Source organism: Balaenoptera acutorostrata, chromosome 8 (genome assembly GCF_949987535.1).
Source record: "Balaenoptera acutorostrata chromosome 8, mBalAcu1.1, whole genome shotgun sequence".
Taxonomy (NCBI): Eukaryota; Metazoa; Chordata; class Mammalia; order Artiodactyla; family Balaenopteridae; genus Balaenoptera; species Balaenoptera acutorostrata.
This window is the reverse complement of record NC_080071.1, coordinates 30234085-30355980: the sequence shown is the minus strand read 5'-3', so window position 1 is coordinate 30355980 and position 121896 is coordinate 30234085. Positions and strand designations below refer to the sequence as shown.

At 39.6% G+C, this 121896-nt stretch overlaps 3 protein-coding genes across 13 annotated transcripts in view; 1 reads left to right on the top strand and 2 right to left on the bottom strand.

Moving 5' to 3' along the window:
* The first annotated feature begins 8052 nt into the window (after positions 1-8052).
* Positions 8053-24704, top strand: SPC25 (SPC25 component of NDC80 kinetochore complex). 5 transcript variants are annotated; one of them, XM_057550654.1, is made up of 7 exons: positions 8053-8154; positions 9253-9405; positions 9498-9563; positions 13839-13985; positions 15038-15142; positions 18690-18788; positions 20909-24704. In XM_057550654.1, the coding sequence occupies exons 2-7, from the start codon at positions 9267-9269 to the stop codon at positions 21031-21033; spliced, it is 681 nt and encodes a 226-aa protein (XP_057406637.1). In that variant the 5' UTR covers positions 8053-8154; positions 9253-9266; the 3' UTR covers positions 21034-24704. The 5 variants fall into 5 exon arrangements, with proteins under 5 accessions (XP_057406637.1, XP_057406635.1, XP_007183289.1 ...); XM_057550652.1 differs by having other exon boundaries at positions 8061-8206; XM_007183227.2 differs by having other exon boundaries at positions 8061-8203; positions 20909-24701.
* A 3832-nt stretch (positions 24705-28536) lies between these two features.
* Positions 28537-86396, bottom strand: NOSTRIN (nitric oxide synthase trafficking). 5 transcript variants are annotated; one of them, XM_007183223.2, is made up of 16 exons: positions 86134-86394; positions 77065-77150; positions 65453-65536; positions 62684-62746; positions 62402-62483; positions 60099-60161; positions 57413-57511; positions 51304-51429; positions 46003-46101; positions 45780-45905; positions 38088-38196; positions 36920-37008; positions 33963-34088; positions 32915-33029; positions 31649-31738; positions 28537-28746 (listed from the first exon to the last, which is right to left on the bottom strand). In XM_007183223.2, the coding sequence occupies exons 1-16, from the start codon at positions 86158-86160 to the stop codon at positions 28610-28612; spliced, it is 1521 nt and encodes a 506-aa protein (XP_007183285.2). In that variant the 5' UTR covers positions 86161-86394; the 3' UTR covers positions 28537-28609. The 5 variants fall into 5 exon arrangements, with proteins under 5 accessions (XP_007183285.2, XP_057407457.1, XP_057407460.1 ...); XM_057551474.1 differs by having other exon boundaries at positions 32915-33026; XM_057551477.1 differs by lacking the exon at positions 86134-86394 and adding an exon at positions 78733-78781.
* Positions 86397-102991: 16595 nt separating this feature from the next.
* Positions 102992-121896, bottom strand: part of CERS6 (ceramide synthase 6) — a 319455-nt gene continuing 300550 nt past the window's right edge. Inside the window, exons 9-11 of one of the 3 annotated variants that reach the window (XM_057551143.1) lie at positions 112049-112205; positions 111467-111490; positions 102992-108581 (exon numbers count right to left, since the gene is read on the bottom strand). In XM_057551143.1, the coding sequence (XP_057407126.1) occupies positions 108429-108581; positions 111467-111490; positions 112049-112205 (334 nt within the window). In that variant the 3' untranslated portion in view covers positions 102992-108428. The remainder of the gene's footprint in view (positions 108582-111466; positions 111491-112048; positions 112206-121896) is intronic. The other 2 variants (XM_057551144.1, XM_057551145.1) reach the window with 2 other exon arrangements.

Here is a 121896-nt window from a genome sequence, read left to right as displayed (position 1 = left end):
TAGTCTGCCAGGGCTAATATATGCAGTACCAGACTGGGTATTTTGTTTTTGTTTTTGTTTTTGTTTTTAATTAATTTATTTATTTTTGGCTGCGTTGGGTCTTTGTTGCTGCACGCAGGCTTTCTCTAGTTGCGGTGAGCAGGGGCTACTCTTCGTTGTGGTGCACGGGCTTCTCATTGCGGTGGCTTCTCTTGTTGCAGAGCATGGGCTCTAGGCACGCGGGCTTCAGTAGCTGTGGCACGCGGGCTCAGTAGTTGTGGCTCGCGGGCTTAGTTGCTCTGCGGCATGTGGGATCTTCCCGGACAAGGGGTCGAACCCGTGTCCCCTGTATTGGCAGGCAGATTCTTAACCACTGCACCACCAGGGAAGTCCAGAATGGGTGGTTTAGATAACAGAAATTAGAGCCTACAAGTCTGAGATAAAGGTGTTGGCAGGGTTGATTTCTTCAGAGGCCTCCGTCCTTGGCTTGCAGGTGGCATCTTCTCCCTGTGTTCTCACATGGTCTTCCTTCTGTACAAATGTGTCCTAATCTCTTTTTATAAGGACAACAGTCATACTGCATTAAGGCCCACCCTAATGACTTCATTTTAACTTAATTACTTCTTTAAATACCCTAACTCCAAATAGTCACATTCGGTAGTACTGTGGGTTAAGACTTCGACATATGAATTTGGGGGGATGCAATCCAGTGCATAACAGGAATTTAATTACAATTTGTGATTGTATATTTGTCTTGAGGTTATGTGTTTAATCTCTCGCTCCTGCACCACAGTACAAGCTCCACAAAATAAGGGATCATGTTTGCTGTGTATACGAACCACCAGTACAGTCCCTAGCACAAGCCCATGCAGGGGCTGATTTCCCATGATGCTGGAGAATCTTGCATGGGCACCTGCCAGGGCAGGTTATTGCTGAGAGCTGCTGCAAGTTGTAATACTAATTTTATAGTCTTTTTCTTAAAGAGAGGACCCAATATTAGAGAAGCTTTAGATCCCACAAGATCTGGAACTAACCCTAGGCCTGTTATAGTTATTTAGTAAATGTTTCTTGAATGAATGGATTATTGAACAAAACTTGATGTGACTGCTAACTTATAAAGGGGCAGTTAATCTAAACTCAAATGCATTTTTCCACAGAGACGATGTTATAAGGTGTCCAGATCAAGAAAGCTTCTTTAAGATAGAGAAAATTATGTAAAATGTTTATCTAAGAAAAGAGTAATATTTGTATGCATCTGCTTATGTTTAAAGATAATAGAAGAAAAAATAGTTTAAAATGTTTTAAGGTTATCTATAAAGGAAAGAAGGGAATAGAGTGTAGGGAATGGGAAAAACTAAATTTCTTCAAATACACTTATTTTTTAGATTTGAATTTGAAGCCATGTAAATAGTTTACATAATTATAAAATTAAATTAAATTTTAAAAGTAATTCCTACAAAAATTTTAAAATGGAACACATGATGAAAAGGAAAACAGTGCTTACTTGACCCATTGTACCTGTAAACTATTCACTTCCAGCTCTACGGCACTTATACGTGTTTATGATTTTGTTCCTGTGGGAACCCTCTTTTAAAGCATTTCCTTAGTCCTCCTCAGTTTGCCATCTGCCACCAGTTGCTTGGGGTGGAGATGCTCCCCAGAACTTATCCTATGTGGGTCACAGCAGGAGGGAGACTCAGGAGGTTGGTTCTTTTTGGTACTAATAATCTTCGAATGGATCTTTTCCCACCAATAACAGAGGCTGCCTGATAAGCTAGGTCATTTCAAAGTCAAGGTTGGTAGAGTTCAAGGTTTCTCCCAAATCGATTCACCAAGTGATGGAGCAAAGCCATTTCTAAGCTCTGTAGATCGAGATCCAAAAATGGATAGTTTCCTCTTCCTCCTTTTGAGGTTGTCTTTCTCAAAGTGTGGTCTATGGACCACCTGCATGCAGATTACCAGGCCCAGTCCAGATCACCTAATCAGACTCTTTGGGAACATGGTCCAGATATGTGCATTTTGGTAAGCTTCCTACGTGGTTCTTATGCACATTAAATTTTAGAAGCTCCATCTTAATTCATCTCTCCCTTGATACAAGGCATCATACTCTTCCGGCGCATCCTATGTGTAGTTTACCCTTCTTTATAGAACTTTCTCACTTCTACCCTAAGGCATTTTCTCTCAATTACCTTATTTGGGGCCTATGCTATCCCACTCTTTCCCATGGATGTAGGCTTAGTGTGTTCTGGCATTCACCCTTTTAGAATCTCCTTTCCTTTCTTTTTTTATCTAAGGCTGTGGTAAACACCCCAAAAATCTTACCTATAATTAACATTAGTTTTTCTTATTTTACCAAATAATGTGTATAAATGGAGCTGACTTCCAATTGTGAGATTCTTGATCAGAGTAGAGTAGAAGTAGGGCAAAATGATAAAATTTCAGTCTTCCACTCAATTCTTCTGTTGCTTCTCCTTTGCACTGTGACATCTCTGCCTCTTCCTCCCTCTCTCCCTTTTCTCTTTCCTTCTTCCTCTCTCTCTCTCCTTGCCTCTGTCCCACCCTCACACTAAATACTTACTGAGCTCACTCTTTGAATCGGTCACAAACGTCAACCTTCTCCTATAGCCTGAGAGCAAAGACAACTCGAAGGGAGCAGACCCAAACCCGTACTGTTCACCGTTGTATCTCGGAATCAAGCCAGGCGTCCTCCACGTAATGAGGGGCTTCAGAAAATTGTACCGCCAACCACCATCCCCTTTAGGATCAATAGCTTTTCTTCCTGCTGTGGTAAACTCTGCATTTAACATGTTCTTTTCATGTTTTGTACGATGACTAGAACTCTGCTGTGCCAGTAACAGCATGTCTGAACAAAAGAAATCTTTAGGAGTGTGTGCTTTGGGGTCTAATATTAGCCAAATCTGGTCACTAGGCTAGGAGTCCCTTACCTGAATTTGATTTATTTAGAGGTCGTTGAACTTCTTGAAATCGTATGCAAAATATTAGTGCATGTGCACATTTCTTTGAAGAAGGCCATAGCTTTCACAAGATTCTCAATGGCATCCCTGACTCAGACAAGTTAAGTAGAGCATAAGGTTCACTGGGATCCCATCCACTCACTGTCCAAGGTGCTTATGCCCAGGGTCCCCTCATTTCCTCCGTCTCTTCAGAATTCTCTTCAGTCCTCCAGTCTCCTCAGCACAATTTGTTTGTCTTGATGCCTTTTTTCCTCTTAATGACTAGATTAAAAAAAATCTTTCGTTTGGGGGGCAGAGATAAATTAGGAGCTTGGGATTAACATATACACACTACTATATATAAAATAGGTAAACAACAAGGACCTACTGTATAGCACAGGGAACTATACTCAATAGCTTGTAATAACCTATAATGGAAAAGAATCTGAAAAAGAATATATCACTGTGCTGTACACTTGAAACTAACACAACATTTTAAATCAACTATAGTTCAATTAAAAAAAAATCTTTTAACCCGATAGCCAGTCTCAAAACCCTGTACTGTTGCCTTATTTTTAGTTAATTCCAGTAGTTGAATGATTCCAGTTCTTCCCAGAACATTCTTATTCTGATTCATTTAGATTTTCCTGAGGTTTTGATTTGCAGTAAATCTTGCCTGTTTTACTTAGATTGCAACCTGTAGGACAGAGGCTAGAATTTCTTCAATATGCTTTGCCATGCCAAATATTATATAACCACAAGATATATTCTTATAACATGAACCATTCATCTATGAGTAATAGCACTCACTGCAATTCAACAGCATTCAGAGATATTTGATTTTAGCTTGTGTCACTGGTGCAGTGGCAATAAACAAAAATTTCTTTTGGAGGCATTGACCTTTAATGTCTCTGTGCATGGTCATTCTCCTTTTACCACAAGCTTATCTGCCTTCTGCAAAATAAATTGTATTTAAGAGCTCTCCAGTGTCACCTTGCAATGTAAAATGGATTTATTTCAGACCGAGTTTATACCCTAGTGACTTTCAGAAAATAATTACCTCCACTCTGGCTAGCATCCCAGGAATACTGGCATTCCATAATGACACTATTATAAGTGACCCAGCTACAGCTGTTCCAGGTCCCCCCTCCATGAGTCTCATTATGCATTCTTCCCTAGAAATAATCATGAACTATACATCTATAAACTTTTTCCTGGATCACCAAAGGACCCAGTGGAGTTGCCCTTGGACAATACTATTCATTTTCTTCACAGTAGAGTTAAGATACTTTATAGCTGGGTTCATATTTTGTAGATGGTCTAAAGAATTCCTGCTATGTGTATTCTCAAACTTTAGTGTGCATTAGAATTACCTGGATGACTTGCTAAAGCACTAATTACTGGGACCCACATCCAGAGTTTTCGATTCAGTGGGAATGGAGATCAGTCTGAGAATTTGCATTTCCAACCAATTCCTAGATGAGGGTGATATTGTTGGGTGGGTGCAGAACATCACTTTTGAGCAGCACTAGTGGTGCAAGACATAATTCTTACCTGTACTGGTCAGGACAGGGATAACTCATACCTCAAGGAACTTGTGGTCTCGTAGGGAAGATATTTATGTAAATAACATACTGCTGTGTCCTTAGGGGCTAACAGATAGAGTAAGTGGACAAGAGGAAAAGCAGATTTAACTTTCAGCTTATGAGATCAGGGAAGCCTTTGTGGAGGAGGTGGCAAGTGACTGAGCCTTGACTGATGGTAGAATTTAGAAATGCAAGACTGCAGGATGAAATGGAGAAATACATTCATTTGAAATATATTGCATTAAAAACTGTAAAAAAAAATCCCCATTTTTTTTAAGTCCCTGAAATTTATTTTTGTATATAGTGTGCAGTAAGGATCTAATTTTTTTGCTGTATGCTAATCAGTTAACTGTGTCATTAATGAATAGTCCATTTCCCCTGATTTTTTTTAACATCTTTATTGCAGTATAATTGCTTTACAATGGTGTGTTAGTTTCTGCTTTATAACAAAGTGAATCAGTTATACATATACATATGTTCCCATATCTCTTCCCTCTTGCGTCTCCCTCCCTCCCACCCTCCCTATCCCACACCTCTAGGTGATCACAAACCACCGAGCTGATCTCCCTGTGCTATGCGACTGCTTCCCACTAGCTATCTATTTTACGTTTGGTAGTGTATATATGTCCATGCCACTCTCTCACTTTGTCACAGCTTACCCTTCCCCCTCCCCATATCGTCAAGTCCATTCTCTAGTAGGTCTGTGTCTTTATTCCCGTCTTGCCCCTAGGTTCTTCATGACTTTTTTTTTTCTTAGATTCCATATATATGTGTTAGCATACGGTATTTGTTTTTCTTTTTTTTGACTTATTTCACTCTGTATGACAGACTCTAGGTCCATCCACCTCACTACAAATAACTCAATTTCGTTTGTGAGGATCTTTTGGATGTTTCTGCCCACTCATACTAGAAGTCAATCTAACAAAAATAGTCCACTAAAGAGGGCAAAAAAATGTCAGGTACAAGATGTTCACCTTAGTCTAAGAGATGTAGTTGCAGCCTGTGTCAGTCTTGATTATCTCAAAGCCTTGCTAATGAGCACTTTTTCCATTTTGCTCACGGATCAGTCATGCGCATCCAGATTCCATCAAAAATACATTAGAGAGATGTGCAAGCATTATTCTAATCTGAAGAAATAATTTATTACCTTGAACTAGTAATGGCCTAAAGAAATTGCTGAAAATGTTTTCTGATTATTGTTAAAAATGTTTTCTGATTTAGTTTCACGCTGAAACTAAAATTGTATTTGTGAGACATTGGCAAATTATTAAATGGATAATGCTAAATAACCACACCTAACTGATTAATTAATTCAACTTGGATTGGGGTGGAAGGGTTGCATTCTGTATTTATCCAGACATAGCAGAATGCATGTTTCCTTAAAAGAAGAATTGTACAAGTAGTGTGACTGTCTTGTTTTGGGAGCTATATGCATCACCTTAGCTAAAGTTAGTAATGAATTGCACCAATTTCTCTATTTCTTTGCTAACTTCGATTTTGTTCTATTTAAAGTCTTATTTATATGTGTTTTAATATGACAACCTATTGCATAGGAAGTAGGTAGGGTATAAATCATAAAACAAGAAACCATTTTGAGTACTTACCTTATAAGGACCTAGTCCAAGGTATTTGCATTTACTTTCTCTTTTAGTCTTCACATTGGGTATAGGAAGAAGATACTACTCTTACTGTTATTATTATTATTACCCTCACTTTACAGATAAGGAAACTGAGGTTCAAGAGACCAAGTAACTTGCCCACCGTCACACTTATCAAATGATGGAGCCTGGATGTCAAACCCAGGCAGTCTTACTACAGAGTTGAAGCTGTTACCCACTGTGTGATTAATTGAAGAAGTAAATTGACTACAGGACATTAGCACTTGGTTAATATGTACAACAATATCCTCTGAAACTGAACAGATTAAAATTATAACTCATGATGTTTCTGCCTCTCCACAGCACCCCTCCCCCAACACACCAAACCTACTGTGAAGACAATTTCAATTCTGCCAGCAGTATCACCATTGTCTCAAACCTTAAATTACCTCTGACTTACTTCTCTCCTTGCACTTTTATATACAATACAGCCAATCAGAGACAGCAGGTAGCAAGAATGTTAGTTATTAAAAGTTGTTTTTAATCTATTATTTTTTGTTTATTTATTTTTTATAGTATTGAACAATACTATATTAGTTTCAGGTATCCAACGTAATGATTCAATATTTTTATAGAGTATATTCCATTTAAAGGTATTTATAGGGCTTCCCTGGTGGCTCAGTGGTTAAGAATCCACCTGCCAATACAGGCGACACGGGTTCGAGCTCTGGTCCGGGAAGATCCCACATGCCACGGAGCAACTAGACCCGTGAGCCACAACTACCGAAGCCCACGCGCCTAGAGCCCGTGCTCTGCAACAAGAGAAGCCACCGCAATGAGAAGTCCGCGCACCGCAACGAAGAGTAGCCCCCGCTCACTGCAACTGGAGAAAGCCCGCGTGCAGCAACGAACACCCAACGCAGCCAAAAATAAATAAATAAAACAAATTTATTTAAAAAAGGTATAAAATAGGGCTTCCCTGGTGGCGCAGTGGTTGAGAATCTGCCTGCCAATGCAGGGAACACGGGTTCGAGCCCTGGTTTGGGAAGATCCCACATGCCACGGAGCAACTAGACCCGTGAGCCACAAAGATTGAGCCTGCGCGTCTGGAGCCTGTGCTCCGCAACAAGAGAGGCCGCGATAGTGAGAGGCCCGCGCACCGCGATGAAGAGTGGCCCCCGCTCGCCGCAACTAGAGAAAGCCCTCGCACAGAAATGAAGACCCAACACAGCCAAAAATAAATAAATAAATAAATAAATAAATAAATTAAAATTTGAAAAAAAGGTATAAAATATTGGCTATATTCCCTGTGCTGTACAACACATCCTTGTTGCTTATTTATTTTATACATAGTAGTGTGTACCTCTTAGTCCCCTACCCCTATCTTGCCCCTCTCTTGGCTATTAAGTTTTGTGTCATTGAATTTCTACTGGGGCACGGACTACCAGTACTAGGTACTGCCTTTTAATGTCTCTTCTTTAATTTACAGGATCAAAAACAGAGAATGAAGAAATTTTGGAATTTGTTATTATTAGAAGCCAGTAAACAGTAATATTTCAGTCACTCCCCAATGAAGAGTTATTAAATCATGAGACAGATTATGCAATGCTAATTTTAGTAGTTTTATTAGTTTTATTTAATCTACGGGTAGTATCAAAGAAGAGGCTATATACTTGGCAACAGAATACAATTAAAGTCCAATATTTATATTTGTTGCATAAACTTTTATTTGAAATGGATGAATGGTCCGTCAGGCCAGTCCTCCAGGAACTATTGATACTTTGCCCAAGCAGAGCGGAGAGTCCAGCCGCTCTCAGAAAGAACTACCAATCCCAGAATGCCCTTTTCTCTATCTTTCCCGCGAGAATCCCGGAGGGCTAGCTCAACCAATCCCTTCATGAAAAGCCTATACTATCAGCCAATCAGAAGGCGAAAGGGTGCCCAAAGGCGGGAGGCGGAAGGCGCCCTAGGTTTGAAATAGGAAAGTTGGCGCGGCTGCGGGATCCGATTCTGGAGACCAGCTGTTGGCTGGTATCGGTTCGTGTCTTTGTGGGGCAAGTGGTCGAGCTCAGGCCTGCCGGAGAAGGTGGTAATTGAGCTGGGCTCCGAAACCCACCTGTCGCGATAGGGGAAAGTGGGTTTGGAGGCGGAATGCGTATTTTCGGGGGCGGAGTCTGAAATGCACGTCTTGTTGCTGTTTGGGCGTCTGGGCCTTGCAGGGTGGACAGCGACGAGGCAGAGGGGTTTGTGGTTTCACCAAGACATGTCTGTGACCTTCCTGGAAAGATTTGATGTCATTGGGAAGGTTTTAGCGTTACAGAGAACTGGTGGGTCCTGGAGTCTTACAGGACATCCTTTTACAGAGGAGGACACTGAGGCCCAGAGAGTCGAGGTCAATTTTACTACTCTTGGACTAAGCGCACTAAACTCCCCTCCAGTCTCCGTTTTACTGGTACCTTTCCCGGTCTGGGGGAGGGGGAGGGAGAGGGAGTGTAGATGTGTGGGATCTTATTCTATGACAGGGGCCCTGTCATTTGGGACCTGACAATCCAGGCTGGAATCAGAAAGGTCAGAGTTGGAAGGGGCCTTAGAAGTCACCAATTTTACTTGTGTAAAAAGGAGGCAGAGTCATTTTCCCTAGGTCAGAGAGCGTGTTAAGTGTTATGTGCGGTCACACTACTGATGAATTCCTGGGAGGTAGAGTGTCCTGATTTCCTGCTGCACCTTGACCGTAGTTAAGTCTAGGAGGCTTGATCTGCCCTGGAATATCTAGAGTTAAAAGTAAGTTGTTATGAGAGTAGGGGATTAACAGATGCACATTATCCTATATAAAATAAACAACAAAGGTTTACTGTATAGCACAGGGAATTATATTCAATATGTTGTAGTAAACTATAATGGAATAGAATTGAAAGAAATATAGATATATACATATATATAACTGAATCTCTTTGCTGTACGCCCGAAACTAATACAATACTGTAAATCAACTGTACTTCAATAGGAAAAAAAAAAAAAGTAAGTTGCTAACCATTTTCTAGCAAAGATCAAACTGCCAAAATATACTTGATTGGAATTTGTGGCTGATATGGTTTCAATAACTTAAATATAATGTGTGTCCTATTTGTTTTCTAGCATTGTCTTACAAAATGGTAGAGGACGAACTGGCACTATTCGATAAAAGCATAAATGAATTTTGGAATAAATTCAAAAGCACTGTCAGTGACACCTCCTGTCAGATGGTGGGCCTAAGAGATACCTACAAGGATTCCATTAAAGCATTTGCAGGTACCTAAGTTTAACTTGTAACATGCTGTTTTTGTTTGTTTTTAGTGTAATTTCAGCTGAATTGAAACTTCAACTCCCAATTTCTCTTTCAGAAAAGCTGTCTGTGAAATTAAAGGAAGAAGAACGAATGGTTGAGATGTTTCTGGAATATCAAAATCGTATGTGACAATCTGTAGAAATGGATCACAGAGGGTTTTTTTCTAAATTAAACATCTTCATGAAATCCCTCATACAAGTAAAACAATGTATTTATAGATATACAGTGTATACACATATAAAAATAATGAACATATGTGTACCCATAATGCAGCTTAATAAATGGAACATCCCATGTTATACCTTCTCTTCTCTCACCTTCTAGAACTAATCTGTCAATATTTTAATTTAGTATTGAGTTTTTGAATGTTATATAAATGGCATCATTTTGTATGTATTCTGTCCCTTTGTTCACTCAGCATTATGCTTGTGAGATTCATCTATACTGATGTGTAAATGCCTGAATTTTTTTAAAATGAGTTTCACAGACTAGGGTTTGAAAAGCTGGAGTTCCCTCAGCTCTTTGGGTGTAGGGTTAATACTCTGATAGTTTTTCTTTCCATATTTTTACTGTTGTTCTTGCCTTCTCTTTACTACGCCTCTGCAGATTGTCCAGAGTGGATCGGCAGCTTTTACTGAGTTCTCACACACAGACCACAGACATGTAGCTACAGGCCGAAATCCACTGCAGATACTAAATTTAGCTGCACCATGTTTTGAACACTATTAAATCAGAGTGCTTTTATGTGGGACACATGTGGTTAATATGCCACAGTCCCTGATTGTTTCTTCTGCTTTGCTTTGAGCACTTACTTTACTCATTATCTGGCCCCTGAAGGCATTTGATCTTGGAAACCCTGGTAGGCTGTTATGGTAGACTTCTACCCATGTTTATTTTCTAAGCTGCCCTGAAGCTTCCATGCCCTTTTACTGCTTCTCATTCCCTCTGTAACCAGTAGCAGGAAGGAAAACCGTGTGTGTGTGTATGTGTTTGTAAGAGTGATATTGAGTTTAGGTCCTTTAAACACTCTTGGTTTGTAGAATCCCTAGGGATTAGAAAATTAAGTTTGAAACTATAAATTTCACTACAGTTCATCTCAAAGTGTGCTCTGAATGATTATCTGTAGTGTGAAGATGTGTTCTAAATAGTTTAAAATCTAAAAGTATTATCAATTATTTTTCTTTAAAAAAAATCAGTTTATACTTGAACAGAAATATAATTTACGTAAGTTTGATGAATTCGTTGAACATTTAACTGCTATTTGCCAAGCACCAAGGAGGCCACAATACGTAAATGTAATCTATACACTGCTCACAATTTAGTGGAAGACATAGGTAGGAAAACTACAATTAAAATACATTGTAATAGTTGCTATAATGATGGGATGGGAATTTAGTGACATAGAATCTGGAGAGCTTGAATTTTCCAGTGACGATTACAAAATATTTAACAGCTAACCCTTACCTTATACACCACATGCCAGGGCCTATACTGAGCTCCTTACATATAGTGATTGACTGAATCCTCACAGCAACCCTCGGAGGTATATTTATTGTTTTTAATCCTACTTTATGGATGAGGAAATAGGCACAGAGAGGTTAAGTAAGTTGCTCAAGGTCAGACAGCTGGTAATCAATAGGAACGTGATTTGAATGTTCACAGTCTGTCACACTGCCCTGGAGAAGGTCACATAGAAGAGGGATGGGGAAGTTCATCAGAGTCAGCGCCCCTGTTCTAGAGGAGGGAAGAGCATATGGAATGTGGTGGAAACATGAAAGCTTGTTGAGTTGTGGGATGGCTAGAGTACAGTGTGAATGGGGAGTGGCAGAGAAGTGGCTGGTCAGATGATGAAGTACATTATGTGTTGGGCAGAGGAGATTTATTTTGCAGATGAAGAAATTAAAAGCTCACTGAGGTTAGGAAACTTGCCTAAGATCATATATCTTGTAGATAGAGGGTCTAGGATTGCAGCTGAAATGTCTGTGCTCTTTCCAGTGTACCATCTCACCTTTCCACATAGAAGGGAAAGTGTAAGGGCGGGTTCCCATGGTGAGTAGTGAAAGTTTGAAATATTGGCCCTGGCGAATAAAAGAGCTGACTATAAACATATAAAATAGTAGTCATGCAATACTGAGGGCCCTTACATTTGTATTGGCACAAATCCACACGATTGTTCAAATATTAGAATAAAAACACTCACATATATGGTATTTATGTACCACTTAATAGTTTAAAACTTCTCACATTATCATTGGATACCCTAACCCTGTAGGGTAAGTAAATGGGCAGCCATTATTATTCTCGTTTTACAAATGAGGAAAAGAGGCCCCGAAGCTGTGATTTGATCAAGGTCCTTGGGTAACAACTGAGAAGCCAGATGGGAACTGAGAACTTTTGACTTTAAAACTGCATCTCTTTTGCAGTACAGTTCTACTTAATTATCCTTAAAAAGTAGCATTTGTCTTTCTGGTAATTCTGATAAGATGTTTATTTTTAAATTACACCTGATATAATGTGATCATGTCCAAATTCTTGGAAAATACAGAAAAATTAAAAAATATCTGTAATGTTGAGAACCACACTTAACAGAAGACTTTGTAGTTTTTATTTTTCATATGCTATCTAGGTTTTTTTTATGATAATTGTGTTCATGGTATCTATATAACTTTGTATCATTTTTTTTTCTTTTATCTACTATGGCAGGATTTTCCCACGTTACTGAATTCTTTGAAAATATATTACACCTTATTGATATACTGTGTTTAATAATTTACTTATTAGTCATATACAATGTTTTCAGTTTTTCAACATTATAAATAACACTGAAAATAATTTTTTGTATATGAATACTTGCACACATCTTGTTTTCTTAGAGGAGCTTTGTAAAAATGAAATTACTGGATCAAAGGACATGAATATCCTTAAGACTTTTATTTTGCAATGTCAAAAATATTTTCAAAAAAAAAAAAAATTTTTCCACATGGACTCTAATATTTTTCATTCTTCTCAACACTAGCTATTATTTTTATAAACATTGTTATAATAAATGAAAATTAGTGTGTTATTGCTTTATTTGCATTTCTATGATTACTGAGGTTAAATCATCTTTTGTATTTGATAACCATCTGCATTCTGTGTTTCCTCTGTTCATTCCTTCGCTGGTCTTTTTCTTAGGAATTTATATTTGTGTCTTCTTTAGATTAAGAATAATTACCTTTGTTGGGAGAGGATAGTTTAATGGTCAAAAGCATGACCTTTGAAGTTAAGACCTGAGTTTGAATCCAGGTCTTACTGTTCATTGCATTCTAGCAAGTAAAGCTGTGATCAAGTTATTGAACTGCTGAGTCTTTTCCTTCTTCTTTTTTTTTTTTAATCGAAGTTATAGTTGGTTTACAATGTGTTAGTTTCGGGTGTACAGCAAAGCGATTCAGTTATATATATGTATGTATCTATTCTTTTTCGGATTCTTTTCCCTCATAGGTTATTACAAAATATTGAGTAGAGTTCCCTGTGCTATACAGTAGATCCTTGTTGGTTATCTATTTTATATATATTTTCTTTTTCTTTTAAAAAAGAGAGTAAGATGTACGTGATAATTGTATTACTGTGAAAATTAAGTAAATTTATATAAAAGAACACAGTATCTAGCATACAGTAGAGTTTTTATGCTTATTTGAATCAAATATGAGTTTATTTGTCTGCTTGCCTGCCTTTCTCTTTGATTTCTTTTTGCCTTTGAGTAAAACAATCTTTCCCCATATAGTTAATTTTATATTCACAGATACTGCCTTTTAGGTTTCATAAGATTTCATTTTACATTTAAATATTTAATAAATGTGTTTGGGGAACAGTCTACTTCTTGACTTATGATATTTATCATATTAATTTGCTAAGTATACCAACATTTGTTTTCGAATTTTTTTTTGTTTAACTGAGCTGTAGGTCTGTTCTTCCTCCCTACCTCCCGCTCTTCCTCTCTTGTTTCTTCTTTTTGGTATATTCCAGAATCATTTATATAACATTAAAATCTATTTCTTCAAAGCATCTGCAAAGCCATCTTCTAGAGTTTGGTTGCCTTTGGTGGTAGGTTTTATTCATGTATTTATTTGGAGGGGAGAGCTGCAAAGGTCATGATCTTCTGATTTTGTATTTCGTGGTTTAATTTAGTATTCTCATTTTAATAAGCATTTTTGTCTTTTCATTTTTGTTTTCAAAGACAAACAGGAAAGACTAGATAAGGATTTTTGTTGTTCTTTTACAATTTTTTCAATCATCGGGAAACGCTTATCAATTAAAACATTCTTTATTAATTTTATGAAAGTCAGTATTTTGCTCTTAGATACATGTTGACAAGCGAAGCATATAGATTCTAGCTAATACTTTGTGCTTCTTACAGAGATCTGCAGGCAGAATAAGCTCATTCAAGAAAAGAAAGAGAATTTGTTGAAGTTGATTGCTGAAGTAAAAGACAAAAAGCAGGAATTGGACGCACTGACTGCAAATATCCAGGATCTTAAGGAAGAATACGCTAGGAAGAGGGAAAGTAAGTTTCCAGTTGTACATGTATTTGAAACAACCTAAATTTCAAAGTGGCGATGGGTCACAGTGTGGACACCTTGCCTTCTCCCCAGCTCACCGCCCCAAGCGGCTAACATACGTCAGGGTCACAACCACCACTCACCTCTCTGCGAGGGGTCTGTGAAGTTGGCTAAGTGCGTTTCATTTTCCTTCTTTTGCTTAAAGATCCTTTTGATTTCTAATAGAACCAGAGAATAATGAAATTGATATGGGAGTTTAATTAAGCAAAGTGGGAGACAGTTTCACTAAATAACATTTGCCTGGGAGAAACCATAGTGTAATTTATGCAACAAATTTATTGATCATACATGCTCTGTCAGGAACTATTAAGCATGCTTTTCACACTGCAAAGCCTCTTTTTGTCTAAGACTTTCACATTTTTCAAAAAGGGTGCTTCTCTTGGATAGGAGCCTTGTTTGCCCACAAATGAAATAATCAACTCTAAAATCTCTTGAAAATAGCAAAGTTTGTTTTGTGACTGCTTTTCCTTTTAGAGTTTGTGTACCAGTCGACATTATTTTTCTCATCTGCTAAGTATTACTTAGGGGATATTGCACTAAATTAAAAAAAAAATTCTAAACTAGCGTGAAATAAGGCTGACTTCTTGTGAGAAGTAGTTATGTTTAAAGAATAGAATATTTTTCCAGTGAAGCAATTGATATATTTTTGGCTAACCAGGAAAAGCAAAATAGTGTACAAGAAGTCTTTCTATTTCTGTGCTAGTCATGCAAGCCCTTGGCCTATTTATTCATGCTACTTCATAATAAAATAGAACAAAACTTATTCCCCATACTACCTGTATGTATTTTCTCATGCATTTTTTCCTTCCAGCTTGAATGAACAGAAGCCCCTTTTTGCTAATTGGTAGAGATAGAAACTGTAACAAATGTAAATGTAAGCTGATTCATTTGCCTGGCATCATTTTTATAGTTGTTTTTAAGTTTGTTTTAATTAATTAACATTAATTGAATGTTATTTAAAATATTCGATACTCAGTGTCTGTGTTTTTAATCATAGCTATTTCCACTGCTAACAAAGCTAATGAAGAGAGGTTGAAAAGGCTACAGAAATCTGCAGACCTGTATACAGATCGACTTGGACTAGAAATTCGAAAAATTTATGGTAAGTATATTAATGTAAGTAAAACATAGGATATTAGAAAAGTCTGTCTTAAGTAGAAAAGAATTTAAAAAATATTTTCAAGTAAAATAATGGCCACATTATTAACTTTTTAGATAGTAGGAAAAAATTACAGAATTTTTATCACCCTAATGTAATTACTGATCCTTGGTTGTTTATCATCCAGTATTTTAATAAATGTATTTTAGGCATGGTTGCCAACATGCAGATAATTTTTGTTCCTTGTTCTTACTAGCATTGTATGATTAGTATTTCTCTAATTGCTATAGCCTTCATAATGGTAATTTTAAAATGGTGGTGTAATAATTCATTCCATAAGTGTAGCATAACTTATTCAATCTTTTATCTATTGTTTAACCCATGTTACTCTAAGTTAACATTTGGATTTTACATTTTTCAGTTTTAGAAGTACTACAGTGAACATAGGTAGACTTCTCCATTTTTTTGACACAATTTCCATGGAATTCCCAGAGATGAATTACTGGGTTAAAGCATATGAATATTTTTGTGGCCATTATGTAAATATGTGCCAATTTACAGAAATATTTATTGTGTTGGGAGTTCCCAAGATTACATTCAGTTTTGGCGATTCACTGGAAAGTTTACAGGACTCAGCAGGGCTCAGATTTATTGCGGTGAAAGGATACAAAACAAAATCAGCCCAAAGAAAAAAGGCACATGGGGCAAAATCTAGAGAAAACGAGCTTTTCAGACACAAATTTTCAAGAGTCCTAACCCAGTGGAGTCACACAGGACGTACTTAATCCCTTCAGCATCGAATTGTGACAGTACATGTGAAGTGCTGTCTACCGGGGAAGCTCATTAGAGACTCTGGAAGCTTGTGCCTGGTTTTCTGTGGACTTCACCCCAGGTATCTTTTCCTGTTGCTGATTTTGCTGTATCATTTCACTGTAATCATAGCACTGAGTATAACCATATGATGAGCCCTATGAGTCCTCCTAGTGAATTTTCAAACCTGTGGTGGTCTTGGGGATCTCTGACACACCAGGCAAGGACCAGCCTTGCAAGCAGGTCTTTTCTGGGTATAGCAGTCTCAGGCCTGCTATTTTAACTCTTCTATGCAATCTGTCTACAATGTAAAGAGTACCCATTGCATTGTATTTGTGCCAGAATTGTAGTTTTTTTAAAGTTTTTTGGTTTGTTTGTTTTTTAGCAGTTGACTAGATATAATAGAAACTATTTTTTAAATGCATTTCTTTAATTATTAATGAAAATGTGACCATTTTTTCCCATTGTTTATTAATTACAGTTCTTTCTGAGATTGATTGGGCCCTTTGTTCATATATCTATTTGCCTTGGCTTTTGTTTTTCTTATCTGTCGGAATGAGTTTTTTTATTTTTTTATTTTTTTAAAGATTTATTGATTGATTGATTGATTACTATGTTGGGTCTTCGTTTCTGTGCTAGGGCTTCCTGTAGTTGCGGCAAGCGGGGACTACTCTTCATCGCGGTGCGCGGGCCTCTCACTATCACGGCCTCTCTTGTTGCGGAGCACAGGCTCCAGACGCGCAGGCTCAGTAATTGTGGCTCACGGGCCTAGTTGCTCCGTGGCATGTGGGATCTTCCCAGACCAGGGCGCGAACCCGTGTCCCCTGCATTAGCAGGCAGATTCTCAACCACTGCGCCACCAGGGAAGCCCCGGAATGAGTTTTTAATACAAAATATTAACCTTTGCTTAGAGGAGAACATAAGGTCCAGCTCTGAACTTTTGATCCATTGGTCTCTAAGTTTATATTCACTGTTATCCTGAGGTGCTTTTTTGTGTTTTGTTTCAAAACCAGTTTTAAAGCTCTAAAATTATTTTTATATTTAAAGTAGAAGTTTCTCATAGTCCTCAAAATCAGGAAATAATGTTTTAAAGAAGAGACAACACAAATTAAACTCTTCATTTTGCCTAACTGAATATCTTATGAAATCTTTTCTTTGGCATGCATACTTCCCATTACTGTTAACAGTTTAAAAAATCTGGTATACTGACATAATTACTTCACTTTGAATTTAAATGCAAGACAAATTTTTTCAGTGTTTCTGAAGATTTCTTTTTATAATTAAAAGCATTTTTTATGCTGTAGAGTAAAACTGAAATGCATGTGAATTTCTACTTTGTGGCTGCCATTTTGAATTTCTACTGAGTATTTACTCCTTAGTAAGCATTTGGAGGTCTTTTGAAAAATAGGCTTTAAGTCCAGATAACTGTGTAGAAAAAGTCAAATTAAATTTATTGTCAAAATATTAAATGACAATAAAAATTTTTTATTGAGGTTAAATATATATAACAGAATTTGCCATTTAAACTCTATTTTATTGTAAAATTCAGTGGCATTAATTACATTCACAGTGTTGTGCAATCATTACCACCATCTATTTCCAGAATTTTTCATCATCACAAACAGAAACTCTGTACCCATTAAATAATTCCCATTCCTCTCTCCCCTCAGCCCCTAATAACGTCTAATTTACTTTCTGTCTCTACAAATTTGCCTGTTCTAGATATTTCATATAAGTGGAATCATATAATATTTGTCCTTCTGTGTCTGGCTTATTTCACTAAGCATAATGTTTTCAAGGTTCATCTATGTTGTAGCAAGTATCAAAACATCATTCCTTTTTATGGGTGAATAATATTCCATCATGTATATATACACCATATTTTGCTTATGTGTTCATCTGTTGGTGGACACTGGATTACTCTCATCTTTTGGCTGCTGTGAGTAATGCTGCTGTGAACATTGCATGCAGTTATCTGTTTGAGTCTCTATTTTCAGTTCTTTTGAGTATATACTGCAGAATGGAATTGCTGGGTCATGTAATTCTTTGTTTAAATTTTTTGAGGAACTGCCAAAGTATTTTCTACAGCACCTGCACCATTTTACATTCCCACCAGCAATGTACAAGGGCTCCAATTTCTCCACATCTTTGCCCACATTGTTATTTATTTTATTATAGTCATCCTAGTAGGTGTGAAATGGTATCTCGTAGTTTTGGTTTATATTTTCTCAGTGATTAGTGATAAAGGAGTATCTTTTCATGTGCTTATTGGCCATTTGTATATATTCTATGGAGAAATACCTATTCAAGTCCCTTTGTCCATTTTTGAATTGGGTTTTTCTTTTTGTTATTCAGTTGTAGGTGTTTTTTTCATATATCTTGTATATTAAACCCATATCAGATCTATGATTTGCAGATATTTTCTCCCATTCCGTGGGTTGTATTTTCACTCTCTTGATAATGTCCTTTTAGGGGCAAAGTTTTTAATTTTTTAATTTTGATGAAGTCCAATTTATCTATTTTTGTTGTTGTTGTTGTTTGTGCTTTTGGTCATATTTAAACTACAGTGCATTTCAAAGCTAATTTGTAACTAGTACATTTGGAGACATTGGTTAAGTGAATATATGTACTTAGCAATGTAGATATTGATCAGAGATGGAGGTAAGAAAGCTCATCTCCATTGAGAGCTTTGGCACAATAAAATAATTCTCATACTAAATAATTTAATCCCTTTTTTCAGGTGATAAGTTGCAGTTTATATTCACTAACATTGACCCTAAGCATCCTGAGAGCCCATTTATGTTTTCCCTGAGCCTAAATGAAGCAAGGGACTATGAAGGTATGTACTCCTATCTCTTAACTGGTACTTAAGATTGGCATCCCAGAATGTTATTTGACTTAGAATATAAAGTAATGTGAAGGCAAGTAATATTCCCACAAGCTGTTCCTTTTTTTCCAGTCTTGCTTCTTGGGATAGTGTCTTCTAAAGGCAATGAGTATAGTTTTGTTATAGATATTATCCAGGAGCCTTAATAAGTGACTTTTCTTCAGGATGGCACAGTGCCACAGTGGCTAAAAGACCTAAAAGACCAAAGATCACTGCATTTCATATGCAAGTATGAATTATCCTCTTAGAGAATTTAAAACAAAGCTAAAGCTATAAAGGTTATGACTGCCTAAATGTGGATATTGTAAGTTATCCAAGTAAGTGGTTTTAAAATTGAATGTAAAGTCAGAATGTGATCATTTAACACCCCTGCTCCCCCCAAATTATCCTATCCTGAAAATCCTGAACGTTAATAATTTAGCTTAGTTACTGATTCTGCAGCAGGCCAGAAGGGCTTTGATGCATGGGAAATATATATGTTTGGCAATAGTGTGAACAAGAAGAGAATGGAAATATATTTATCTCTTTTTATTATTCTAAGACCCACTTTAAAGTAGTCCTTAACTTACTGGACTTCAGAAAAATGGTTCTTAGCTCTTTATACCTATGTTCTCATCTTAAAGCGTTTATAGCAGACAGACACTCAGGTAAACTGCTGCGTTGGCTCCCTAACGTGCTCTACTGACTCAATTCCTATTCTAATGAAATTTATATTTTAGGAATCTAGTTCAGGTACAAGTGTTTGGTTTTTTACTCTATAGATAAATATCCTCTAATCTGATAATGGGTGCTAAATTTTAAAAAGCAAACCCCCAAACCTCCTACCTAGCTTCTCAGTTTTCACCAACTTGGATAGCCTCTATTGCTAGGTAGTGTCACAGTATTTGATAATGTATTAAAATAGAATCTCCAGTATAAATTTTTTTTTTTTTTTAAAGTACATCGTTTTTTTTTGTTTGTTTGTTTTGTTTTTTAAATTAATTAATTAATTTATTTATTTTTGGCTGTGTTGGGTCTTCGTTTCTGTGCGAGGACTTTCTCCAGTTGCGGCGAGCGGGGGCCACTCTTCATCGCGGTGCGCGGGCCTCTCACTGTCGCGGCCTCTCTTGTTGCGGAGCACAGGCTCCAGACGCGCAGGCTCAGTAGTTGTGGCTCACGGGCCTAGTTGCTCCGCGGCATGTGGGACCCTCCCAGACCAGGGCTCGAACCCGTGTCCCCTGCATTGGCAGGCAGACTCCCAACCACTGCGCCACCAGGGAAGCCCTCCAGTATAAATTTTGAACCAAGCACTCTTTGCTATTCTTTCTCTGCTTTGGTCATGGGCATTGTTTCCTAAGCAGTCTCTACCAAAGAGCTGGAAATCACATATGGTTGAATTTCTTCTCCTTGGACAAAGGACAAGATTGATGGTAGAGAAAGTTGGATCATTCCTTTCCTTTGACCACCTTTACTGGAGACTTGCTCCCAGTGTGTACCAGCTGGTGCAACTGCATTCGAGGGTCATATTGTTCTTTGTCTTTTGAGTCTCATTTGATTACTAGGCCATGTAAATACCACTTTGGGAATAGCAATCACATTTTCTAATGACCCCCCATTTCACTTGTAAAACTTCAGATATTTCTTTCCACAGCTGTTAAGTTATTAAGGTTTGGCATTGAAAGTTGTTATTTTTTTGATCCAGTGGCCAGAAATTAGAATTGAGGCCAAATTTTGCAGAGAAAACTGATGACAGTTCCAAAAAAAATTGTTAAAATATTTTAAATAGTTAAAACAAAATGTATGGGAAATGGCATGCTGTTCTGTATCTCTAAGCTCTTCAATCCCTTGATTACCATCTGTTTAAATTTAAAGCAAGATTGTAGTACTTAACATTTGAATATTTAGAGATTAAACAAAGGAAAGGTCTAAAAGATAGGATACGAAAATCAAGTGTATCTATCATTCTATGCTGAAAGCATTTCAATAAAATGGAATTGAAATGACTTGAATCAGATGAGAGCATCTAAGTTAGAAATATTTCTCTTCTATTAAAAAACTCATTCAAATTTCTTTTTTTTTCTTCCCCCTTCTAGTGTCAGATAGTGCTCCTCATCTTGAGTGCCTAGCAGAATTTCAGGAAAATGTAAGGAAGACCAACAATTTTTCGGCTTTTCTTGCCAATGTTCGGAAAGCTTTTACTGCTATTGTTTATAATTAATGTATAAATAGTATATAAAAACCGTTATCCCTATTGCGTTTCTCTTTTTAAAAAAGGTCTCATTATTCGTTGTTTGTCTATAATCCGTTTGTATTTTTGTAACATTTCTGTGTGCTGATTTCTGTAAATTATTTAAATTAAAATCTTAGGAAAGAAGATTTATAAAGTCAAGCTTTTGGAGGTCATGGACCAGTAATAATAAAAATTGAGGGGGGGGGGTGGGCCCACCCTAAGGTTTGCAATTTTTAAAATGTACTTCACAAAATAAATATTATTATCCTAATATCATAAAGGAAAGAATATTTTTATCTTAAACCAAGTGGGATCTACAGTTAAAATAAAGGACAAATCTTTACATCAGAAGAAGATTGGCAGTATTCTAAAATGTCTTTTAGAAAAGGGTCTAATTTTGAAAATCCAAATATAGAAAATTTATAACCAATTTTCATTTTATAATATTTATACTGGTTAGTTGTGGTCTGGATATAAATTTGCCATCACTGGAGTCTATTCAGTACAAACTAGAACTCGATCAACTTCTTCTAAGATTTCATTTTTGTCACCATTCTTTCTTTATAAATCTGGTTGTATTTAGGTCTGCTGGCTTAAGTGGAAGCCACATACTACACCTCTCGGGATACCTTGGGCACACCTAAAAGCCATGGAGCAGCGGCCCTCGTGCTTCCAGCTACTGCTGTCTTCTCCCTGCAGTCTGGGGGAGAAGTTTAGGCCAGTTGTCTAGTTAGGGTTGGAGGGAGTTTCAGAGCACTCTCCCCCAGTGGCCTCTCATGCCTAGGAAACCTAGGTCTGGAGGTAGATTAGCCTCGAAAACGGAGCTAAGAGTAGGGATGTTGTAGTTCTCTAAATGGAAATAGACACTACATGTTTAACAGAAAAAAATAGCAGATGACTACTATAGTGAGTACATATTTACTGCTTGAAATATATTCTCAAGGAACAAACAAAACTTAAGAAAAGATTTTCATTCATTGAAACTAGAGGAAAACCATGTCTCATACCACAAATTCTTGATATAATGTTTTGAACCGTACAGCAAGAAGGCACTAGGCATTGATTCTGAAACATCCTCTTCACCTGCAAGTTAGAGAAATGAAGACGGGGGATGAGAGACTAAATGGGTAGGTCCACACTTAGGTCCATTTCTCCTCAAGGACCACCATTCTTCACTTCTTCTAACTGGGGGGTGGAGGTGGGACAAGACCTCTGAATGAGACCATGTAGCAGGAAAGTCACAAAAGGATAGCATAGGAACCAGCTTTGCAGCTGGGATCCAAGGTCAGACGTATGAATAAAGTGCACTCTCATACCAAACAAAGGGCCTTAAGCCACAGAAATTTATATCAGTTTGTTTTCTCACCTAGAAAGTTGATTCATTCCAAAATTGGAATCGGGAATTGGTTAGGGCTGGCCACCTTAGAATAATAGTTAGTACTTTCTTAACCCTTCTTATGTGCCCAGCACTGTTCTAAGCCCTTTACAGATGTCAACTCACTTATATTCCCTCAACAACCTGTGAGGTAGGTACTATCCATAACCTCGTTCTACAGATAAGGAATCCAAGGCACAGAGAGTGTAAGTAACTTCAAGTCAGATAGCTGGGAAGTGTTAGAGTTGGGATTTAAACCCAGGTGGCAGTCTGGCACCTAACCCATGAACTTTACCTAGACTCTACCTTATGCCTTTCTATGCTATATTGCAGAGAAAGTATGTGAAGACAGAGTTCTTAACAAAGATTCTATACAAATTTGCATTTTTTTTTGTTTTTTGTTTTCTTTTACAAATTTGCATTTTTATAATATAATTTTGCTTTTGTGTTTCTATAGAAGTATAATGATTAAGAAAAAAAAAAGCAGGGGAATACGTTTTGTCTGGATCCTTAGTACCTGGCCTTCAGAACCCAAGTGACTCACTGAGAACCATCTCTAGGTATTCAGACTGCACTTATCAACCCAGGTCTTTATGGAAATGGTGGATGGAGGGCTGTTGACTTATGCGTAAGTCTTTATCTGTTCAATCAAATATAAATGCCCTAATTTTTGAGGTTTGCTCTGTGCCAACCTAGGAATATTCTGGAGCCAACATTATTAGTATATTAGCTTAAATTTTAAAGTTTGATACATTATGAAAATTGCACTTTGAATACATGTGAAAGGTAAACCAAGCTATTCCATTAAATTTGCTCTATCCATTTTATGTAGGATGCTATGTTGTAAATAAGAAATAATACTTTTAAGCATTTACAGTCTTCCTGATACAGAAATAAAGCACAAGATACATAGATAAGAGATTTTCTTAAATGGGAAACAAATGCACACAAGTAGTAAAACTGAACTGGAATCCAAATCGGGTGGACTAACCTATTCCACATTTTGTAATAAAATGGAACAACAAGCCCTCTAAAATTAAATTCAATCACTAATTAAGTTAAAAAAACAGAATCAGCACAAAATCTGCTAAAATGTACTGCTAGTGGATTTAAAGTTTCGATTTCCCAGCTAATAAGGATTAGAATGTGTTGCTTCTCCTCCACTTCAGAGGATTCTTTCTTGTACAGAGACAATTAGTTATATTTTAATTTGTGTACCATGACAGTGAAGTGCCTGGTATCACCCTAGCATAGTATCTAACACATAGTAGAAGCTTAGTAAGTATTTGTTACTGTCGAACACATTTCTAGACTCAATATAAGATTATTTAATGGGAAATTAAAATTACATCTTTGAAAAGGAGCTGACTTGTTCAGTAATACCTACAGGCATGTTGCTGAGATGTCCAGCAATTTTTAGAAGGTAAAGATATTTCTACAGGCAATTCTTGACTAAATAACAAAGCTAATTGAGAATAAGACTCTTTCTGAATAAAGACAAGGGTTTCATCTAAGTAGAAAAAGAGTCCGTCAGTTAAGTAAGTTAACTGGAGACTATATGAGCTGTTTAAATCATCTCCTTTCTTGGTATTGTTAAACATATTGTAGTGTGAAGTATGAACAATGTATGGTGAAATATGTGACAAATGTTTGGAGTTTAGACACATGTTATCGTTTTCCCTTAGCAACCAAGCAAGCTGGAGGTAGCTGCTGAAACTAAGGTCCAACAAAGGGAAAAACTTCAAGGATGAAGTTATTTTACTCAGTTGGATAGATTTTTACAAAAATTCAGAAAGTGGCAATATTTGAGATCAAATAAATGTGATCTGTATAATGGTAAATCTTGAATACTCATTTTTTGTGAAAAATTCTGCTTTCCGGCCCCAACATGGTAATGTAGGAAGATTTGAGGATTAAGATGTGGTCCAGTCTTTGCTCTACTATTAAAATTGATACATGATGTTAGGCAAGTCATTTAATCTTTCTGAGCATCAATTTTCTATCAGGCCAGACTGCACTATGTGTAGTTTCCCAAACTTGCTGTTTTCTTTTTTGTTGACCAGGCCAAGAAAGTTTTCTTCTATTTTCAGTTAACTAAAAGTAATTATCATGAATGTTTGTTGAATTTTATCATGTTTTTCTGTATCTATATAGATTTTCGTCTTGTATCTGCTAATGAGGTGATTTATATTAAATAGGCTTAAAACAGAAGTTGAATTAAACTTGCCTTCCTAGAATAAATCCAACTTAGTCATGGTGTGCAATCTTTTTTGTTTTGTTTTGTTTTTAATAATGTTGGATTCAGTTTGTGAAACTTTTGTTTTAAATTTTTACATCCATAGCCATGAATTAGATTGGCTTTTAATTTTCCTTTGTATAAACTTCATGGGATGTTGGAGTCACAGTTATCCTAGGTCCTAGACCCTTGAAAATAGTTGAGATGTGTTCCTTTTTTTCTATTTCCTGAAAAAGTTTGAATAAGACTTTCTGTTTTTGAACTCACATATAAAGCTATGTGGGCCTGTGTTTTCTTTGTAGGAAGATGTTTTTAGAAAAATGCTCGTTAAATTTTTTTAATAGTTACTGAATTATTCAGTTATTCTATTTCTTCCTGAGTTTTGATAAGGCATACGTTTTTGAGAAATTTATCTCTTTTGCTGACATTTTTTGCCAATTAATTGGTATAAAGTTGTCGATAATATATAATTTTAGTTTTTGATATCTACTGCATCTGTGGTATGTCTACTTTTTTCTTAGAAATAATATTTATGCCTTTCTTAACTTTGCTAGAGGTCTGCTCAGTTGATTAATCCTTTCAAAGAACCAATGGATAGCTTTGTTCAACCCCTTATTTTGTCTTGTATTTCATTAATTTCTGATATTTTATTTGCTTTAGGTTGTTTCTGATGTTTTCATAAATTCATAATTAGGATGCTTAATTCATTAATTTTAGCCTTTCTCCTTTTTCTTATAGTACTTTTTTTAAGCTGCTTTCCTGAAACTACAGGTTTTAATACATAGTAACTTTCTTATTTCTAACATTTAAAATTTTCCATTAAGATTTATTCTTTGTCCATGTGTTATTTAGAATGTGTGTGTGCACATGTGCGTTTGTGTGCAGGGACACATACATATGTGTTCTCCAAACACACAGGGTTTTTTCACTTAACCTTTTCTTAATGATTTCTAGCTTACATTGTGGTCACACAATTTCTAGAGTCTTACTTTGCGGCCTCGTATGTAATCAGTTTTTTACATGTGTATTTTCCAGGGGTTACATGCAGCACTTTCTTATCTGCCCATAGCGTTCACCTCACCCTTCTCACTTGCCTGACTCCTGCTCAGTTTGGACTTTCCCCGACTTCCTTGATCCTAATTAATGCCCCTCCTAAATGTTCTCATAACCTTCTTGATATACTCCTATTATAGCACTTATCACAGTATATTGTGTTTACCCATCTGTTTCCCTTTCAGAAGAGAGACTAAGGACTCTTTGAGGAAAAGGGCTCATTGTCTTTTTAGTATTGAAGTGACAGAGTGATACTGCCCCAACCACTCTGTATGGTAACTTCTATTCACCCTTCAAAATCCCACCTTCTCGTGATCCCCTGCCCCCAGGCCCATCTTCCCTGGGTTAGACATTTTTCCTATTAACATTGCCACAGACAATGGAATGTGTTGTTATTTTGATTCTCCAAATTAGGCTGATTACCCCCAAGGCCATCAAGACTTTGGGGGAGGAGAGACTTTTTCTTGGAAGCTGGAACAAAGTTACATTATGCTCGAATTACTAATCAGTTAAAGCCTTATGATACTGTACAATAAAATTTACTTTAACCTAAACTGAATATCATATTACTTTTTGATGGATCCAAATGGATCATAATATTCATTGTGAATATTAATTATTATGAGTAATTGAAAATGCAAAAAAAAAAGAAACTGATCTTTCTGGTTGACAGGATAATGGATAGTAAGCTTTTATTCTACCTGAAAGAAGACAAGAGTAATGCTTTTGATATTTTTAGTGAAAATCTGGCTCAGACCTCTACTGCCTGTATTTCAGGTTGTTAATGTTGCTAAAAACTTCCTGACATATGAAAACTGCCTAGTGGAATATAATTATGAAAGCCCAACTAGAAGTTTAAAAGTATTCATATTAAAAATTATTTTATTCTCTGTGGAAGACTTGGGCACATCATTAGTCTTCCCAATATGCACTTAATTTTTACCTAAATCTAAGGAGTAGCATCCATGCCTGTCCTGCCAGAAAGTTCTTGCCCTTCTAAGAAGATATCCAAGTCTGTTATCCCCAACAATATTTGTATTTTTATTTGGTTTAAGACTATAGTATTTCTTTGAAGTTTAAAAATTACATATCACAGATGCAAAAAGGATTTGCAGCAACATTTTAAACCAGGAAAACCATTTATGTCTTTACAAAGTAAAACTGCTTTATGAAGAAAGAGAGGCCCCTTTCTTTGAAAATTACTTCCAAAGAGTTTCAGGGCCCAACTACCATTATCATCACTTTCTCTATACAAATGATCGAGTGTAGGCTACAGTCAATTTCTATACAATTTTTTATCCATCAAGGCTTAATGGAAAGAAGTCAAATGAAGAGAAAATATAAATTCAAAATCTCTGTTCATGGTCTAATGGCCTATTATTCAGCCTACTTTCTACGTGTGGAAAGTCTTCATTAATACACCATTAAGGATGACGTTAAAACTTCTGATCTGTTCTTCTAGGCTGTAAGTTATGTCTCACATAACAAATTTTACTTGAGCTCCTTCGGGTCTGATATCTGTATCTATAAATATCTCTATGTGTTTGTTAGTTATATCCTGCTATAGGAGTGTAATGGTGCAGAGTATAAAAAATTATATGTACCTTGGTTTGAAAATTTCCTTTGTGAAAATATAAAATTTGACAAGTTAAAAAAAAATAAACAGAGGTAGGGGGCAGGAGAGTAATAGAATGGGTTTTAATTACTCCTTTAATGCCAGACTGTCTATTTGGCACAAAAGTAAATCTGCCCACATGTATCATCAATACCTTGACCTTCCATTCAATGGAGAGTGTGGTCTCCAGACTGACTTGGGTCATTTTCTGGAAGATGCTGCTGTACCACTTCTCTTCATTCTAAAATGTTCCCCTTGGGAAGCGTTTGGGGTCTGCTCTCTCATTCACAACCTTTTCCCGTTATAGGACATTTGGGGAAGCAGCATAAATCTCTCTAAATTTTCCACTTGGACAGTAAAAGCTAGTTTCTAGAACTTTCCACCCAAACTAGAAACTCATTAGCACTTAAAGTGTCTTTCACTAGGAAGTTGCTTAGGGTATTCCTTTCATCATGACCTGGAAGGGAAGTGCAGAATTCCTGGTTTCTGAATTGGTGTATGAAGTTTCCAACTGGGCAAGGAGGCATAAAGTTTCTGGCACTGTCTCCTTCCTAACGTTTTCCTCTCTGCCTTGCTCTTATCCTCTGATCCCCAGCCATCTCTGGCTCACACTTGACCTCACTCTAAGAGCAGTTCTGGTTGTGGGTAGAGGGTACCTCAGAAGGTCATTGGCTCAGGATGGTACTCCATTCTACCCGGAAATCCTCTGCCTGGTATATGGTCCTCGTCTACCACCCTCTCTTCCGACCACGCCGCCTCTTTGCCTTGGCTCCTGATCCTTTATTCTAACGTCCTTAACCTGGGTCTATCATCTCACTGGTTCCTTGCCTGCCTGTCTCTGCTAAGCTCTTCTTCTTGGACTTGATCTGTATTCTTCCCCATCTCCCTGACACTGCTTTACCTCTGGTGGGCCTGCTGTGGCTATTTCCACCCAAGACCCCAGGAAAAAAGACATCTGTGTCCTAATCTCTGTTGTGCTACCAGAAGACTATCTGACTTCAGGCTGAACTGCCCTGGACTCAGTCTTCTCTCTCTCTGTGAGCAGAGGCTGTATTAGGTTATCTCTAGGGTCTCTTAGAAAACTCTAGGAGCCATCAGGCCTCTTTCCCACCTCCTTTTACTCTCAATCTTCTGACTCTGTTTCAAAGAACTAAGTGCAAAGCGCTGTGACATGCAGGTAGGACCCCATCACCCAGTTAGAAAGACAGAAGATCACAGCTTTCGCCTTTATTTGCACCACATTGTATAATTTACAGAGTGTAAGGCGATGCCTTCAGAATCTTGCTTATGCTTGTGAAGTTGTGGCCCCGGCAGTTGAAGGGAGTTCCTCCACATAAGCAGCAGGAAAATGGCCTTTTTTTCCCTTTAAAGAACCAAACCACCATCCTTCATCTTTCTTCTTGTGTATAGTCACAATGTCACCTGTGAAAATGCACATACAGTTAGACAAGTGGGTTTCTGCACTTAAGCACGTGCCCGAGCCTGATCAGTAAGATAGTTTTTAAGGAGATCCTGCTTTCAAGGAGTTACTTGGTAGCAGCATTTTTCTGCATGTGATTCAGATGAAGCAAAATTTTTGACCACCTCTGCACGAAGCAGGCAGAATGCAGAGAATATTAAAAAGACTAAGGTAATGGACAACAAGTTATGCCATAAAATAGTTTGATTGAAAACAAAATCGCTTTGGAGCCTGTGTCCTCGTGCTGCCTGGCTCACTTTGGATAGAGGTGATGGGTCATCCCCAAACTCTTTCTTGGTGTCTGTGCTTTAAGGGTTCCTCATGTTGGCCAAAATAGTTTGGTATGTTGACTACTGAGAGTATGTCTCAGCTACCAGACTTTTCTTTAGATCAAGGCAGCTTCTCTCCATTATATGAGCCAGCTTCAGAGTCCAAAGTTCCAGCTCACAGCTTTGCATGACAATATAACTCCCCATTCAACAATGTAGATAATTTGAATAGAATATCAACTTGAGGACAATACTCCTTTAAAGCAGTGATTCAAATAAACAGAATTCCTAGGAAACCCATGGCTCTTCTCTAATTCTCTATTAAAAAGAAAAAAAACACATTATTCCCTGTCTTGTAAGAGAGAGTCCTTTCTCTCTGGCTGCTTCCTGTACATTAAAGTGGAAATATCCACTTCCTTCAGGATCCAAGAGCTACTTGATCTTTAGCATCATCATGAGGTCATTTTCAGTCTTTCTTTCTTTCATTCTTCTCCCCAGTAATTTTCTTTCTAAGGCAAAGGAGACCGTTAATCCCCCTTCTACCTCTCCTTAGTCAGTCACATCACTATTTATTCTTGCAGGAGATCATTCTCAGTCTAAGGTCTCCGTCTAATGAGTTCTCTCAGGTCAGTAGACTTACACAGCCTACTATCGGAATTCAAACGAATAACTTAAAATTTTATCGCCAGCTTCCCTAAGCCTCCAACGAACGTCTCGTTCCATTTAAAGAACCCACTTAGGATATAATGTATAAGTAGGCTTTGCAACCAACAGAGAACTGAAGACAAGATGATCAACTTGTGTTAACTATGTAACTCAGACTCAGGACCCTGGGTTCTAGGTGGCATCTGGGAAATGTATTTTAATTCATATGGAAGGTGGGAATACTGCATTTCATTTACTCACTGGTGTAGGTAGCCTTAGGATGTCATGATGAGTAACGAACTGACTTCTATAACACTTAAAACTTTTAAATTAAAGGCAACATTGATTTAAGATGCATGCAGGAGAGAGTCTACTTTCCTTTTTTCTTGTCTTTACTTATGTCTGAGCTACAAGGAAAAGTAACTGCCTGGAGAACTCTGGCAAACTGAAAAGGAAGCACCTATGAACCAATAGCAAATACGTGGTATCCCTGTTGTTTGGCTGCAAAATCCATCTCAACTTTCTGTTGGTTCTGGGCACCATGTCCTGGTCATGGATTATAAATTTTCTCCTATGACACAATTCTTTCTCACTAACCATTTCATTTCCAGATCCCTGCCTTAGCTTAACATCCAAATGTGGTTGCTAATTGGACACACAGAGAAAGTTGAGGCTGGTGACTTTTTCTTGTTTAATAATCGTGGGGTCTACACCATCCATTATATAATAACCTTTCCATGTTAAACAAAAATCTGTGACACAAAGAAGCAGGTCTGATTCATTTAATTGGTCGTAAAACCCTTTTTTGAGAGAGAAGTGGGAGAAATATTAAGCTGGGAGTCCTTTGACCCGGATTCTAGAACTGGCACTTAGACTAAGCCATGAGAGGAAGTCACTTCACATTCTTGTATGAGTAACTTTCTGAAAAGGAAAAAGGTGGGGCTACCTCTCTGATAACGTTCCATTACTGACATTCTACCCCAATGGAGCACTGTGATTAAGAGCGTGACTGAGTTTCTGAGTCCAAATCCTGTGCCACTACTTCTGGTGACTTTAGCCAAAGTACTTAACCTTTCTGTGCCTCAGTCATAAAATGGGCATAAATAATACCAACCTCAAACGGTTTTTTAGGAATATTAAATTGGACAATGTGTTTGCAGCAATGTCTGGCACCTAGTAAACACCAAATACGTGTTAGCTATTCTTATCATGCGAGCTTTCTTTTTGATGTGCTTTATCTTTATCTTCTAAGAAGGGAGATTAAAAACCTGAACTGCTTTGACCTGGTAATAACTTTTTTTTTTTCCATAGAAAACAATTTTATGGTTACCGAAGGGGAAGGGGGGTGGGATAAATTAGGAATTTGGGATTAACATATACACACTACTATATATAAAAGAGATAAACAACAAGGACCTACTGTATAGCACAGGGAATTATATTCAATATCTTGTAATAGCCTATAATGGAAAAGAATCTGAAAAAGAACACGTATGTGTGTGTATATATATACATGTATACTTATATACATGTGTATATATATCTATACATATATACACACATAAATATATACATATATATGTAACTGAACCACCATGCCATACACCTGAAAATAACATATTGCAAATCAATTATACTTTGATAAAAAATTAATATATATATAAGATACCCATTTGGTTGAGAGTAATACATATAGTAATACATATCCTTGTTTTTAAGACAAGCTGCAATTATTTATTTATTTATCTTTGTTCTTCAGCAAACATCAAAGAGGGAAGGAGAAACCAAAGAATAAGTAGTCAGTCAAATAATAGATTTGAACTTAGTCTGATAACAGCCAGGCTATGAATGCATGACCTGGTAATAACTTTTAAGGCTAAGACAAGAGTTTTATTCAAGTTAAAAATTTCAACATGGGAAGGCAATTCAACTATTTGAGAATGATGCTTACCTTTTTCCAAATTCAATTCATCATCTTGCCTGGCTTGAAAAGAATACAAGGCCTTGCAAAGACCATTGCCGAGCTGGGTCACACCGGAGGCTGAAAGTTGGATCAAGTTATAATGACTAATGCTGGGTCAGTAGGCAAGATGAACGTGGTGGGAAGTGGTGTAGTTTTTCAGCCGCGTAGTGCACAGCTTAAATATATTGAAATCTTCCCAAAAGGAAAGTTTATAATTGTACGTAACATTCATTCTTTGATTCAGTAACCATTTCTGATGTACACACTATGTGGATGAACTGTGTATATTACATAATCAAAAGCTCTAACATAGAAAGTAAGTCTGGGCAAAAAGTTACTGTAGTAGTAATAATAATGATGACAATTTTAAATTGTTTCCCACGTGAACTTAATCAACATCCGTTAGCTAAGCTGTGTGGTAACTGTATTCATGTTTTGGAAAACCAGCACCAGTTTTGCCAATCAGGAATAGATAGGAGACACTTGGAGCAGGCGCTTCCTCCATCGTCCCCAGGTACTTAGGGAACTGTTTCTCAAACGATGCAACCACGAGTCTTTAACATACCAGGTGGACTACAATGGCCTGGGTTGGATTGAAACTTTTTTGCCAAATTCTAATCAAGAACCTAGAGAGTCAATGTTATGGTAACTATAGTTGAACAGTGACGGATAATGACAGGTGCTTGCATGTGTGTGTGTGTGTGTGTGTGTGTGTGTGTGTGTGTGTGTGTGTGTGTGTTGAAAGGTAGAAGGCAGTGGGGTGTGGATGGAAAATGACTAAAGTCAGGTGGCTGAACACAGGGGGCGGGTAGGCCTTGGGATCACCGTGTTTCCTGAAAAGAGGTGGGGATTTGCATGGCAGTTTGGAGGAGGCTGTGGAGAGAAAGCTGTAGAGTCCTCCCAGTGTTCCCAGGCTGAGTGTGTGGGCAGCAAATTGCAGGCTGTCTGAATAACATGGACGCCAGTGACTGGAGGTACCTTCTCATATTAGAGAATTCTTTTCCCAACCCTCCAATCTTCTTGAGTCCTTCCCACCTTTTGGATGACGTTTGCACAGTTAGGCTTGCACACAAGCTAACTACATTTTAGCTTGTAGTTAAAAGCTACACATTTTAACAAATTAATCAGTCCTAATTGAAACATAAATTTCTTTGAGCTGATTTATGTCAATGTGGCTCTGAAAATAAAATATAATTTTGGCAATATGCTTTACTGATAGGACCCAGCCCCAGATTATTCTGGGCATGAGATTACCTGTAGATGAAGAACTTGGAATTCTCTGCCCACCAGAAGATGACCTGCTCACAACATTCTCTAATCTCTTTGTCAGAAAAGGCCGAGATATTTTTACAGAACTATGTGTCTGCTGCTGTTTGAATAGTTAAAAAAAAAAAAAAGTCATTTTTAACAACATTGTCATCAAAAGTATTTGCGAAAAGTAACTATTCTGCAGCTGTTTTCCTCAGGAATTTGTTTTTCAATTGTTGGGAGGAGGGTATAAAGAAAAAATTCGATACATTCCTAAACCCTACTCTAGCACGTTCTTGTTTCTGAGACCTTAATATTTTCAGAATTAGACAATTACTATATTTTATAGCCTGTATTTGCAATTCTGACCTGTACCCCTAGGCCAAATAGTAACATTTACAGCATTACTTCCACAAATTCAACTTGGTTTTAAAGCAAGTGAAATGATCATGACTCTGTGTAAATGACTGAGACCCTTTTAGAGCTTGAGTCTCTTAGAAAGAAAACTGTCCCTTCATCACAAGGTGGTTACAGCTCCCTCTTCTTGTAGGAAATGGAAAACAGCTACCCGTGTATATTCACATGCTCATTAATTCCTAGAGTGTAACACTGGGAAAATTCATGTGTGTGAATTTTTTAAATTGTGCACAAGCATTATCTACATTATGTACTATGTTAAATGGATGAGACTACTGCATATCACAAAATCTTACAATTTAGGTCTGTATGAATACTAAGATTTTGATTTAATAGAAATTTTACTATAACAGCACGTTCAAAGGATAAAGTGAGAAGAATGAGAAGGAAGAAGGAACCCAAAGTGTTTTTAACTCATTAATTTACATATGAATACAAAGCATGTATTCATTTGTGTTTAGCTCTTGTTACTGTGCTCAAAAAATAATTAAATAAATCTATCTTAAAATTGTGCAACTGGGGATTTGAGCATATGGCATATATAATTCGTAACAGTTTTTTTGGCCTGTTGCTGCTTTAAGCCATTCCACCCAGCAAGCCCAGTCAAGAAATTATAGCCAACCTCTTAAATGCTTACCCTTTCTTTCCACTTGAAGATGGAGTTACTACAGACATGGTTGGGTTGAGGTCTTTGCTCAAGTTCTGCTAAGACGGATGACAGTTTATAGGCGTTTGCTTGCAAAAGGTTTAGTTTCAAGTTATTCTGTGGATACATCATTTGACCATATGAGTAAACTTCTAGAAAATTTTGAGGCACAACTGGGTGGGTAAAGGGATATCAGGATAACTTCCAAAATGACAAAGAGGTCCAGAAAAATACACATTCAACTCATTTGCAACTCATATGCAGAAAATGCTGAAGAGAGAAAAACAATGGACACTTTAAGCAGTCTAGAGGAAAGCCTTAGTTGTTGAGTGTGTCGCATTCTAGACCCTTGTAAATGAGGTAAACCAGAAACCTTGATAGGTATATTACTCAGCATTTTGTGGCAATGAATCGCTTTACTCGAATTTCTGCTGAGGAATGAGGTAGAGAATAATAAGTGTTGATGGCAGAAGGTAGGCTTTCAGAAGGCTTTGAAGAAAGGCAGAGGTACCATGGGCACTTAACATAAAGAACAGAAGTGAACTCTTATCAATAGAATCAAACTAAAATGATGTGAGTCAGGGTTTTGTTGTTGATGTTGATATTATTGTTTCTTGAAGAGGTGAGGTCTTATATTACCCGGAAAGTCTGCAGTAACACTTCTGGAAACTAGAAACCATATTCTGGGGTATTTGAATATAAAAATAAAGACTGAAACTAAAGCTATTCTCCTAGTCTCTCCTGTTCTGATTTGACCTTGAGCTAGAAACTTTCTAATGACTTCTCTGTCAAGTTGTAAATCAAATCACAGAATCTAAATATTGGAAGGGGTCTGCTTATCCAATCTTCTCCTCACCATTGTCTCTCCCTTTTCCACACCTCCAGCCTGGGGGTTCCTAATCCTAACATCCCAGCCAGGGGGTCACAGCCATGGACCAAACACCTCCAGTCGATGGGGAAGGGCTCTAATCCTTGGAACAATCCACTGCATGGTGGGCAGGCTCAGCTAGGATGAAATCAAAAGCTCCCCCATAGCTCCTAGCCTTAGATCTAGTCTGCACTTGAGAGCATCACAGATCAAGTCTCTCTGCTCTGTGGTGCTGCTTCCGGTATCCAAAGACAATATCTGCTCTAAATACCTCCAGTTTCCACAACAACTTCTCAGAGAATATGGCTTGCCAACATTCTTGCTTCAAATAGAGCACTTCAAGGACCAAGAGCCAATGAATTAGGAAGAATTTCTGTGAAACAGAGCTTCTCCCTGCAAGAAACCTTCTCTGCGTAACATAAAATCAGTCTACCACTGTCACGAGTTTCCTTCCATTAGAGGCAGAGGTGCGTGACCGAATTACATGGATATTTGGCACCTACTATTTGAAGGTTCTTATTTGCTCCATCACTAGATCATAAACACCATAAATTCAGCGGTCAGATCATCTCCCATCTTGCATCCTCCACTGTGTGAATCAGGCCAGTTGTGTACGAAGATGATCTTAATAATGTGTTCTATGTCAATGACAAAATTTTATGCAAGAACCCAAAGAAATAAACTTAAATCTTAATGCCATCATAAAATGCTCCATATGACTTTCTTTTGGTAAATATCATTTACATCGAATTAATTAACTAAACATTTTATGCTGTCACAGAAAATGTCTAACAGTCTGTTTTATAATTTTATAAAAATTGTAGCCATATGTCACTGCAAGGATATTAGACCTCTGTTCCCAAGTGAACAGAATTCAGGCCTGTCTTTTCACAGAAAGTGTCAGGTTTATTTCTGCAACACCACCTCCATTAAAGGAAGCCACTGCTAAAAAAACAGATAAACTGTACCTGGCTGCATCTGTCTACTTTTACCAAAGAACTATTGAAATTGCTCACTTGGACAGAATTATTAGGTACCTACTTTTACAAGAGAGTTGTTTAGGCTACGTGCAAGGTAAGGAAAGCTGGTTCAGCTTCCTGGATCCTTCAAAACACTGATAAAAATTTGATCTCTTCCTGAATTCTTCTCAGATTAACCGCAGTCAACTTCCTCTCCAATCACAGCAGAAACCCTGTATCTTGTACACACAGGTCATAGTATCTGTTCCCTTTTATTCCTGTTTAAAATTCATGGGCCTTTACTAACTGCCCTTATAATGTGGGTTCTTCTGAAGAGGCTGCATTGCCCACCAATCCCAACAAATGTCTCGGGGCTGCCGCGGTCCAGCCTTTCAGCAAAAAGGCCCGGAGGTGCCTCTCCCTGCCCTCCACTGACAGTATGTCCCCTTCCTTCAAAACAACCTTGGCCTCTGAAGTTTTTTCCCTTGTTTCCCTGGAAGCTCTTGCCTCACTCCCCAGTCGGCCATCTTCCTTCTGTGCGGCCATATCTCTCCTTTCCCCTGTTATACTCGGAAGACCCTGATGTGAGCTCAAGGATGAATGGAAAACAGCATCTCAGTGATAACTACCAGGATTTCAATTCTCCTCTGTGCCCTGTGCTAGCATTTTCTAAATAATTCATCATCCTCACAAAACCCCTTAGGTAGCAACACCCCCACTTTAAAGATGAGAAAACTAAACTTGTCCCAGGTCCCTGTAAAAGGCAGAGCTAGATGCAGGCCTCTCTGAATGCAGACCCTGTGTTTTTGGTCACATCTGTTAACTGGGGTAAAGTACATATGGTCTTCAGACCTTAATTGAATGATTCTATTTGGGGAAATTCTATTTTAGGCACTTCCCCCCCCCCGGAGGACACTAAATCAAACATTTCTAAGTAGCTGGATTTTTCCAGATTCCTCAAACCACTTGTCAAGGAGCTGAGCGTACAAGCTCTCCGACTAGACTGTTCTATGTCATGAGAAAGGAAAGGCAAACAGAGGTCAAATGGTCCAGAAAACAAGCATTCCCAAAATAGCTACTTCATCCTTAAATCTAGGAAACTGCACTCTGCAAATGTTTACCTCGTCCATTAAGGCTGCTGTGCTTTTTTGGCTCTCTGTGTCTGAGAAGGAGGAGTGGCTGGAGTATGCTTTCAGCATTCGTTCCAGGCCTGAAAGTGAAATAAGGCTGTCAGTCACTGTTCCTCTGGTCCTAGTGGGACACAACTGGCAGGTGGTTATACTTGGAGGGAGCCTGAGCCCAGAAGTGATGCCGGGAGCATTTGCCAAATGGCTGGGGCTGTTTCTGTGTGTAGTTGTTACTAAATTTTACTGAATGGGTGACCTGTACCTTCGTTTAATGGGATTCGAGAAATGCTGGTGCTTAAGGAGTCTTGATTGTTATTTTTCAAGATGAGCTTTTGCATCCTCCTTGTTGACCCATTCCGTGGTGGATTCCTAACATTTACCCCCATGTTAAGCTCTCTGCTGATATTTACATTTCTAAACATTTTGCTCTCTTGGATTTCCTATCAAGTATTACATTGCAACAGCGTTCTCTGGTCCACATAAAATAAGCTCTACATATCAGGATCATAAAAGTGGAGTTGTTTTTATTACCCGTAACACTTTAGAGCTGCGTCACATTCTCACATACCTAACCTCTAAATATAGGATTTAATTTGAATGACTTTCACATCATTCAGGAAGTTAATTTAAAAAGAAACAAACAAGTGGTGATCATTCATGCTGAATCATTATGTTGTGCACCTAGAACTAATATAGTGTTGTACGTCAATTATACTTCAATAAAAAAAAATTTATATAGATTAAAAAAATTTAAAAACAACCTATTAGCACCCCCAATAGAATAAAATAAAATATTATGGGGGAAATAAATAAACACAAGAAAATGAAAAGCCTTGTACATAGGAGGTTTACTATGTTTTAAACCAAACGAATTGTCCCTCATATCAGCCAATTTCAGGAACACTGTAAAATGCTACACTTCTGGAAATGGTGGTAGAGTACTTGTATCGATCTCACAGACCAGAATGTCATTTTCAATTTTTTTTGCTCTCTCCTTGCTTTTTCATTTTTCTTTATTCACACAAATTAGGTTTGATATTTGGTCTTTTAAATGAGATGATCTCTGCACCAGTCAGCAAAAGCAGAATCACCCTAACTCTGAAAGAAACCTCCGAGTAGAATACTTTCCCTTACCAGGTCAGTCAAAGAGATAATTACACACCTTCCTGGTCTCGTGAGGCTTTTTCAATATCTTTTTGCAGTCTCAACAGTTTTGATTTTATTGAAGATGCCTGTCGCTCTTTACTCATTGCATTTTTAGGATCTTCTTCCTTTAGGAAAAAAAAGGAAGTTTAACAATTTAAAGGGAAAAAAGTAAGAGTTGCTACTCCTAGTTGCACTGAGACTTTCACTGACTGTATTCAATTTTAACTTGATGGAAGAAAAACGTAAAAATAAAAAAAGGGTAACCTCTGGTTTTCTACAGATTGGTCTACCTTTTCTAGACCTACTGAATAAGAAGACAGCTCCTTGTTCACAACCTGTAAGTGTATAGCTGAGCACTTTCTTTAATAGATAAAAATTATTCTTGGAGGGTGAACGTTACTATAGCTATTTCATAGGGGCATGTGGCTCACCAAGGGAAGGGGCATGAAAGCTTCAAGGAGACTAGCTGACTTAACCAGCACATTTCAGTTGAGGGGAAGGAGGGCAAAGGGTACTCCTTGCAGGAGAAATGGCACAAGCAAAGGACAGAGGGAGGGTTGTGTGAAATGTATGGGGAACAATAAACAGACCAGTTGCTTGAGCAAATGTAGTGGAAGAAAAAATTGTCTAAGTAGTTTAGGTCAGATTTTCAGGCTGAAGTAGGGATTTTATCATGTAGGTTATGAGAACCATTAACAATAGCAGAGCTTTCATATACATTATTTCCAGAGTTGAAAGAAAAAAAAGGATGTTAGGATACAGTTTAAATGCCTAGTAACAAGTCAAAGAGCAAATATCCTACAGTGATACGCAACTTAAAATGATTAAAACCTTTATGTGAAAAAAAAAAAAAGGATGTTAGGGTCAGGTTGGGAGGTGTCTGAACATAAGTGCAGGAGATGGACAGAAGCCTTGGAGACAGAGGGAAAACTGATGACTGAAGATGGACGTGCAGGAGTCAGGACTTATCTGGTAGGAAGGAGAAAAGCGAGGACCCTGAATATTGGTGGAGAGATGAGCTTTAGACAGACTGTCCTGCAGAAAGAGAAGAAGAGAAGATTTAGAGCAAAGAGAATAATAGCCTTTACAAGAATATAATGTAGAGACTAAAATATTTAATCTACATACCATGTATTATATATTATAAAAATTTTCTCTATATCCTTTATCACATGTGACTCTTTGTGATTCTTATAACAACTCGACGAGATTGGTTTTATTTTCCCCATTTTACCTGTGACACTCAGAAATAAATGAAGGCCCAAGAGGAAACAGCTAGTAAGTAATTACTGCTGAAACCCAACCCCTGTGACTCCCAGTTCTCCACCAGAGTCCACTCCTTCACATGTCTGTCTGAGGCTGAGGCCCAAGCTGACGTTACCCCCGCAGGTGAGCTCCGAGTAAACTGCAAGCATGCTTCAGTCCAACCCTCAGTCCTTCCTTGCTGGAGGAATGCACCTCATAATCTGACTCTCATGCCAGTCCAAGACTTCATTTGGTTTCTTTGGGGATGCCTATATTGTTCACAAATATATTTCCACGGATAGATCACTACTGGATCAACTTGAGATAGATTAAACTGCCGTCGTTAACTTTCTTAAATTTGTCCTTCTCTTCCAAAATTTTGTCAGAAAGAAGATCAATACCAGAGGAGGCATTTAAACTGCAGATACAATCTTGTGAACATGGCCTTTACAGTAACCTTACAAATATTTTTCACACTAATCACCAGCCCTCCAATATTCACACTCAGATAGTTCTCCTGTCTTACCCTCGTCCATGTAAATTTCATAGCACTCGATAAAAGCCAGTCTACACTTACTGCCAATGACTATAAAGTCAGATTTTGGAGGTGTTTTGCTTTAAGAATATTAGGACAATCCTATTCAGCCATTTGGAGATACAGTCCATTCTCTTAGACAACAGACACATAGTCGTTAGTTCTGGTACACTGAAATTTCATAGAAACCAAAAATTCCCATGGGTACATCAATTAAAGATAAACCATTGTGGCTACTTCTTTACACTTCAATAGGAGCTTAGTCAAATTTTCAAGGAGAATGACCCTTATTTTATTGACAGGTTAGCTGATAGAGGCACTTTTACAAGAAAGTAATAGATATATTTTATTGTACATTTTCCCATCTCAGGGATCACCTACACGGTTTGGAAGAAAAAAAAAAAAAGGTACTTTCCCCATGTAATCAAATCTTCCTTTCCACTTCCATCTCTACCTTTGTTTCTGCTTTAACAGACATTGCTATTGCTAATTTGCTTTGCCTTTGCCAGGGTTGGAAAAAAAGATTCAATTAAAGAAACAGCCGGCCACTTATTGCTGTTTAGATGATGGGAAGGAGAAAGTCAGTCAGAATTCATTATTGTGCCAGATCTAACTGCCTTTCCCTCTCCCCTCATCTCTTGTTCCCTGAGTGGGGGTCCTGGGATGTTGGTTTTGGCTATACTTTTACTCTTATAGGCGGACATGACAAGTGGTCCAGTTTTACACACAGAGAGGGGTGAGCCTCCCAGACTGGACCTTGGAAGTCTGAGTGAAATACAGCAGAGGGCCCAGGAAGGAGCAACCAGGATTTTTTCCTGCAGATTTTGGTAATTAATGATCAGCATCTAGAACACTACAATTAAAACTAACAAGAGGGGAGTGGAGGACAAAATCTTTGAGGCATGACCTGACCCAAGAAGATAAAGAATTTAGCCCAAGAGAGCAAACAGGCAAGATGTCTGGGCTCTGACCAGGGAAACTGATCAGTTTTTAGCAAGGAAGGTCATGTGATAGTAGAATCACCCAAATGTCCTCAAAATAAGCCTCTGTAATGGCAATTAATTTATGACAAAGGAGGAAGAATATACAATGAGAAAAAGCCTCTTCAAAAAATGGTGTTGGGAAAACTGGACAGCTACATGCAAAAGAATCAAACTGGATTACTTTCTTTCACCATATCTAAAAATAAACTCAAAATGGCTTAAAGACTTAAACATAAGACAGAACACCATAAAACTCCTAGAAGAGTACATAGGCAAAACATTCTCTGACATAAATTGTACCAATGTTTTCTTAGGTCAGTCTCCCAAGGCAATAGAAATAAAACCAAAAATAAACAAATGAGAACTAGTCAAACTTACAAGCTTTTGCACAGCAAAGGAAACCATAAACAAAATGAAGAAACAACCTACAGAATGGGAGAAAATATTTGCAAAAGATGCGAACGACAAGGGCTTAATTTCCAAAATATACAAGCAGCTCATACAACTCAACAACAAGAAAACAAACAACCCAATCCAAAAATGGGCAGAAGACCTAAAGAGACATTTCTCCAAAGAAGACATACAGATGGCCAACAGGCACAAGAAAGGATGCTCAACATCACTAATTATCAGAGAAACACAAATCAAAACTAAAATGAGGTATCACCTCACACCAGTCAGAATGGCCATCATTTAAAAGTCTACAAATAACAAATGCTGGAGAGGGTGTGGAGAAAAGGGAACTCTCATACACTGTTGGTGGGAATGTAAGTTGGTGCAGCCACTGTGGAAAACAGTATAGAGGTTCCTCAGAAAACTAAAAATAGAATTACCATATAATCCAGCAATCCCACTCCTGGGCATATATCCAGAAAAAACTGTGATTCAAAAAGATACATGCGCCCCTATGTTCACAGCAGCACTATTCACAATAACCAAGACATGGAAACAACCTAAATGTCCACTGACAGACAAATGGATAAAGAATATGTGGGGGCTTCCCTGGTGGCGCAGTGGTTGGGAATCTGCCTGCTAATGCAGGGGACACGGGTTCGAGCCCTGGTCTGGGAAGATCCCACATGCCACGGAGCAGCTGGGCCCGTGAGCCACAATTGCTGAGCCTGCGTGTCTGGAGCCTGTGCCCCGCAACGGGAGGGGCCGCGATAGAGAAAGGCCCGCGCACCGCGATGAAGAGTGGTCCCCGCACCGCGATGAAGAGTGGCCCCCGCTTGCCGCAACTGGAGAAAGCCCTCGCACGAACCGAAGACCCAACACAGCCAAAAAGAAAAAAAAAAAAAAAAGAAAAAAAAAAAAAGAATATGTGGTACATATATACAATGTAATACTACTCAGCCATAAAAAAGAACAGAAAAATGCCATTTGCAGCAACATGGATGCAACTAGAGACTATCATACTAAGTGAAGTAAGTCAGAAAGAGAAAGACGAATACCATATGATATCACTTATATGTGGAATCTAAAATATGACACAAATAAACCTATCTACGAAACAGAAACAGAATTATGGACATAGAAAACAGACTGGTGGTTGCCAAGGGGAAGGGGAATGGGGAAGGGATGGAGTGGAAGTTTGGGTTAGCAGATGTAAGCTTTTATGTATAGACTAGATAAACAACAAGGTCCTACTGTAGAGCACAGAGGACTATATTCAATATCCTATGATAAACCATAATGGAAAAGAACATAAAGAAAGAATATATATATATATGTATAACTGAATCACTTTGCTGTATAGCAGTAATTAACACATTATAAATCAACTATACTTCAATAAAAAATAAATAAAATAAACTCAAAATGGATTAAAAACTTAAATGTAAGACTTGAAACCATAAAACTTCTAGAAGAAAACACAGGCAGAACATTCTTTGACACTGGTCTTAACAATATTTTTTTTGAATATGTCTCAGGCAAGGGAAACAAAAGCAAAAATAAACAAATAAGACTACATCAAACTAAAAACTTTTGCACAGCGGAGGAAACGTCAACAAAACACAAATGAAACTTCCAACAAAACGAAAAGGCTACCTACTGAATGGGAGAAGAAATTTGCAAATGATTTATCTGACAAGGGGTTAATATCCAAAATATACAAGGAACTCATATAACTCAACATCAGGAAAACCAAACAACCCAATTAAAAAATGGGCAGAGGACCTGAATAGACATTTTTCCAGAGAAGACATACAGATGGCCAACAGGCACATGAAAAGATGCTCAACATCACTAATCACCAGGGAAATGCAAATCAGAACCACAGTGAGCTATCACCTCACACCTGTCAGAATGGCCATCATTAAAAAGACAACAAATAATAAGTGTTGGTGAGGATATGGAGAAAAGGGAACTGTGGTACACTGTTGGTGGAAACTACCATACAATCCAGCAGTTCTACTCCTGGGTATATATCTGACGAAAGCAAAAACATTAATTTGAAAAGATATATGCACCCCAGTGTTCATTGCAGCATTATTTACAATAGCCAAGATATTGAAGCAACCTAAGTTCCTGTCCATAGATGAATGGATAAAGAAGATTTGTTATATATATAATGGAATATTAGCCACAAAAAAGAATGAAATCTTGCCATTTGTGACAACATGGATGGACTTAGAAAGTATTATTCTAAATGAAATAAGCCAGACAGAGAAAAACAAATACTGTATGATTTCACTTATAGTGTAATCTAAAAAAACAAAGGAACAAACACAACTAAACAAAAACAGAATCATAGGTATAGAGAACAAACAGGTGGTTGACAGGGGAGAGGGCAGAGGAGAAAAGAAATAGGTGAGAGAGATTTAAGAGGTACAAACTTTCAGTTATACAATAAATGAATCATAGGTATGAAATGTACAGCGTGGGGAATATTAGTCAATAATAATGTAATAACTTTGTAGGGTTACAGATAACAACTAACTTTATCATGGTGATCATTTTGTAATGTATAGAAATATTGAATCACTGTGTTGTGTGCCAGGAACTAACATCATGTTGTAGGTCAATTATACTTCAAAAACAAACAAGCTCATAGAAAAAGAGATCAGATTTGTGGTTACCCAAGTTGAGCGCAGGGGAGAGGAGGAATTGGATGAAGGTGGTCAAAAGGTACAAACTTCCAGTTACAAGATAAGTAAGTACTGGGCATGTAACGCACAGCACAATAATAGAATGAACACTGCTGTGTGTTATATATGAAAGCTGTTAGGATAATAAACCCTAAGAGTTCTCATCGCAAGGAAAAAGCTTTTTTTCTATTTTTTTAAGGTTCTATCTATATGAGATAATGGATGTTCACTAAACTTGTGTAATCATTTCATGATGTATGTAAGTCAAATCATTATGCTGTACACCTGAAACTTATACAGTGCTGCTGTATGTTCATTATATCTCAATAAAACCAGAAGAAAAAAGAAAAAAATATAATCCTCTAATTAGGTTAAAGTTTTTCAAAGGCAAGGACCAGAAAGGATGTTGACAATAATTTGCACCTCCTAAGATTCATGCCTCTGTGTGATCCCTTCCCCTTGAGTGTGGGCTGTTTACTGACTTGCTTCTAACAAATAGAATCTGATGAGATGTCACTTCTGAGATTAGCTTATAAAAGACTATGCTTCCATCTTGGACACTCTGGCTCTGTCTCTCCTGCATTGCTAGTTCCAGGGGAAGCAGGCTGATACGCTGTGCGCTCTCCATAGATGGAGAGACCCACACGGCAAGGAACTGATATCTCCAGCTGAAACCGTTCCCGAGGACCAGAGGCTTGCCATCAGCCACGTGAGTGAGCTTAGAAGCGGATCATCTCCCAGTAGAGCATTGAGATGTCTGCGGTCCCAGCTGACACCTTGATTACAGCCCTGTGTGGGACTCGGGCACCCAGCTAACCCACACCTGGATTTCTGACCCACAGAAACTCTGAGATAATAAATGTTTGCTTCAAGCTGTTGAGTTTGGGGGTAAGTTGTTACGCAGCAATAGACGACCCATGTGATACACAGTGATTATTTATAGAGTGTGAAGATTCAGTCTTGGGGGGAGGGACAGGTCAGGAGTTTGGGATTGACATGTACACACTGCTATATTTAAAACAGATAACCAACAAGGACCTACTGTATAGCACAGGGAACTCTGCTCAGTACTCTGTAATAACCTAAATGGGAAAAGAATTTGTAAAGGAATAGATACATGTATAACTGTATCACTGTATACATGTACATGTATAACTGAATCACTTGGCTGTACACCTGAAACTAACACAACATTGTTAATCAACTATGTTCCAATATAAAATAAAAATTTTTTTTAAATTAAAAAAGTAAATGAAATAAAATATTTGCTTCAAAAAAAAAAAAAAAGATTCAGGCTAAAACCCTGTTTGGGGCTTCCCTGTTGGCACAGTGGTTGAGAATCTGCCTGCCAATGCAGGGGACACGGGTTCGAGCCCTGGTCTGGGAAGATCCCACATGCCGTGGAGCAACTAGGCCCGTGAGCCACAATTACTGAGCCTGCGCGTCTGGAGCCTGTGCTCCACAACAAGAGAGGCCGCGATAGTGAGAGGCCCGCGCACCGCGATGAAGAGTGGCCCCCGCTTGTCGCAACTGGAGAAAGCCCTCGCACAGAAACGAAGACCCAACACAGCCATAAATAAATAAGTAAATAACATTTAAAAAAAAACAAAAACAAAAACAAAAAACCCTGTTTGGAGTTCTTCCCTTGCAGAGAATACCAAAGACAGGTTTGCATTGCCCAGTCTGTAAACCACACAGTTTTTAAATTTATACGGACTGTGAAAAAGTCAATATTTTTGTTTCCCAAACAATACGTTTCCTTTACAATTGCTCTCAATTCTTTTCAAAATGAATCCCTCAGTATATGACTGACTAAGGTTTCCCATGAATGAAACTTCCTTCCATCCCATACTTACAAAGTAATCAGTTAATAGGAACTCAGATTTATTTTCTGTAGATAAAACTGCGGTTTCTTCCACAAGAGCCTGGATATCATTTTCGACATCTATCTTGCTGATGGCGCAGTGAATCTGCGTGTGGCACTGCAATGCCGAGGAAAGCAGAACAAGGTTGCAGAGGACACGTTTCCTGCCAGTTCTTACCATGCATACCAGAGATGGCGAATTCTTTACTACTCACTGTGGTCAGGGTTTGGCCAAAAACAGAAATATGTTGGGAGTACTGGTTTAAGTTATTGCATAAGAGTTGAATTCTTTCCTTCTCCAGCTCCAGGTTGCTCTGAGAAGGATGAGAAATGAGATTAGATCAGCCCGCTGTTATACAAAACTGAAGTCACCCACTAAGCACTAACACAACGAAGAAAGTCTGAGTGAGCCGTCCCTGTTTGTGCCCCTTGATTACATTATATCCACATTGTGGAGGGGGGTAGTTTCCCAGGACAGGAATGTGATTTGATGTCTGTCTTATTTATCCTCCATTAGGATCAATTTAACTCACACACTTTCTCCAGGCTTTTCTGGGCCAAAAAGCACACAGGTGGATGCCACAGGTTACCTGATGTTCACAAAGAAGGGGCAGAAAGGAATCATTTGAAAAGAATCTGTGGGTTCCAAAAAAAGAATGAAGCCCAGTAAAACCCATGTCTGTATCTTGGAAATGCAGTCAGACACTAAGTATTTCTAAACTTGTTTGCAGCACATACAAGGCATTCAGCCGGTTCCGGCAGGGACTTTGATGATGAGATGCAAATTCTCTGCTTAAGGAAATTATGTGATGAGAGCAGAAGCTTAAAGTCTGATCAATTCATCATCCTGGCCTAAAATTAGGCATGGGCGTCAGAGACCACTCTTGGAAAGTGGCAACACAGCCTCCCTGTTTTGTGCGGGATGACAAAAATTCCACTTTTAGAGTTTTATGGCTTTTAGCTAGGAAGAGTAAATAAAGTAAGGGAGGTCACATTTGCCTTGTCAGCCATTAACATTTTAGAAAAAGTTAGTTATTTGACTCTCACCCCTCACTGCTAGCTAAGCTACAGACTGTTTGTTTTGAGGAAATACAGAGACTCTCAGCAACTAGGCATTGTCCAAGAAGGCTGGGTCAAGTGGAAATGCAGGCGGCATTCCTAAGCCTTGTGAGGGTCATAGGAGGCTGCTGGGTATGTGCCCAGAAGCCCGTGGGCTTTGACAGAGGTGGCAAGTGTCCAAGACAGCATGCTTCATCCCGTTTCTGTAAGGACAAGTCCTGGGCTTTCCCCCTTTATCCAGAGGCTAGGTTGGTTCCTTTCATACCCGCCATCCCACCCTGCTCCTTCCCACACAGTAAAGAGTACTCATCAATAGTCCTTCCTGAGGAAGAAAGCCTTCTTGGGCAAATTGGTGGGTGGCATTATCGTGGAAGTAAGAAGGGCGGACTGCGTCTCAAGGCCTTTGGTAGGGTGGAGGTGGGGAGACATCACAAAGGCCACTGGCTTCTCTCATCCTGTCTCTCAGCACACCTGCAGGGGCCACTAGCCTGTCCAGCCTGGTGTTCCTTTATACCCTTGTGTGTTGACTGCATTCACATCCTGCTGTTATTTAATCTATGGTGTATAATGATTAAATTTTCAAAAAATTTATTTTTGTAATAGTTACAAAAGTTTACCTGTTAACCATTTTTAAGTGTACAGTTCAGTGGCATTAAGTCCATTCACATCGTTGTGCAATCATCACCACTACCCACATCCAGAACTTTTTTCATCTTGCAAAACTGAAACTCTGTACCCATTAACAAAAATTCCCCATTCTCTCTCCCCTCATCTCCCCTGGCAGCCACCATTCTACTTGTTGTCTTCCATGAATTTGACTACCCTAGGTATCTCTTATAAGAGGAATCATACAATATTTGTCCTTTTGTGTCTGGTTTATTTCACTTAGCATAAAGTCTTCAATATTCATGCACATTGTAGCCTGTGTCAGAATTTCCTTCCTTTTTAAGGCTGAATAATGTTCCATTGTCTGTACTTACCACACTTTGTTTACTAGTATATAGTCATTTTAATGCTGCTATTAAATGCAAGTGGTAAAAAGCTGGCAGTAACTGTGAACATCTGTGTGAACCACATGCAGATTTCAATTCTGTACCAAGTGTCCTGACATTTGAATTGGGAAGCCTAGAGCTCTGTTCCCCCATGGCTACCTTTTTTGTCTAGTCAGAAGCTGCACAATTTTTGTAAGTCAATGGGAATGAAATACCTTTGCTTCTGCTCTTGGTCTCCTGAGTCTTTCTCCAAAATCTCAAGTACCAGCCATTTGAATGTGCCCTCTGTCCCCCAGGTACAGGATTAAAGACACAGAAGAGTAGCCTAGTAAATGTAATGCTTCATTGAAGGGCACAAACCATATGCCTCCTCTAACAAATATGTAAAATAAATTCTGCTCAGTGTCTTGGACCTCAAGTGGGACAGTCTTCAAAAAGAAAGAGTCTTTATATTATGGAAAAAGATCTAGAAAGCAGCTGTTCTAGTTTAGCACCGTGAGCAAAGGACAGGACAGAAAACAAAAACCAGGTTTGGGGAACACACTGCATCCCTGCTGGGCAGCTGTTTCTTTACTGTGACAAGTGCTGAGCCACTAGCAGCAATCTGAGACTAGAATAACCAGTGTCCCTTGGTGGCGATGGCAATATTTAAAAGATTTTAATTTCATTTCAGGAAAATCATTAAGATGATCTATGTCTGCTCGTGAAGAGAGGCTGAGATAAATTCCACTGTGCGAAGGGGAAATCCGTATCTCATTTAATGAATATTGCTTTCTATGATTTTGTTCTTTTTGTATAAAATAGGTCATAGAGAAGCAAGATACTCTGGAGGACCTCAAATTATCCTCCTGTGCTTTCATATTAGCACATGAGAGGAAAGTGGGATCAAAGAGTTATCAAGGAGGAGTAGATGGAGAGGCTGTCTGGGGCCCAGGCTTCATGATGATTCACACTTCATTCATTCTTTTCACTTCCTGCTGTCCTGACCTTCCGGTTTGTACTACCCGGAGAGATTGGAATGACTTCATTTTTATCTAAATTGTTTTCATAAAACTGATCAAAGAAGTACCTTGCTTTTTCTAGAGCACGAACTCTCAAACTTTAGTACGTCTAGAGATCACCTAGACCCCTTCCTAAAATCATTCAGAAGTTCTGACTTACCCCATCTAGGAAGGCACTCAGGAATCTGAATTTTAACAAGCACCCTAGACATTGTCTTGGGGCCATAAAGGGCTACAAGAAAATAAATTTTAAAATCATTTATAATTCTTCCACCTAGAGATGACCACTGTTAACATTTTGATGTATTTTAGTCTGTGGAGGTATGTGTGTATGTATGATTTTATCTTCCTAGTATCAACCAAATTATTCAAATTGGTATCCTGTTTTTTCACTTAACATTATACATAAGCAGTTTCCAATGCCACTAGTCTCCAAAACACCATTTTAATTAATAGTGCCTTGTGTAGAGTGTATTGATTTATTTAGTCATCCCCTTAATTTTGGCCATTTGTATTGCTTCTTCCCTTTTACTTTTAATGTATTTTGGACAGAAATGTGTATTTTGTTTTTCATCTACTTCCTCAAGATGGATTTATGGAAAGGAAATTAGGTTTTTCAACCGAGGTTCTAGGAGAAAATTAAACCCTAATGTCCTAAGGCATCTGTTATCTGCAATGAGTTACCATTTCTTCTCTGCATCTAGAGGGTATTAGTCACTACCATCCTTGGGGAACTGAGAAAAGAGTCACTCACATTATTTTCTGTGTTCCGTGGTTCAGATGAGGAACACTAGTTGATAATGTGAACATTTTTAAGGCTGATGCATTTATTGCAAAAGGCTTTCTAAAATAATTCGTCTAGTAAATACTAACAGTACCAAACATTTGATTTGTGGTCATTTTTGATAGAGTGGCTATTATTACCATTATTATTATTATTATTATTATTTGGCCACACTGAGCAGCTTGCAGGATCTTAGTTCCCCAACCAGGGACTGAACCTGGGCCCATGGCAGTGAGAGCATGGAGTCCTAATCACTGGGCCACTGGGGAATTCTCGAGAGGCTATTATTTTTCAAAATATATTATAGGTTATTTCTAACAACTGAATTGTTTCTTCTTGGAAGGTAGGAAATGTGGCTTGAACATAGAATAATTATGAAGTAATAAGACTAATTTTGACGTGTGGTTTGTGCAATTGGTTTCATTACTTAATAATTGCACTTGAGACTTTACAGTATCTAGTAAACTACCTTAATCATAGTTCAATGAACGTTCTCTGAAAGAATTTGTGAATCCAATCTGCAGAGTAAGAAGGGGTAAGAGGACCCTTCATAAGACGTTAAAATACATTCTTATATTCCATTTTTACAGAAGAATGGTGGGAGAATGGAGAAAAAAATGAAATGGAACAACCCTGGTTGACCCATCTCCACTTTCGACACTTCTAATAAAATTCCATTTTAATTGAGTTCAGCCCACTTTTGTCATGTGTCTCCATGAATATCACATTTTACTCCTGTTGTTTGCAAAACAACAGAGAATAAGGAATACATAGTGTAATATGTGAGTCAATGACTTGTTGGTATAGACTGAGTATGTACAAGCCAACGAAATACTAAGTAAGGGAATCCTTATTGGTTACGGTGAGGCAAGGATGACTCGACAGGAATATCTCAAGTGGGTCTAGTAGGGCTTGGTTTGGCACTCGGGGGCAGAGGCTAGCTCTAAGCAAGAGGATAAGCTTAGAACTTAAACTTACAACTCTTATGGGAGTAAGAGGAATTGTGTGAACTCAAAGGAAGAGCGGGGAGAAATACCAGTGGCCTCCAGCATGGTGGTAGCAATAAACCAGGAAACAAAGAGGATGAAAGGAAACCTTTCTTTTTTTATGGAGATTCTGACTTCTAGTAGATTCTTCACTTGATTTGGATTCTAATGAAAAAACCTAGAGTCTTAAGTATTTTTAAAGCTCAGTTGAAAGAAGCTCTTTTGAAATGTAAATGATATACATCTTGTCACCATCACGAAGACTTTATAAGCGAAGAAGATAATTTCCATTGCTTCAACATAAAAGTTGGGACTGCTGAAAGCAGGCTGGGGTGGAAGGAGAAGGTGGAGGAGGACCCTAACAGGAGAAAAGGACACTGAGAAAAAGGAAGGAGAGACCTAGCAAGAGCCTCTGATAAGGGTACTTAGTAACAGCAATACCTAACACATCTTGAAGGCCAGCTAGACGTCCGCTACACCAGGAATCCTGGCAGCCATACCAGTAAGAATCATAATTATCTCCCGTTGTTGTGATATAGATAGAAAAATGAGACGGATGGAGACATCTAGGTTAAGTGTTTTTCTCATAGCCCTTGAAGGGTGCCTAGAAGATAGAATGGGAGCAGTGATTTCTCTCCCACACAAAGCTCTTTGGAAAAAGAAAAAAAAAAAAAAAAGTGAATGCATAACTTACCTGGAAGCAATTTTCCAGTGTGTTCTCCCATTTCAGTCTGGCAGAACAGCTGGCCATGTTTTTTTGGTAGTAGTTTTCATCTTCTTTTGACAACTTCTCAGTTGATTTTTTCAGTTTATTGAGGAGCTAAGGTAAAACATCAGTGTCACATATTCATGAACGCATTTATGAAAGCCCTTTGTCATTCTGGAGAAAGAATTATATGCATCCCAATGATGAGTTTCTCATCTCCCAGCTAAAGTCATAAACAGTGACTATAGATGACAAAATCAAAGACCTTTCTCAGAAAACAGGGTTGTCAGAACTGAAAGGAAACCTAAGAGCCTTTCAATAGGATTCCTTCAATTTTTCACATGAGGAAATTGAGGTCCTTAAATACGATGTGATATGCCCACTTTCATCAGATGAAGGAAGAGGCCAAATGACAGGTGCAGAGAAGCAAGTACAGATCAGGAACCTCCAACTCAAGACTGTAATCTACCAACGATTCCCGTTCTCTTATTTCGTAAATCCTTCAGGCCTCCGCATTTCTTACCGGGACAGGTAGAGATTTGCACAATCAAATAATTTCTAAAACTAGCATTAGGCCTGGAGACCATCCTCTCACTTCACTTTCACTATTTAAACTCTGCAATATAACTCTGGGATCAGACTTCAGGATTAGGGTCCTGGTTCTGAATACAAGTGAGTTACTTAAACTTCACAAGCCACAGTTTTCTCATCTCTGTGATGGGGATAGCGATGCTCCCACTTCACTGTGTTGCTCTGAGGAATCAAGCAGGTGACACAGGTAAGGAACAGGGCACACTGCTTGACAGTTAGTATAGCACTCAAAGACTAGTGAGTGTTACTATTACTAGTGAAGAAAGAGCCTGAGATACATGCCACTGTTCACTGCAAGTTATGGACAGCTTGACAAATGCTTTCCTGTCATCCTGACCCCCAAGGATATGCTCCTTCACAAAGAGCCCCTTCTGGCCAGTCACCAAAATTGGCCATCCTGATTGTGAAAATCAAAGTAATACAAAACTCTCTGGACCAGGGTAGTTTGAATTGAATTCTCAAAATGCTCAGACACATAATTTCACATCTTTGAGAAAGGAAGGAGTTGTATTACATGAATGATTCTCAGACTTTAATATGCCTAGGAATGACCAGAGATTCTTGGAAAATTGCAGATTTTCAGGGTTCCACCAAGAGCAATACTGATTCAGTAGCTCGGTAGTGGGATCAGGAAATCTGAATTTTCACTGCCTCCTCAGATGATTCTGATGCAAATGGCCCTCAAGCCACAGTTCAAGCAGCACCAAGGAGTCCTGTGATTTAAGCAGTTTAGGATTTTCAAGGACAGAGATAAAGGTTTTTAAGAATGCTCCTCTTTATGTTTAAGGACATTTTGACTAATGTTTCAGTAATGAAGAACATTCATCCAAAATGCTGAATGTTAACACCACTCACTTTATTATTCCAGTTGATATGCTAGCCATTCAACCGTCCCTCAGCTCTGATGTATGACCTACCCAGGACACGGTTGGTTTTGTATATCAAGTGTAATGAGCCATTTATCTATAGAGATATGAGCTTGTGAATTTTAGCCTGATAATGATACAGAGAAAGGGTTGAATGTGTACCATGGCTATACTTGGCTAAGTCATTGTTCTTTGATTCTTATTGAGTGTGCCCAGCAATGAGAACAGAGTCAATCTGGAGACTGATTGCACAAATCTCTACCTGTCCTGGTAAGAAATGCCAAGGCCTGAAGGATTTACAGAATAAGAGTACAGGAATCATTGGTAGACTACAGTCTTGAGTTGGAGGTTCCTGATCTGTACTTGCTTCTCCTCACCACTCACGTTCATCAGCCTACATCTACAGCTATTGACTAGAAGTTTCTGCTCAGCAAATTTACAGCAAATAACCCCAAACAGATACAGAAGAAGAATGGAGACTCATATTCTTATTTAAGGAACTTCTCAGAAACTTTTCCTAAAATTTGTCAAAGATTAAATACTTTTTCTTTCCTCTTTTCTTTCTCTTGGAACAAACATCGATTCATTAATTCATTAATTCATTCACCAAACATTTCTTGACTGCCACACAGTGTCATGTACTAGACACTGGGAATAGATAAAGGAACTAGATAGGCCCCCTCTCTAGTCAAGGACCCACACAGGCCATTGTTATCCTGTTTGATAGATCCCAAGATGACAGAAGTATTCAGGTGTCACAGAATGGGTGCTCACAGAAATGATCCCTGTGTGAATAAACCTAAAATGAAAGTAGGAATTGGTGAGGCAAAATAGCATGACATGATACCAAAAAAAAATTTTGGTGAGGTTGGAGCACACAGTTTGAGAGAAATAATAGCAAGTGAAAATGCTGAAAAGTTAAGCAAGGGCCAAGTCAGGGAGGGTCTTGAGGGCCACATAAAAGAGTTTGTGCTTTATCCTGAGGTCACCTGGAAACCTTTGAAGGCTTTTTAAAGGAGAATAATATGCTCAGATTTGAGTTCCAGAAAAGTCAGCTTGGCTTGTGTGTGGGGAATAGATAAGGAGAGGAAACACTGAAAGCCAAGACACCAGTTTGTCAGTTGGAGTAACCAAAGCAGTGATGATGGTGGCCTGGGAGAGAGTAGTGGCAGTGGGGATAAATATAAGTAGATAAATTCAGGAAGTATTTGGTTTAGGACTTAGAATTGGGAGGATATGGTAGATGGTGATATTCAAATATATAAAAAACAGAGGAATAAAAAATATTTTTGGTAGAGGGAAGTGATGGTTCCGATTTTGGATATTGAGTTTGAGATGCCAGAGAGCAGTTCAGAGACTGGTTTGGGGTGGAGATATAAATTTGCATATTGTCAGCAGAGACATGGTAGCCAAAGCCTTGAGAGTATATTTGTTGAGTATGTGCTATGTACTGAGCACTTGATATTGAGAGTACTGTTTGGGACACTGGAGATATGATGCCGAATAAAACAGAATGAGGCCCAGGAGAGAAATCATCAGGCACAACAATATAGAAAGTTCAGGCAGAACGAGGGAAGTCCATAAAGGAGCTTAAGAAAAAATTGACAGCAAGGAAAACCAAAAGAGTAAGATGTCATTGTAGTTAAAAGAGGAGAATGTTTCTAGAAGGGGAAAGTCAATGATGCTTAATGCTTCCAAGAAGTTAAATAAAGTCAGAACTGGAAAGCACCCATTAGCTTTAGCAACAAGGACCACGTATTCAACGGCAAGAACATTTCTAGAGAATCGGTGGGGAAAGCTTGGTCGGTGGTTTGAGGAGTGAACGGGAGATGAGGAAGTGGAGACAGAGCACAGATAACCCTTTCAGTAAACCTTATTGTAAAAAGAAAGAGATGATGATATCTGGAGAGGAGCAGGAATAGGAATATCAGGGAGACAAAGGGTGTCTCCCTGATTCTTCCTACTCTCCCAAGATAGAGGGAAGTTGAAAAGGCTGATGGGAAGCAACCCTTAGAGATACAGGAGAGAAGGGAATTATCCAGGGAAGGGCCTCTGAGAGGAGGCTGGGATAGGAATCAGAGCACAGGATGAAGAACTGGCCTGTCACATTGCACATAGGACTTCAGTAGGCAGGTGGCTGTACTGACTTCTATTTACTCTGTGACGCTGGAGGCAAGATGGTCTGCTGAGGGTGGGTGGTGGGGATGGAGGAGCGAGAAGAATGGAGATGTAGATCAGCTTCTGGTGAGAACAAGGATTGCTGAGCAGGAAAACAGGAAGGACTGCTGAGCAGTACCGAACCAGCCCGGCTCAAGAGGGAGATCATGGGCATGTCTATGTGAGATGCAAAAATGAACGCCGCCTTAGGCATTTAGCTTTAGGACTAGAAAAGAGAAAGCTACCAGATGAAGTGATGACGATGGTAGGGGTCTGTGATGTAATGACAGCCAAGGGCTATGGTTGACAGGACCAGGTGGAGGAGGGCAGGGGAGGATCACGAACTTTCGCCTCCCAGGGAAGCTGCTAATGAGGGAAGGAAGCAAAAATTCACCACTTAGCGGCCCATGCTTTTGCCTTTGTCATTCCTCGACATCAATAAAGAATAGCTTCTAATGAGGGCTCCAAATGCCTACAACAAAGTCCTGGAGCTTAGATTTTTAACTTACTTTGGTTTTGCCTCCTCTTCGGAAGCTGTCTCATTATTCAGTACCTGTTATGATCATTTCAAACTGTGAAGATTGACACAAGAACCTTGTAATATCTTGCTAACAATGAATTTAAGTTATTCAACTGATAGTTTCCTCAGATGACATAATAGAGTTACTTGGCAATGACAATTCTCTTTTTCTTTTAAGAATGTTTTGGGTTGCAGTGGTGCTGCCTGCACTTCCTTAGGGGGACTCCATCTCTGGGGGAAGATATTGACTATTTCAAAGGTTACCAATCTGGGGCACATACCATAAGGGGTGTGCAAGATAATCTAATACTCCAATATTATTTGTGTTCACTTTTGCCTAAAAAGAGTGTTCAAGCTTACTCTTATTCAATACATGAATTGATATTAGTGCCCACGTGTGGACAGTTGAGGATTCTGAAGTGTTCTGGAGGGAGAGTGGGAGTTTTATAACATGAGAAGCTGATGTGGGTCTCACAAATGCTTTCACTCTCAGCATCCTGGGACATGTGCCCATCAGCAGGAGTCTGGATCATACGGATTTACAGATTTATTATCCACTTTAATTAGGTTAACACACACAAAATGAACACATGCCTTAAAAAGATTTCTGCTACGAAGCTGTAGATTGATGTTAATACTAACAATGCGGGCTTCCCTGGTGGCGCAGTGGTTGAGAATCTGCCTGCTAATGCAGGGGACACGGGTTCGAGCCCTGGTCTGGGAAGATCCCACATGCCGCGGAACAACTGGGCCCGTGAGCCACAACTACTGAGCCTGCGCGTCTGGAGCCTGTGCTCCCCAACAAGAGAGGCCGCGATAGTGAGAGGCCCGCGCACTGCGATGAAGAGTGGCCCCCGCTTGCCACAACTAGAGGAAGCCCTTGAACAGAAACAAAGACCCAACATAGCAATCAATCAATCAATTAATAAATAAATCTTTAAAAAAACCCCAAAAACTAACAATGCAAGCACAAGAAAGCCACAGGAGAACGTCAGAGCCGACGCTTTCTCCCGCTCCCGATTACAGGCGCATCATCACCCACGTGCGAAGGCAAAAACCGGCACGATCTACTGAGAGCTGATGAGAAGTTGACCAAAAAATTGACATTATCAAGAGGACGTACTAGAAATACAAATTTATATTTACTACGGGTAAGGCTGAGCCTTGCCCCACATGTATATTTTGTCTGTATATGCCACTTAATGACTATATGAAGACATCATGATTAGCTAATCACTGAAACTATTATTTCATTTTTACCACATCCTTCAAATATTTCTACTTTTTTATGTTGTATAATGTTCATAACATTAGTTTAATATAAAAAGTATTCTATATAATATACAAGATAGGTAAAGTACATTATATAATACATTATGCTATGTGTATATATTTTTTACTTATTTGGGGTGTGAGCTGAGAGATGTTTAATCAGGCTCCTTATCAAAAATATTGGACACCACTGGTTTAATTTGTCATCTGTCAATAATACCTTTTAAAAATATATGGGGACCGGGACTTCCCTGGTGGTCCAGTGGGTAAAACTCTGAGCTCCCAATGCAGGGGGCCCGGGTTCGATCCCTGGTCAGAGAACTAGATCCCGCATGCATGCAGCAACTAAGAGTTCACATGCTGCAACTAAGAGTCTGCATGCCGCGACTAAGAAGCCCACATGTCGCAACTATGAGCCCGCATGCCACAAGGAAGATCCTGCGTGCCACAACTAAGACCCAGAGCAGCCAAAATAAATAAATAAATAAATACTTTTAAAAAAAGATCTTTAAAAATATATATATATGGGGACCAGGAATAACTTAGGATCCTTCTCATATTCTGCCACACTACAGCCCTGCAGAGACTCCGCACAGAGGGGGAATCAGCCAGTTCTCCTGTGTTCATAGCTAAGGGCAGGAAGCCCATCCATCTCTAAGCCATATGCACTCAGCCGGCCATGAGAGGTTACCTTCTGCTTCTCCTTCTCGGTCGTAATTTGCTTGGAGCTTTCTACAAGATGGAAAAGCGCTTCATGCTTCTTGGTACTAACCATCAATTTCTTCTTGGCCTAGAGTCAAAAACATACAAACAAAGCAAAAAAGGATCTGAAACTGATATCAAGAGAAAAACTCTTGTGTTCTGGAACAAGTCATGTTCACGTGCTAGCTTGAAGGATTGTGTATTTTTAGTTCTTCATTTCTGCCCTCACCTCAAAAATCTGCCTAAAATATCACAGTGGCTAACATTTTGCCCTGAGAACCACTGTATATTTTTTTCATTACACTGAGTTCATTCAAGAGGGTTATACATTTTGTTAAATCACCGAAGGTTTGCGAGTCTCCAAAACATCGTTCTAGCTAGCATAATGGAAGGCAATGGCTTTACCACCCTCCGCCCGTACCCCTGCCAAAAAATCACAACAAACATGGAAGACTGCTGGCATCATTCTTCTAAATCTGCTTGGCCACAATTGAGGTCATTTTAAGATGCTCTCTTAAAACTTAGAGCAAAAGAAAAATTTTGCTCCCTGATGCCTGGGCTTGAGAGCTGGGCATCTGCCCGGCATCTTGTGAACTACCCTGCATTTGTGGTGGGCAGGCGGAGGGAGGGGTCAGGAAGGAAGCAGCATTCAAAGTCCCCTACTCTGTTGATGCCTCCAGCCTTGGCCTGGGTTATGATGTGGGTGATTGGTCATTCCCTATACAGTCCCAGCTTGGCAGACCAGGATGGTCCAGAGATAAAATCAACAGAATTTGGTTTGAGTTGGATTTAGCCTATTCAGGAACTGGGTTGATTGAAAGATGGTATGGTTGTTCACCTCAAGTTGCAATGACTGTAAAACCAGACAATGAAGGGAAAAGTCCAGGTCTCTCTTTCCCTAGGAAGTCAGAGGCAAAGCCTTCTGAAGGTCTCTAAACATATGAAACCTCTACAAAATGGAATTCAAGGAACAAGAAGCTCAGAGACCCTCCCCTCCACCTTCCGTCGGTCACATGCCCGCTGATAAATGAGAGTAGGAGCCAAGAGCATTTGGTTCTTTAAGGCTCTCCATCCGAGTCTCCAAAGCAGACTACACCTCATTACTGACATGCTGAATCCCTTGAATTGTAACTGGAGAGAAAACTATTATAGTGCAAGCCTTTTATCTTCTCTAATTTCTCTGTCAATCTTCATAAAAAATAAAATCGTTCTATTTAGAAAAATTACTTGGTGGAAACTGGGAAATAAAAAAAGATTCTTTTTTGTTCCTGAAAGCAGTGGCAGTTACTGAGCATAGTTTCTCTTCTGGTCCATTGTATTGCATTTCCTGTGAAAGCTGAATATTTTACAGAATGTATTTTTAAAAACAAATTCTGTTTAAGAAAGCTCATACAATCAAGAGCAAAACTGAAAACAAACGACTGGACTCCTGTTTATGGGACCTTTAAATATTTACTATAAAAGTGATTCTTGTGAGCATGCCTTTACCAGGACTGTTATTGTGGGCATAGAAATTCATTTATCTCACACATTTCTGATTAATGTCCTTGTCTTATGGGGTCCTTGGTTCCAGCAGGAGCTTCAGAGGCAACACTGAGGGCTGAGATGCGGCCGCCTGTTTCTGAGGTTGTCTCCGCTTATTTGGCACTCATGGCCATCTACTTGGGAAAGACAGTTCTCTTTGGGCACCAACACTTTGGAGATGAAAAAGAGAATTTCAACTTTGGTAGTACAAGTCCCCTCAAAGGGAATCATTGGGTTTTCCGAGCAGATTCCCTCTCCACTGGCTCCTAGTCCTTCCTACTCGAAATGAATTCCTCCTAAACTGGATTGTTCTAGAATAATCATATATATATATATATATATATATAGGCACCATCTGTGATTCTCTCTGCTTAAGACCCTGTAATGATATGCTCTAAATTCTCACACCAGATCATAATTCCTCTCCTTAGAAGTCATTCACTCTTTCCTGCACACATGTTATCTAGCCAACTAAATTTTCAATTACATGGAAACAAGAACCATGTCTTAGAACAGTGTGGTGCACAAGGAGTGGGCCGTACATACTTGTGAAACCAATACAGGCATCCCCCTTTACACACCTTTACCCACCCCTCACTGTGCTCCTCTCACTGGTGAGACAGAGATCACAAATGCCCTTATAAAAGATAAAACCAAAACTCAGTATCCGTATCTTGCCCTAAGTTTCAAATTATACAGAGAGGCAGTCAGTGTAGGTAATGCTTAAGGGCAGTGACCTTGGAGCCCAGTGACTTGGAATAATTCTTGGTTCAACCATTAACCAGCTTTGTAACATTAAGCAATTATTAACCTCTGTGTCTCTGCTTCCCCACCCATCTATAAAATGGGACAACACAAGGTCATATACCACATTGGTTGGTTTTTGCGATGATTCAACACATAAATATATAGCACTTGACATACAATAAACACCACATGTTAGCTATAAATAAAATCATATTTAGAGTTCTGCTCCTCTATTGATTTAGTTGAAAACTATATCTATATAATAACTCAGACGAGGAAACATTTTGCTTTTCAGTTAGCACTTAGAAATACTGACACTAAAACACACGATCACATTTGTACAAAAGCCAAAAGCTTCAATCCTGAAAATTGGGTTTACACAAATGATATTTGTGTATACTTGCCTTAATTTGATGATTCCAGTTGCTAATGACAAGATTTGCTGTCTTTTCAACTTCATTATCAAGCTATCGAAGAGAAAAAAAGAAAAAAAAAATTTTTTTTGCTGTCTTCTTGTTGAGTCACGGTGCTGGCTTATTAATTCTGGTACAATTAGTAGCACAATTAAGTGGAATTTAAAAATCCTATAGAGGACATATTTCCTGAGAAAAGTAGTCAACTCTCTTTTCCTCAGGTCAAGAATCTCTTCACAAGATTTACCCTGAATGCATTTGGTAAGATAATTATTTTTAATATATAACTCTGTAGAAACAATATAAATGGGTACAATCTGTGCGGAGGAGGATCTTGCATAGTTTGGTATCACTTCCAGTCCCATTACTTCCTCTTCAGCATTATTCCATGTGGGCCAAATTTTAATATCGTGAGAGTCAGTAAAAGCCCTAGCAGTGCTAATTTTACTAACTGTCTTATTGCCTCTAACGTGAATATTGCTTTAATTTCAAAGAGATTGAGTTCTTAATCATAATTAACTTTTTCTCCTACTTTAAAATAGCCAATGGGGCAGTAAATGATGAAAATGGAACTAGGCAACCTCCTAAGGAGATCAGACTTAAGTTAGTGCAGAACCTTTTCTCCTGAACCATAGACCTTTCTTCAAAACCCACAGATCAGCCATTACTCAACCATTCTGAGATCTAGCAACACTGTACTTTTTTCTTTTTCAGTTCATTAAATTTAGAATATGTGGTTTAGCACAACAAATACAATTAAAATAATTTTATGCACTGTGTCACTTTTGACTATGTTGCTGAAATATGGAACAAGTTCACTTTAAAAAATTCGACTTTTTTGTGAGAAAATGTGGCAGGGTGATAGGGGTGCAACAGGGAGGGGCAGATGCTGAAAAGAAGATTATAAACTGGACCAGCATTCTGAGGGGACCATGACATTAATTATCTAAAGCACTGTGATCATAGCACTTGTGCCTAATTTAGTAAGTAATAAGGAAATTCTAGTGATTATCATAGTATTATGTGGTATGAAAATATTTTGTAATTAATGAAGTATAGACTAGTGTTTGGCTTTTATTAAGTTGGTTTGTAAAGGCAGAAGATTATATTACTTTCTAATAAATTCTGTAAACTTCCCCCATCACCCTAGCCCTAAGGAGAACACCCATTCTGGTAAAAATACGTGGATGTCCACTAAACATCGATTCCATTTCCTGACTCAGTTTCATAAGTTTGAATAAAATTTTCTTGCTATCATTTCCCTTCCATCAGGGCTTTCACAAATCCCCTCATCCTATGGACTTACCGCCTTTAAGACCTGCTTTATCTGGCTGTGATCACTTGAAACTCCCCTTAGCCACTGCCCCTGCCCTTCTCAAATACCTCCTATTACAGTTCTGAATTTCTCACCTGTACCTGTCATTGACACAGATAATGACCATGACCCCATCCCTATCAGAGCTAAGCAGTGTTTATTAAATACCTCTTCATGTTGCCTGAAAATATATTTTAAAGTGCTTACTGACTGTATTACACGCAAATAAAAAGAAAACGGAACACAAATGAAACTGTTCTGGAAGGATAAGTACACAGACAGACCAGAGACTATGCCATACAAGAGGACCAGGTGCCCTGAAAGAATTGTTTAGTTATTTTTCTTCAATTTTAAGGCTATTTGAGGATTATACCTAGTATTTCTTTTACCTAATTCCAAGGTCTTAAGTATAGAGAAGCATTTCCTTTTAAAAATTGTGTTTATAATTCTATTTACAAAAGGTGTATCTATTCAGTGTAAAACAATGTAAATACAAAAAAGTACAAACAAATGAAATAAAAATAGCCTCTAATTCCACTATCTAGAGATAATTCTTATCAACATTCTGGGGAGGTGCTCCCAGGTTTTTTTCTATGCATATATTCACACATTTATTTTACAAAATTGCAGTTATATTTTTATAACAATTTTTATAATTGCAGATTTTCTCATCTTGTTTTTTAATTTAGCACTACATCCCCATGTCATTAAATTCTGCTGCAATAAGATTTTTAATGGTTGCATAGTATTCCGTTGCTTGAATTCATTGTAATTTATTTTTGGATGATGAAGAAGTTTCCATTTTTTCACTACTATAAACAATGCTTTAACAAACATCCTCCTACATAAATCTTTGGGTTTGTGTTTATTTTTATGATAAATTCCTGAAACGTAGTATCACCTTTAGATCACCTTTTATTTCTTGAGCCAAAGACAGAAATCTTGCTTTAACAGGGAGAAAAGAAAGATTTTGACTCACTGATTTTCTCTTCTTTTCATGTGCACTCAGGACTTGATGAGTTGGCTTTACTGCTTCCAACTCAATTGCTTTGCCAAGTTTTCTGGAAATAGAACATGAAAGACACACAAGCCTAGTATTAGGGTTTATATCTACTTTCCGAATTATTTTCTGGGGAAGTAAAATTGTGTGTTAGGCATATCTACTCAGTGCAAGTTCACAGTGGAGTATTTGTAGCATACCCACTTTAAATATTTATGACTCCCTTTGGGGCTGGAGCAAGGCCAGCGTGTGAGTACTCACTGATGCAGGTCCGCTGCCGACTTCATGCCCTCCGAGACCCAGGCCCAGGCACTGACAAGACAGCTGGAGGCAAAAACAAGGGAGCACAAGTGTGGGTGTCATTCTCCCAGGAGTCTGAGAAATAAAGCATCATGTCTGAGCCATTGCATTCAGCAATTGCACTCATATCCCTAATCCTATTTCAATTTCTCCATGGGATTAAATTCTGCCAACATATTTATTTGCACTATTGTCATTACATAAACTGCGTTTTTTTCCCAATCATTTTTCATCCTGATTTCCATTTTTCATTTCATGTCTGTAGAAAATCAGGGAAATAAAGTAGCCAAGGGTGAGAAGCCATTTAGAACAGGCAGCAGAGAGCATGCCACCCTTAAAGACAATCTTTTCAGGCTCTTCATTTCACAGATGAATAAACGGAGGCTCAGAAAAGTTAAGTTATGGAGGACTCCAGAGCCCTGGTCATGCCCTGCGTGCTGCTCTTGGGGTTGGGGTCTAGGTCCTGTTCCCTGCTGGCCTTTAGGACAAACACTCAGATGTTCTACTGTCTTGTGAGTACTATCTCAATTTAACAAAAGGGTAACTCTGCCCTGACCCTAGCAGCACAAAGGGAGAATTAGGAAGTATGACGCTATTTTCCTCCTACTTATGGTTGGCCTTCAAACAGGAAGCCCATTGTATCAATAAACCTCAGGGACAGAGCCAGTGTAGACTTTGATGGAAGGGAAGGGACAGATCAGTGCCCGTACTGAGAGCAAGACGGTGCAGAGGTTTTGCCTCCAAATGACTTAGGCTGCACCTGGCAGCCAGAGAATGGGAGAACTAGATCAAAGGATGTCAGATTTTCTGTGTATCCAAAGCCAGGCACAAAACCAGACACAAGACAGTACCCACTGTATGCTTCCAATTATAGGAAAGTCCAGAAAAGACAAAATAATCCAGATTGAAAAAAAGCAGATCAGTGTTTCCTTGGGACTGTGTTGGGGGAAGGATTATAGACAGGTATGAGGAGTCTTTTGGTGATGAAAATAGGTATATTTTGATTTTGGTGGTGGATATATGGTATATACATATGTCAAAATCAATCAAACCATTTACTTAAAATGGGTGCGTCTTATTGCATGTAAACTAAATCTCAATAGAGTTGTTTTTTTTTAAAAGAAACCCAAGCACACTTTCGGGAAAGGAATCTGACATCTGCCCCTGGGAGGAGCTGGGCCGCAGAGCAGGAAGGAGAAGGCGTTGGCCTCAGAGGTTCTGTGTCTGAATCCACAAGCTCCCCTTTGTTTCCTGCATGACCTTGGAAGAATCACTTGATTTCCCTGACCCTCACTTAACTGGTCTTTTAGAAGAGAAATAATTTGAGTTATTATACAAGTACCTAACAGATTTTGGTATAGATAAAAGTTCAGTTAATGCTTATTATTAAATATTGTTGTACTAACCCTGGTTAACCAAGCATTCTGTTCATGCCAACTCCTTGGGAGCACCATGCTGGATTCTAGGGTTGCCACACAATAAGACACACACCCCTACACCTACACCTCTCATCCTTTAGAAGGTAATCAAAATTAAAATCATAATGAACACTTAGGGAGCTTTGGCTCCAGCCAGGTATTAAACACATTTCTTGTATTATTTCATTTACTACTCACAGGAATTATATGAGATGTGTTTTATTTCCATTTTAAATACACAATGAGAGGTAAAGTAAATTGTCCTAATTTACCTACTTGGTAAGAGGTAGAGCCAGAATTTAAACCTGGGTAGTCTAAATGAAGTCTATTTATACTCAACCACTGTGCTCTACTGGTTCCTTTGCAGGCTACTAAAATACCATCCTAAAAATCAGGCTCAAAGTCAGATCAATTTCAAAGCCATTATTTGCTGTTATGGATGATGCCTAGGGAGTAGGAATGTGGGCTCCAGAAGCCGTCCTTTTTTCTTTCCCTCTTTCTTTTACCATCAGAAGGGGTCTTTGCAATGGCACTGCCATTGGGTGGCATCTGCAAGCATTAGTCAAAAATCTTTGTAAGTAATTATCACTAATGGACCATTTTTAGAATACTAATATCTTTTTTCTCTCCCCAAAGAGAAGTAATTGACTTCCTTCTCAACTGAATTGAAAAAAATGTGAACCAACATTTTTTCAGCATCTGATGTACCAATATCTTTACATATATTACCTCATTTAATATGCAACCCCCGATACACACACACACACACACACACACACACACACACACACACACACATACACAATGGAGCACATCTTGTTACTCCATATAACAGAGGAGGAAATCAAGGGAGGCCAGGTTACTTGTTGAAGGTCATAAATTTGAGATAAAGCAGGATTCACACTTCCTGATTTCAAGAGCTTCCGACTTAACAACACTGCTTCCCAAGTTAATATCCTCAGCAAGGCCTTTTATGAATATGAGCTTAGGAGTCACAAAGACACAGGATGAACCCAGCTCTGAAATTCATTATCTGTGTGACCAGGCAAGGTTCTTAAACTCTCCAAGCCTCAAGTCCTTGTTTGTAAATAGGGATGATAAAAGACTTCTCAGAGATTGTCGTGAGGATTCAATGTGGAGTATCTATGAAAGCATTTAACACAGTGTCTGGCACACAGTAAGTGCCCAAGAGCTGGAAGCCATGCTTGATGCTCTGGACTTGCCACATTTATATGAGGAAGCTGGAATTGAACATATGTCGCTTTTTATTACTTTTAAGAGTGATTTTGCCTTATCTCTTCCATATACTTACTTTTTCTTTGTGCTCTGTAATGTTTTGCTCAGTTTGGTTGCCAGTTTCTGAAGTCCTTTGGCATAACTGATTTCCAAATTTGCCCTGTTAGCAAAGGGATAGTTGTTAGATAAGATACAACGGCTGGAAATCAAGCAAAACCACACACACACACACACACACACACACACACACACACACACACACACACACACACAAACATATGAAGGAGGACTCAGGCTGATAATGCAATGAATAAAGAGATGATTTGTCTACTATAAGGATTCTCCTGTCCTAGGTGTAATCTTCAAGGATATCTAAGAGAATCCTACAGAAGGAGAGAAGTTTTCATTTAACCTTCTTGTACACTAGTGTTATGGGTTGAATTGTATTCCCCCACAAAGGTGCTTAAGTCCTAACCTTGCTGTCTGCGAATGTGGCCTTATTTGGAAATAGGGTCTCTGCAAATAATCAAGTTCAGATGCAGTCACTAGGATTGGCTAGAACTCAGTATGGATGTGTCCTTATGAAAGGGAGAAATTTGGGCACAGTCACAAACACACACACACACACACACACACGGAGAATGCTGTGTGAAGATGAAGGGGCAGAGATTGGGATGATGTATTATAAGCTAAGGGATGCCGAAGGTTAATCATCAGCAGACCACCAGAAACTAGGAGAGAGACACGGAATAGATTCTCCCTCACAGCTCTCGGAAGGAACCAACCTGACCAAACACACTGATCTCAGACTTCCAGCCTCCAGGAATGTGAGACAATATGTTTTTGTAGTTTAAGCTACAGTAAGAGGCTGTAAGACTGTAAATTAAGTAACCCAGTCTGTAGTACCTTGTTATGGCAGTCCTAGCAAACTAATCCAGCTACTTTCTTACTTATCCTGAGACACCAGCACCATCAGACTAGCTCTAGATTATAATAGCTGGCAATACAATAATACATTATGATGGAATTCACCAAACAGTAACTTTCTAATGGGCCAGCATGAGATTTAGAAAATGAATTCCCATTACTTTCCATGCAGGACAAGACTCAGTAGGGAATCTGGGCATACCCTCCCAAAGAAAACTTGGTTCTTTGGATGGATTGAGTCACTCTTATCTTAAGCTGATTTTTCCATGTCCTAATTTAGGCCCATCTATAGCTAAAATGAAGACACATTTTTATTCATTTCACTTTTTAATGAAAATAATAAAAATGTAGGATATTAAGTTCAATTTATGCTACTTTTTTCATCTTAATATGGACCAGAGAGTCTTTGTTGCATATTTTTCAGTCTTTTAATTCTTTTATTATAAAACATCATTAGAATTATTTGTGACTCCACTTCATTTGGGGAACCATCCCAGGACTCTCCAGTACTTAACTTAATCCTTGGATGTTTTTACACAAATTAGACTCAGTGTTACAGACCAAAAAAGGAAAGACCTCTTTTATGAATGGAACCCAGAGATCATGGGCTATGGACCTATCGCTAAGTTTCTATTCATTTTTCCTCTTTAGTACAGCTGTGCTCCAGGTTATTTTTAGCACCTTTTAAAAGAAAGAAAACCATTGTAGGATGCATGTTAAGGCCTAGGTGCAGAAAATAACCATTTGGCATCAGGCCTTGGCCAAGTATAAGAAAAGGTTAGGGCAAATATTTTTAAATAATGAAGATGATAAAGAAATATCTCATAGTGTTTTAAAAAAGATTTTTCTGCTCTAGGAATATGTGGTGATTGATGGAGAGAGAAAGTCCTGGTCAGCAGCAAGCTGGGAGAGACCGCCACCCTCAATGAACTTGGGTGCTCTAGAATCCCAAGAGAATGCTACAGCTCAGTAGGGTGGCTTTGGGCAACATTAAAATGAAGTAATCAGACTTACCTCAAGGGGGTTTATGATAATTAAAATGTGGTAATCACCCAAACCCAACAGGGGCTCAAAGACTGGAATGATTTTTATTGATTTGCACGACCTGACCCCTGGCTTCCTCTCTGATTTCCCCTCCCACTAGCCATCCCCTTGTTCACGGTACTCTTGCTTAGTGGCCAAATGTCATCCTGCTTTAGGGCCTTTGCACTTGCTGTGGCCTCTGCCATGTATTCCTTCTGCTACATAACCCCATGGCATTCTTCTTCATGTCAATCCCAACAAGTCTTGTTCAAACATTACCACCTCAGAGGCTACCCTATCGAAAAGAGCATTCTTCTCACTATCTCCCTACAGCTTTATTTATGCCCTAGCATTTATCACTATCTTACATCACATAATTTTTTTAGCGTGCTTCTATGAATACCCCTAGAGTGTAAGTTCCATAAGGGTAAAGATTTTGTGTTGCTCATTGCTATATCCCGAAGCCTAGAACAGTGCTTGCCATGTTATTGGTGCTCAGCATGTATTTCTTGAATGAATGAATGAATGGACTTCCCATCAGGTCTTGGTTAGAATTTTTAACCAGTCTCCACTACAAGTCTGTTCTCATTTCACCACTTTTGAAAACTTTAAACTGCTGAACTATTTAAATTCAGTCCCACAAGTTTGAGGTGTGCTCAGCTCTGATGTCAGCATACATGGCTTTCCAGCACTTGCAATAGCTAGACTCATAAACCCTCTCCTAATCCGTCTTTAACCAGAGGGTTCCTTAGGACTTTCCTTTCCAGCATTCCATTCTTGCTTGGAAGCAGCACATAGAACATTAAATATGATGATGCATTTGTCGTGCTCAGCTGGTGCTGGGCACCAAAAATTTCTTAATAAATATTAATTTTTCTAATGTTATTATGAGGATGTATCCAAAAGGATCTCTAAACATTCAGAAATATACAGAGATGGGGAGAAGCGGGGGAAAGAATGCACATTTTTCTCATCCATCAGCTCTAGAACAATCCTGAATGGCTTCCCACAGGAAAGGGAATGCTGTCAGGCACAGCCTCTTCCTCAGAATTCAGTTTCACTTTTACCCTGTTCTTGCAGGTCCTACAAAATGGCTCAGAGGCTAAGCAGAAATAAAATGGACAATGAGAGGGAAGTGTGGCATTCCCTGACATCGTTAACTTAATCTGATTCTAGAAAAAAGTTGGGCTTTGTTGTCAAGAAAGGGAGAGGGTCCTGCTCTCTTTGAATTGATGGGCTCTTGTTTTGAACCTGGCTTTATTCTTGAACCCCCGTATTTCTGCTGGCTTTCTCTTAAGTACAGTAGAAAACCAGCCTAAAGAGAGGCAATTACCACACAGCATTTCTTGCTTCAGAGCAGTAAGAGGATGTGTAGTTTTACAGGTTGGTATACAGCTTAAAAATTCTTGTAATCCTGCCCATGAAGTTCGTGTCCAAACTGTGCTCTCTCTCCCAACAAATGTGCTGCCATCACCTTTGTGACATGTTGCTGATGCTTGACCTTGTGTGTTCTGTCTACACACAAACTAGTGACATCCAACATTTATTGTATACAACGTGCCAGGCACCATTCTGAGTGTTTTAAAGTACATTTCCTCATTTAACCTGCAATACCTCCCATCAGGAAGGCACACTTACTCTACCCATTTCATGGAGGGGAACACCAAGGCACAGAGTTTAGTCAGTAACTTGCCCGAGGTCATTCATGGAGAAGTGACCTCTGAGATTCAAACCCTTGTCTGGCTCAAGAACCTGCCTGCCCAGCACTCCACTCTCCTGCCTCTGAAACTGCGGGGAAGCAGCTGGAGAAGGAGAATTGTGGGGGAGTCAAAGGCAAGTGCTTTTTAAAATTGACACCGCCTCTCCCTTTGCCTTTAATTGCGGTGTTCTGAATCACCACAACTCTGGCGGCTTAGCAGCTAGAAACGGGATCCACAGCAGCCTCTGTGTAGACAGAACGAGCTTCCCGGGGCCTCTCCCAAAAGCATCTGTGCAGTTCCTGGATGTGTTGAGGGTCTAGAAAAGTGGGGAAGACGGGGCTCTGATATCAAACGTCACCAAGGTAGCCCTCTGAGACCAGACACGGCCTCTCTGAGCAGCATGATTGTACCCTTCATCTCTGCCTTCAATACTATATCGGTGACCCTAATATACAAATATTATATATATTGCATATTATATATTTCATATTTAAAACCAGCTTTAGAATCAACCAGGCAAAACAGGCTGCAATCATTTCCTCTTGCATTTTCAACCCTAATGACCATTTCAGAATCCTCAGCAGATTATCCCGCACATCAGAAGGAAATGAAATGAAAAAGTCGGGAGGATGAGTTTGGATACGTGAGGAATGGAACTGGTCACTAGGCTTCTTTTCTGGTGAGCTTGCCTACAACTGAAAAACTCTCTGGCCTCTGACCCTGAATGGCCTTTATCTTAGAACAGGTTAATGGGTAAATTCCTCCCCAGAGGAAATCGCTCTAAGAAGCCATGTTCCAACTGGCAAGCGTGGAGAGAGCTGACACTTTTGTAAGTCGGAATAAACACTGCCCTGTGGCTCATCCGTGCTTAGGGTCTAATGGAGCAGAATATATAGCCTTTCAGAATTCCTGCTAAACAGAAGTGAAAGGACAGAGTTCAAAAGGGACACCTTTTCCCAAGGCAGAGGTGGCAATTTGCACCTCCAAGCACACTGGTTTCTTCTAAGGGAGCTGCTTTATCATGGTTTCTGGCCTAAAAAGCACCACATGCAAAAGAAGTGAAGAAAGGCAGAGCTAATCTCAAACTGAGACGTGGAATTTTTTCCCCTCATTAAAATAATCAGAAAAGAGTTTATAAGAACATTGAGCTTAATGTTCTAGCCCTACAGCTACTACACCTAATAGGAGTTGAGATTCTCTCTCCAAGCAATTGTCTTGGCACATGTGAAATTGATGATGTATATTTCTTTGGATGGGTAACTCAATCTCAGAATATTCCGGTGAGTCTTAAAGATCCTTAACCAGGGAAATGACATGCACTGACTTTTAATCCATTTATATTCTAATTTCCTCTCAGCATGTGGAGGCAGGTCAATAAATTTTCATTAGAAATAATGAAGACCAACCAATAAGTCAAAGACTAACATTTGCCTTAGATTTGAAAATAAATTATATTTATATTTTTGAAAGAAAGGAGAGATAGAAAATATCAGATTCAATACTTTAGACAGACCACAAATTAAACTGTAAGACTATAAGTGACAAGGTAGTAAATTTTAGAGTACCGTGCTCTAAGAAAATTAAGATGATAAAAAGTGATAAAAAACGAACACTGTAGCTGGCCCCTGTGTCTATGAGGAATTAATTAAAATTGAACTAAGGCTCTCTCAAGCTTGAAAACAGCAGGTGACTGAGCTCTCCCTTTACTATGAATTAAGAAGAAATTTTAGTAATCTGAAAATCTTTGCAGTTTCACACCCCGGTCTCTGCCCTCCTACTTTCTATCAGCAACAGCTTCTTGGGGCCTGGTATGCTGACATTTTCCACCCAAGCTTTATCAGTTTGCCTTTTGAAAGAGTCACAAGCTCATACAAAGAGCCTGTGTTTAAAAGTTAGTTATTAACAATTTGAAAGACATTTTTACACAGCAGCTCTGTTTCTCGAGCGGTTAGGTTCTCTGGCTAGCCCACAACGCCCACTTCGTCATTACTCATTGCCGTAATTCTGGCTCCTGACAACAGTATAAAAAAGGAGAAATGGGAGGATGAGACCTGGAGGTCGCCCTGTCTTGGGCCGGTCTGGGAATCCCACTGAGTCACTGCTCACTTCTGGCCCAGGGAAGGCACAGCTAAGGTAGGTCTAGCATTTCAGATCCTCTGTGTCTGTTAATTCCTGAACTGAGTGAGTTTATGTGGGGTGGGAGGGAGTGTTGTCATGGGGGAAGTCAGGTAACATGGACAAGAAGAGCGGCTTTTTAAACTTTTTAGCTGGAAAACAGAATTTTATACAGCATCCCACCATATCATATAGATATTACGTTCTTTATAGGTGGGAACAGGAGTGACAAGGGCTCTGAGCCCTGCCCATTTAATTTCCTCCTACCCCCTGAAGTGGCCCTTGAGAGCTCCCCACAGACCCCTGTGCAACCAGGTTTGAAAGCCACTGAGCTTGATGACCGCTGGTGTCCCTTCCCATAGAAAACCCTCTGTGAAGGGAGATGGGCCAGGACCCCGAGTGTGTTGGGACTCCCACAGCAGTGCCCCGAAGTGCCTGCCCACTCGGAAGATGCCCTTACAACAAGCCTGGGTAGAGCTGGGTAGAAATCAAAATGTGTCACCTTCTCCATACCCCTATCTGTATATCAGGGGTAGATGAGAGTATTCGCATACTGCACTGGGTTCTGAGAATTTAAGTAAAGGAGACCAAGGATCAGACACATCTAACGCAGTGCCTGATCTATAGACGGTACTGGATAAATGGTCTCTTCTGTGATTTTATTATTCTTTTCTAGCTTTTGTACAAAATAACATTCTATACACGATGTAAGTAAATTTCTTTGACACACTCATTTATTGCTCCTTGTAAAGAGCCTAACTTAAACTTCTTAAAAGTTATGAGTGCCTGAAGGCACAGAGTCACTCATACATGAATGCATTCATTCCCTCAGTGAACATCTATTGAATGCCGGCTCTGTGTCAGTCACGTGGGATACAAAGACCCTCAAGGAGTGGAGGAGACAGAGAAGTCAGCAGAAAGTAACAGTGTAGGCAGTAGAGCGATAGCAGAGGTAAGCACTGGTTCTGTACATCTCTGAGGAGTACTCTTTTGACACTGGGGACTGGAGTCTTGACTTGAAGGCCCACCAGGGTGGGATGACTGAATCTTGAAGAATGCATTGAGTGGAGGCTGGCAATGCAGGTGAAGAAGTGTCTACCGGGCAGTGGATACAGCAGGCACAAATGCCGGGACCCACGGAGGCGGGTGAGAGGGATGGCAGGGAGCCATGGGGGGTGATTGCAAGTGGTTCTGTAAGCAGTGACTGTAGGTAAGATGGAGAGATGTGGGGTCATGCAGAGATGGAGAGAGACAAGCTGGATAGGAAGGCAGGGCCCAGATCTCAAATTTCCTTTTATGAAATACTACGAAGGCTGAATTTTATACTAAAGGTCATGGGAGTCTTTGAAGGGTCTTAAACAGGGTCCTGGCCACAGAGTAGAAGATGTATTAGATGATCCCTAGTTGAGGCAACTTGCTTGGACTAGAAAAAGGAGATCCTCTGAAGGGACGCAGCTCTGAGCCCATGTACCAGACTCGAGGGTTGAGAGTGGATTAGATGTCTGCCTTCACTCTGCCCCTCAGCCAGGTGATTTTGTGCAGTGTACAAACTGCACAGCTGCAAGGCAGTACCCCAGGCAGGAGGACGGGTTGAGAGTCCTGTCAGAACAATGGCAGAGGCCATGAAATGAAAAGAAAGCTATAGGAATAAGAGGTGTTTGGAAGAGAGAAAGATACAGACTTGGTCATGAGTTGAGACAGAAGAAGGGGTCATGGGTGGCACCGAGGTACTGGGCTTGACTGGGTGGGCAGAGGTACCAGTAATCATGGTTAAAAGTCCAGAAGGAGTACCAGCTTTTGGGAAAAGCCGATCAACTCTGTTTTGGATAGGCTGCCTTTGTGGTTTCATGGAACACACAGCTGGAAATGTCCAATAGACTGTTGGATATATGGTTTGAAGTATGGATAAGACATACTGCCTAGTAATGGACATATGGGAGCCATCAATATGCAAAAAAAGAGCTGAAGTTATGGGAATTAAGATCACTCAGGCTATGGGTAGACTAGAAAAGGTAAGAATTTATCAAAGATTTCATTTTAATCATTTCTCTTTCGTTGTCAGCATCTGCAATGAATTGTAGATGGAATAATGACCAACTACACTTCCTTCTTTGTTTTTTTTTCTTTTCTTCTATTTTTTAATTAAAAAAAAAAATTTATGTCCGGAGTTGTGGTACTTGCCGTTTGAAAACCTGACCTTAAGTTTCCTTAGAGAGAAAAAATTGACTTTCCCCATCAAAGCCTGTTTAAACCTTAGCTGTGAGGGTGCAGGGAACCAAACACTTAAATAGTTTCTGGAAATGTGCCTTTGTCTTTTGAATCTGATCTGTGATTGTGTTGAAATGAACCTGATGACTTTGGCATTAGGCACCTTAGGAGGTGCTGTGTGTTTCTGGCTAAATCTGAGTTACTACTATAAAAAAAGAAACTGGAGAAACTAATTGGAAAAAAGAAGCTAAGCAATACCATGAATTGCAGAATTTCCAGGCAAAATGGTGTTTCAATACCAACACTTTTCTATCACCACCAATTAGAACAAATGCAAGAAGGCAGCTGAGATTGGAAATAAAATATTATCTGGCCTCGAAGCTTGATTGGGATGCAGTCCCTTGTAGCCACAAGCTAATACAGAAGTGTTAGTAGAACCACATTCCAATGGACTCTTAAGCAAGGTGTCTGGAATTGTTAATATACAACAATAGTAAAGACCCTGTTCTAATAATGTAGATGTAATAATAAGAAAATAAACCCTTAACTATCTTTCATTTATTTATTCATTCAATCTACAAGGATTTACTGAATGCATTTTATGTGGCAGGTATCCTTAAGCCCCATATGCCCCCTCACTAAATCTTTCATTATATTGGCCACTGGATTTGCCTTCATGATTTTCTACGTCATAAACCTCAGTGGAAATGCCTGCTACATATATTCCAAGAGAACTCTTTTACTTGTCTGATGGAGTTTCCCATTAGTTGTCTATTGTCTAAGTAATATGATAGTTTCTTTTCAAGAGTACTAGCTTTCTAGGCATTTTTCTAATACAAGGGAAAGGTATCATTGATTCATATGTAATAAGCCCATCTATTTAAGAGGAAAATAAGCCCAGTGCTCATGTCCAGATAACTGGTGGGAAACAGCTTTTTTATCTTTCGTGTATCTGGGGAGCTAATTGCTGATTTCGCAGAATAGGGTCAGTGAAGGCAAGTGTAATACCAGCTATGTTGTGGCCATTCATCCTTTTGATATGGTAATTATGTTCTCAGAGCTCAAACACTTCATTGGAAGAGGTAGTGACATCAGAATCACTCCCCATGGGAAAGAAATGACCCAGTCCCGGCAAGGGAGGTGGCCTCAGCAAAGGGCAGCTGACACGTAGGAATACGGCTGGAAAAATCACAGTGTGCCACGTATTCATAGATTAGTAGGGAGTTTGTGTCCATCAGAAAACAGTTCTCCCGAAACACCTAACTCTTTTAGTGTGGATGACACCCTTCAGGTTAACTGCATGATCAAACAGCTAAGCAGAGGGAGGAGAGCTTCAAGCTCAAGTGTGAGGAGATATTGCCAAATGCACATTTATCAGGAATAAACATAAAGCAATTCACACAAGGCATCTTGGCTAAGGGGAAATGATTTAATTGTAAAAGGTTAGCTTTATGCATTGTTCAGGAAAGCATCTATTGTATAAACAACCTAATATCCAGAATAATTTTTTTGGTCTAGGTAAACGATTAGATCCCCTTTTTGTATTTATGCTATGCAGTTTTTATCCCAGAGACATGCATGTAATTTTGCTAGCCAGTAGTATTCTTTAGATTTTCAAATTCTAAATTCTGCTCTATGAGGAGGTAAAACCATGAAGGGAGATATCTTTAGCTACCCAAGTGTTTCTCCTTCATTGGAGCTTGTTTGCCATTCTGGAATGTGTGGATGGAGAGTTTTGCATGTGAATAGGTCCAGGGCAGATGGTAACCTGAGGAAGCAACTTCAAGAGAGACACAAGTAAGAAATGAAGGTTCTGATTGTATATAAAGTAGGTGTAGGTATGTCTGCGGCAAGGCGGAGATACAGAGTTACCTAGACAAGGGAAAAACAATAGGGCCATTTTGGAAAAGTAATTCCCCCAAATTTATTCAGTCATTTGTTGAGTCTGTTTACCAGGCATTATTTATCACCTGGCTTCCATCTTCACAGCTCTCTACCAGGCATTAGTTTTGAACCTGGAGACACCAAATAATCAAGGCCCAGCTGACTGCAACCCAGGTCACTTGTATGGCTACTCTGTGTATAGATTCTTCTTGATCTGCAGGAGGGAGATGCTTTCTAATTTAGGTAATAGGTTGAACTTGTATAATAGTTAACTGGTTTTATTTTAAATAATTTCCTTTGAGATGGGTAAAAATATTTTCTTACAGAACAAATTCCCTCCCAGATTGGTCCTCCCTCTTCTTTTCATAGAATTAAAGCAATTTGTCTATTAAGATAGAAATAACTTACTACAAATTTTTTTCTTTTTGACTCCATTTGACAAACCTGGTTGTTTTCTTTATAAAAACACATTTGGGGACTAATAAGAACCTGCTGTATAAAAAAATAATTAAAATAAAATTCAAAAATTCAAAAAAAAAAAAAAAAAAAAGCACATTTGGGGACTTCCCTGGTGGTCCAGCAGTTAAGACTCCACGCTCCCAATGCAGGGGGCCCGGGTTCGATCCCTGGTCAGGGAACTAGATCTCGCACGCCACAACTAAAGATCCCGCACAATGCAACGAAGATCCCACACCGGGCAATGAAGATGCCGCGTGCCTGCAACTAAGGCCCGGCGCAGATAGATAGATAGATAAATAAATAAATAAATATGAAAACAAAAAACAAAAGGTAATCCAAACTCTTTATAAGCATTCGTTAAATAAATATAATTTTTTTAAAAAAAGCACATTTGAACTCTCCTGTATCTTTCCTTGGCCTCATTCATCAGCCCTGATAAAGCTAATGTTCTCCCTTGCTCTTGACCTACTAATACAGGATGCAATCAACTCAGGCATCTTTGTTCTTATGGTACACATGCAATATTTTAAATTTGAAATGGGTTCCCTTGAAAGAATAAACAATCTTTTCTGAAGGTCTCTTTGGAGTTGTTTATTACAGAGCTGTCTGGACATAGGGAAATGGCCTAAGCACCCTTTATGGCCCCATTCAGTCCTCGTGGACTCTAATTTTAAGCAGGAAATTTTGTAACTGTCTTAACTGAGTTCAGTGTGTTCATTTCACCACAGTGAACAGCTTTACACATGATCGTATCTAGTATTAGGAGAAGATGATACTGTTGGGGATATATGTATATGTATAGCTGATTCACTTTGTTATAAAGCAGAAACTAACACACCATTGTAAAGCAATTATACTCCAATAATGACGTTAAAAAAAAAAAAGCAAATAAAAAGAGAGAAGATGATACTGAAAACGGTGACTTTTCATTCATCCACGCGTTCATTCAACAGACACTTACTGAAGAAGTCAAAAGGCCGGACTCTAAGAGCTCAGCATACAAAGAAGAATAAGACGCAGCCACTACCCTTGCTAGGGAGACAGAAATGTAAACGAATAATTGCCATCAGTGTGAGGAGCACACTAATGGTAGTACACATCGGTACAATGGTGGGCCCCAGGAGAGGGTAATAATCAGAAGGGACTTGACTGAGCCTTCCCAAGCAGAATTACTTCCTGTTGTTTCCTGATTTTTATGGTGCCCCAATGATAAATGTGAAATAACAGAGAATCACTCTTCAAACCAATTTCTCAAGTACCAAAATATAACACTGTGTTCTGGAAAGTAGGACAGCTGTAATCACTCCTCCACTTATATCGCTTGCTGCAACTAAAGAGGAAGAACTGCTTCATGCAAACATGCATTTTGTACCTTTGCTGAAGAATGGATGTGATTTGCTTGCAGAAATCTTCTCCATTTTGAGAAAACTCCTTTAGGTTCTTGTATACTTTATTATACTGAAAAAGATGCACAGAGGGATTATGAGCACTTCCAAAGACTGAACTCCTATAAATTCAGAACGCTGCTGTAATGATGACTGTCGCTGTAAATGATCATGCAGCTACAGAATGCACACCTTTTGGATGAGTTCTTATAATAAAGATGAAGTCTCTTCTGTATGGATGTGAAAGATCCTGGAGAACTTTTCAAAAATAAAGCTGGTCTACCTGTCTCTTCTTAAGCCAAATGCAAACAATTCAACAGTGGGGTGCATTTGGATTCCTGTCACCCCTATTATTCCCAGGAAGGCTAAAAGTACATTCTGAAATACACTGCATATTCCCCGCAAATTCCAAAATACTATCCCTGGACCTCATGACAAACCCTGAACCATTAAAGCGAGTACTTCTTGGCTGAGATAGAAAACGTAAGTGAATAATTTGGTAATAAAATTTCTCCTAGGCCCCTCTATGTCTCATTTAACTCTAGTAATAAGAATGTTATAATAATGAGTTGAACATTTTGGTTGAACCAAACCTTATAAATTTATCTATATATGAATTTAGCCTGTAGACACAAAAATTCCAGTCAAAAGATTTTGTCATGTGACTTAGAACTCCACAATGTTATTCTGAAAATTGTATTGGTGAGGCTAGACATTGATGACAATAGATTTTAAGTGCCCAGATGGAGAGGGCAAGTGTCAATTGATTCTGCTGCTTCCCTGACACAGAGTGGGTGAGTGAGGTGATCAAGTCTCAAACACACTGTCTCAACGTTTCCATCTGGGAGATGCGATAGCCCATCACATTTTTCAAGATAAGTTTGTACACAAGAGGATGCAAATTCTGTGTAGATTGAGTGCCATGTGGTGGCTCTTTGTTCATACAATGAGCCAGCCTCTTCCAGCCCTCAGATGTCTCGGGCATGCTGCTGGTCGCTTGTTGAGAAGGGGAAAGGGAAGGAAACTCACACTTCCTGAGTACCTACTATGGGGCAGGCGTGTTCCCATTATATGAATCCTCAGAGCTGAGGCAACCTTTCAGCTATAGCACCTGGAGTAAGCAGCTAGCAGAGTAGCAAAGAGGACACAGGACACAGAGGTAGAAAGACCTAAAGAAATGACCTAAGCCAGGTCCCTACCTTCAGGGGTGGAACCAACCAATACCTAGGATGTAGAAACATAATCCTATAGCTACCAAATCTTTTTCTCTTTATGCAGTAGTTTAACTTTCCCCTGAATTTAACACAGAAAGCCATGGCAGGATTTGGCAGACACACAATAGGAGCAAACAGCTTCATTGAAACTGCCTGGGACACAAAAACAACTGTGAGAGGGCACAGCTCTTTAGAAGGACATTGTTAACTCCTAAAGCAAGGTTTGCAAAAATTCGGTGCCTATAGGCACCTGGATGAGGGAGGAGCAGGATGGGGGCAGTGAACTGGAGAGACAGCTGCCACAACAACTCTGGACCATGGACCAGCTTTTTTTGTGCAAAAAAGCTGAAATGAGGATTGGTATCTGAAACATAATTTTTAAAATTTTGCAGCAAACAATTCACAAAATTTTAAACTCTTTGCCAAGCAAGCAAAACATACCTGTAGTGCAATCCAAGTGTAGCCTCCGTCATGAAGAAATGATTCTCCTCTGGGGCATGAGAATAAAATCACTATTGGGCAACCAAGCTTTCTCATTTTTATTTCCACAAACATAAGTTGTCATCTATGAATGATGTGATACTTTCAGGCCTCCTTCCTCCCCTTACAAGTACAATGGAAGAGTTTGGTAAGCATTTTTAAATTGTTTAGCTTTTTTGTTTATTCCTTTGTTACCTAAACACTTTCACTAAATTGTCCCTTAAGGCTTTTATTTTCTTCACATAACACCAAATAACATCCAATAAAACATACCTAGGTATCATGAGAAGAAAACAGAGACATGTTTAGCAGGCACATGCCCCTGGAATAAAGTCATTTCTCAGCCCCTCTCACCCTGAGGTGTAGTAGCCATGTGACTAAATGCTTCCCAAAGAGGTATGGGTGAAAGTTTTGTGTTGGGTTTTAGTGAAAGTTCCTTCCCCCTTTTTCCTGAAACCTGGACTTAAAATGACAGCTGATGCCGTAAGGTGATCTTGAGGATGGATGCCACATGCTAAGATATTAGATCAGAAAGCGAGAAAGAGCCTGGGTCCCTGATGCCCTGGGGGCCAACGCAGAAGCCCCCAACTCTCTACTTTTGGACTTATTTTATTTATGAGAGAAATATAACAGTAGGCTTTTTTAAAAGCCACTTTTATTTTGGGTTTTCTAAATAATGCAGCTAAACATAGTTCTAACTCATACACAGTCTTTTAACTTTTTATTTTAAATTATGAAACATTTTTATGTTTTATAAATAATGATACAAACAATAATTAGGATACACATTATATTCTCACTACCTAAGTTACAGAGATATTGACACTTTGCTTCTGCTTTTTAAATAACAATTTTTCCTTTTAATAATTTCTTTGACTATTCTTGCACATTTATTCTTCCATATCAACATTTATCTAATTACAATTTTTAAAGTCCCTGTTGAGATCCTAAGTGGAATCGCATTACATCTATATATCTCAATTTGAGGAAATTAACTTTTTTATGGTATTTAGACTTCCCACCCAAGGGCATAGTAAGTCTTTTCATTTGTTCAAATCTTATTTCATGTTCAATAAAATTTTATGGTTTTCTTTATAGGTCCTGTAGCATTCTTATTTACTTAGAAATATCTCACAGTATTACACACTATTAAGCTATTTTTTAAAATAGTGTCTTACTTGTTTCTCTCTCCAGCTTACACCAAAACAGAAACAAAGACCCAACAAAAATATCAGGGGGCCATGTGCAGGAGAGAAAGATTTGGATGCATGCTTGCAAAGTGAATTTTTCTGTTCTCAAACTCTGTAAGGCTGGGGCTGGGAGAAGACGAAGCAGAGAGTTGGATGGAAGGATGCCTTCCGAGCAGCAGAGAGAAGAAACTCCCATCAGGAAAACTAGGAGGGGAGGGAAGGGACTCTGAGATGAGCTGTCTTAGGACGTGGACCCCCATCAGCCCACCATCACCAGAAGAGGCGATTTGCATCCAATAGTCCTGGGGAAAGAATGGGGTGCCTCAGATACCATGTATGAGGATGGGGACAGGTAGGGGAAACCTTGACCCTAACCAAAGTGGAAATGAGCAGAACCAGTTGAGAATTTTTCCCTGTCCTGGGGCTGCAGGGGCTACTGCATTTCCCAAACTTATCAAGCCATCAAAACTCTCCAAACATATTTTTAAAATACTATCTCCACAGGACTAGTTCTAGGAAGCCAGAAAGCCTGGAAAGTTTATAAACCAATGATTCAAAACTCAATTGCTTTCAGAGGAGAGTGGGTGAGCTTTGGCAGTATGGAGACCACCTGTCTTTCCCTAAGGCATTCAGATTCAACTTTTTAAAGCAAGAATCTGCTCAAACCAAGCACATCTTATGGCATCAGTTGCCCCTGGGGCTCCCAGTTTTGGATTTGGGGAGGATTTTCCTGTCATTTAATAGGCTAGTACTTCCTAATTTTTTTCACATCATGGTATACATGGAAAATGATATTTGTACTGGAACAATGTGGCAAATGGACAAAGTTGTTCAAGGTAGAAGCAACTGGCCCATGAGCTCAGCCCTCCAGCTACACCCCACCTGTAACTCATCCCCCAGACCCCTGGGCACTTGTGTGCGCAGGTACACACAAGTCAGGAAGTTCTTCAATACATTATGTTGTTGTTAACTCAATGATCATAAGAATGGGATGTTCTGCTTATTACAGCAATGGGGAGAATCTTTATCGTTGACTCTACATATAATGTACTGGACACTCCACGACAAACCCTGATCCAGAATGAGATAAAGGTGACATCAATAAATTAAAGAGTGACTAAGAATAGTTCCTTTATTTCAGCATAACCCCTTTTTTAGATTCAATGATTCTGTTACCTTTCATCTTGTACCATGTACTCAGACTTGAAGACAAAAGCTGTCTTGCAAAAGCAGACTTGCATAAACATCAAAGCAGACCCCAGAGACCATCTCATCCAGTGTGTGTGTGTGTGTGTGTGTGTGTGTGTGTGTGTGTGTGTGTAATCAGAAAATCTTAGAACTTATCTGCTTTGAGGGGATGAAGTCTCTTGACCTTGACTTTGGCTCTCCTTCTCCTCTGCCATCTTTCTTCCCCACCCCACTCTCACCCAGCACAGGGGTCTCTGAAGGGATTCCATGGAGCACAGTTTGGAAACCACTAAAGTCCAATCCTCTTATTTTATAGTTAAGGCAGAAACAGCGAAAGATAACCTCATTAGTTAGAGACAGAACTGTGATAAGAAATGTTAAGTGAGCAAATCAACTAGAGAATCTATTAGAAATAAATATATTTATAAATAGCTAATCAGTATAATCACACTAAGTGTACTCAGAGTGGTATTACCTTTCAGTATTATGAGCAGTGCAGATCGCTCCCCACCAATGTCATCAACCAGCACAGAAGGCTTTGCTCTACCCAGAGTCATGGAAGATGAATTTTTCCTGTTTTTTCCCACCTATTGAGCTTTTGAATACCCCACCCCCTACCAAATATTCATTCCAGGAAAGAACCTACTGTTGATCTTACATCTCCATTTGAATTTATATTAGCATGCTGCTTTTCCCTAAGGTCATTAAGTACTAGGAAAAAACGACATGTTTTTTTTTTTCCCTGATAAAGGGATTGCAGGCTGGTGGAGAAATATGTGGGATCTTTCTGAGAACCTAAAAATCCCTTCAGGTAGATAACTAATGTACACAGACATGTCCCATTCTGCCATTAAGAAAATGCTTCTGCCCAGCACTTATAAGCAAATTCTGTTGGATAAATATCGTTACGAAAAAACTTAGTAACCTAGGCAATTGGCACCTGAAATGATTAGACAGATGTCTTGTGAACAACAAAAAATTCACTTTATCAACCTTGGCCTAGCTGCTCTTTCTGAGTTTCCATGATTTGAATGATTAAGAAGGTTAAATTCAATCACTCTAGAAAAATCCATTTTCATTCTAGGTGCAAGTATGAAAAGTTTGCTTTTTTTTTTTTTTTGGTGGGTGGGGGGTAATGATGATCCTCATAGTGTTAAACAAACCATGATGTTCTACTTAAATTTAATCAAATAAGCTTTTGTTGGATGCCTTTCACATACCAGGCACTGTGCTACTGATTTCATGTGGCGTAATATCTCTAAGTACTGCTTTTGTAAACTAAGAGATTGTAGTTATTAGGCACCTGGGGAATATTTAGAATCTCCACGGCAGGCTGTCACAGATGGTGAGATACATTAAAGAACACAGCCTACTTCATCCTCTCCTCCTCCTACTTTACAGATGAGGAAACAGAGGCCCACAAAATGTGAAACAGCACATCCCACATCGCACTGACGCGCACCGCGGATGCTGCGGGCCGACATCCATGCCAGACCCAAGCTGCCTCCTTATCTCTGCAGTGTCCCAGCACCCCTCAGGAGCCATGGACCATTGCCCCAGCATCTTTTATATTAGTGCCAGTTAATATCTTCTGACCCAGGCTGAGCCACGGAAATGGGATGCTCAGGTTGGCGTCTGAAGCAGGCTGAAGGAGCGGCCCCACAGTACTGTTTCAACAGCTGATGAAGTTAAGAGAAAAGGCTGACTATGGGGTCCCAGGGAAGCCTGCTTCGACAGGTCCCTACCTGGATACTGAAGGAGTGAGTAAAAGCAAAACCTTGGTTAGAGTTAATTATTTGCCCTTGATTTCTATGGCGTTGTTTCTTAGGAAGGTGCTATTTTTTTTTTTTTTAATGATTAGATTATTTCATTTGGAGATAATCTGATCCTGTTTCCTTGCACATGGATTTGTAAATGATTTCCTTTGGCATATTTTGAGGATTAGAAGCTAAGCTCACAGGCATTAAGGCATCAAGGCCCAGAGCCAATTCTTCTCTTTTGCAAAAAGAGAACTTTTAAAAATCTCCTTCAAATAAGCTCTGACTTTCTCAAGATTAGTTAAAAGTCCTACACAGCATTCAAGCAATCTGTGTGCTACCCTGGTGACTGATAATTTGTGCATAGACACTAACCCAGCTCTTTGAGGTAGAATGGCCCAGCTATCAGGTTATCTTGCTCATTGGAGCATGACCTAAAAGAAGAGGTTGTTAAATTTTTTTCTGGAGTCTGGTGAGACCTATTTTACTCAGAAAAAATATTTTCAAATGCATAAAACAAACTAACAGGATTATAAAGGAAACTAATTATATTGATATATGTTTTATAAAATATAATTTTAAATCATATATTATATGCTTTTTAATTAACATACTAAATAATGAGTCTTAAAAATTACCCAATTTTCTAAGTCACACTGAGTGTGAGTAAACTATTTCTAGATATCTGTAAACAAATGTAATGTTATATAAAAATATAAGTGATTTTTATTAGTTACAAAGTCACAGACACTGCAGTTGTACTAGGGCTTGCTGCTTATATTCAAAATTGGCGGAAATTCTAAATTGCAGTTAGAAACTAACACAAATAAATAGGTCATGCTTTTCCCATTGAAGGTCACACAAACCACTGTTTCCATATGTGGATCCACTGGGGTAGATCAAGTTAAGAACTCTAGCTAAGCTAAGGCCTTATGAATTAGTTGTGTTCCGTGTAACCCTAGAGACTCATGAAATGGAATATTTTGCAGAAAGTTAAAGCTTTGCGTTCTTTTTGGTCTCTTCATGAAACTACCTGTTTCATGAAGCATTCTTTTGCAGTCCACTCCCTTGTTTTATTCTGTTGCCAAACTGCAGCCTCATCTTCACACAGCCTTGTGGCCCAAGCGCAAACTAGGACCGCACCGGGAAATCAACTTGAACACTTGCTGAAGATGAAACAATTGCAAATAAATAAAGGTTCTGTGACTTCAGAGGATTTAGAAACCCTGGCTGAAGGAATATCCTCCTGCTCTCGACTACGTTTGGTGGCAGTGGGCCCAGAAAGATGACTTTCAATTTTGGAGACAAGGACAGGAGTCCTTGGGGCAATAGTTCAGCATAGGGAAAAGGACTCCACATGTCAGGGAGGGAGCAGTAAGCTGACATAGAGATGTGGTGATGCGTTGTCTTGGGAGCTGCTCAAAGGAAATATTTCTCCTAGTTCCAGGTCTGAAGTCAGCCTTAGAAAGGGATATTAGGCTTTTGGTTTTTAGTTTCTGTTTTTGTTTTAACTTATCCTGGCTTCAGTTTTCCTCTCCACTATCTCACTCTTCCCTTGGTCTTGATTTCTTCTTTGTTGACCGTTGGTGCCAAGGTTTTGCTTCCACTTATCCCATCCCCGTCCCACTCACCCACCCTATACAAAAACATTATCGCTAACCTATCAGGAGAAAGGAGAGGAGTCAACATTTTAGTAAGGGAGCAAATGCAAGGAGTGAAAAATAAACAAACAACAAATACATAAACGAGAAAAGACTTTTTGAAAAGTTATCTGTTAGCTTACCAAGAGAGACAAGATTGGGGTGGCGGAAATCAAAGGGAGGAGTTTTCGCCCTTAAAATCTGTATACAACCATATTGTTGGAATTTCTTTTTACCTTAGACACATGTTACTATTGTGTTCTTTTTGGTTTTTTTTTTTTTTACGATTTTTAAAAATATTTATTTATTTATTTATTTTGGTTGCACCAGGTCTTAGTTGCGGCAGGCAGACTTTTTTTTTTTTTTACAAGAGTTAAACAAACTGACACCAAGCATTGTAAGTGGGTGACCACAACAAAAGCAACAATGATTGCAATTACCAAATACGAAACACACTCATACTGTGTCATAATATTGACATTCAGTCCCGTAATCCTCCACTGTAACAGCTTCTTTACTTTGCAGTGAAAATTGATTTGTATATTTTTTGCCTCTGAGACTATTGTGTTTTTAAAAAGTAAAAGTAGGCAGAGCCTGCTACTACGCTGTCATTATTAATATCACTAGCCACCATGACTTTATCTCATTTAGCTCGTCTGATTCCTGAACTCATTCCATGGGATGGTGGATACAGTTTCATCTTTGCTAAGCCTGTGCTTTCCACATCCACTGAATAAACACAAACGAAACCAATAATTCTCTGTTGATCTTTTTCTTTATGGTTTTATTGCAGCCCCTGTTTATCTGCTTCTCCACCTTTTTTTGTTTGTTTTTAATAAAATACTTGAAGGATGAATGCAACCCCTTGCTTCTGATGTCACCAGTTTTAGTTTTTTGGCACCATTTCTTGGGATAACACACTGACAATCTTTGATTACTTTATTTCCTCCCCCCTCCACCCTTTATTTTAATTGCTCCTCATTTCCTAAATTACATCTCTGCTCTTGCAGCTAACAGATCTCACAATTTGACCAACCTTCTATTTTTGGTACCACTCCCAGGATTGAAACAAACACGTTGGTAAACATGTCCGAGGACCACCGCAGGGCGGACAGAGTGCGGAGTCTGTACTTCCTCCCTCGGGCCTTGCAGTTCTGGGCTCTAAATGATATGGGAAAATACGCAAAACCCTTGCATCCTGACTTCATTCCCAGAGCCCCAAACTGGCTGCAGATATTCTGTGCATTTGTGTGTCTACAGTACGCACGATATTGGCACCACTGGCATAGATTTGAAGAATGTTTCCCAAACAGCCGCCATCTGCATGTAAATATAATGCTACATACACTCAAAGTTTTTTCAAGAATATGAGAATAAAAGATGACAATTACCTGCCCTGTCATTTGCTAGAAAGAGCTCTGTTTTAAATTGAACCAAAGAAAAACCACAGACTTTTGTACCAGTGCCAATATCTAAACATGTTTGGCTTCTGAGCGTCCCAAATTTCTTAAGTTCAAATCCATTAATACATAAATCTACTCCTCAGCCGCCCTCTCACACACAGGCAAACCACACTGAGCTACTCACCGAACAATCTGTCAGTGGGTCCCTCATGGTGAAATGTTTGCTTCAGTCCTTTTACCTATGCTCCGGCATTCAGGATGCTGCACCAAAAGTTGGGTGTGTCCTGGACTTCCGGGATTCAAAGGGCCTAGAGTACGTCAGTCCTTGTCAAACACCCCAAGGAGGAAGTCCCAGCCCTGGACTTTAATCCCGTTTGTTTTCTGAAAAAGCAAAGAATGGCTCCGGGTCAAGAGAGCTGGAGTGAGAGAGTGAGAATGACTCCTGTAAATACTTAGGGGTCAGAATACTGTGTCCTGAACTGTGTGGCCTTGAAAGAAAGCCCAGAGGTTATATAAAGCGTTCCTGGTAATTCAGTCACTCAGGGCTAAGAGTAGAGGGATTCTCTCAGCTTGCCATATTCACCTTGTTTTTTATTTTCTGTATTTTCAGTTGCTGTGACACACTGGGGTCTTTTGGGTTGGGGAGGAGGGACTGCACCTTCCAGGGTTAGCTAATTCCTAGAGATAGTAGACAACTCGCTTATAAGCATGGCTTTGATATGCAATCCAACCATCCAGAGCTTAGACTCCCAATCACCTCCCTTATCTACCTCTCACACACCAAGCCAATAGTCCCCCTGCCCCAAATCACCCCAGGGCCAAGGTACCAGACAATTAAGACCACCCCTATATAACCATGACTATAGTGGAAAATGTCCAGAAAAAGCTACCAGGGAGCAGGCATGCATTAACTACCTCGAGGGGCCTAACACAACACAACCCTCACTACTGTCCCAAGAGGACCAAGAAGCTAAGCTATCAAGTCAAGGAGGATTTTTCTATGTTCAACCTCATTTTAAAAAATCACTCAGAAGGATAAAGAGAACCAGAAATCAGCCATCAGCAACTTATTTTTTATCGCTTTCTCTACACCTGTGGCCCAGGGGTCAATCCTGAGATTTCCAGCTAATGGCCTGTTGCCTTGTGACAGCTGGTCTGTGGGCAGCTTTGCTCTGACTGGCAGACAGGTCCCCAGCCCAGAAGGAGCTCCATCCACACAGGCCAGGGGAACACTCCAGAGCTGCCCAGGTGACTCTGACTCCACCCATTTGCCCTTGATGTGCAAGTTCCAGTCCCAGTCCCTGGAAATAACACATGAAGAGGGAGAGACAATGAGGGAGGAGGACTTGCCCTGTAATCTGAGGGAGGGGTCGTTAGTCAGGGACCACCATTCACACACTTAACAAGGTTCTCCCCTGAGCTTCTGCAAAGGAACGTTATCAGTGTAGGTTACCACACGGAGCCATAGCTATCGCAGGGCTACAGTTAGACCAGGCACCCGTCATACTGAAAGAGTTTTAAGACAAATTGCAAAGTGACGTTAGTAATATGTCACTCCAGATATGTCCCACTGGAGGGCTTCCTTGCCTTCAGAGATGGTAGATAGACTTGGCTCGTGCCTTGGATCCAGGGCCTGGGGCAGCTCCGTGTCTTCCCCCAATTCCTGCTGCGCTTGGTCTCAGATCAGGCCCAACTCAGTTCAGAATGGGGAGACTGGCCTCCCTTGCCAACCCCACAAGAAATGCCATCACACCAAGCTTACCGTGGTCTCTGTGGCCCTCTGGGAGGTTGATAGGACATGCTCACACCCATACTCCTCATGTGTGTCTCTCCCAGCAGGCTAACTAGCTTTCCCTTAGTCCTCTTGGAGAAATTAAAGTATCTCTATCTTACTACAGTATTCCTCCCACAGACTGTTGTACAGGCAGCTGGGTGTCCTGGCTGAATTTATACTGAGAATTAGAGTTTGGCTATTTGTTGAGCTTCTCAGAAGGGTGTTGGAATCTGCAACAAAACCTTGATTTTGGAGGTTAGAAAGAGGGCTGTATCAGTCACCTCTTGTCACAATAATGCTGTGTAATAAACAGAAAACCCAGTGGCTTCACATGACTTTACTTAGTTCGCAAGTGTGTGGTTCAGTTGGGTGATTCTTTGGGTCTCCCTGGCCCTACTCTTGCGAAAGCAGGTCATCTACAAATGTCTCTTGATCTTGGCAGGGCAGCTCTTCTGGGCTCTGCTGGTCGGGTGGCTTGCTGGGAGCTGAGGCGAGCCTTCCTCAGCCTGAAATCTAAGCCAGGCTGTTCTCGGGCGTGTTGAGGAGCCAAGAGAGTGAATGGAAGTGCTCAGGCCTCTCGAGGTGCAGGCGTGGAACCGACACACCATCACTTCGGCCCCATTCAGCTGACCAAAGCCAGTCACAGGCCAGCCCAAATTCAAGGGGGTGTGGGAGATTCCAGTCCTTAATGGGAGGAGCTGAGTCTCTCATTGCAAAAGGGCACACACACAGAAAGGGGCAGAGAACTGGGATTTGTTTTACATTCAACCCACTGCAACGGTCAGTCAATATTTGTTCTTCAGTGACTCGAGAGATAAAGCAGATAGGACACCGGAGGGGGATGGCTGAAATATGTCAGCCTTTCCCTTTCTTCAATTCAGCCTCAGGGGACCTGTCTGGAACTTCAGCAGAGATTGAGGTCAGGGAGAGAAATGAGGGGAGTTAAGTTCACGACAGACTCTAGACACAGATTTGGAGATAGGGTCATTCTCCCCTCTGACCCCGCATCCCATCCTACACATACTCTGCCATGCACACCTCCCCCGCTGCGGAGGGTAGCGGTGGGGACGAAGTAGCAGAGCGGGTTCTCCAAGGTGGCTGCAGCACCTGAGGCTGTGGTTGGTAAGGCACCTTGGCCAGGAGGTTTGTCCTTGAGCATATGAGAATCCCCAATCTCTGACTCCCAGAAATGGCCCAGGGAGACTGGGAGGAGGAAGCTGAGTTCCTGTGTGAGCAAAAGGGGGAAGGGCTTATAGTTCTGGAATTGATATTAACATCATCTCGTTTGTATCTACAGGTTGATGAGAACTATATATAGTGAAGCATCTCAAAGAACGTATACTACACTTCTTTCAAAAGGTTGGTGCCCAAGGCATCCTTTTGAGTTCTCTCACTTCAGGTTTGTCTCTGGCCACACATTCCCGGCTTGCACTCATTCTCTGGCTTCTTTCCAGTCCAGGCGTCCAGCTTGACCTACCGTTTGACCATTCGGATCCTCGTCTTCTTGCTTCCTTTCCCTGTGTGTGCTCAGCATTCGCCTGCTGGCATGGCCTCTCTGCAGAAAGAAAACCTGCAGTGGACGGATCTGGAAGACACCCCACCGCACCCCACCCACCCCTTTGTGTGCTTCCGCCAAAGAGGACACACCTGCTGAGTGTCTGTAAGCAGATGTTGGCGCCAGTAAGTTAGAAAGAAGGACCCCAAATGTAACAGAGGTTAAGGGCAGTTCAAAACTTGCCTTGAAGTTTCTTTAGTAGCCAAAGCATGCAAAGAATTGGAAATGGAGCAAACATCCATCAGTAGGGACCTGCTTAAATAACTTATGGTAATATGGGCTCACATTTAGAGGACTTGCCATGTGTCAATATGTAATATTTGTAAAGATATTCTAAGTGCTTTGCAAATATTAACTTTTTAAATCATCATAGCAATCATTTGAGATAGATCTGTATAGATCCTAATAATACACATAGGAAAACTGAGGCACAAGATGCTTAAGTGACTTACCTAAGGTCACATAGTTAGGAGCGAGAGAGCTGGGATTCATCTAATTCCAGTGCTTCCGTGTTTCATAACTATGCTGCACTGCCACTCAACCCGGATGTTGGGAAAAAACAGATCCAAACAATGAGGATAGAATATAAAATATTTAGTTGTATATACTTAGAAACAGGCTGCAAAAGAATGAGTATGAGTGTAGTTTGGTACCTATATAAGAAAAAACATCCAGGCAGATATACACCAGGCAGACAATAGTATATCTCTGAAGGATGGGACTGTGGAGGACTCTTCCTTTCTAGGTCATACATTTCTATATAATTTTAACATTTGAAACAAACATGTATTGCTTTAGAAAACAAACAAGACAAATAACACTTTTTTAAAAGGATAACAATTATGCTAACTTTAATCTTTTAAAAAGTTAGAACTAATAAGTGAAATGGTGACAGCAGGCCTTGTTAGTCCATATCTTCAGGACTTTGCATAATGCTGGTTCCTTCTACCTAGAATTCCTTCTACCTTTATGTGGCCTTCGTGGGCTTTCATTTATCTCCAAAGTCCAGCTTGTGTCATTTTCCCCAGACAAGTACACTCTTGCCTTTGTACTATTGTTATCCATGGCTTGCCCTTCTTTTGATTCATTTACCCCATTGTCTCGAGATTATTCATTTCATGGTCTGCCTCCCACTCTACTCAGTGAACTCTTTATATAAAGTGTGTGGAGCAAAGTAAATGTCCAATAAATAATTGTTTTCACTTAATTGAATTCAACTCTGAGAAAGTGGCCCCGGTAGCTAGTTCCTCTCCATCCACAAGACGGAGAATGTTGCTTATGGATAGGCCTATATCTTCAGGTCTTGGGAAGCAGAGTTCAAAACACTGAGAGCGAAGATAAGTATGACCGGGCAGGAACTCTAAAATGGGAACTGGTCCAAATGCCCTTGGGAGACTCCACTGCTCTGATTAAAAATGGCCTTGACAAGCAGGAAACTGAGAAGGAATCAGAAGAATCCCAAGGGGCCACTTAGAGAACTTTCTTGGAGAATTGTTGGTTAAAAATATATAAACATAGGAGATAAGAAAAGTCTTGGGACCAAGGATAAAATCAAAGGGTGGCCTAATGCTAAGAATAAATTTAAGAAAGCTGGAGTCTAAAATAAGCCAACTTCTGCAAAGCGTGCCAAGAACATCTGAGATAATTTTTACCATATCTACAGCAAGAAGAATGTAAAGGGACAGCAGCTGGGCTTGGGGCTGCTGGCCTCTGTTTCTGATGACAGAGTAAGCAGGAGCGCTTGGTCAGGTTGCTGGGCTCCAGGGGTGAGAGGGTCAGGCAGAGAGGCTCGCCACCAGCGTGCCACATCTTCACTGTGCCTTGACACATCCTGCTTCTGAATCCTGGACGAAGCCCCCGCTCCCTGGACTGTTTGAGCTGACAGAGGACCAGTACCATCTCTGCAGCCATTCTAAGCACGTGAGAGCCACAGTGTTTACAAGACATGACATCATTTCCACCAATCACCCTCAGAGGGAACTATAGAAGCTTACTTTATAAATACAAACCTGTATTCAGTGTGCTAGGGCTGAATTTTCATTGTTGTGCGTGTCCAAGTTCCATATATATTAATTTAAAATCTCCAGGTGCTAATGGAGAATAAAGGTGAAATCAAATAGATGAATTTGCATAAAACAAATTAGTGTAAATTTACTTTTCCCCAATAAGCCCTAGGAAATGAAAACTTAATGGACAACTAATTAAAAATCAAGTCATCCTACAGCCATGATCTATGGCTTGACTTCCCCCCAAAAAAGCCTAAGAAAAATATTTTACAAATGCAGATTAGTCTAAATTACATTATATCTTCATTGGATCACCTATGTTAATATTCATGTGCTATTACTTAAATTTTCCTAAGCTCATCTAGGGCCAAACTTAACGGATTTCAATTAAAATGCACTCTGGAATGTCAAGAAGAGGGTTGCTTTTGTCTCCAGGGCACAGTATGAGTTTGGCATTTTTGCTTATGTAAATAAAGTGCCACCCAGGATTTATTTGCATTTTTCAGCATGGTTATACTTCTACGTTATAAATCATCGATTTATAGTTATTTCCTATAAATCATTGCCAGGTTATGGAGATAGAATCTTAGAAAACAAAAGCACTCCAAATGGTTGTTTACCTTGATTCCTTCTGCAACTGGAACTTAGGAGCTGGGGGATGGGTGTGGAGAGGAGGAGGAGCTTTACTATTTCCCTTTTCACATTTAGAATTTTATATGATGTGCTTGCATTACCTAGTCAGAAGTATAAACTAATTTTTTAAAGCCGTTGCTCATCTCTGGGACTGAGGGCACTCAGTATATAAACCGGTTTACTCAGAACTTAGGTTCAGTCAACCAGCCCTCTGTGTACTTGTTTAAAATCTTCCCCTGTTGTCCTCTTACTCAAATTATTTAACCCCTTATTCAGCTTCTCCCGCAATGCTTCTGAAATGGTTCTCCTGAAAATCACCGTTTTTTTCATTTTTGCCTCTAGGAAGCATCTTGTAAGATTGATAATTCATTGATGCCTATTCGTTCTTTCAGTCACTCAGTGAGGTCTGGTGTAGCCCCCTCTTTGATCCAGGCACTCTGAGGGGCACTAAGACGAGTAAACTCCAATCCCTTCTTTCAAGGAGCTCAGTGTGATGAAGGAAGGTTATATTACATTGTGATAGGTTATATGAAAGAGGTCTTTACAGAAATGTGATGGGAACTCTAAAGACGTACCCTGATCAGCTTGGCTGGGGAAGGGGAGAATGCCAGAAAATGCTGGCAAGAGACGGTCACTCTTGCTGATGCTCCAAGGGCACATACTAATTATCTGTGCATAAGAGAGTGTGTTGGTGTATTCAGAAGAGTTCCTTGAGTACACAGTTTGCGTGGGCCTTTATATTATAGTTGAGGCTGAAGAGATACTCAGAGACGAGACATGGGAAGCCTTAGGTGCCAAGTTTTAACTTTAACCCAAAGGTAATTGGAGCCACCCAGGGGTCTTCTCGCACGTAGGATTTTAAGCATATTTGTGATATTCAGATGCGCATTTCAGACCAATCATTCTGACAGCAGTATGGAGACTCTAGAAAAGGAAGACATAAGGATCAGGAAGACTGGGAACCCGTTGCCAGGAACCAGGAGAAAAATGGCGAGTCCTTAACTAACATGGAGAGGAAAGGGTAGAGTTTTAAAATGGAACCAGGACGACTTAGTGATGAATTGGATTGGGAGTAAACAATGAAGGAATGGTTGGATCTGGAATGAAGCCTAGGCTTCTGATATCTTCCCTAAGATTCCCTTCTCTATGGCCTCCATGGGAGGCACTAGAGGGCAGGAATTAATAGTATAGGCTTTGGAGCATGAAAAATATGGTTTTAAAAGTTGGCTGTACTGTACATTAATATGCTAATTTGGGGGGAAATTTCTTAAGCCCTTTAAGCTTCAATTTCCTGATAGGTAAAATGGAAGTAATATACCACATAACTCATAGCAAAGTGTACATAATAAATGTTCAATAAACACTAGCTGTTTACTATTACTGTTATCATTATCATTCTAATTTATTTTTGCCAAAGTAAGGCATTATTAAAGATGATTGTATTACACACATAAAATATTGAAAACTGAAACTATTATAATTCAAAAATTGCAAAAAACTAACAGGACTATTCTACTTAAACAATTTAGAATTCTCAAGAAGTTTTAGCTAATGTATTTTCTTCTTTCTCTAAACTTCCCTTTAAGTGGCTGAGACAGTTTGTATTGCTTTATTGCTCTTGGAACTCAAAGATGTCATTCTCATTTTTAAAAAGTGATCTTGCTGCATCTAAATATCTGAAAATTTCACTTGAGACATTATGAGGGTTTTGAAAACAAATATATCGATTTTTAAAATTATCTCAAATTTACAGACAAATTGCAAGTTCAGTACACAGAATGTTTTCTTTTTTTCATACCTTAATATCTTAGTGTGTATTTCCTACAAACAAGGACATTCTTCAACAAAACCACAATACAACCATCGAAAGCAGGAAATTAACATTGGTTCATTACTACCATCTACTCCTCGGTTCCACCCATTGTCCTCATTATGTTCTCCATAGCAACAGGATGCAGTTCAGGATCATGCATTGCATCCTGTTGTCAAGTCTCTTTCGTCTCCTTCACTCTGAAAGAGTTCTTCAGTCTTTGCTTGACTTTCATGCCATTGAGCTGAAGATTACCAGTTAATTATTTTGTAGAACGCCCCTCCATTTGCATTTATCTGATATTTGCTCATGATGAGATTCAGGTTATGCATCTAATCATATATATGATTCCTGTTGGCAGGAATATCAACAGAAGTGATGCTGCTTTCTTACTGCATCCAATCAAGTGACTCAAGATTCCATCTGTAGCATTACTGATGGCATTTACTTAATTAAGATGGTGTCTGCCAGGCTTCTTTGCTGTAAAATTACAACTTTTGCCTTTGAGCTTAATAAACATGTTGCAGGGATGTACCTTGAAACTACACAAACACCTCATTCCTCATCAAACTTTCAGTTTATTCATTTACTAATGTATATGAACTCACAGTTTCCCATTTTATTCAATGCATCATAATCAGTTACTATTATTAATTTTGATGCACAAAATGTCCTAACTTTGGCCAGTGAGAGCCCCATCAACTTGGTTCTGTGCCTTATACCATTTTCCCATCATTCTTTGAGTATTTCCTTGCTTTCTGGCTCGACACAATGTTCCATTCCAGTCTGTGCTTTCCTGCCCAGCCCTGGATTTAGCCACTTCTTCATGGAGCCCTGGTTCCTGTCAGTGGAGAATGGATTTAGGATGGATTTAGAGACCAAGACCTGGGGCACTAGTTGTGTTCACTGGGGAGTCACTGGTTCCAGACCCTGGGGTGGACACCTAGGGAATGTAGAATATAAATACACTCACATATACACAGATATATACTTACATTTATTTTTCATCTATTTATATTTATTTTGATATCTATCTATATATTTATTTGATATATTCATTATATATTTATATTTATCTTGATATCTATTTATATAGTGAAAACCATAAGTTTACATGGGTACTTATAATTTCTTTTTTTTTTTTTTTTTTTTTTTGAGGCTGGAACAACACAAGCTTTATTCAATGGCCAAAGAATGGAGAAGGGGGCACCTAGTTCACAAATCAACTTCTCCATGTATTTATAATTTTAATCCAATACTACTAAGTTCATTCAGTTTTCTCCCCCTCCATATTTGTAATTCCCTTTTCTGACAGCGGCTCCCATGATCCTTAACATATTATATATTTGGTCAATTGCCCTGCATGTAACCAGTCTCCCACTGCAGCCACTCCGAATTTCTATGCCAGGCTGCGCCTCTGCGGGGATGCCCTCATCCTCCTGCTCAGGCTCAAGGCCTTATGTTGGGCCCCACCTTGTATGGGCACCCTCTTCACCCATCCACCTCCAGTTCTCCATGCGGTGCTGTCCTCCCTCTGCAGAAATGTCCATAAGCCCATGTGGCCTCCAGCACCCAACTCTGGGCCATCATGACTCCCTCACCTGGCACAGACATCACCCTGCTCTGTCCCATCCTAGGCGTTAGGACCGAACAGGTCAGGAAGAGAAGGAAAGCAAGGGAGAAAGAGGCAGAAGGGAAGGTCATCATTATCATTAACATCATTGTATTTCTTTCTATCTTGGTTATCAATGAGTTCTTTGCTGGCTTGTCTTCTTCCTTGCATCCGTCTACTCTGGGCATTTCCCGAAGTTCTGCTTCAGTAGGCAACAGGGGGACAACTCAGAGCTTGGACTAAGTTATCTGCATCACTTCTTTCTGGCTCTGAGACCTTGGCAAGGTTCTTATCCTCTTTGTGCATCTGTCTCTCTATCTGAAAATGTGGAAATAATAATGGTACCTAGTTATAGACCCATCTTTCCAATTCTGGGCACACATTTCCAGATGAATGGGCTCACATCAGCTCAAATTCAAAATGTAAAAATCAGCTCATTTTTCCCTTACAAAACATCTTCATCTTCCTGAATTTCCTATTTCTGTAAATATATACATTCATTCTACAAGCATTTATTGAGTGCTTACTATGCAGCAAGTGTGGTGGCTAAGGATCCAGATGTAAAAAGCAAGGTCTTTGTCCCCAAGATGCTTACAATCAAGTGAGGAAGGTAGTGTGATAAGCACCCTGATGGAGTTAAATGGTTGCACCTTTTCTTCTCTAGGAAGAGTATCACATTCCACCTTTCTAGCAGGAGGACCATACAAGAGTTAGCGGATGGAGAAGAGGGGAATGGCCTTCTAGGCAGAGTGAGTAGTATGGCCAAAATGCCAGAGATATAACACAACAGAGCATGTTCTGAGACTATGGACTTGAGAACTAGGTCGAGAGAGGCCATGGGGAGGGATGAGGATGGAGTGAGAGGTGACAGGGTTTAGGGGGCACGGCTAAGGGCTTACTCACTGGTTCTCCTATACCCTTTTTATCAAATGCCTTTCCTCTTCGCACTTGACTCATCCAGATCCTATCCATTCTTGTTGGCTTTCTCCTTGAAACCTTTTCTTACCTGATCCTTAAGCAACTTCCCTTTCCTCTGAACTTTTCTGGCAATGACTATACTACAGTGTATTTTATATGATGACGATAACAATGTCTTATATATGTAGAGTAATTACAGTTTTCAAAAGCATTTTACCTTTATCATAAAGTTTGATCTACATACTAGAACAAGTGTTATTTCTTTTACAGCTACCTGACCCATTAAAATAACCACTGCTTGTGCCCTGCCCCTCTAAGTAGATTGAGAATTCCTTCAATTCAGCAGCTTTGCCTTTGTCTTATTTATATCTCTCACAATGCCTACCAGAAAGCCTCATAGAGAATTGGTGCTCAAGACATGTATTGTCTTAATATTGATGTGAATTTTATTGAATTCATTAGCACTGTAGTGTTTTTAGCTAGCATGGCATAAATTGTCTCATATATTCTCAGAAATGACTTGTAAGTGGTATAACTAAGAAATGGCAGCACTGGAAGTATAGTATGTCAGGGCTCTGTTCTATGAACCATCCATCTAGTGCCCTCAACTGAGAGAAAAAAACACTCATTACTTTTGAAAACTTTAGGGACCCTTTTGAACTCATCTTTGGTGATATGTCTCCAAATGGCCTGGCATCCTACACTTTGCTTGCTGGCTGGCTTACTGGGTAGTTACTAGTAGCCTGGGTCAATAAAACTAATAGGAAACAGGAGTTTTATCCTGATAATCTAATTAACTGCTGCGGCTCAAAAAAGGAAGGCTGGTAATCGCCCTTTTATTTCCTACAACCTCCTCTCTCTCTAGCGCTCCATCCCTACTCACCCTTAGGAGTACTTCCCTATGAGATTTTCAGCCAATTCTTAAAACCTAGATGTCTGAATAACTAGTTCCACTACCTAGATATCTTCTATCCTTCTAACCTGCAATGTGTTGAATTATTGAACTGTTTGAATTGGTTCCTTTTAAACCTGTGTTCTGGGTTATATGTTTGCCCTTACAAGCTCCCAGGGTTAGGTTGGGGAAAGATGTATGTGCCTTGTGAACTGGAAAGATACAGTGAGCTTGGAAAATTGAGTTCAATCACTGATGTATTAGGTTTATTGAGAATCTCCCCTAAGAAGGGGCCCTGATGTATCTGAGAGCACTAAACAATATAACATTGAAAAGAGGGAAAACAGGGATGAAAACTAGAGGGGTAAAATTTTGAAATCTGTAAGAAAAATGAAAGGTGGTAATAAGAAAAAGCCAGTGGACAATTCAAATGCGGTAGAAAGCTGGGCATCCCAAGTCTTCAGAAACAAAGGCAAATATTGGAAGAAGTGTAATGTACTAGAAAGATATAAGTTTTGAAATCACTCAGGTCTAGAGTCAAATCTCACCTCTACTGCTCGATAGCTGGGTGACAGAGATCCATGACTTCTCTGAGTCCTAGTTTCTGCATCTATAAATTGTGGGTGATTGTGGCGTGCTGGTAAATATTTAACAACTGGATCATACAAACAAACAAACAAACATCTCAATTTTCAGGTTTTGCCCATTGCCATAGAGTAAATACTTCCACCACAGCTGATTTCAAGCTGCCTATTTAATGTCACTGAACATAGGGTCAGGAAGAAATGCATAATAGCACACCATCATATAGTATTCCCATCCTACTTCAAGAGCATAGGTGATATTAAAATGTAGGCAAATAATTAGAAAGGGATGTTTTTGAGTATTACCTGTATTTTAAAATATAATTTTAAATTGTAAGTTTATATAATTTTTCATAATGACTGTTTAATAACCAGTTTGCAAAATTCCAGAATATTTCACAATTAGCTCATACAAGCTTTGTTCAGACATATGTTTTGGTGCTTTTAGCTGTGAGTTCAGTGTTAATGAATTTACAATATATATTACATAAAAGTGTCTTTAAACAAAAGCAAGTGTAAAACAAAGTTATGTTTTGATCAGCTGATGAAACTGTTGTGAACAGAGGCTCGCAGGAACCCAGCCCTGTATTTCTCATAGGAGCGATGATTCACACTGAGTTTATAGAACATCACCACAGTGAGTAACAAGAAGCAAGTGTACCTACCTTTTCAGGGATGGTTTGATTGAGAGAGTTCTGCACTTAGCATGATGCCTGCACACAGTAGGAAAGCCCTAAGAGGTCCCTTCTCTTCTGCATCTCGCCTTCCCTGTCTGGGGAGTGCTGTGCTAAACCAAGCAGGCTAGCTCAGATGCAACCATCAGTTATGAAACGTACAAACAGCAAGTATTGTTATTGTTGGATGCTCGGCTCCTTCAGGGAGGTGTTTTGGGAATTGTGATCATCCATCAATTCGCAGTCCATGAGACGCCTTTGAACTACACAAAGAAATGTGTTAACAGTGACAACACAAAAGAACTACATTCAGTCAGGAAGTCTGCCCTCCCCGCCAGGGTTCTCCCTGGCTGATGATTGCCAATCTGTCATATTTTTTCAAGCTGCTTTCCTTAAAGGAACCTGGAGGCTTTTCCTGTCCCACAGCTCAGCATCCTTACAGTAAAATCTTCCACCTCTCATTCTCTGCCCAGACTTACTTTGTCGCCTATGGGTTGAATCCTCAGCAATGCTTAGTCCTTTATTTCTTCCAATGGCCATGTGCCCATCACCCTGCCTTGTCATGTGACGCCCACTACACCTCTGCACACACTGCTGACTCGCTCGAAGTTGGAGCAGTTTTTCCAGTAACGGTTAGGATGGGCATTACTTAGCCCATGTTCTTTTTCTCATGAAAAGTGACAACATGTCAGATTATGCTACTTCTTGCTTAAGTCATTGAAAGGTTTCCCATTACTCTTATCCTAAAACTTGCCCTCCTTACCCTGGAATACAGACCCTGTATGACCCGTCCCTCCCTAACTTTCGAATGTCGTCACCTGCTCTCTCCTCGTTTATCTTGCTTCATCACATTGGCCTTCTCGCTGTTCCTTGAACTTCCAAGCCTGTTCCCTCAGCGGCTTGGTGTTTCGGGCTCCTACCGCCTGGTCTGCAGCTGCCCAAGTTCCTCCTCCAGCCACTCCTGTCAGTTACATCTTAGCCCAAATCCCCTGTCTGGAAGGCGTCTGTGACCACCCAGTCTGAAGAGCCCTGGCAGACATGCAATCACTTTGTTTCTTCTTTACTTTTGTCCTGTGTCACTATGTGAAATCATCATGCTTTATGGGCTAAGTTGTGTCCCCCCAAATTCATGTTGAAGTCCTAATCCCTAGTACCTCAGGAGATGACTGTATTTCGAGGTCAGGCCTTTAAAGAGGCCTTAAGATACCTTTCACATTTATGCATTCTATGTACATATCCCTAAAAGCCCCAGAAATAGATTACGTGTATGAATCAGTCTTCATTGCAGAAGATGAAGGATGTTAACTTTTTGCCAAATTATGATACCCTTGAAACTTTTCTTCCCTTTTGTTGGAAAAAGGAGATTAACATAATACAAATTTCATCGACGGTTAGAAAAAGAGGTGATTAAGGTAAAACGAGGCCCTTAGGGTGGGCCCTAATTCAGTATGACTGCTGTCCTTCAAAGAAGAGATTAGGACACAGACAGATACACAGAGAAATGACCATGTGAAGATACAGCGAGAAGGCAAGCCAAGGAAACAATCAACCCTACTGACACCTTGATCTCCGACTTCTATCCTCTGTAGAGAAAGGGGTTGCAGGGGGGATAAATTTCTGTTAAGTCACCCAGTCTGTGATATTTTGTTATGGCAGCCCTAGCAAACTAATGCTCCTTGTTTCTTTGTTTTCTTTTTTCCTTTTCTTACTAGATTGGAAGTTCCATGAAAGCAGGAACCATACCTGTGTTATTCACCCTTCTATTTATTCCTAGTGCCTGCAACAATTCCTGGCACCTAATGGGCTCTCTATAAATATTTTTAAATGATTGAATGATGCAGCCAGGAACCTGAGACTTTGGTGTTCAAGTTATCTCTGGCTAGGCCAATAGATTCATTATTCATTAATTAAAAAACAAACAAAACTCTTGCCTAAAGAATTGCTTCAAGACTTAAGTCATGGGTCCCAGTGCTTACACCTTCTCACCCCATATTTTTCACAATTCCATTTGATTAATTCTCCAGCTCTTCAACACCCTCTCTACTCAGTTCTTCTGTTTGTTTCTAGACACTTCTCTAGCCTGCATCTTTCTCCGCTGATGCCCTGCATGCCTGGGTCTGGGAAGCTGGTACCGCAGGTGGCTTCCCTTACCTGAGTCCTGCCACAAAACCCCTCAGCTTTTGTGTCCCCAGCACCAGTGGGAGGAGGTGGCCCACACACAGGGAAATGCCGAGTTGAGAAAGACTTGGGGACAAAGTGTGATCTCATGCTCACCCTGTTTCCTAAGAGATGGAATGTTATTGTTGATAGCTCAGATCTCACCAGCAGTCTCCTAAGCGGGTTCTTTCATTCTGCTAACGTTTTTTGTGCCCGATTACCTGCCAGGCCCTAGGTGAGGCTCCAGTAACACCACCAGCTTTATGCTGGTTATTCTGTTTGCCCTCCAGCCCCTACCTCCCATCAGATCTCTGCTCTACACATGGGAGGTGGACCTCTGCTACCCACATCTCCCTGGGTGCCCACTGGCAGCTTTCTGGCTGAGTTCAGCCAATGGTGGCACGAGAAAGCAGGAAGAGAGAGATGTCAGAGATGTTGACTCCCCATCTAAGTTTCCAGCTCCCACAAGGCAGCTTCTCCATCCACCCCCTCCCACTGGCCTCTGGTTACAGCCCAGGGGGCTAACAGCTTCCCATGCTTGCTGGCCTCTGGGTGCCTTACCATCCAGTTTGACCTTATAGTCCTGCCCAGGCCTCTGAAAATAGTCCTTGGGTTTAAGTTTCTTCCACTCAACATCTACTAGTGACTTGTTTCCTGCCTGGACTCTGAAACACACTTTACATAATTCTTAAACTACAGTGTTTAGGAATGATGTAACTTTTCTCTCCTCATGCTACAGTGGCTTTGGGGATAATCCAGGATGTGGTCCTCAAGCTCGTCACTGAGGTGATTAGTTCTGGGGGACCACCCTGCACCCTAGTAGATCCTGGTGCGTGACCCCGCTGTCGGGTTGTCCTGCCATCTTTCACCATTGTGGACACTGCCGCCACTGCTCCAGGTGAAGCAAGTACAGGGCTGGTAGAAACAGAATTAGGGGGCAGAAATCACATGTGCCTTGGATGGATGTGGCCCAGCAATAAGGAAGGGGGCCCAAGAGAAGCTGAGTTGCATCGTGGCTATTTGATACAGATGCTTGCAGAGTTAGACTCTGCTGTGTTAACAGAACTGGAAAAGTTCTTGGTTTCCCCAAATGGTGCATTTGCTTATAGTCTATCTTTCTGTACCTCAGAGAAATTCTGGTGGTTTAATTTATTACAATAACTCATGCTTGGAATCAGAATGTTGTTGGGAGTGGTTATAATATTTGTAAGATTTTTAATAGGCTGTCTGCTTTATTTTTTATAATGCTGCTGGTGGTGGGTGTGTCTGGTTGAATGTCAGTGCTATTTTTATGGCTCTTGAGATATGAGATGACATAAGCTTAAAGCAGAAGAGCAGCTGGGGAAGACACAGTTACACAGGAAAGACAAAGAGGGAGACAAGGTCTAACAAAGTGGGGGTATAGACCCCGAGAAGATGATGTCAGCCAAGCTCCTATGAGTGCACATACTCTGAGGGACAATTTTGTGTGTGTTGTGCTTTGTGTTGTTTATCCTAAGTGCCTCTTTTATAGTTTGGAAAAATTAGTACAGTCTGATATATCTGATCTGATATCTTTATAAATGATATTTTTCCAGAATGAAGTACTACATAAAACTTAACTTGAAGCTTTTATATCTTAATTTGCAAAGAGATACTATAACATAGATATATGTTATGTATGTGTGTGTATATATGAGTTTGTTAAATTAACCTTTGTTAAGTGGAGCACAGGGTGTCGGATAGTGAACCGACAACAGAGTTCAACAGACCACAAGAGAACTTGAAATAGAGAGGTTTATTATTCACAGGTCCTGGGGGGGGGGATATTTGGCACACCTGAAGGGGCCACACAGGGAGGTCAAGGCAGGGTACAGACAGAGAGAAAGAGACAGGACCTGGGGCACATGCTTTTACTAGGGTCCACATGTGGAGTGCTTTGGGGTCCCTGGGCTATGGCCAGATCAGTCAATTCAAGCCAAAAGAGGGAGGTTTTGGTAAGCCCTCTGGGGGAGTCTTATCTAAGGGATGCATAAGGCATACAAGCACTGGGAGGCAGGACAGACTGTTGATCACAAGGGCTGAAGTCATATATCGGGGAGTTACATTTGCTTGTGACTCTGGGCTGCTATTCAGGACATGCACCTGTATGAGGGGCTAGTGTCAAGTTACGGTCCCTGCAGGCTGCGTGGCAAACAAAATGGTTGCTGAGGCAACACCACCATCAAGTAGCGTAGCTAAATTCTCGACAAAATAACATATAAATAGAACATTATATGGAACGTATAAACATTACATCCTTTTTTGTAATCATAGCGACTACTGGGATTTGAGGAGGCTTACAAGAAACTCATAGGATGATGTGAGGATAAATCTTGTCCAGGAAGATGTGACATATTACCAACACAAGCTCGGTAGTGCTTACAGAAAAGGGCATTTACACTGTACTCTTAATACTTATCTTTATTATGAAAGTGTTTTCAAAGTAAAATGATCCTCATTATAATGATTGCTTCCAGGGATCAAGAATGAATAATTATATTTTCATATAAAAATCAGCAAAACATAATAACAATACATAAAATAATTCTAATTGGCTAACAGTACATCATTCCATTTCCGACAGAGATGCTCAAGCGCTGAATTGTCTTAACAAGTAAGGTTTTGTCACCTATTCTATTTCTCACGGCAAGTTGGAAAAAATCAAATCCCCAAACCAACCACCTTCCCCTTGCATGACACCAAATGGCTATGGAGGTAACTGATCATGTGGGTAAAGAGGTGATGAAAATCATGAGCTCAGAGGCTTTATGAAACTCTGGGAAATCAAACTTGGAGGGTGTTTTCCATGTTTAAATTAATGAAGCGCTAAGTTCCAGAATCACCACATAACTGTTCCTATTACAGAGCTAATTTCTCTTTGGCAACTAATCTTTAAAAACCCCTAATTTTAAAGAGCAGTTTTATAATGACAGTTTAAAAAAATTACTGTAGATCCAAAAGAAAAAAAATGTCTCTATAAAATCTAATTTTTCACTTAACATAGAAATCACACCAACAGCTGTTGTTCCCTGGTTTCCAGGCCATGCAACATATACTGAAATAGGAAGCCAAGCTTTCATGGACTTGTGTTAAGGAAAACAGGCTCACGTGGGCACAATACTTTTTAGGAAAAATGGAATCAGGCATAGAAGGAAGTATGGTACACAACTGATCCAAAGGCTATTGGGAAATTGATAGCAGATGAGTGACAATATTCTGGCTGCCTTTTATTAAGAGTCCCAGGAGACTTAAAGGAATGTGAGTGAAAGATAAGACAGATCTTAGGCTAGTGGTCCCCTCGCATTGCTTCCTGGGCAATCTTGAGACTGTCTAGTCTTGTGGAGACACCATATGATGGGCCGTCTGCCTGCAGAGACTTTGATCGGATGGGGTCTCAGCTTGTGGCCATTTGGTAATGTGCTCCTTTCAAAGGCTTCAGGTTGAACTCACGTTGGAAAGACTAAAGTTCTCCTTTGGGTGTCTACAGATCTTATTAACAGTTACTTACGATGTTTTATGTTCTCTAACACAATTTTCTCCATAAAAACCAGCATCAGGTATGCTCCCTCTGAGCGCATGTTAGAGGCGTTCCAACAGCATAGAGTGGACCAGAGAACAGGCCTCCTCGGCATCTACTGAGCGCCCCCTAGGGGACGGGAGGGGACCATGCATACAAATGCAAACCACAGGGCCTTCTTCTGGCCTGTTACTAATGAAGAATTAAAATGTGGCCACAGCGAACCAGTGCTAATTACTATCTGGTAATTTGATAATGGTACAATTTCATTTAACCAAGAGAAACCTATCCCTACTCTGGGGACAACAATAACTTCATTTAAAAAAATATCTTGCTGCATTTTGCGTGAACTGTTTGTGACTGACAGTACTCCTTCCATGGACAGCACACAAGTGCAGACTTTGATCTCATTTGATCTTTTCTTATTTTAACGTTAGGAACATTTCAGGGCTACTAATATTTATCTACAAAGCAGGAATGAGCCAAAGACAAAGAAAAATAAGTAAGCTAATTAGAATCTTAAGATCTCAAATAGCACATGAAATGTAAACATTTAACCTCTTATTTCCAAAGGATTTCTTGAAACTTCTTTGGACGTAGTGATATCATCACACATACTGATAAAGAGAATTATTTAATACCTTCAGAATTATTCTGTATGCTTTTCATACTTCAAATTAAGAAAAAAACACTCAAATATTCAGGCAACTTTGGCATTAACATCTCCAAGAAGGGGACAAAAATAACTACCAATGCAAAAATCATGAATAGATTGGGAACAATCACGGGTGTCCATAAAGTTCTCTTGGAAGAGCTCTTTTGTAAAGACTCAGATAACTTGGAATGAAATGTGATTTTTTTACTTTGGCCCAGATAAATGAGGTTGAAAAATACAGAGTGGAAGATTCAGGCCCTTTCTACCTAAGGTGCAAGCATTTAGTTTGCTCAAATTCAAACGCTATCCAATACTCAGAACGGAAAGTCTGGTAATAGAACTGGACATTTTGAGATTTACCCACCATTTTGGCTAAAGGTGACCTGATTTTATCCCACTAAAGAGTTATTTCTCTCACCCAATTGCTTGTTTTCTTTGGAGAGCCTATCCTTTTTACTAGTTCATCTTTGTTAGATGCCTGTTTCATTATCTGATGGTACCTCAGGATACCATCTGTCTAGCAGCCTAGCAGGAGTTGGATGCTAATAAAATCCTGGGGTGAAGCAGAAATCATGTGCATTTTTTCCAACACTTAGTTTAACAATCCAAAGTAGTTGCTCCCCCATTCTCAACATTCGTATCACTTAGTTTGGAAATGGGAACTACTTAGATGCTGACTTTAGGGCCTCCATGATCTTAGCTCTGAGACAAAGAGGCTGAAGGAGTCTACCACTCTCAGCTGTCGGGGGGCCATGAACAGGAAGTGGGGAAGGAGGTGGGAAGTTTCTATTGCACACGGCAGATGGTTTTCATGAAAAGGATATGGATAAGGACGAGTCAGTGATATTTTGGTTTTATCATGTTTTTTTTTGAGAAACATACAGGTACATACATAGATCACACATTTTTATATCATTTATTGACCCAAGGCCAAATTCTACTTGATTTTCTACATTTTTCTCCCTCTAATCAATCTACAAAAGCTATAGAATTGGAGAATAAGATATTACCTTTCCTAGACTCCTTCCTACATATCTCTTTGTACCTTGGGAAAGTTTGAATATGACCAGGACAGGCTAAGTTAATCAATGGGAAACAACACTCTTACTAAACCTACAGTTTACTTTACAAAATCCACTTCCAAAGCTATGGCTTGGCACAGGTAGAAGATAGGCAATCTCACATAGTTTCCTCTCTCAGCCTTATCAGGCCACCATGGGAGAGCAGTAGACAAGATATATTATTCTTCATCTCAAAAGACCTACAAACACCATTCTGATTAGTCAAAAAGAACTCTTTGCCTTAAAATGTAAAATGAAATAAAAATCCACAGATACATAGAGGACTGTGTTAAGTTCCTGCCATTGGTCAGAGAGGCTCTGAGAATTCTCAATCCTTCTAAGTGACTTTTGGGAAAAACAAAAGATTGTTCAGATGTCTTTGCTAAGGACAGACTTAACTTTCTTCATTTCATGCAAATCTTCTAAACCTTTAATTTACAAGCTGATCTTTTGAAATTATTTTTCTGTGCTAAAAGTGTCAGATGATTCAAAGTTGAACACACTGTGGTTCTCTGGTTTATTTCACCCATCAGGGGACTTGCTCTAGACACTAAAGCAAGGCACGAGTCATTCTTCTGTTCCATATTTTAGTTGATAAGAAACTTTCACCGTCTCAAAAATTTTCAGCTATAACATGCTTGCTGTTTACTTTTTATATATCTGCATTTTAGCAGATGTTCAGATGACTTAAGCATATTTGGTATTTAATGATCGGTCTTACAAACATGACCATCCACAAATTACACTCCTAGACATATCCCTGTTCTGTGAAATAAAATAATAAGGCTTTACAAGAAGAGTTAGTTATACTGTTTCCTCAATAAACAAGCAGACATATTTCCAAGGCTCTTCAATCATTACTATGGACCATACCAAAAACACACTATTTTATAAGCAGGTGGGAAAAGAGTTAACATTACAGCGTGAGGTTTTTGTTTGGAAGTATTAACACTCATGTTGCACACTGTGGGCACAAAGCTTTATTTCAATTTTTTAAAAAAATTGAATTGAATATGAATGGTTTTGAGCAGGACATGCACTTCCTAGTATTTTGCTGTTCCCTTCACTAGCCCTGACTTGCACATTGATATCACTGCATTGTGGTTTGGGACTCTTTTTTTAGAAGATGGTCTTTCTGATTTATGAAATAAGTATTTATAATACCTTTTTATTCCCTCTTACTAAAAAGCTGGTTTCAAGAAAAGAGATAAAATCTTTGGTTTATGTGTATGGTTTTCTTATCTATACATAAATAACACTGCCCTGTAGGAGACTATGGAAACTTATTTTTTCAGTAATCTTTCTCATTGCTGAGCAGAATTTTTATTTTTATTTTCTGGAAATAGCTCCCTTTGAACAAAAATTCCTGGAAACTGAGCAAGTTCTTCAAAGAAGCAAACAAAAGGACTTAGAGTGTAACACTGCTCAGTTTCTAGTAACAGGAAATTCTGTTATGTTATGGGTTATGTTTAAGGAGAAAAGACAAAGGGTAAAATGGTCTTTCTCCCATTGGCTTTATTTTGCTCAGAAAAATAAAAACATCAAGATCAAATACTAGATAGGGCGCTTTCTTGAAAGCTGGTTGCGGTAAAGTGCTTTGCATTAGAGGTGACTTTTGCCAACTCTTGGAAGTCTCCTTTTTCTCTCCCAAAATATACTAAGCTTCTTTTTTTCATGACATGGCAAAAGACGGCGCTAATTACAGGGGTAGTGGTAAAACCTGGTTGAAATCTGCTGCTCTCTTTGTATTATTCTCAGATCATGGGACAAATTCCCAGTAGGAAGAGTGACTTCTTTGTTTGTAACCATGACCTTAAGCCTTCCTTCAGAGCCAGAGCACTGATCCCATAAAAGAGAATAAAAAAATCTCTGTAACCTCCAAAGTTAATCCCCAGCTAGCTGCCATTCTCACTGAAGAAATCTTGGCTGTGTGAATAAGAAATGACATCTAATCCAAAGCAATTTAATACACAACAAATTTTTTAAGTCCTCCAATAACCACAGTCTTTAATTGGAACAGCTAATTGACCACGAAGAGTGACAATTACAAAACTGAGCTCATCCTGTTTCAACTTTACACTGGGAGAAAGCTCACTGAGACTGTACAGGCCATTTCGAAACAGGCACTGTAACACAAAGAAAGCAAACCTATTTGGAGCTGTACGAGAATCCTGCACTGGGATTTGCTTGCTCTAAGTGACCAATTAAGCTAATGCTCCTAGCGGACTGGCTTAGGGGAATAGAAAGGGGTAGAAGCAGATCGAGCGTCTCCCTCACTGTCATGAACCCAGAGAGTAAAAGGAGTGAGGAAACCCTCTTTTGTCCACAGATTCACAAACAAATACAAAAAAATAAATAATATTCTAAGACAGTACAAATGCAAATACTGTTCCCTTGTGCCAATTACATAAAGCATGCCTACATATACAGAATGGTAATTCTTCCTCATTCACAGACAGGACATATGGCAGTGCACTATTCAAAATGCTTTGATAATCCTAATTTTTGTTTCTGGTGCTGAGAGATTATGAAAGGAACTGCATTTGCAACTTATTAAATACTTCCAGGAACAAACAGTTCACTTTATTTGGGACTTGTAGTTTTAAGTAATTAATCATCCATGGAGCAAGGGCCAGTGAGGAGATACCCGTTGGTACCACTGGTCCCATTGGTGGTGGTCGCAGCATGGGGGTTATTCCCTGGAGGTTCCGAGTCCTCCTCATCTGAGCTAGACTCAATATCGCTTCGATCATCCTTGGACACCTGTGGAATACGAGAAGGTGAGTGCAGCCAGCTCCGAAGGAACCGTTAAGGTATGGCATGCTCAGAAGTATATGCACAATCATACATGAAGATAAACAGATCTAAATATTTAAAAAAATCAAAGAGGATAGGAACATTGCCATAGTAATAAGTTCCCCTTCTTTGGAGATAGACATTTGGGCGACTAAGTCAGTTATCAAGGAATGTAGGTGGATTTAGGCATCACAGGGGGCTAGCTTTGTTGACTTCCTTAAGGTACCTTTGGATATTGAGAATGTACTAGACCATGAACCCCACTCTTACTGGCAAAGTGGCATATGGTCCTACTGGAAGGGCACTATAGGAATTTGGTACAAATGGGTCCATTTATTCTCTGATGATCACATTCTCTTTGAGAATCATTTAAAGTCAGCTCTTTTTTTTTTTTTAATAAATTTATTTATTTATTTGGCTGCTTTGGGTTTTCGTTGCTGCGTGCAGGCTTTCTCTAGTTGTGGTGAGCGGGGGCTACTCTTCGTTGCGGTGTGCGGGCTTCTCATTGCGGTGGCTTCTCTTGTTGCGGAGCACGGGCTCTAGGCGCGTGGGCTTCAGTAGTTGTGGCACGTGGGCTTCAGTAGTTGTGGCTCACGGGCTCCAGAGTGCGGGCTCAGTCGTTGTGGTGCACGGGCTTAGTTGCTCTGTGGCATGTGGGATCTTCCTGGACCAGGGCTTGAACCCGTGTCCCCTGCACTGGCAGACGGATTCTTAACCACAGAGCCACCAGGGACGTCCCTAAAGTCAGCTCTTAATTAACTACACTAATGGAGATATTCACTAGCTCTGTACACTAAAACATCATTCTTATTTGGCTTTTTAATGCATTCTTTGATGATTTAATTTTTCTTTTTTGTCTGCTAGAATTAAGTAGAAATTTTGTTTTGTATACCACATAACAACTAATGGCAGCAGGAGGCATTTGGGGCACTTGCTGGGTGAGGTCTAGTTGAAAATATTTCCCAAGAAAAATCTACTGGCTCGATCATCATGAATTGGCTCCCATCATTTCAGGGTTTTTCCCTCCTCCATTCAGACTCTACAAGTCATGAGTAAGGCACCAGGATATAAATCTATATGTTACCATAAAGGATGAAAAAAAATCATACTGTCTCACAAGGAGGTAATGTAGGAAGAAATTACAGAAATACTCTACTGCTTTTAAAATTGAAAGAGTTTGAACCTCCTACTCTATGTCTACATCATGGTAAACATTTTTACCCCACAGGCCTTAAGACCTTTGAGTAACTGCGTGCTGTTTACTTATTGTCTAAGCGGGGGTGGGGTGGGGGAGGGGGGTAGCAATAGGGACCTGGTGGCTTGCTTGGCTTCATAGAAAGTTTCCCAGTCTAGTTCCTTATGAGTGTCTAAGAGGTGGGTTGGGAAGTTGGCAGAATCTCCTGGGAGGCTTTTCAGAATGAACTGGGTTCCACATCTCATCCTCTCTGTCACCACTACCCCCCAACCGGATAACCCTGGAATCCACTGCCCTCCCAATTTGAGAAGCCACCATCACTGCAGGAGAACGTCACCTCCGTCAGGTGGGGTGGGGAGGGGACAGGAGAAAGTCCTGAGCTGAGCACTGCTGCTCCAGCCTAAGCAGAGATGACTGAGTAAATACATAAAAATGGACCTCACTCCGATGGCCCTTGAGATGAGATGAGACTCACAAGGACCATCTCCAAGAAGATTTAGATACTGAAACACCAAAATGACTAGATTATAAGGATACTTTAACTTCAAAAAAAATGGGTCACAAAGACAGCATTGGAATAAAAGCCCTACTATGTTTAGAAATCCATTAGTCATAAATTAAGCTGCTAATAGGAAAGAAAACTCCAGTTTCAGAGAGCGATTAATTTACATTTGCATGCTTAGTAAGATTATTTTTAATTGCATTTGGAAAAAAAATCTATACTTAAGTTACCTCCAAAGAAAGGAATGATTTAGAATATCCCAAAATAACCCACAGGAAAATAGAGTCCACAACTCATGGCCAAAGATGAATCTTACTGTCCTAGGTGAACAGCAAAGGTAGTTAAGATATTCTGAAGCCTGAGATCTGAAATAAAATTGACTGTCTCCTAATAAAGTTGAAGGAGTAAACTAGAGAGAAGACAGTGTATCTGGTGGAAATAGCAATGCAATAAGGACACAAATCATCTAATCTACAGCCTCCTTGCATCTTCAGTTACCATTATCATATTGACAGTATTGTGCACATTGATTTCATTTGTATCCAAATGAGGACAGGAGCGTCTTTTAAAATAGAAATACATGTTCATTTTAAAGAGTACGAGGTCACAGAGAAAAAATGAACTTTTGCTTTTAAACAATTCATTGCTCAAAATATTTTGTATTTACATAGGAGCTGATGCCGAGAATTGGCTTCATAGTACGTGACTAGATGTCCCGAGCCCCGGCGGAAGGGGCTCACAAAGCGGTCACGTGCTGCCCCGCTGCCCAGGGCAGCCCTGGCAAAGAGCCAATGCTCTGGCCTCCCTTCTGGACTGCATTGATCCTCTCCCCAACTTAGTTCTGTTTCTCCTACTTCACTTTGGTCTATTTCTGTTTTTTAGCTGACATGTTGAACACCAATGAAAGAAATCCATCTCCTCCGTTGGATCATGCAAAATTTAGCAGAATGAAAGCTCACACAAAAGGTCACTAACTGAGCTGTCCCTAGCATCCCTCACAGCTGGTGGGAGCCACGCCTCGGTTAGAGCCTCCAGGCAGCGCCAACAGATTAGACAGAACAATATGCATGGAAACAAAAGCATCGGAGTGCCCCGCCAATGGGCTAACGTGGGACCCAGGACTGGCATAGAGAGAGAGAGATGTCAGAAACTTACATGTAAAGGGTTCCACTTCCCAGACTTCCAGGTTGGCAGAAGGAAGAGAACGAACAATGAAAGTAAGAAAATGTCACAGAGAACGTTCCAGAAAAGTCACTGCTCTACACAGAGGGCTTGAGGCCTGGGAAGCTTTATTCAAATCAGCTTCATGAGCCCATTTTTAACCAAAGGGATTTAACTAAATTTTTACTGACAAAGTCATAAATGGTCATACTGCATCAAGCAACCCTTTCTCATAAAATAAAAGAATTATTAAATTTCTGTTTGGTATAAGTATAATCAGAGGAGAACCAAGGGAGACAGAGAAAGAGAGAGTGGGAACACAACAAATAATATACCTCCACTGAATCTAAAATTATAAATGCAGATCATTCAGCAAAGCGATGCTACATGTAAAACAATCAACTGAACAGAAGAAAATGAAAGTTTGTATTGTGTTTCAAAGAGGTTATGCTAAACCTTGAAGGAGAAAAAACAGTTTTGATGAAATTCTAAATAATAAATAATGTTCTCATTGATTAGAAGAACACAAAACCATAATTTTCTGGGACATATTAGAAAGGGTGAGTTTTATCTTACCTTGCCTTTTGAAATAGCTTTGCAAGCTATTTTTACGATCAAGTAAGACCAGAAGCAGTTCAAGCCTTGTATTACCAACAGCAGTAGGTTAAAAACCCACCAGGAAGGGTAAGGTCCAACAATCTCCCAACTTTCAAATAATGTGGTATTTAACACCCTAAGGAAAAGGAGAAAGTAATCATTGAACACAGCTTTTCACTTTGCCTTCAAAGGAACTCTAGTTACTGCAAAGAAGCACAAAGTCAATGATATCCACTGACTACTCCCTGCAAGGATGGTCTGAAGGGTGACAAGGTACTTAGAAGAGTCATCACCGGAACGATTCCCCTGGTGGCATAACATTCCTTTGGATTCTAGCTTGAATAGTGTACTTATGTTCCCATTCAATTTTGTTGTCATTTCTTCCATTAATTTTCATTACGTTTTCAATTGATTCTATTCCTCACTACTGGTTAAAAGGCCTGTATCATCCTTGAAGTTGCTTTTGGCCTTTAAATAAGTGTGAGGAATACCATTTAATAACATTACATTGCAAGAAAAAAAAAAGAGTAATTAATTCCAGAAACACTAGTTAAGTTTAAACTATATGCTTAGCACAGTGAGAATATACTTAAGACCTAATCCCTGTCCTCAAGTGGTTTATAGTCTAGTAGGGGAGCCTGTACTGGGTCTTGAATTTTGTAAGCCTTCCCCTGGGAAAGAACTGGCAACTGAAAGATATCGTATTGAAGTGATGTCTTGAGATGAGTGTTGGAAGGATTTTTTTTTTAATTATTAGAATATAATGAATATACTTAGTTGTAAGAGTATGTACTCGAGGCAGGTGGAAGTATGTGAAGTAATTGGTTCCCTCTGTCATCCAGCATCAGGACCAGGATGGAGTAGCCACCTGGGGCAGATACAGGATGGCTGGTTTCAGTGCTTGGCTCTCATCCTTGCTGTATCTGCTCCTAAGCCTTAGGGAAGTTGATTCATGCCTTCTGGACTCATACTGCTGCCACACAGAAGCATGGTAGCCACAAAATTTTGGAATTACTCTCACTTCCTTGCTTTCCTCCTTAGCTCAGTGATGGGCTGGTTTGGAGATCTAAGTGGACTGACAAAACTCATCGAAGTGTATTTCCACCAACTGTCCCTGCAGTGCTTTGCCGGGACCCTCAGGAGAGGTTAGGTGGACAACACTCTGTGACTAAGGGGGAGGGATGGAAAACTCTTGAATGTAAGACCCGGACCACTCATACAAGAACAGAAGGCACATACACAGAAAATTTTAAGATAAGAGTGTGATGAATGCTTTGAGAGAGGTTAAGAAAAGTACTTAGTGAATTCACAAAAGGAAAAAAAAAACCACATTTATTTGAGTTGGGACAAGAGGTAAAGAAAAAAAGGAGAATGAATAATAGACATACACAGGTTCCCCATGCCCAGTTTCAGCAACCTGCATTCATAGACCAGAATGAGACAAACAGAGTGTGTCTCTAACCCTACCGTATTAGTTATCTCTCAAGAACAATGCTCAATACACATGGATTTAAAATCCTAAAATCAATAGTATGGAGCTGAATTTGACAATTCATTAAAAGTATATTACTCTAGTAGTATTCATTCTGGTGGAGGGGGACCAACATTAGGAAATCTATTAATATAATTATCACACGTCCATAGGCCAAATTGGTACAAACCTAATTATTCCAACTGCACTGAAAGACATTTGGCAATGTTCAATTCTCCACTGCTGATGTTTAAAACTTGGAACTTAAAGCACTTAATATGATTTTTATCCAGCTCAACTCAGCAGTGGTCATAATATTTAACAAATACCAGAGTTACTGACTTTATAATTAGGAACAAACCACGGCGGACAACCAGCATCACCATTATTATTTAACCCTATTCTGGTAGTTCTGGCTGTTAAGTATGGTAAAAAGTCAGTTCATTTCAAACAATAGGCATTACATCTCTGTAACTATTTCAAAAACAGCAATCAAAATCTCCAATAACAGGTAGTGGTTAAAAAACTATGAAGATATTCCAGAAATTATAAAGTTACTCACAATATTAAACATGTTTCAAGAGTTTCTTATGATAGAGAAAAATCATAATATCTCAGTTCCATAAAATAAATATATATTTGCACATACACACAGAAAAAGTAAGAGAATTATAATTCATTGGAAGGAATTAAAGCCATTATAGACTTTCTTTCTTTGGTGGATTAGGGAATTTTGTATTTTCTTCTTTATATTCTTCTCTTTTCCAAATCCATGACAAATAATTAGGACAAAATACAAGTTATTTATAAAAAGGAATAAGTTAGGATAATGTGTATATTCCTGCCTTGTTTGTTATTCCAAGAGGCAGCCATGTCTTTATACACAGTTTGCAGGCCACGGGACAACAGGTCTAAACAAAGATGAACTCCACGACAGCAAGGGAGGCCTTACATACCTTATGCTTTTCTATCTCCAGCACCTTGCAAAACACTGCGAAGTAATTTGCTCACTGGACCTGATGGCTGATTGACTGTGTGTTTGTTCAGTAATCAAATAAATAGATATGCACAAGACAACTCGGGAATAATCACAATAATTTTATTTCAGAACCAGCTCTGCTTCTTGACATATTAAACATGTTGACCTTCAGAGGGAATTTAGTTTCATTTGAACAGAAAGAGGTCCTGTAGAAATGGCAACCATGACTGCGTGATGCTACGCATTATAAATTAGCCTTTGCTGAATTATAAGTTTGAGAACCTTTCTCACCATTGCAGTTTGCTTGGCTTATTATGAACAGAGTGTCATGCAGTCGCTGGTGACATGATATTCACATTAATTTCTGAAACACTGCATCAGAATGTACAGGCTTTGCCATGACAATCAGTGGCACCTCTGAAATGCCACTCAAAAGTAATGGGATTTCTTTGAAAATTGACTTGGCTGCCTGCAGAGACAATTGAGAAAAAACAATCAGTGCACCAAAGAGCTATATCTCTCAGTGAGAAGCTTGGTAAGGAAAACAATATATGAGGAATTGAGATTGAGGAGAGAGACATTATGCCACTTGGATTCTGAAAAACAGCAAACCCAGGAAATGGTGTCTCTGTTTAGCCACAGAATGTTTCTGATGAGAAAACTGTCCCCTTTGGGGCAAACTATTAAAATGGTGATTACAGGATTTTATCCTTTCCCAGAGGTTAGGGTTAGGAGTACATACTTTAATGACGTCATTACGAATCTATGGTGACAGGGCTCTGAAGAGTGGTATCTGTGAGGGAGGATTGAGGGGACAGGGCAGGAGGGAGGCTGCTGGCATGCTGGAAACATCCTCTATCTTGATTCAGGTGGTGATTATGCAGATTATATGTATGCAAAATTTTACAAATGTAAAAATGTATCATGAAGATTTGTGTACGACATTGTGTGCATTATACCTCAATAAACGAAAATGGAAAAAGGTACTCTGGGGCAAACACTGCCAATTGGCAACCTCTCTGGCTTGCATAATTACTATAATATCAGTGTTTCTACCCCCGCCTCCCCACTAATTTGGGGTCAATATATGGCTTCTAAGAAAATAGATTTTTTTCTTCCCCCCAAATAGCCTACAGCATCAAACCTCCTCCTGCTGCTCCAATCAAGTGGTGGAGCGTTCGGAAGCATAAGGGGCCAGAAAAGACGATTTTCCTTTTCATTAACGTTAGGGTCACTTAACCGCTAGATGGAGCATTGCGCATGTACAAAGCGTGCTCAACTAGGTCTATCCTGCCAGAGCCTTCTGCCAAAGTCTGGGTCCCAGCACAGAAATCACTCCATCTTCAGGTTACACCTTCCTTTCTAAGAATCTTCCCCAACAGTGGAATGAAGAGGCTCCCGTCTGTGCTTCTTTCTTCCTGCGTGATTCCCAATAGAAACGATGCCTGCAGGGCAAAGCGCCAAGCAATTCACTGGTGATGTAAAGATGCACCACTTACCACCCCAATAGCTTAGCCCTGATGGGTTATTTTAATGGCTGTTTAATGAATCATAAGAATTTAATTTGACTTGCCCTATAGTTACTTTTGCTCAGGCTTACCCTTGATGGATTTTTCATCTTAAATTTGATTATCACAGAAATATGTATATATAGGCTATGTGGGGATAGGAGGAGGGGAATGTATACATTCATGCAGAAAAGTTTAGCCACTTTTTCTTAAGCAAAGAAGAGTCAGCGTAGTCTCATTTTAATACTATATTTAAGGCTTAATGTGACTTCTGCTTGCCCCTTAAACCTCAGAAGTCCAGAAGTCTTCTACTGCCATAGAGCACAGTGTGAAAAGATCTCCACTGGTGTCTCATTCAGAAAAGCTATAACCAATGCTTTTTTTTTTTTTTTTTCATTTTTATCGTGACTGCCAACTCAAAAGTTTATCTTTAGTATGCAAAGTTAGATAAATATCCTTACTTTCCGCTCCATATATCTTACTTTTAAAATATTCCAGTGATTTAGAGGCAGGATCACATAATGGTGGTTGAGTTATTAAAGATGACAGAGGCCTAGGTGCTCTCACTGTGTGAATGAAGTTACAGGTGGACGTTTACGATAAGGCCATGGCAAGTAATCATAAGCTTTGCCTGCGCCCCTTCCTCTTCTACCCCCACCAAAGAGCTCCGCCTGAGCCTTGGTTGTGTGTTTCTGGAATGATCTATAGAAAAACCACAATAATTAGATCCATGTCAAATATCCAAAGAGAGCCAAGATTGCTTCTCAGGGAGAGTCAGGTTCAGGGCCTCACGCTGAGGATTGCTGCATGATGCCAGTGAAGGTAGATTAAAAAGGAAAACTTGTTTTACAGTCAAAATTAAGGTGTTCTTTACTTCAGAGCTTTTGAATGGTCTTGACTTTGCTTTCCCAGACAGACCGCAGTATATTTCAGGATGTGTGTGTGCTTCTCTGGCATTTATTTTCATTTGACCTACACAAAACATAAATGAAAAGTAGATTCTACCTAAAGCTTATCCATAATCTACTGGCATGTTTTGCTCATTTTAAAGTAGATGGTAATAGAAAAGCATTTAAAATGTACTCTCAACAGAAACCATGGACACTTAACACCTGAAAAAGAAAAGTCAGGTAATTAATTCACTGTTATAAGCAATGCTCTTTGTCCTGGTTGTTCTAAAGTAATAAAAGCTCCAGACTTAATAACAATTTGGTCAAGTGTTGTTGGGTAGTCAAGGCTGCTAGACAGCAGAAAACCTTGCTCACAATGCCTGGATGCCTAATTATCTCGAATAATAGATTTGCAGTCTGTAGCAGACACAGAAGTAGCTTCTCTATCCCTGAAAGGAAGCTGAACTTGAACACGGAGGGACCATCTGTCTTTCCTCTAGCAATGGGCATATCAGTTCTGTCATATTCTTATCTGAGTAAGACATGGGGATCAATTCATTTATTTTTACTTTTAGGTCACAGCCTGGCCAGACTTAGACATTGATCCCTTATATCACAGGAAGTTTGTCACTAGTAACTTCCTGTCTGGGGTGGATTTTTTTCTCAAAATGAGTCACTGCCCTCTTGGTGCCCCATTTGCTGTCTGTCTGCCTGAGTTCCCAACCCCTCCACTGCCTGGTCTGCCTTTCTATGTTCCTCATCTCCCAACCTGAGTTTCCCTAGCGAAGAACATGTCCTTCGGGCTGTACCCTGATTCCAACATACTTACTTTCAACCCTCCTCTTTGTTGCCTACGTGCCCCTAAAACAGACTTGTCTGGTTCTCAATAACTGCTCTTTTTTTAAAGATTTTTTTGATGTGGACCATTTTTAAAGTCTTCATTGAATTTGTTACAATATTGCTTTTGTTTTTAATGTTTTGGTTTTTTGGCTGCAAGGCATGTGGGATCTTAGCTCCCCAACCGGGGATCAAACCCGTACCCCCTGCATTGGAAGGCGAAGTCTTAACCACTGAACTGCCAGGGAAGTCCCCATAACTGCTCTTTATTGAGTAATTAGTATGTGTTGAGCGCTGGCCCAAACACGTTATATACATTGTTTTACTTATCCTTTCAACACCTCATACAGAAGAAACCCCATATAGTAGAATTCTTACACTAGGCTAATATTTATTGAGCTTTATGTGTCAGGAACTGGGCTCAGGCTTTAATGTGCTAACACATAATCCTCATGAAATAAACCCTATGTGATAAATTCTATTTTTTTTTCAAAGTAGGTATTATTATGTCTATTTCACAGATGAAGAAACTGAAGCACAGGTTTGTACTGTAGGCCCAACACTGTCCCCACTGTTGGGGACACATATTCGTGGGCCTCAAAGAACTCATAATCTAGTTGGGGAGCTGGGGATGGAATATAAATTGGCATATTGTATTTTAGTGGGTAATGTTACCACATGTATCAAAATGTACATACCTACTGAGTCTATGATTCTATTTCCAACCTTTTGTCCTAAGGAAGAATTTTCAGGGATTTGGAAGATTTAGCCATAAGGATGTTCATTTAAATATTATTTATAGTAGCATACTACTTGAAACATCCTAGATTATGTTTACAAATAGAGTACTGATGAATAAACAATGACCTTCTCAGAAGATGGAATATTCTGTAACCAATATAATTATGTTATAGAAGAATACTTAATGAAATGGAAAAATGCTTATAGTACAATGTTAAATGAGAAAAACAAAGCTATAAAACAGTATGTGCAGAATGATCGCATTTTGGTAAAGAAAAAGATGTAATTTTAAGCACATAAAATGTTAGAAACAAAGACATCAAATTATGAACAGTGGTTATTTCAGAATTATGGGATTGGGATTTTTTTTTCTTCTTTGCAGTGTTTCATATTCCATAAAATTTCTGTGATGAATATTTAAGTATAACATGTATATAATCCCATAAATAAATATCAGTTTAAGTTAAAATTTGAGGAGACCATAGGAGAATGATAATAGATAGCCAAGTGCTAACAGAAGCCTCTAAAGGTCTTAACTAGGGCAAAGAGGGCAACAGATTTTCGCAGAGCTGGACGGATTTCCCAAAAGCCAGCTCACTAAGTCTCAGAGCCGCACAGGGGCGGCCTGGCTTGGCCATAAGCGGTTCTCCTCAAAGTCCCAGCTTCCTGCTCCAGACAAGAAGGCAGTGACTGATGGAACCTGTCTGTGGTCACACCAGCTGGTGCCCTCTGTCCCCTCAGGCTGGCATGTTTTATGTGAGTAGGGGATGGCTGGCTCCTGGGAGGGCCGAGGAGGAGAGCTGCTCGCAGGGCAGAGCAGGGCGTCCCAGTGGCCGCAAGGTCCCTGCCTCTCTGGGATAGGTCTGTTCACAGCGCTGCCTCCAAAGACAGATGCTTTTATTCCCTCTGAACAAAGGAAGCAGCTCTCTAGGTTCATTCGTGGTTATGGGTGTGGAGATTCTGAGACGGTAGAGAGGCCAACTTGAACACACATCATAAGCACATTTGATCGCCTTTGTCCCTGGAATGGGGCTTTGTTGGCATGCTTGGAGCTGTTTTTGTCAGAATTCCGTTTTTGTTAGAGCTTAATAACTGGCCTAAGAACTGTGAAACCTGCCTGATCTCTGCACTCTCCTTCTGTTACCTTCTTATTTCATGATTCTGTGGAAGAAATGTGTTTTGCAAGATATAAGAGAGAGCTTCTGGAAACTATGGGGGCAATACCTGCAAATCTTGTCTTGGGGGCAGGAAGAAATGGAAATGAGGAAGGGGAAAGAAAAGAGAGAGACGGTGAATGGGCGGATGGGAAACGGGCAGACAAGAGGGCACGAGGAGACAGGGGACCTGCTTCCCTGAGGCACTGCTCATGTCTGTAACTTGAATCAGGACCAGGCCTTGCACAATCTCTGCGTGACATTTAATACCACACCATTTCTGGGATTACATGTTACACTGATAAAAAGAGAGCCACAAGACAAATAGTTGTGCCCTGGAACTTAGGAGGGGGAAATGGCCGTGCAAAGCTCAGGGCCTGAAACTCAAAAGCTTCTTCCACCTGTCACTGCCAGGCTGGGAATCTGTCGGGTGTGATTTATCTGCTGGCAAACTCAGCGCAGGTACATATTCTAACAATTTACTGAGGAAGAAAGAAATACAAACCCTGCCTTGGAGAGAAGGACGGCTGAAATGCAGCAAACCCAGAGGCCTCCCCCACCAACCCCATCTGACTCAGGTGGTCCCAGGACAGTCGTTCAGCAAGGGTGTGCAGACTCAGGAGCTGGATAGCAAAGAGTTCTTTTGCAGAAATCCCAACTGCAAACATATCAAGATAGTGGCCCTCGAGACAGTGGTTTTATTTGGTAAAACTTATCTTCGGATACAGTATACAGTGTCCTAGGGCAGCGGGGTCCCCAACCTTTTCGGCACCAGGGACTGGTTTCGTGGAAGACAATTTTCCCACGGATGGGGTTGGAGGGGGCGATAGGGTTTGTTCAGGGGGTAGTGTGAGTGATGGGGAGCGCTGGGGAGCGCTGGGGAGCGGCAGATGAAGCTTCCCTCGCTCTCCCACTGCTCACCTCCTGCTGTGCGGCCTGGTTCCTAACAGGCCGTGGACCAGGGGTTGGGGACCTCTGTCCTAGGGGGCTTCATCTAAACGGCAAAAAAACAATTTAACTGACAGGACAAGACACCCTCTCTGCTCTTACTAGTTATAGCGTGCTTAACTGTGCTTATCCATTCAACCTCAATGACTTCTTTCCATAGTCCCTGGCCATGAATAGAATGTTTATAGTCAGTGAGATGAATATAAGACTTCTCTTCTCACTGACAGAAATAGCAATAGCCAAGGCCATACCTTCAATCACAAGGGAAATTTCTTACACACCATTGGCTATCCGTGTGTACTGGGCCTAGCACCTTGTTAGGAGGTTTGAGCGGTATTTGGGTAGCATTTGATGCAGCTTTCACTCACATGCATCATAGATGTTGATGATCAAAGTGCTACATCATCAATGGAGAAGTAGGCAAAGGATATGAACAGACAGTTCACAGAAGAAATACAAATACAAATGACTTATGAAAACTTGGATGAAATGTTCCACTGTGCTTATAATCCAATGAATACAAAATTAAAACAAGAGATATGTATGCCATAGTTTTTGGGATGATGTGTCAGGACATCTGCAACCCACTTTCAGATGATTTGACAAATGTAAGAGAAATGCATGTGTGTAAAAGAAATGCAATGGGTACTGCAAGGGGTAACAGTTGATGAGTGCAGGTGGGAGTATATGAGTATTCATTATATATTTTTTTTCAAATTCTCTGTGGGTTTGAACATGTTCAAACTAACAAATTAAATTAAAAGAGAAAACGTTTAAACTATCAAATCAAAGGGCACAGAGTGGCTGAATGGATAAAAGAACAAGACCCATCTATATGTTGCCTACAAGAGATTCACTTCAGAAGTAAGTACACACAGAGACTGAAGGTGAAGGGACGAAAAAGGATATTCCATGTAAGTGGAAATGAAAAGAAAGCTCAAGTAGCTATACTCATATCAGACCAAACAGACTTTAAAACAAAGAATGCAATAAAAACAAAACGAAAAGGCAACCTACTGAGTGGGAGAAGATGTTTGCAAACCATACACTTGATAAGGCTTAATAGCCAAGCTATATAAAGAACTCATACAACTCAACAACAACAAAACAACTCAACTAAACAATGGGGAGAGGATCTGAATAGACATTTTTCCAAAGAAGACATACAGATGGCCAACAGGCACATGAAAAGATGTTCATCATCACTAATCCTCAGGGAAATGCAAATCAAAACCACAGTGAGATACCACCTCACACCTGTCAGAATGGTTATCAGGAAAAAGACAGGAGTAACAAGTG

Bases quoted from the DNA above. Each gene is read 5' to 3' on its own strand.
- SPC25 (XM_057550650.1), top strand. From the start codon at position 8,297: ATGCACGTCTTGTTGCTGTTTGGGCGTCTGGGCCTTGCAGGGTGGACA. The intron at 8,445-9,252 runs GTGGGTCCTGGA...TTTGTTTTCTAG, and splicing joins TTTAGCGTTACAGAGAACTG to CATTGTCTTACAAAATGGTA. The intron at 9,406-9,497 runs GTACCTAAGTTT...TTTCTCTTTCAG, and splicing joins TTCCATTAAAGCATTTGCAG to AAAAGCTGTCTGTGAAATTA.
- NOSTRIN (XM_007183223.2), bottom strand. From the start codon at position 86,160: ATGAGGGACCCACTGACAGATTGTTCG. The intron at 34,089-36,919 runs GTAAACATTTGC...ATGTATCCACAG, and splicing joins CAGCAGCCTTAATGGACGAG to AATAACTTGAAACTAAACCT. The intron at 28,747-31,648 runs GTAAGCATCATT...GCATTTTCACAG, and splicing joins TGAATTGAATTTGGAAAAAG to GTGACATTGTGACTATACAC.